This window comes from Dreissena polymorpha, chromosome 6 (genome assembly GCF_020536995.1).
Source record: "Dreissena polymorpha isolate Duluth1 chromosome 6, UMN_Dpol_1.0, whole genome shotgun sequence".
Taxonomy (NCBI): Eukaryota; Metazoa; Mollusca; class Bivalvia; order Myida; family Dreissenidae; genus Dreissena; species Dreissena polymorpha.
Window position 1 is genome coordinate 38,792,160 of NC_068360.1, and position 138,488 is coordinate 38,930,647.

At 35.5% G+C, this 138,488-nt stretch overlaps 3 protein-coding genes and 2 long non-coding RNA genes across 18 annotated transcripts in view; 1 reads left to right on the plus strand and 4 right to left on the minus strand.

The window, feature by feature from the left end:
• Nucleotides 1-6,207: 6,207 nt before the first annotated feature.
• LOC127834391 (heparan-sulfate 6-O-sulfotransferase 1-A-like) lies at nt 6,208-36,866 on the minus strand. Of its 8 annotated transcripts, none has more exons than XR_008027912.1 (7): nt 36,672-36,812; nt 36,288-36,395; nt 34,720-35,067; nt 34,138-34,275; nt 32,853-33,044; nt 32,145-32,577; nt 6,208-6,306 (listed from the first exon to the last, which is right to left on the minus strand). XR_008027912.1 is itself a non-coding variant. In XM_052360209.1 (7 exons), the coding sequence occupies exons 1-7, from the start codon at nt 36,689-36,691 to the stop codon at nt 20,271-20,273; spliced, it is 1,170 nt and encodes a 389-aa protein (XP_052216169.1). In that variant the 5' UTR covers nt 36,692-36,812; the 3' UTR covers nt 20,216-20,270. The 8 variants fall into 8 exon arrangements, 6 of the variants coding, with proteins under 6 accessions (XP_052216169.1, XP_052216173.1, XP_052216170.1 ...); XR_008027911.1 differs by lacking the exon at nt 6,208-6,306 and adding an exon at nt 18,492-20,201; XM_052360209.1 differs by lacking the exons at nt 6,208-6,306; nt 32,145-32,577 and adding exons at nt 20,216-20,634; nt 20,910-20,948 and having other exon boundaries at nt 32,892-33,044.
• Nucleotides 36,867-39,574: 2,708 nt separating this feature from the next.
• On the minus strand, nt 39,575-64,835 carry LOC127834389 (WD repeat and FYVE domain-containing protein 2-like). Its single transcript, XM_052360206.1, has 12 exons — nt 64,664-64,835; nt 61,467-61,534; nt 59,050-59,123; nt 58,247-58,301; nt 55,240-55,390; nt 51,559-51,671; nt 49,698-49,824; nt 48,732-48,837; nt 48,382-48,483; nt 46,209-46,339; nt 45,340-45,448; nt 39,575-43,716 (listed from the first exon to the last, which is right to left on the minus strand). Exons 1-12 carry the CDS (start codon nt 64,813-64,815, stop codon nt 43,687-43,689), a joined length of 1,218 nt encoding a protein of 405 aa, XP_052216166.1. The 5' UTR covers nt 64,816-64,835; the 3' UTR covers nt 39,575-43,686.
• A 10,257-nt stretch (nt 64,836-75,092) lies between these two features.
• LOC127833350 (monocarboxylate transporter 5-like) lies at nt 75,093-107,612 on the plus strand. 6 transcript variants are annotated; one of them, XM_052358538.1, is made up of 7 exons: nt 75,093-75,253; nt 93,240-93,575; nt 94,681-94,824; nt 97,511-98,143; nt 101,464-101,973; nt 105,504-105,629; nt 107,005-107,612. In XM_052358538.1, the coding sequence occupies exons 2-7, from the start codon at nt 93,281-93,283 to the stop codon at nt 107,199-107,201; spliced, it is 1,905 nt and encodes a 634-aa protein (XP_052214498.1). In that variant the 5' UTR covers nt 75,093-75,253; nt 93,240-93,280; the 3' UTR covers nt 107,202-107,612. The 6 variants fall into 6 exon arrangements, with proteins under 6 accessions (XP_052214498.1, XP_052214502.1, XP_052214503.1 ...); XM_052358542.1 differs by lacking the exon at nt 75,093-75,253 and adding an exon at nt 81,650-81,669; XM_052358543.1 differs by lacking the exon at nt 75,093-75,253 and adding an exon at nt 81,841-81,860.
• A 66-nt stretch (nt 107,613-107,678) lies between these two features.
• LOC127833354 (uncharacterized) lies at nt 107,679-109,989 on the minus strand. Of its 2 annotated transcripts, none has more exons than XR_008027380.1 (2): nt 109,292-109,989; nt 107,679-109,204 (listed from the first exon to the last, which is right to left on the minus strand). It is a non-coding gene; the product is annotated as an uncharacterized LOC127833354 (long non-coding RNA). The 2 variants fall into 2 exon arrangements; XR_008027381.1 differs by having other exon boundaries at nt 109,263-109,989.
• A 26,531-nt stretch (nt 109,990-136,520) lies between these two features.
• Nucleotides 136,521-138,488, minus strand: part of LOC127833356 (uncharacterized) — a 55,711-nt gene continuing 53,743 nt past the window's right edge. Inside the window, exons 2-3 of the long non-coding RNA XR_008027383.1 lie at nt 136,843-137,512; nt 136,521-136,734 (exon numbers count right to left, since the gene is read on the minus strand). This is a non-coding gene — a long non-coding RNA (uncharacterized LOC127833356). The remainder of the gene's footprint in view (nt 136,735-136,842; nt 137,513-138,488) is intronic.

Here is a 138,488-nt window from a genome sequence, read left to right on the forward strand (position 1 = left end):
TATATTTAGAATATTTGTTACAGAAATTCCTTTAAGCAAACAGTGCAGACCCTGATGAGGTGCCGCCTGGGTCTATGCTGTAAGCCGAGGCCCCTTTTCTAGACGCTAGACATAAATAGGTTAATCATTGGTAAACATATCCTTTTGTTTTGATGCTGTTACCAACATTTGATTACATTTATTTTGAAGAACGATTGTTATGGATATTTTTCCCACTGCTTTAATATTTGATAAAAATTGTGTTTTTTACTTATAATTTTATATATCACTTGTTTGTTTTTTTAAGCAATGTTCATTTACCTTCATTTTAAAACACGTTGCAAAGTGTTTTGTTTGTGGATTTTCGTTTGTCGTTCTTAATACACATGCCTGTGTTTCTAATTGCACAGATTTTCATCGGGCAATGATCCAAACTTTTGGGAAAAAATTGCTATTTTCAGCAAGTTTCTTGTGGGAATGAATGTGCCATTAGTATACATGTAAATATATGTAAATATACTATTATGTTATACTTGTTGATGTAGTTATTTGTTGTTTTCAAAAACAGTTTCATAAAAGTTTTTCAGTTTCAGTGTGTTTTGATACATTCATAGTCCGTAGTATGTTTTGTAATGGATGTAGAGATTTATGATGTACAAGTAGTTTTATTTCGACCAAAGCAATATTTTCCTAAAAATGTTTTACACAAATTTTGTTTGTGATATAGTTTTATAGTTGTTTAGCAAACGTTAATGCTGTTTGTTTGTAATGTGCGTACTTTTAATTCCTCATCCTGCAACAACAAACCTAGGTGTGCGTTAAAAAACCTATTAGCAATAACTTAAGGCATGGTCCCACTGTATGTGTGTAGCTGTTTTGTGTAAGTTGGTGTTTTCGATAAGAACTACATCATGGGAAAATGGGTTAATGCCATATGCGGCATGAGTAGCTCCAGAGAAGACTTTCCATTGCTTTGAAGTCATAGGTTTAAAATCAACTGAAATCGTCAAAATTAGGGAAGTTGCTATTTATACAGTCTTTTATTCATACAATGAAAGAAGCATTTTATGTTTCTTACTTTGATTTCCTATTTTTGTTTTTGTCTGTTACTGTTGGTTTTTTCAATAAATGTATCACTTGGCTGAGAAGTGAGAAGGAGCATTTGCGAATCTTCATGGAAACATGTCCGAAAATTAGTAGTTAGACAATAGCCCAAAAATCTATTAATGAGTATAACAACTCAGAATGAATAATGGTTGGTTACCTTGTGTAATTGTTTCTTAATGTGATAACTGCTGACGCCTCATATGAGCATCGTCATGTACACAATTGTTTCCTAAATGCAATTTACTGTCATAGGTACAAATTAAAATGTTATCGGAACCAGTGTAAATGAAATTAACAGTTATAGAAACTGATTGCAATGCCATTCACTGTTATTGCAACTAATTCAAATTCCATTCTTTGCTATTCAAACAACCCATTTAAATATCATTCATCATCATTAAAACCAATTTTAATACCATCCACCGTCATTAAAACCAATTATCCCATTTATGCCTAGCGTCTTGAAAAAGGCCTTGGCAAACAGCGTAGACCCAGATGAGACGCCACATGATGCAGCGTCTCATCTGGGACTGCGCTGTTTGCTTAAAGGAATTTCTTTAAGAAATATTATAAATATAGAAATAAATATACTAGACATCCCTAATTTTGGAAATAAATTGATCCAAATTAGAACGATGGGAGAAACCCATTAATGCCTACTGGACTCTCCCATCCTTCTAAATTAGATCAATTTATTTCAAAAAATTAGGGATTTATAGTATATTTATTATGCTCCCCACAATTTTGTCTGGGTTATTTCTCAACAATTAATGACCGGAATTCAATTAAACTTAATGGGAAGCTTCACTACTAAGAGGTGCATATTATCAGCCGGTTCTGGTCAGATGATTTTTCACAGAGTTATGGCCCTTTGAAATTTTCCATTAACTGTACATATAGTGCAATTCTTGTCTTGACTATTTCTCAGCAACTAATGACTGGAATTCAATGAAACTTTATGAGAAGCTTCACTACCAAGAGGAGATGTGCATATTATTAGCCAGTTCTCGTCGGATGATTTTTTACAGAGTTATGGCCCTTTGAAATTTTCCATTGTTCATATAGTGCAATTCTTGTCCGAGCTATTGCTCAGCAACTTATTACGGGAATTCAATGAAACTTTATGGGAAGCTTCACTACCAACAAGAGATGTGCATATATTATCAGCCGGTTATGGTCGGATGATTTTTCACAGAGTTATGGCCCTTTGAAATTTTCTATAAACTGTACATATAGTGCAATTCTTGTGTGGGCTATTTCTCCCCAACTACTGACTGGAATTCAATGAAGCTTTATGGGAAGCTTAACTACCTTGAGGAGATGCGCATGTTCTTTGGGGGTTCTGGTTAGATGATTTATTTAGAGAGTTATGGCCCTTTGAAATTTTTAAGTTGCTAAACCATCCATCGTATTATTTTGTCCAAAGTTATGCCCCTCAAGACGTTTCCTTTTATCTCCATATATAGTGCAATATTGTGACAAAAAACCTTTGGGGAGCATCACCCGTCTCCGACGGTTTCTTGTTTCTATAGTTAGAATATTTCTTACATATATTCCTTAAAGCAAACGGCGTAGACCCAGATGAGGACACCGCATGATACGGCGTCTCATCTGGGTCTACGCTGTTTTCCAAGTTTGGCCAACATCTTCATGGTAAAGTGTCCGGTTAAGAATTTATCTGTGTTAACCCTTTCCCACTCAAAAGCAAGTAAAAATGGCTATTTGCAAACAGCATAAAACCAGAACGGCTTGTGAGTAACTCAGTCTGTTCAGGTTTTATGCTGTTTGCTGCTCATCAGTATCTAAGGGTTGGAAATGAAGCCTTTGAAACTTGAATCTTGTAAGAAAGGCCTTTAATAACAATCAATTTTCTAAGGGACTTCAAATAGGTCAAAATATGTATCTTTGTGGAAAAGGGTTTATATACTTGAACAATATCAGTAATAATGGTGTATTCATTAATCAATGCATCATTATTTGTTTAAATCATGTAAGGGTTCAGGATTTTTAAGTGTAAATATTACAACAGAAATCTTTGTGAAAGCAAGTCTAGAATGACTTCTATTCACGTTTCATGTCTTCACCTTTTTGTAATGTGTTCGTTGCTACTTTACTGTTTATATGAGTGAAATTCCGATGAAAGGAGGACAATTTGTTACAATGAAGGAAGTGTAAAATCAGGCTGATTTCTTGTGAAACATTCATTTTTTAATTGAAATTGTGAAGAAAAAGCAAGATCTACATGTATGTGTGTTTTACCTAATATACCGATTATTATTTTTGCTGTATTGATATCTTTTAATAAAAAAAATCAGTATTTAAGAAAATTTATTTTTTATCTCATTGACTATTGAAATGACATTTTTTCACGTTCTTGACATGTAGTTTAATATAGTTTTTGTATAAAAAATAACGTTCTTTAATATCTATTGTATTAGAATTAACGCCAGTTCTCATGTGTTTTTATAATAATTACGATTTTGTTTTTGTATATCATTATTTTGAATTGATGATTTAAGGAAAATCGAAAAACCATTAATGTTAATTCGTGTTTGCGTATTTATTTTCTTGTTAACAGCTGTATTTCAGTGTATTATCATTAAAGATGTTTCTGATGATTGTTATGCAGCCTTTGATTCTGTCGTTGCTATCCACTGTTGCTGTGGGAAGTAGGTGATCACACCTTGTGCCTGTATGCATAATTTTTCAATGGACTTACTTAACCTTGCTCGTAATCATGTTTTCAGCATACCTCTTGTGAAGTCAAACAAGACTTTCATGGTAACAAAGATATGGCAGGCAATATATTTGTCTTACTGGTGAAGGTTGGACAAAGTCTCAATTGATTTGAGCCGCACGCTGTGAAAGAGAAGTTTAGTGCATGTGCATGAAGTGTCATCCCAGATTAGCCTGTGCAGTCCGCACAGCCTAATCAGAGATTACTTTTTCCGCCTTAACTGGATTTTTGCAAAGAAGAGACTCTTTAAACGAAAAGTATCATAAAAGCGGAAAGTATAGTCCTTGATAAGCCTGTGAGCAATGCACAGGCTAATCGGGCATGACACTTTATGCACATGCATTAAACCCCCTTTTCACAGAGCACGACTCATTTCTTATATGCTTCCTTTAAACAAGAATTGTAACCTTGAACTTTGACCTTAGGAATCGGGTCTGCCATGCCCCACTCTTTGGTAGTTGACTTGTAAATTATGTTAAGTGTTAGTGGCTGATTTCATTTACTTATGACCTTAACATTGGACCTAATGGTAAAGGTCTTTTCAGCAACACTCCCAGCTATTATGCTTGTCAATCCTGTCTCAAGTGATTCCAAAACTCATCCATGAACAAGTTTTCTTCCAGACAATGAGTTTAAAATCAATGTCCAGAATTTGATCTTGCTTTGGTACGTTGAGATAATAAGAACATACTGCACGTCTCATCATTTTTAAAGTAACATAAACACTCTAAAGTAACGAATATTTCGTTAAATTAAATTAACCCATAAATAATAAGTGTTCCTTATAGCAATAGCCATAAGTTCAACACTAGTTGTGGTATGGTAATACATGTATAGATTTAACCCTTTACAACTTCAAAGCAAAGTAAAAATGGTTATGTGCAGCCTGTTCAGGTTTTATGCTGTATCAGTATCTAGGGGTTGGAAATGAAGCCTTTAAAACTTGAATCTAGTTAGAAAGGCCTTAAATTAAATTGAACTTTCTGAGGGACTACAAATGCGTCAAAGTACGTATCTAAGTGGTTAAATCCGAGTTTGTACTTTTAATCTTGAATTGTGACTTTGACCCTAGACCCTCTTTTTGCGTGCAACACTCCATCCCATCATGCTATGTACGTCTCTGAAATAAATTGAATGTCCAAAATTATATACTGGACAAATATTACCCGCTGGCAGTTTTTTCATTGGACACATTATATGGATGAAAATGCAATTTGATTAATCCTAAACAATTATTAAATGGGCTATGTGGTGTCCTGTCATAGTTTAATAGAATTATTCAGACAAGGCAACAAAGTGGAAGTTCAAAGATTTTTTGTGATAAATTTTGAAGATGTCCATTTTTTCTAGTTTTATTAGTTTCTTTTGTAGCTGAATATAGTAAACATTTATAAAAAAAAAACTTAAATTAAATCCCAAATACAAGTTATTAAAATGCATATATATATATATATATATATATATATATATATATATATATATATATATATATATCTATATATTATATTATAATATATTTGGTTTTGATTACATTGTATCTTATGTATACAAAATTCATATGGAATGCATATAGGTACAAATGGCTTGCTATAATATGAGCATTGTTCTGAGAAAACTGGGCTTAATGCAGGTGCGTAAAGTGTAATCCCAGATTAGACTCTGCAGTCCGCCTAAACTTGATTTTCGGTAAGGAGGGACTTTCTTGAAACTAAAAAATACCAAAAAAGCGGAAAGTGTCATCCCTGACACAGGCTAATCTGGGATGACACTTTATGCACATGCATTAAGCCCAGTTTCTCAGAACAAGGCTCATATATCTAGATGATCTACTGAGATTACATCATCAATTGCATAATAATTGAGTACTTTTGTCACAATATTCTGTGAAGTTGGAAATAACAAAAATCAATCTTAAAATAAACTTTTTTTCAACAATATTTCATATGCAGTATAATTTTATAATGACAAAGTATACGTCAAGTAGACACCTTCACACATAACAGTATTATGTAAATTGATTTTACTACCAAACAGTATCTTGGTATGGACTTTTTTTTAACTTCAAAATGATAACATGTCCAATCATTAATGAACACAATTTAAAAATACAGTGAAAATTATCACAATCACTTTTAGTGAATAATTCAAGAGCTCATTATACTTACTGCATATACAGAAGGGAACAAACATACATAGAGAAAATGGAATAAACAGTTTTCTATAAAAATTACCAAAAATGGTGTCCATAGTAACCTTGATATTTTATTCCAAATTCACATAATACAGTGTTTTGTGTATTAACAGAAGCTGTCACCATAGGATGACATATGCCCACTATAAACGCTTTGATAGAAGTTATGAGCAATTTTTAGAAACTGTAGAACTGAGTAACTCGGAGTCTGTTCAGGTTTTATGCTGATTGCTGCTCATCAGTATCTAAGGGTTGGAAATGAAGCCTTTAAAACTCCAATCTAGTAAGAAAGGTCTTAAGTTAAATTTAACTTTCTAAGTGACTATTCATGTGTAAAAATATGTATCTAAAAGGTAAAGGGTTAAATCACAGTCCTCAATTTTTCCTTAAAGAGTTCCGCCGCGTACAGATACAGTTGCATGTCCAGCTCAATGTGCTGCATCAAGTGCACAAATTCGTCCTCCGAGATCATATCCTCTTCTTCAGCATCATTCAAATATGTGAAGCTCGTTTTGAACTTCCGACCAAACGTTTTCTCAAACATATGTTGTGTCTCAGTCTGTCGCTCTGTGAGTCCAAAGAACGGCATTTGTTGTAGATTCTGTTTTGCACTCTCCAACTGAGCCTCTGTCCTTTTCTCTGGAGTGATGCCCCTCCTATAGTAGCACTTGCTCTTCGTCAAATCTGCAATCATGCGCGTCTGTCGATTCACTGCCAGATTGTCCCTGCAGGTCAAAGTTTACTAAATAATTTAGATGTGCAATGAAATATTGTCTTAAGTGGCAGGATACAATCAACTATTAAGCAGCCGGAAAAAAACTGTGACTTTCATTTGTAAATTTCTATCTAATATCTAGCGTGGCATACCTTTTGTATTTCTTAACTGTAGTACACTCAGAGTGCTCTTTAAGTAAATGAATGGTAATAGAGGTCCCTACTTTGAAAGTTTTACATTAAATTACATAAGGGATAGAATAAGTATATTGTGACCTGCATTCCATGAACTCGTCAAGCGATACGCCATGCCAGGTGTCGTAGAAGCACGGGCGGATGTCAAAGAGCTCGACCCTTTTCCCGTCACATTGCAGTTTGGCGTCTTTACAGTGTTGGCCAAGTCTCTGATGCCGCATCTCGCTCAGGTATCTTGACATGGGGTCTCTTAGCAACGTGATGTAGAAGAAATACCTACACCATATGAAACAATAAGATACAGTGGCACAGGGTCTCTCAGCAACATGATGTTAGAATACATACAAAATATGACACACATATTGTTTAATGTACAGCAAAAGGGTCTCTTAGCAACGTGATGTACAAATACCTACACAATATAAAATAATAATGTATAATGTACAGCAACACGGGGGTCTCTCCAACTATGTCATGTAGTAATATCACATAATATACACATCTTGTATATGTACAGCACACGGGTCTTTCAACTATGCTATTGTAGAACTACCAACAAATATGGAACAACAATTGTGTATAATGTACAGCAACACGGGGTCTTTCAACGTTGTCATGTTGAAATACCAACAGAATATGACAAAATATTGTATAATGTACAAGGACACGGGGTCTTTTCAACCATGTCATGTAGAAATACCAACAGAATATGACACAATATTGTATAATTTACAGAAACTGAGTGAGTGACTGACTGTAAGTGAGGGAGTGAGTGATTGAGTGAGTGACTGACTGAGTGACTAAATGAGTGATTAGTATGCATCTATTTAAAATGTATTATTTTCTATTAAGGCATTTTTCCCGCGAATATATCTATTCATACGACACACGAACACCATGTTAGTGTTCATGTGTCGTATGAATAGATATCGTTGCGGGAAATTAAAATGGAATTAAATATGCAAAACAATAATAAAAACGAGCATTTTGGTATCTACAGACATCTATTTTACCATACCTGGCGCTGAAATTTCGGCAATTGCCACAAGGAACACTGATTTTTAATTGATTAAGTTTATTTAACGAAATAGTGTACGAAATTTTCGTTGATTTTGAGTAGTAATGTTACTTTAAAAGGTTGCTGCATTCTTATCGAACGGCACAATTTAACATCAATAATTCTTTAACGGTTCAATATATCGAAAAAGTAGCAACGGAATCGGGTTCAGGTAGACAAAATCACATCGATTGGACTATCTGATTGTTTTATTTCACTGGATTTTAAGGTATACTGGATTTTGAGCTTCTGTTAAAAGTGTGCTGCATTCTTATCGAATTTTACCATTTAAACTCAATAATTCTTTTTCGGATCAAGATATCAGAAAATTAACAACGGATTCGGATTCAGCGAGTCAAATTCATATACATTTCACTATCATATTGTTTGATTTCGATGGAGCGAACGAGAGAGCGAGCGAGCGTATTTCAATTGTGCACGTAAATGGGACGGTCTATGAAAAGGGTGCTTAATGCAAAATATGTTTTGATTATAACTTTTTTCTTTTTTCTTTTTTTTCATTTTTTTTTCAAACTTTTAAACAACACTATAAACTGTTTATGTTTTATTGAAAAACAAAAAAAACATTTTTTTTTGTATTATATGATACATATGTATTTTTTTATTTTATTTTTAAAAATGGATAACGTTTGAACGGCTTTAGATAATTTAAAAATTCCAACGAATTCGTGATCAGCGTGGTCATAGGCATATAGATTTAAACATCTGTTTGTTTAATTTTAAAGTATTTTTTTTACTTTCAAACAAGGTTATGGTCAAATGTTACGGACATAACATTCCGCATATATCGCTTCAATATCGTGTTCTTAATTCTATCAAACAGTTTTGCATTATACAAAAACGTGAACACTATAGTAAAGAAACTAAATTACTCGCGTTATGCCAAAAATGAGTCTGGGATTGAACCCGGATCGCCTTGGTGAGAAACGTGTATACCACCCACTGCGCTGAAAGGACATGCACATGCGTAGCCCTTTTTTCCCATAGCGAGGCTCATTTTGTCTTTCAAATGAATTGTGCTGATGTAGTACTTACTGGTAAGCATTTCGTGACAGCTGAGATATAGATATAATAGGGTCGCATGAAAGGAAAACATGGCTAAATGCATGAGCGGTTTGCACAGGATAATCTGGGACGACGCTTTACGCACATGCATAAAGCCCGGTTTTCCCATTTATGCGACTCATATCAAAAACAACGTTTAATTTAATTAGAAGACAATGTGTTGGATTCGGACGAATATCGAATTTAATTCAATCGTGATCATAGAAAACATATATGTTACATGATCATTCGTGAATGACAATCGATATGCCACCGAAACCAACACATATCCTCCATAAAATACTGGTCATCGAACCCGGGACACTTTAGCGTTAACAGTACTCTGCCGATTGTAAACGCCTTGTTAGTACTACACGTATTTTCCAAGTTATCGACGAAGAATTTCAGAGATCAATTAGTTATTTTGTTTTTCCATAATACAGCATAACAAATAGGTTTGGGGATATTGACAAAGTGGCCAAACAATCGCGTTCGGCCTCAACTTCATATTTATAATACACAGCCCACAAGTGAGAGAAATATGTGAGTGTATGTTCACCTTTAATTAGCATAACCATAAATAACCAGGCATAACCACAAGGAAAACCACAAGGAAAACTAGGCATACGCGCATGTGCAATGGGCAATCCCGTTTCCCATTCGTTTCCCATACAAGGAACCCCATGCGGATGCCCGGTGGATGCGTCTCGGTCGCGTCTCTATATTGTTTACACAGCCCCTCATCACTGCCGGGTTCCAAACAATAAACAGGCACGCCCAGTCACATGTTTCTTTCAGCCTGCAAACGTTCATCATTTGTGGAAAAACAAATGATGTTTCAAGTCAATAAAGAGCTCATGTGGATTATCGTCATCAATTTGTGAGTTTCTTCTTTTGCGTTTATATAAAAGTTATTCAGTTGAGAAGTATATGCACATACTATGTAAGAAATTCAAATACATGAGTCTCGTGTTGGGAAAACTAGGCTCATAAAAGCGGAAAGTGTCGTCCTTGATTAGCCGGTGCGGACTGCACAGGCTATTCAGGTAAGATACTTTACGCATATGCATTATGCCAAGTTTTCTCAGAGCACGACTTCATTATTTAGGTTCCAGGAAAACTGGGCATAAGGCATGTACATGTACTTAAAGTATCGTCTCAAAAGAGTGCACAGGCTATAATGTGGGATGACACTTTCCATTTATGACTGGATATGTGTATATAGAATAGACTTCCTTTAATATAAAATACGGCGGAAAGTGTTGCTCCTGATTAGCCTGCGCGGAGTACAAAGAGTTAGGCTGATCTTGAACAATACTTAACTTTTATTATTCCCTCAGACCACCTGATATATTTCATAGACGAGTAATCTTCATGCGACATGTTAAAGGGACCTTTTAACAGATTTAGGCTTGTATTGAAGTTTGTTATCAAATGCTTTAATTTGGAGAAATGTACACAATGGATCTAAATAGCTCCAGTAAAAATCAAAAAGAAAATTAACCCATTTATGCCTAGCGTCTAGAAAAAAAGGCCTTGGCAAACATCGTAGACCCAGATGAGACGCCGCATGATGCGGCGTCTCATCTGGGTCTGCGCTGTTTGCTTTAAGGAATTTTCTTAAGAAATATTCTAAATATAGAAATAAATATACCAGACATCCCTAATTTTGGAAATAAATTGATCCAATTTAGAAGGATGGGAGAGTCCACTAGGCTTAAATGGGTTAATGACTGAATTTTTTTTATCGCAACTGGGCTATTATCACTGACCATTGGAGTAAGTCTAGCACATAGGGTTAGGGTTAGTCTTACACTAGCACATAAATCACTCGGCCATTCGTGCCATATCAGTGAGTGATGTATTTTATACATTATAAAAGCAATCCTCTTAATGTCACAAAATATAACGATAACAACTGAACTCTACAAGTTATTCAATTGTTTTGCATTTGTAACGCTTTGTAATTTGCTTGGTTTGTAATCTTTAAAAATGCATATTATGGAAACTTTAGAGTTTGGTAAATGTTCAGTATTACTGTTAGCTTGCAAATATCATAACTACAACGAACATTTGCAAATTTGATTTATTTTTTATTTTTGTCAATTTAACATGAGAAGATTCCATTAAACGTGACCAATGCAATAATCTTAATATCACTATGGCAAACCAGGGAAGTGAAAGGTTTTTAAAAAGGACAGCCTTTACACAATTTCCATATTATTTTGCAATAATTATTATTTTTTTTTTTACTTCTTAATTCCTGTAACTTTTATTTCAAAACATCTGGGTGCAAGTTGCTAACGATCTTTCCTGACATTTTTTAACATAGAAATTGAGCTAACTCTCATTCACCCATTTATGCCTAATGAACTCTCCCATCCTTCTAAATTGAATCAATTTATTTTCAAAATTGGGGATGTCAAGTATATTTATTTCTATATTTAGAATATTTGTGATGAGGCGCCACCTGGGTCTATGCTGTTTGCCAAGGCCCCTTTTCTAGACGCTAGGCATAAATGAGTTAATCATAGGTAAACATATTCTTTTGTTTTGATGCTGTTACCAAACATTTGATTACATTTATTTTGAAGAACGATTGCTGTGGATATTTTTCCCACTGCTTTAATATTTTGATAAAAATTGTGTTTTTTACTTATAATTTTATATATCACTTGTTTGTTTTTTTAAGCAATGTTCATTTACCTTCATTTTAAAACACGTTGCAAAGTGTTTTGTTTGTGGATTTTCGTTTGTCGTTCTTAATACACATGCCTGTGTTTCTAATTGCACAGATTTTCATCGGGCAATGATCCAAACTTTTGGGAAAAAATTGCTATTTTCAGCAAGTTTCTTGTGGGAATGAATGTGCCATTAGTATACATGTAAATATATGTAAATATACTATTATGTTATACTTGTTGATGTAGTTATTTGTTGTTTTCTAAAACAGTTTCATAAACGTTTTTCAGTTTCAGTGTGTTTTGATACATTTATATTCCGTAGTATGTTTTGTAATGGATGTAGAGATTTTATGATGTACAAGTAGTTTTATTTCGACCAAAGCAATATTTTCCTAAAAATGTTTTACACAAATTTTGTTTGTGATATAGTTTTATAGTTGTTTAGCAAACGTTAATGCTGTTTGTTTGTAATGTGCGTACTTTTAATTCCTCATCCTGCAACAACAAACCTAGGTGTGCGTTAAATAACCTATTAGCAATAACTTAAGGCATGGTCCCACTGTATGTGTGTAGCTGTTTTGTGTAAGTTGGTGTTTTCGATAAGAACTACATCATGGGAAAATGGGTCTTATGCCATATGCGGCATGAGTAGCTCCAGAGAAGACTTTCCATTTGCTTTGAAGTCATAGGTTTAAAATCAACTGAAATCGTCAAAATTAGGGAAGTTGCTATTTATACAGTCTTTTATTCATACAATGAAAGAAGCATTTTATGTTTCTTACTTTGATTTCCTATTTTTGTTTTTGTCTGTTACTGTTGGTTTTTTCAATAAATGTATCACTTGGCTGAGAAGTGAGAAGGAGCATTTGCGAATCTTCATGGAAACATGTCCGAAAATTAGTAGTTAGACAATAGCCCAAAAATATATTAATGAGTATAACAACTCAGAATGAATAATGGTTGGTTACCTTGTGTAATTGTTTCTTAATGTGATAACTGCTGACGCCTCATATGAGCATCGTCATGAACACAATTGTTTCCTAAATGCAATTTACTGTCATTGGTACAAATTAAAATGTTATCGGAACCAGTGTAAATGAAATTAACAGTTATAGAAACTGATTGAAATGCCATTCACTGTTATTGCAACTAATTCAAATTCCATTCTTTGCTATTCTAACAACCCATTTAAATATCATTCATCATCATTAAAACCAATTTTAATACCATCCACCGTCATTAAAACCAATTATCCCATTTATGCCTAGCGTCTTGAAAAAAGGCCTTGGCAAACAGCGTAGACCCAGATGAGACGCCACATGATGCAGCGTCTCATCTGGGACTGCGCTGTTTGCTTAAAGGAATTTCTTTAAGAAATATTATAAATATAGAAATAAATATACTAGACATCCCTAATTTTGGAAATAAATTGATCCAAATTAGAACGATGGGAGAAACCCATTAATGCCTACTGGACTCTCCCATCCTTCTAAATTAGATCAATTTATTTCAAACAAGAAATATCTTTAAAAAAGATATACGGCGTAAATAGTTTAATGAATGAGATCAAGGATAGCGAATGTCTTTTTCTGTGCAGTTCTTAGCTGCATCACACGCAGTACGGGATGTTACGGGGAGTTTTCGCGGCTTATTTTACATTATAACATATTGCTGGTCATAAACCTATAGATACAAAACAGAAAATCACAAGAAGAATGGAAGTGAAATTTAAACATATGAGTCAACCGGCCACACGAGAAGTATCCGTATTTATAGGCGCGTTCTTCGAACAAACCTGTTTTAGTGGTTTGTCGGGCATTGCTATTTGATTCGATTATTAACAGTATCAATTATCATCGTGCTAATGCTTAAAGTGATATAATGGGCATTTTGCACTGTTGAATTGAGCTGAAAAGAATTAACAGGTCAAAATAGTTAGTTAAAATGTGGTTACTGATTAATTATCTGCAACTCACCTTGCTACCAGTTGTTTATAAAAAAATATTTTATATTCGATATTCTTACGTGACCCACCCAGTCCTGTAAGCTGAAATGATCCGTAAAACAATTTCGTGTCTTTGTGTCGTATGAACAAATCTGCACTAAAACTAAATTTAGGTTCAACTCGTAAACGCATGATCAGTTGTCAAACGAAAGTACGGTTGATATTCAAATGCATTATTTTTCTCTTTCTGGTATATTGTTTTAGTATGATGATGCTGCATTAATTAATATAAGTGTATATGAAGTAGAAACATCAAAAATAATCAACGGTTGCGATAGACACCTATAAACTGTTACATGCTCATAATATCACTTTAGTACATTAGGCAATATGGACGAATAATTATTGTTAAATTTATCAACAATAATATTTATCATTGTATTGTTGAAAACACATTAAGAATCTATTATTTACATACCATAATTATATTGCTGAATATCTTCATTTAACATATTTCTGGTCTAAAGAAAATTCCAGGTCACCTAGTTCACGGATAGCGTCTTTATTATATAACGATTATTTTACTGGCCGCCAACTCCGGTGATGACCTTTATATAAACTCTGAATGTCCGCGAATTGACCCGATATACCTCGCGGGTTGAAATGCAATGCTTTAAAGTGAGGCCTCGCTTCCATTGCTCTTTATACTTTTACATGTTAACATGTTGACATGAATAAGGAAGTAAGTACTAAATATGAGAACATAGCCTTTTAAGTATAAACGCTCTTGCGCTGGTAATACTCTGAAAATAAAAGGTGTACGCACAAACTGTATTGATGTCGAGAATTGAGTGTAAAACTGTTCTATCTATTAAGCCTTTTCATTCGAGATAAAATTGTTTCATACAGTAAAACAGTGTTACAAAGACGCGGATATGTTTCCAATGTTCTGGTGGTAAACTCAAATCAGCCAATGGAATAAATGAAGTGTATTCATTCGTACCTAGCCGCGGGAAATTTTATTGGAATTTTATTGGACAATTACAAAGGTCAGGCTAAGGTGAAAAGCTGGCTTATGCAGCTTACGCCGAAAAATTAGGGATTTATAGTATATTTATTATGCTCCCCACAATTTTTGTCTGGGCTATTTCTCAACAATTAATGACCGGAATTCAATTAAACTTAATGGGAAGCTTCACTACTAAGAGGTGCATATTATCAGCCGGTTCTGGTCAGATGATTTTTCACAGAGTTATGGCCCTTTGAAATTTTCCATTAACTGTACATATAGTGCAATTCTTGTCTTGACTATTTCTCAGCAACTAATGACTGGAATTCAATGAAACTTTATGACAAGCTTCACTACCAAGAGGAGATGTGCATATTATTAGCCAGTTCTCGTCGGATGATTTTTTACAGAGTTATGGCCCTTTGAAATTTTCCATTGTTCATATAGTGCAATTCTTGTCCGAGCTATTGCTCAGCAACTTATTACGGGAATTCAATGAAACTTTATGGGAAGCTTCACTACCAACAAGAGATGTGCATATATTATCAGCCGGTTATGGTCGGATGATTTTTCACAGAGTTATGACCCTTTGAAATTTTCTATAAACTGTACATATAGTGCAATTCTAGTGTGGGCTATTTCTCCCCAACTACTGACTGGAATTCAATGAAGCTTTATGGGAAGCTTAACTACCTTGAGGAGATGCGCATGTTATTTGGGGGTTCTGGTTAGATGATTTATTTAGAGAGTTATGGCCCTTTGAAATTTTTAAGTTGCTAAACCATCCATCGTATTATTTTGTCCAAAGTTATGCCCCTCAAGACGTTTCCTTTTATCTCCATATATAGTGCAATATTGTGACAAAAAACCTTTGGGGAGCATCACCCGTCTCCGACGGTTTCTTGTTTCTATAGTTAGAATATTTCTTACAGATATTCCTTAAAGCAAACGGCGTAGACCCAGCTGAGACACCGCATGATACGTCTGTTCAGGTTTTATGCTGTTTGCTGCTCATCAGTATCTAAGGGTTGGAAATGAAGCCTTTGAAACTTGAATCTTGTAAGAAAGGCCTTTAATAACAATCAATTTTCTAAGGGACTTCAAATAGGTCAAAATATGTATCTTTGTGGAAAAGGGTTTATATACTTGAACAATATCAGTAATAATGGTGTATTCATTAATCAATGCATCATTATTTGTTTAAATCATGTAAGGGTTCAGGATTTTTTAAGTGTAAATATTACAACAGAAATCTTTGTGAAAGCAAGTCTAGAATGACTTCTATTCACATTTCATGTCTTCACCTTTTTGTAATGTGTTCGTTGCTACTTTACTGTTTTATATGAGTGAAATTCCGATGAAAGGAGGACAATTTGTTACAATGAAGGAAGTGTAAAATCAGGCTGATTTCTTGTGAAACATTCATTTTTTAATTGAAATTGTGAAGAAAAAGCAAGATCTACATGTATGTGTGTTTTACCTAATATACCGATTATTATTTTTGCTGTATTGATATCTTTTAATAAAAAAAATCAGTATTTAATAAAATTTATTTTTTATCTCATTGACTATTGAAATGACATTTTTTTCACGTTCTTGACATGTAGTTTAATATAGTTTTGTATAAAAATAATATCTTTAATATCTATTGTATTAGAATTAACGCCAGTTCTCATGTGTTTTAATAATAATTACGATTTTGTTTTTGTATATCATTATTTTGAATTGATGATTTAAGGAAAATCGAAAAACCATTAATGTTAATTCGTGTTTGTGTATTTATTTTCTTGTTAACAGCTGTATTTCAGTGTATTATCATTAAAGATGTTTCTGATGATTGTTATGCAGCCTTTGATTCTGTCGTTGCTATCCACTGTTGCTGTGGGAAAGTAGGTGATCACACCTTGTGCCTGTATGCATAATTTTTCAATGGACTTACTTAACCTTGCTCGTAATCATGTTTTCAGCATACTTCTTGTGAAGTCAAACAAGACTTTCATGGTAACAAAGATATGGCAGGCAATATATTTTTCTTACTGGTAAAGGTTGGACAAAGTCTCAATTGATTTGAGCCGCACGCTGTGAAAGAGAAGTTTAGTGCATGTGCATGAAGTGTCATCCCAGATTAGCCTGTGCAGTCCGCACAGCCTAATCAGAGATGACTTTTTGCGCCTTAACTGGATTTTTGCAAAGAAGAGACTCTTTAAACGAAAAGTATCATAAAAGCGGAAAGTATAGTCCTTGATAAGCCTGTGAGGAATGCACAGGCTAATCTGGCATGACACTTTATGCACATGCATTAAACCCCCTTTTCACAGAGCACGACTCATTTCTTATATGCTTCCTTTAAACAACAATTGTAACCTTGAACTTTGACCTTAGGAATCGGGTCTGCCATGCCCCACTCTTTGGTAGTTGACTTGTAAATTATGTTAAGTGTTAGTGGCTGATTTCATTTACTTATGACCTTAACATTGGACCTAATGGTAAAGGTCTTTTCAGCAACACTCCCAGCTATTATGCTTGTCAATCCTGTCTCAAGTGATTCCAAAACTCATCCATGAACAAGTTTTCTTCCAGACAATGAGTTTAAAATCAATGTCCAGAATTTGATCTTGCTTTGGTACGTTGAGATAATAAGAACATACTGCACGTCTCATCATTTTTAAAGTAACATAAACACTCTAAAGTAACGAATATTTCGTTAAATTAAATTAACCCATAAATAATAAGTGTTCCTTATAGCAATAGCCATAAGTTCAACACTAGTTGTGGTATGGTAATACATGTATAGATTTAACCCTTTACAACTTCAAAGCAAAGTAAAAATGGTTATGTGCAGCCTGTTCAGGTTTTATGCTGTATCAGTATCTAGGGGTTGGAAATGAGGCCTTTAAAACTTGAATCTAGTTAGAAAGGCCTTAAATTAAATTGAACTTTCTGAGGGACTACAAATGCGTCAAAATACGTATCTAAGTGGTTAAATCTGAGTTTGTACTTTTAATCTTGAATTGTGACTTTGACCCTAGACCCTCTTTTTGCGTGCAACACTCCATCCCATCATGCTTTGTACGTCTCTGAAATAAATTGAATGTCCAAAATTATATACTGGACAAATATTACCCGCTGGCAGTTTTTTCATTGGACACATTATATGGATGAAAATGCAATTTGATTAATCCTAAACAATTATTAAATGGGCTATGTGGTGTCCCGTCATAGTTTGAGAGAATTCTTCAGACAAGGTAACAAAGTGGAAGTTCAAAGATTTTGTGACAAATTTTGAAGATGTCCATTTTTTCTAGTTTTATTAGTTTCTTTTGTAGCTGAATATAGTTAACATTTATATAAAAAACTAAAATTTAATCCCAAATACAAGTTATTAAAATGCATATATATATATAATATATTTAATTACATTGTAACTTATGTATACAAAATTCATATGGAATGTATATAGGTACAAATGACTTGCTATAATATGAGCCTTGTTCTGAGAAAACTGGGCTTAATGCATGTGCGTAAAGTGTAATCCCAGATTAGACTGTGCAGTCCACCTAAACTTGATTTTTGGTAAGGAGGGACTTCCTTCAAACTAAAAATACCAACAAAGCGGAAAGTGTCATCCCTGATTAGCCTGTGCAAACTGCACGGGCTAATCTGGGATGACACTTTATGCACATGCATTAAGCCCAGTTTTCTCAGAACAAGGCTCATATATCTAGATGATCTACTGAGATTACATCATCAATTGCATAATAATTGAGTACTTTTGTCACAATATTCTGTGAAGTTGGAATAACAAAAGTCAATCTTAAAATAAACTTTTTTACAACAATATTTCATATGCAGTATATTTTTATAATGACAAAGTACACGACAAGAAGACACCCTCACACATAACAGTATTATGTAAATTGATTTTACTACCAAACAGTATCTTGGTATGGACTTTATTTTAACTCCTAAATGATACCATATCAAATCATTAATGAACAAAATTAAAAAATACAGTGAACATTATCAAAAACACAATATTTTTTAGTGAAAAATTCAAGTCCTCATTATTCTTATCGATTATACAAAAGGGAACAAACATACATAGATAAAATGGAATACACAGTTGTCTGAGATAATTATCGAAATGGTGTCCAAAGTAACCTTGATATTTTATTCCAAATTCACATAATACAGTGTTTTGTGTATTTAAAATAACTGCTTACCAACTCAGTCACAGAGTATAACTAATTATACTGGTTGTGTGAAGCAATACAAGTATTATATTGAAGCAAGAGACAGTGTGCATAAACAGTTAACCCACAAACAGAAAATTAACTTTACAGTTGATTGATTTTCAACCCCTGCTATGCACCTATCCACGACGTCTCTTACTGTAGGGATTTAAGCAAACATTATTGACTTTAGCAAAGGGAAAATAATGGACATCCCAAAATTGGACCAGTCATATCCCCCAGGGTCGGTCCACAGTTTCCTCATAAAGTAAATATTTACAGATTAAGGTATGATTTGTAACAATGCTTTTTTTAAATTCCGGATATATCCTGATTTTGAAAATCAAGGTTGAACATAAATTCTTGAATATAAATAATTTAAAACAAAAGTTATATGTTATTTCCTTATCTACGGCTGAAATGTTTGTAAAGTAGTGTTTTGCGAATTTATGTGTAAAACAAATAAGTGTATACAGTTTATAAATCCATGTGTAGTACATATTTCCGTTGTGCTTTTATACACATACATATATACAGGTATTTGCACAATATTAAACACATGTATATTCACCTGCAAACCTCTTTAGGTAGATATGAATAATACTTTATAAGTTCATACTATGTCTATTTAGATAGCTGACATTAGTTTTCATAATGCACATACTGACAGACTATTGTATTTCATCAATCAACATCAATGTCTCAAACTGCTCAAACTTACAATGCAGCAATGTCAAACTGATAATAAACGTACAATGCAGCAATTTCAAACTGATAATAAACGTTCAAAGCAGCAATGTCAAACTGATAATAAACTTACAATGCAGTAATTTCAAACTGCCCATGCCATAGGTTTTGTACAGGAATGCTATCACCTTTCAGCAAGTTTAACCTGTTCCTGTTACCCAAGTTTACAAAAATTGCAGTTCTACCAATGAAGCCCTTGTACGTTGTAATTATTTAAAAACATGTTCACTTTGCCAGCACATGTCAATACAGAGCAATCTCAGTTTAAGTTTACCAGCACATGGTGTACATGGATTTGAGCTTCTTTCAATCACTGCACCTCCAAACACAGACAAACAGGCACCAAATGATACACAAATGATACAACATGTTAATCCTTTCAATCTCAGAATCAAAGTGAAAATAGCTATGTGCAAACAGCATAAAACCAGAACAGCCTGCGAGTAACTCACAGTCTGTTCAAGTTTTATGCTGATTGCTACTCATCAGTATCTAAGGGTTGGAAATGAAGCCTTTAAAACTCCAATCTAGTAAGAAAGGTCTTAAGTTAAAAATAACTTTCTAAGTGACTATTCATGTGTAAAAATATGTATCTAAAAGGTAAAGGGTTAAATCACAGTCCTCAATTTTTCCTTAAAGAGTTCCGCCGCGTACAGATACAGCTGCATGTCCAGCTCGATGTGCTGCATCAAGTGCACAAATTCGTCCTCCGAGATCATATCCTCTTCTTCAGCATCATTCAAATACGTGAAGCTTGTTTTGAACTTCCGACCAAACATTTTCTCAAACAGATGTTGTGTCTCAGTCTGTCGCTCTGTGAGTCCAAAGAACGGCATTTGTTGTAGATTCTGTTTTGCACTCTCCAACTGAACCTCGGCCCTTTTCTCTGGAGTGATGCCCCGCCTATAGTAGCAGTTGCTCTTCGTCAAATCTGCAATCATGCGCGTCTGTCGATTCACTGCCAGATTGTCCCTGCAGGTTACAGTATACTAAATAATTTAGATATGCAATGAAATATTGTCTTAAGTGGCAGGATAGAATCAACTATTAAGTAGCTGGAAAAAAACTGTGAAAAAAATGTGACTTTGATTCAATAGTTCTTTTTAATATCTAGCGTGGCATACCTTTTGTATTTCTTAACTGTAGTACACTCAGAGTGCTCTTTAAGTAAATGTATGGTAATAGAGGTCCCTACTTTGAAAGTTTTACATTAAATTACATAAGGGATAGAATAAGTATATTGTGACCTGCATTCCATGAACTCGTCAAGCGATACGCCATGCCAGGTGTCGTAGAAGCACGGGCGGATGTCAAAGAGCTCGACCCTTTTCCCGTCACATTGCAGTTTGGCGTCTTTACAGTGTTGGCCAAGTCTCTGATGCCGCCACTCGCTCAGGTATCTTGACATGGGGTCTCTTAGCAACGTGATGTAGAAATACCTACACCATATGAAACAATAATGTACAGTGGCACAGGTTCTCTCAGCAACATGATGTTGAAATACATACAAAATATGACACAATATTGTTTAATGTACAGCAACAGGGTCTCTTAGCAACGTGATGTACAAATACCTACACAATATAAAATAATAATGTATAATGTACAGCAACACGGGGTCTTCCAACTATGTCATGTAGTAATATCAACATAATATGACACAATATTGTATAATGTACAGCAACACGGGGTCTTTCAACTATGCTATGTAGAAATACCAACAGAATATGACAAAATATTGTATAATGTACAGTGACACGGGGTCTTTCAACCATGTCATGTAGAAATACCAACAGAATATGACACAATATTGTATAATTTACAGAAACTGAGTGAGTGACTGACTGTAAGTGAGGGAGTGAGTGATTGAGTGAGTGACTGACTGAGTGACTAAATGAGTGATTAGTATGCATCTATTTAAAATGTATTATTTTCTATTAAGGCATTTTTCCCGCGAATATATCTATTCATACGACACACGAACACCATGTTAGTGTTCATGTGTCGTATGAATAGATATCGTTGCGGGAAATTAAAATGGAATTAAATATGCAAAACAATAATAAAAACGAGCATTTTGGTATCTACAGACATCTATTTTACCATACCTGGCGCTGAAATTTCGGCAATTGCCACAAGGAACACTGATTTTTAATTGATTAAGTTTATTTAACGAAATAGTGTACGAAATTTTCGTTGATTTTGAGTAGTAATGTTACTTTAAAAGGTTGCTGCATTCTTATCGAACGGCACAATTTAACATCAATAATTCTTTAACGGTTCAATATATCGAAAAAGTAGCAACGGAATCGGGTTCAGGTAGACAAAATCACATCGATTGGACTATCTGATTGTTTTATTTCACTGGATTTTAAGGTATACTGGATTTTGAGCTTCTGTTAAAAGTGTGCTGCATTCTTATCGAATTTTACCATTTAAACTCAATAATTCTTTTTCGGATCAAGATATCAGAAAATTAACAACGGATTCGGATTCAGCGAGTCAAATTCATATACATTTCACTATCATATTGTTTGATTTCGATGGAGCGAACGAGAGAGCGAGCGAGCGTATTTCAATTGTGCACGTAAATGGGACGGTCTATGAAAAGGGTGCTTAATGCAAAATATGTTTTGATTATAACTTTTTTCTTTTTTCTTTTTTTTCATTTTTTTTTCAAACTTTTAAACAACACTATAAACTGTTTATGTTTTATTGAAAAACAAAAAAAACATTTTTTTTTGTATTATATGATACATATGTATTTTTTTATTTTATTTTTAAAAATGGATAACGTTTGAACGGCTTTAGATAATTTAAAAATTCCAACGAATTCGTGATCAGCGTGGTCATAGGCATATAGATTTAAACATCTGTTTGTTTAATTTTAAAGTATTTTTTTTACTTTCAAACAAGGTTATGGTCAAATGTTACGGACATAACATTCCGCATATATCGCTTCAATATCGTGTTCTTAATTCTATCAAACAGTTTTACATTATACAAAAACGTGAACACTATAGTAAAGAAACTAAATTACTCGCGTTATGCCAAAAATGAGTCTGGGATTGAACCCGGATCGCCTTGGTGAGAAACGTGTATACCACCCACTGCGCTGAAAGGACATGCACATGCGTAGCCCTTTTTTCCCATAGCGAGGCTCATTTTGTCTTTCAAATGAATTGTGCTGATGTAGTACTTACTGGTAAGCATTTCGTGACAGCTGAGATATAGATATAATAGGGTCGCATGAAAGGAAAACATGGCTAAATGCATGAGCGGTTTGCACAGGATAATCTGGGACGACGCTTTACGCACATGCATAAAGCCCGGTTTTCCCATTTATGCGACTCATATCAAAAACAACGTTTAATTTAATTAGAAGACAATGTGTTGGATTCGGACGAATATCGAATTTAATTCAATCGTGATCATAGAAAACATATATGTTATATGATCATTCGTGAATGACAATCGATATGCCACCGAAACCAACACATATCCTCCATAAAATACTGGTCATCGAACCCGGGACACTTTAGCGTTAACAGTACTCTGCCGATTGTAAACGCCTTGTTAGTACTACACGTATTTTCCAAGTTATCGACGAAGAATTTCAGAGATCAATTAGTTATTTTGTTTTTCCATAATACAGCATAACAAATAGGTTTGGGGATATTGACAAAGTGGCCAAACAATCGCGTTCGGCCTCAACTTCATATTTATAATACACAGCCCACAAGTGAGAGAAATATGTGAGTGTATGTTCACCCTTAATTAGCATAACCATAAATAACCAGGCATAACCACAAGGAAAACCACAAGGAAAACTAGGCATACGCGCATGTGCAATGGGCAATCCCGTTTCCCATTCGTTTCCCATACAAGGAACCCCATGCGGATGCCCGGTGGATGCGTCTCGGTCGCGTCTCTATATTGTTTACACAGCCCCTCATCACTGCCGGGTTCCAAACAATAAACAGGCACGCCCAGTCACATGTTTCTTTCAGCCTGCAAACGTTCATCATTTGTGGAAAAACAAATGATGTTTCAAGTCAATAAAGAGCTCATGTGGATTATCGTCATCAATTTGTGAGTTTCTTCTTTTGCGTTTATATAAAAGTTATTCAGTTGAGAAGTATATGCACATACTATGTAAGAAATTCAAATACATGAGTCTCGTGTTGGGAAAACTAGGCTCATAAAAGCGGAAAGTGTCGTCCTTGATTAGCCGGTGCGGACTGCACAGGCTATTCAGGTAAGATACTTTACGCATATGCATTATGCCAAGTTTTCTCAGAGCACGACTTCATTATTTAGGTTCCAGGAAAACTGGGCATAAGGCATGTACATGTACTTAAAGTATCGTCTCAAAAGAGTGCACAGGCTATAATGTGGGATGACACTTTCCATTTATGACTGGATATGTGTATATAGAATAGACTTCCTTTAATATAAAATACGGCGGAAAGTGTTGCTCCTGATTAGCCTGCGCGGAGTACAAAGAGTTAGGCTGATCTTGAACAATACTTAACTTTTATTATTCCCTCAGACCACCTGATATATTTCATAGACGAGTAATCTTCATGCGACATGTTAAAGGGACCTTTTAACAGATTTAGGCTTGTATTGAAGTTTGTTATCAAATGCTTTAATTTGGAGAAATGTACACAATGGATCTAAATAGCTCCAGTAAAAATCAAAAAGAAAATTAACCCATTTATGCCTAGCGTCTAGAAAAAAAGGCCTTGGCAAACATCGTAGACCCAGATGAGACGCCGCATGATGCGGCGTCTCATCTGGGTCTGCGCTGTTTGCTTTAAGGAATTTTCTTAAGAAATATTCTAAATATAGAAATAAATATACCAGACATCCCTAATTTTGGAAATAAATTGATCCAATTTAGAAGGATGGGAGAGTCCACTAGGCTTAAATGGGTTAATGACTGAATTTTTTTTATCGCAACTGGGCTATTATCACTGACCATTGGAGTAAGTCTAGCACATAGGGTTAGGGTTAGTCTTACACTAGCACATAAATCACTCGGCCATTCGTGCCATATCAGTGAGTGATGTATTTTATACATTATAAAAGCAATCCTCTTAATGTCACAAAATATAACGATAACAACTGAACTCTACAAGTTATTCAATTGTTTTGCATTTGTAACGCTTTGTAATTTGCTTGGTTTGTAATCTTTAAAAATGCATATTATGGAAACTTTAGAGTTTGGTAAATGTTCAGTATTACTGTTAGCTTGCAAATATCATAACTACAACGAACATTTGCAAATTTGATTTATTTTTTATTTTTGTCAATTTAACATGAGAAGATTCCATTAAACGTGACCAATGCAATAATCTTAATATCACTATGGCAAACCAGGGAAGTGAAAGGTTTTTAAAAAGGACAGCCTTTACACAATTTCCATATTATTTTGCAATAATTATTATTTTTTTTTTTACTTCTTAATTCCTGTAACTTTTATTTCAAAACATCTGGGTGCAAGTTGCTAACGATCTTTCCTGACATTTTTTAACATAGAAATTGAGCTAACTCTCATTCACCCATTTATGCCTAATGAACTCTCCCATCCTTCTAAATTGAATCAATTTATTTTCAAAATTGGGGATGTCAAGTATATTTATTTCTATATTTAGAATATTTGTGATGAGGCGCCACCTGGGTCTATGCTGTTTGCCAAGGCCCCTTTTCTAGACGCTAGGCATAAATGAGTTAATCATAGGTAAACATATTCTTTTGTTTTGATGCTGTTACCAAACATTTGATTACATTTATTTTGAAGAACGATTGCTGTGGATATTTTTCCCACTGCTTTAATATTTTGATAAAAATTGTGTTTTTTACTTATAATTTTATATATCACTTGTTTGTTTTTTTAAGCAATGTTCATTTACCTTCATTTTAAAACACGTTGCAAAGTGTTTTGTTTGTGGATTTTCGTTTGTCGTTCTTAATACACATGCCTGTGTTTCTAATTGCACAGATTTTCATCGGGCAATGATCCAAACTTTTGGGAAAAAATTGCTATTTTCAGCAAGTTTCTTGTGGGAATGAATGTGCCATTAGTATACATGTAAATATATGTAAATATACTATTATGTTATACTTGTTGATGTAGTTATTTGTTGTTTTCTAAAACAGTTTCATAAACGTTTTTCAGTTTCAGTGTGTTTTGATACATTTATATTCCGTAGTATGTTTTGTAATGGATGTAGAGATTTTATGATGTACAAGTAGTTTTATTTCGACCAAAGCAATATTTTCCTAAAAATGTTTTACACAAATTTTGTTTGTGATATAGTTTTATAGTTGTTTAGCAAACGTTAATGCTGTTTGTTTGTAATGTGCGTACTTTTAATTCCTCATCCTGCAACAACAAACCTAGGTGTGCGTTAAATAACCTATTAGCAATAACTTAAGGCATGGTCCCACTGTATGTGTGTAGCTGTTTTGTGTAAGTTGGTGTTTTCGATAAGAACTACATCATGGGAAAATGGGTCTTATGCCATATGCGGCATGAGTAGCTCCAGAGAAGACTTTCCATTTGCTTTGAAGTCATAGGTTTAAAATCAACTGAAATCGTCAAAATTAGGGAAGTTGCTATTTATACAGTCTTTTATTCATACAATGAAAGAAGCATTTTATGTTTCTTACTTTGATTTCCTATTTTTGTTTTTGTCTGTTACTGTTGGTTTTTTCAATAAATGTATCACTTGGCTGAGAAGTGAGAAGGAGCATTTGCGAATCTTCATGGAAACATGTCCGAAAATTAGTAGTTAGACAATAGCCCAAAAATCTATTAATGAGTATAACAACTCAGAATGAATAATGGTTGGTTACCTTGTGTAATTGTTTCTTAATGTGATAACTGCTGACGCCTCATATGAGCATCGTCATGAACACAATTGTTTCCTAAATGCAATTTACTGTCATTGGTACAAATTAAAATGTTATCGGAACCAGTGTAAATGAAATTAACAGTTATAGAAACTGATTGAAATGCCATTCACTGTTATTGCAACTAATTCAAATTCCATTCTTTGCTATTCTAACAACCCATTTAAATATCATTCATCATCATTAAAACCAATTTTAATACCATCCACCGTCATTAAAACCAATTATCCCATTTATGCCTAGCGTCTTGAAAAAAGGCCTTGGCAAACAGCGTAGACCCAGATGAGACGCCACATGATGCAGCGTCTCATCTGGGACTGCGCTGTTTGCTTAAAGGAATTTCTTTAAGAAATATTATAAATATAGAAATAAATATACTAGACATCCCTAATTTTGGAAATAAATTGATCCAAATTAGAACGATGGGAGAAACCCATTAATGCCTACTGGACTCTCCCATCCTTCTAAATTAGATCAATTTATTTCAAAAAATTAGGGATTTATAGTATATTTATTATGCTCCCCACAATTTTTGTCTGGGCTATTTCTCAACAATTAATGACCGGAATTCAATTAAACTTAATGGGAAGCTTCACTACTAAGAGGTGCATATTATCAGCCGGTTCTGGTCAGATGATTTTTCACAGAGTTATGGCCCTTTGAAATTTTCCATTAACTGTACATATAGTGCAATTCTTGTCTTGACTATTTCTCAGCAACTAATGACTGGAATTCAATGAAACTTTATGACAAGCTTCACTACCAAGAGGAGATGTGCATATTATTAGCCAGTTCTCGTCGGATGATTTTTTACAGAGTTATGGCCCTTTGAAATTTTCCATTGTTCATATAGTGCAATTCTTGTCCGAGCTATTGCTCAGCAACTTATTACGGGAATTCAATGAAACTTTATGGGAAGCTTCACTACCAACAAGAGATGTGCATATATTATCAGCCGGTTATGGTCGGATGATTTTTCACAGAGTTATGACCCTTTGAAATTTTCTATAAACTGTACATATAGTGCAATTCTAGTGTGGGCTATTTCTCCCCAACTACTGACTGGAATTCAATGAAGCTTTATGGGAAGCTTAACTACCTTGAGGAGATGCGCATGTTATTTGGGGGTTCTGGTTAGATGATTTATTTAGAGAGTTATGGCCCTTTGAAATTTTTAAGTTGCTAAACCATCCATCGTATTATTTTGTCCAAAGTTATGCCCCTCAAGACGTTTCCTTTTATCTCCATATATAGTGCAATATTGTGACAAAAAACCTTTGGGGAGCATCACCCGTCTCCGACGGTTTCTTGTTTCTATAGTTAGAATATTTCTTACAGATATTCCTTAAAGCAAACGGCGTAGACCCAGCTGAGACACCGCATGATACGTCTGTTCAGGTTTTATGCTGTTTGCTGCTCATCAGTATCTAAGGGTTGGAAATGAAGCCTTTGAAACTTGAATCTTGTAAGAAAGGCCTTTAATAACAATCAATTTTCTAAGGGACTTCAAATAGGTCAAAATATGTATCTTTGTGGAAAAGGGTTTATATACTTGAACAATATCAGTAATAATGGTGTATTCATTAATCAATGCATCATTATTTGTTTAAATCATGTAAGGGTTCAGGATTTTTTAAGTGTAAATATTACAACAGAAATCTTTGTGAAAGCAAGTCTAGAATGACTTCTATTCACATTTCATGTCTTCACCTTTTTGTAATGTGTTCGTTGCTACTTTACTGTTTTATATGAGTGAAATTCCGATGAAAGGAGGACAATTTGTTACAATGAAGGAAGTGTAAAATCAGGCTGATTTCTTGTGAAACATTCATTTTTTAATTGAAATTGTGAAGAAAAAGCAAGATCTACATGTATGTGTGTTTTACCTAATATACCGATTATTATTTTTGCTGTATTGATATCTTTTAATAAAAAAAATCAGTATTTAATAAAATTTATTTTTTATCTCATTGACTATTGAAATGACATTTTTTTCACGTTCTTGACATGTAGTTTAATATAGTTTTGTATAAAAATAATATCTTTAATATCTATTGTATTAGAATTAACGCCAGTTCTCATGTGTTTTAATAATAATTACGATTTTGTTTTTGTATATCATTATTTTGAATTGATGATTTAAGGAAAATCGAAAAACCATTAATGTTAATTCGTGTTTGTGTATTTATTTTCTTGTTAACAGCTGTATTTCAGTGTATTATCATTAAAGATGTTTCTGATGATTGTTATGCAGCCTTTGATTCTGTCGTTGCTATCCACTGTTGCTGTGGGAAAGTAGGTGATCACACCTTGTGCCTGTATGCATAATTTTTCAATGGACTTACTTAACCTTGCTCGTAATCATGTTTTCAGCATACTTCTTGTGAAGTCAAACAAGACTTTCATGGTAACAAAGATATGGCAGGCAATATATTTTTCTTACTGGTAAAGGTTGGACAAAGTCTCAATTGATTTGAGCCGCACGCTGTGAAAGAGAAGTTTAGTGCATGTGCATGAAGTGTCATCCCAGATTAGCCTGTGCAGTCCGCACAGCCTAATCAGAGATGACTTTTTGCGCCTTAACTGGATTTTTGCAAAGAAGAGACTCTTTAAACGAAAAGTATCATAAAAGCGGAAAGTATAGTCCTTGATAAGCCTGTGAGGAATGCACAGGCTAATCTGGCATGACACTTTATGCACATGCATTAAACCCCCTTTTCACAGAGCACGACTCATTTCTTATATGCTTCCTTTAAACAACAATTGTAACCTTGAACTTTGACCTTAGGAATCGGGTCTGCCATGCCCCACTCTTTGGTAGTTGACTTGTAAATTATGTTAAGTGTTAGTGGCTGATTTCATTTACTTATGACCTTAACATTGGACCTAATGGTAAAGGTCTTTTCAGCAACACTCCCAGCTATTATGCTTGTCAATCCTGTCTCAAGTGATTCCAAAACTCATCCATGAACAAGTTTTCTTCCAGACAATGAGTTTAAAATCAATGTCCAGAATTTGATCTTGCTTTGGTACGTTGAGATAATAAGAACATACTGCACGTCTCATCATTTTTAAAGTAACATAAACACTCTAAAGTAACGAATATTTCGTTAAATTAAATTAACCCATAAATAATAAGTGTTCCTTATAGCAATAGCCATAAGTTCAACACTAGTTGTGGTATGGTAATACATGTATAGATTTAACCCTTTACAACTTCAAAGCAAAGTAAAAATGGTTATGTGCAGCCTGTTCAGGTTTTATGCTGTATCAGTATCTAGGGGTTGGAAATGAAGCCTTTAAAACTTGAATCTAGTTAGAAAGGCCTTAAATTAAATTGAACTTTCTGAGGGACTACAAATGCGTACAAATACGTATCTAAGTGGTTAAATCTGAGTTTGTACTTTTAATCTTGAATTGTGACTTTGACCCTAGACCCTCTTTTTGCGTGCAACACTCCATCCCATCATGCTATGTACGTCTCAGATATTAATTGAATGTCCAAAATTATATACTGGACAAATATTACCCGTTGGCATTTTTTTCATTGGACACATTATATGGATGAAAATGCAATTTGATTAATCCTAAACAATTAATAAATGTGGTGTCCCGTCATAGTTTAAGGGAATTCTTCAGACATGGCCACAAAGTAGAAGTTCAAAGATTTTGTGACAAATTTTGAAGATGTCAATTTTTTCAAGTTTTATTAGTTTCTTTTGTAGCTGAATATAGTAAACATTTATAAAAAAAACCTAAAATTAAATCCCAAATACAAGTTATTAAAATGTATATATATATATATAATTATATAATAATATATTTGATTTTGATTACATTGTAACTTATGTATACAAAATTCATAGGGAATGCATATAGGTACAAATGGCTTGCTATAATATGAGCCTTGTTCTGAGAAAACTAGGCTTAATGCATGTGCGTAAAGTGTTATCCCAGATTAGACTGTGCAGTCCGCCTAAACTTGATTTTAGGTAAGGAAGGACTTCCTTGAAACTAAAAATACCAAAAAAGCGGAAAGTGTCATCCCTGACACAGGCTAATCTGGGATGACACTTTATGCACATGCATTAAGCCCAGTTTTCTCAGAACAAGGCTCATATATCTAGATGATCTACTGAGATTACATCATCAATTGCATAATAATTGAGTACTTTTGTCACAATATTCTGTGAAGTTGGAATAACAAAAATCAATCTTAAAATAAACTTTTTTCAACAATATTTCATATGCAGTATAATTTTATAATGACAAAGTATACATCAAGTAGACACCTTCACACATAACAGTATTATGTAAAATGATTTTACTACCAAACAGTATCTTGGTATGGACTTTTTTTTTAACTTCAAAATGATAACATGTCCAATCATTAATGAACACAATTTAAAAATGCAGTGAAAATTATCACAATTACTGTTAGTGAATAATTCAAGAGCTCATACTTACTGAATATACAGATGGGAACAAACATACATAGAGAAAATGGAATAAACAGTTTTCTATAAAAATTACAGAAAATGGTGTCCATAGTAACCTTGATATTTTATTCCAAATTCACATAATACAGTGTTTTGTGTATTAACAAGAGCTGCCACCATAGGATGACATATGCCCCCTATAAACGCTTTGATAGAAGTTATGAGCAATTTTTAGAAACCTAAATACGAAATCATTGAAAAATGCACTTAAGTGACCCCGTGACCTAGTATTTGACCCTACATACAACTTCTGACCAAGTTTGGTAAAGATCGGATGAAAACTATTTGTATTAGAGAGCAGACACGAAAAGTGTGACAGACTGACAGTGCGAAAACTATATACCCCCTTTTCTTCGAAATGGGGCATAAAAATAACTGCTTACCAACTCAGTCACAGAGTATAACTAATAACACTGGTTGTGTGAAGCAATACAAATGAGCCGCCATCTGAGAAAACTGGGCTTAATGCATGTGTGTAAAGTGTTGTCCCAGATTAGCCTGTGCAGTCCGCTAATCAGGGACGACACTTTCCGCTTAAATGGTATTTTTCGTTTAAAGGAAGTTCCTTTATACCGAAAATCTAGTTAAAACGGAAAGTGTCGTCCCTGATAAGCCTGTTCAGACTGCACTTTACGCACATTCATTATGCCCAGTTTTCTCAGAACAAGATACAAATATTCTATTGACCCAAGAATGGGAATGCAAAAGACAGTGTGCATAAACAGTATAACCCAACAAACAGAAAATTGACAGTAGAGTTGTTCAATATTCAACCCCTGCTATGCACCCTTCCCAGTTCAAGTTTACCAGCACATGGCTTACATGGATTTGAGCTTCTTTCAATCACTGCACCTCCAAACACAGACAAACAGGCACAAAGATGATACAACATGTTAATCCTTTCAATCTCAGAATCAAAGTGAAAATGGCTATGTGCAAACAGCATAAAACCAGCACAGCCTGCGAGTAACTAGCAGTCTGTTAAGGTTTTATGTTGTTTGCTGCTCATCAGTATCTTAGGGTTGGAAATGAAGCCTTTAAAACTTGAATCTAGTAAGAAAGGTCTTAAGTTAAAATTAACTTTCTAAGTGACTACACATGTGTAAAAATATGTATCTATAAGGTAAAGGGTTAAATCACAGTCCTCAATTTTTCCTTAAAGAGTTCCGCCGCGTACAGATACAGCTGCATGTCCAGCTCAATGTGCTGCATCAAGTGCATGAATTCGTCCTCCGAGATCATATCCTCTTCCTCAGCATCATTCAAATACGTGAAGCTCGTTTTGAACTTCCGACCGAACGTCTTCTCAAACAGATGTTGTGTCTCCGTCTGTCGCTCTGTGAGTCCAAAGAACGGCATTTGTAGCAGATTCTGTTTTGCACTCTCCAACTGAGCCTCGGCCCTTTTCTCTGGAGTGATGCCCCGCCTATAGTAGCAGTTGCTCTTCGTCAAATCTGCAATCATGCGCGTCTGTCGATTCAATGCCAGATTGTCCCTGCAGGTTACAGTATACTAAATAATTTAGATATGCAATGAAATATTGTCTTAAGTGGCAGGATAGAATCAACTATTAAGTAGCTGGAAAAAAACTGTGAAAAAAATGTGACTTTGATTCAAAAGTTCTTTTTAATATCTAGCGTGGCATACCTTTTGTATTTCTTAACTGCAGTACGCTCAGAGTGCTCTTTAAGGAAATGTATGGTAATGGAGGTCCCTACTTTGAAAGTTTTACATTAAATTACATAAGGGATAGAATAAGTATATTGTGACCTGCATTCCATGAACTCGTCAAGCGATACACCATGCCAGGTGTCGTAGAAGCACGGGCGGATGTCAAAGAGCTCGACCCGTTTCCCGCCACATTGCAGTTTGGCGTCTTCCCAGTGTTGGCCAAGTCTCTGATGCTGCCACTCGCTCAGGTACCGTGACACAGGGTCTCTTAGCAACGTGATGTAGAAATACCTACATCATATGAAACAATAATGTACAATGACACAGGGTCTCTTAGCAACGTGATGTACAAATACCTACATAATATTACACAATATTGTTTAATGTGCAGCGACACAGGGTCTCTCAACTATGTGTTGTAGAAATACAACATGAACCTACAAAATAAGACACAACATTATATTATGTACAGTGATATGGGGTCTATCAACTATTTGATGTAGAAATACCTACAGAATATGAGACAATATTGTATAATGTACACCCACACATGGTCTCTTAACAATGTGATGTAGAAATACTTATTAAATATGACACAATATTGTATAATGTACAGCAACACAGGGTCTCTCAATAATGTGATGTAGAAATACCTACAGAATATGATGCAATACTGTTTTATGCAGTTGGAATAAGACCTAGTCATTGCCTAAAAGCTCCGAAATGAACTTACTATTAAAGGCACTTATGCACAAACACTCATAAAATGTGACTCGAAGGCTATGATATAGCAGCAGTGAACAGAAAAAAACCACTGCATAAACCAGTGAAAAACTAAAGATAATTGAGCCTCATTCTTTAACAATGCATGTGCAAAAAGTGTCCTCTTTGATTAGCCTGCGCAATCTGCACAGTCAAGACAGGGAGTCAACACTTTCTGCCTATAATTGACTTTTGTTTATAATTGCCCCCGATTGGGCCGCTTTGAAGCCATATATTTAACCTTTTACCTTGAAGGATGACCTTGACATTCCACCACCCAAAATATGCGGCTCCATGAGATACACATGCATGCCAAATATCAAGTTGCTATTATCAATATTGCAAAAGTTATGACCAAGGTTAAAGTTTTGGGACAGACAGAAACATACAATGACAGACAGACAGGCCAAAAACAATATACCCCCAATCATTCGATCCGGGGACATTTAAAAATAAGTGAAAGTGGGAAATGACATTCCTGATTAGCCAAGGCAGACCTCACAGGCTTATCTGGAACAACACTTTATATACATGCAATAATCCCAGTTTTCTCAAAACAAGGCGCATAGAAGTTTGAACCCAGGAGGTTTTAACTCCGGAGGTTTGATATCACTGCTACTACCTGCGTTTCCTGGTCTGTTCTTCAAGATCATTCATGGCCGTGTCTATACACTCGTGTAGCATCGTCCAATCAGCATGCAGCCCACACGGCCAGCCAACTGTGAACCAGCTGAACAACCAAATGTAACCATTCTTGTTCCTGTGAAAATAGCAGCGTAATGCGTTTCATATCATATGTTGCAAAAGGTAGCACCAGACCAGCCTGAGTATTTGCACTGTCTGGTTGGGTGCTACCCTGTTGGCTTATGACACAACATGGCTGACTTTACATAACATAGAATGAAATCATCTAAAATATCCTTATCTCTTGATTTTACAATGCATTAAAATTGCATGAACACTTACCCGCTCATACGCAAAGTGAAAATGGCTCTATGCAAACAGTAAAAAACCAGAACAGCCTGCAAGTAACTTAAGGTCTGTTCAGGTTTTATGCCGTTTGCTGGTCATCAATTTATTATTTGAGTGTTCGTAATGAAACCTTAAAAACTAGTAAGAAAGGTCTTTAATATAATTTTCTAAGGGACTACAATGGCATCAAATTGAATATCTGAGCGTGAAAAGATAAATAAAGAAAACTTACTTGCAGAGGCAAGGATTGGTAATAACATCTTTTGTGCAGCCGCAATTGAAGCCCTTGTCAAGGTCATTGATAAGATGATTGTTAAACGTTGTGCCCCCAACCTTCTGTATGTGAAGATACACTATCACGTCAACATCAATGTTAAAATCCTTTAGGTCTGCATCTTTCTTTAGGTCAAGTTTATTCAAACTGACCTGAGGCCTGAAATACTGCTTAAATGCGGCACTCGAGTCCGGGTGTAGGAATTTCTGTTCAGTGACAAGTTTGAACAGCGTGTCGTTCTTCTGGATTTCTGTGTGCCAGTGGGAGAGTTTGTGACGTACTTTATATGTTGGTGCATATGGAGATCTGTAGAGGAATGTACACACTTGAGCAGTGCTTTCTTGAAAAGGAGTTCAATGCATGTGTGTTAAGTGTGTTCCCAGACTAGCCTGTGCAGTCTACACAGTAGCCTGTGCAGTCTGCACAGTCGAATCAGGGACGACTCTTTCCGCTTTTATGGAATAATTTGTTTTAAAAAGTCTCTTATAAACAAAAATCCTGTCTAGGCAAAAAGTGTTGTCCCTGAATATCCTATGCAAACTGCTCAGGCTTATCTGGGATGACACTTAAACAGACATGCATTAAGCCCTGTTTTTCCAGGTGCCCACCTGACACTACAAGGCACTGGACTGTTCTGAGCAGGTTATTGTCTCTATGTTTACCAAATGACTTTAAGAATATTGCCTCTGGCAGTCATGCTTTTAACAAACCACAATCATTTTCAAACTCCGCCCAGACATACATTTTTACATTTTGTTTTTCAAGAAGTGGGTCAAAATGTGTCTAGTACTATTCACTAAGTTAAACTAAAAGCACATTAGAAAAACATGGCAACCAAGTTTGTTCAAACTAAATATCACAACAAGTTTCATGAATATTTCACAAATGTTAAGTGGTTACAAAGGTTTTGTTATATTTGATTTAGATTAATATTTAACCAAGTTTAAAGACCATTTGGCGATAAATGTGGCCTTAAGATTGTTCACAAACTATTTCTGTAAGTTCTAGTTTTTTACCCATATTACCCGTTTTTAAACATGACTGACATATCATGAAAACAAATGTTCTAAGTTTGAAGAAAATTGGCCATAAACGTTCAGTAGCTGTGGCATAGTGGGTAAGATGTACGGGACATCCTGGGTTCAATCCCCACTGTGACAGCGTTCTTTATATCCCGCATTAGACATTAAAATTCGCCGTGGTGTAATGGATAAGGTGTTCGCCAAGCGATCAGGAGAACACTGGTTTGATCCAAACTCCGGGAGCGTTCTCTAGATCTTCCCCAAAGATACCAAGTACTGGTTATAGGCCCAGGAAACTGACTCGAGAGCGTGAGGCTTTTGATGCAATCAAGCTAAAATAAATAGATTTAAACTAAGACACTAAAGTGCTGGTTTTACCCAGGAAACAGACTCGAGAGCGTTCCAATAAGCATTAGGGGCTTTCGAGTCAATCACGCTAAACAAAATAGGTTTAAACTAAGTAACTGACAACTTCCCCAATGTTTTGGTGTGTGGGTGCTGTACCTGCGTGTGCTGCCTGTGGGGAGGAGGAAGTAGAGGACCAGACACAGGATCACCACGGCAACTATCAGCTGCTGAGTCCGGCGCCGGTCCCATTGGATCACGTTCATCCTGCAGGAACGAGAACAAACTGGTTAGACTAAAACACAATTGAGTCTCCTTCTACGAAAACTGGCTCATCAGGAACGACACTTTCCGCCTTGACAACATTTTCATTAAGAAAGCACTTCTTAATTGACCAGTTGTGTACACAGAAAGGTGGGCAAAATGCTTTGATTAAAGACAAAGTTAATATAGCATATTTTTTATATGAACTTTTTAAATTCGAATCATAACTGATTTTTAATCTTAATTTATACTTGTCAAAGTCAACAAAAACATTCGTGCCTTCTCCATACTGCAGACATGTCATGTCGAGATATTGGGCACAAATATGAGATATATGTTTAAATATTGCACAATGCCTTTGGCACATTAAAATGTTGAGTTTAATTATTATTTTTTTATTTTACCTTTAATTAATTTACCTGTTACAAGAGTATCAATCATACCTGAACACCGTTTAAAGGTTAAACCCCACTAACAACTGCATAAATAATCAAAGCGCTGAAAGGATTATTTGCCTTTGTGAGTATTGTCAGGAGAAATTGTGAGCATGTATATTATATGGTATTGTGTTGAATTGTATTGTATATGTGACTGTGTATGTTAGCCTGTGAGTGTGCCATAATACGTGTTTCACTGGAGGGGTTTTCCCAGAAGGTATAAGTGAGCCTGTGACTATATATGTTAGCCTGTGATTGTGTCATAACACGTATTTCCCTGGAGGGCCATTCCCAGAAGGTATAATTGCCATTCCGTGACGTGTACCCGACGAGCCGACAAGTGTAGCCGACGAACAGACGAGTGAAGCCGACGAGTTTCCCTCGAAGACGACGATGACGTTTGGTGCCATCCTGACGAGGATTCCAGTCGATGTCAGCGTGAGTATTATATTTAGTGTCGTTGCTAGTGATTGTTATTGTTGTAATAAAACCCATGAATAGCTAACCGGGAAAAACACTACAGGATTTTTGTCCCTGGACTAATAACAGTTGTTAACACCGACTCATTGATTTGTAGTGCCGGTGACAGCCCAAGAAACACGCACGTGCCGCAATGGGAGGAACAAGCCATCCTGACGATTTCCAGTCGTTTCCAATGTGAATACATGTACATTATTTAGTGCCGTTGCTAATCATTGCATTAGTTGTAGACGAACCCCACAAAGAGCTATAATCGGTATCAACACCACATATTATACGTTCAATTCCACGCCGTATGTATACCAGTAGTCGAGAAAACAAAGTTAACGTTTCTGAAGAAGTGCAATTTTACTTTAAGCGGCCTTTTCACGTTTTGGTAAATTGACAAAATTATACAAATGTTTCAGATTCGAAATGTTTCGTTATAGTTATGATATTCGCGAGGAAACAGTATTACTGAATAATATGCATCTTTTGACGATTTAAAAACCTGAAAATTATAAAGCGTTGATCTTGATCTTGATGTGTTATGGTGAAACATTGACGAACGTTTACTCACCGCGCGTGCGTCAAGTAGCTGTGAAACATACTTAGTTTTCGAGCCCCCCTCTAATTTGGTTTATAAACACAGAAACAGGATCATTTGTAGCTAGAAACAGGATCATTTGTAGCGTTGCAACGCGAAACGTTTGAATAATTTGGAGAGTTCTGTTGTTGTCGTTATATTTGGTGACACTACTAGGATTGCTTATATAAAGTATAAAATACAGGACTCGTTGTATGAGGACGGATGGCCGAGTGGTCGAAGTGTTAGACTTTACTCCAGGGGTCAGTGGTTTGAGCCCAGTTTATGGTTACTTTTTTCTTTCTTTAAGTGTTGTTCTTGTTTTTTTTTACTGGAGCTTGTTTGATCCAATGATTACATTTATCAATATAAAGCATTTAATGACTGCATTCAATATCTGCCAAAATCATAATCATCATCATCATCGCCATCATCATCATCATCATCATCATCATCATCATCATCATCATCATCATCACCACCACCAACACAACCATCACCATCATCATCATAACCATCATCATTATCAACATATTCATCAGTGTTGTCATCAACATCATCATTATCATTATCATCATCATTACCCGACAGTCATATAATACATATGACAGTGGTCAAACAGTGACAGTGGTCAAACATCGTTATAAGTCTATTGGAACAAGTGCAATCAGTCGTTTCAACTGAATTGACCAACCAGCACACTGCTTATTAAAATTCCTATTTATATGGTCATATTATACATTTATTACATATTTACAACATATGTTTAACAATTAGATTTTTATAAAAGCACCTTACCCACAATGCAAAGTAAGATATATGTTAAATCCCAGTAAAAGCAGGATTTCACAGACTTTTACATTTTCTCTTTGCAGCTTCTTTTAAATAGTTAAAAAAGTGCACCTGAACCTTGTTACCAATGCTTATTTGCATATTGAATTAAGATGAAGAAAAAAAACAGATTGGGAAAGGATAGGGGAGCTACAAATTTGTTTTATTCTCGCAAAACATTCATATGAGTCGCGTTCTGACAAAACTTGTCATAATACATGTGCGTAAAGTGTTGTCCCAGATAAGCCTGTGCAGTCCGCACAGGCTAATCAGGGACGACACTTTACCCTGAAATTGGATTTTTGCTAAGAAGAGACTTCATTAAAATGAAAAAATGTCATAAAAGCGGAAAGTGTTGTCCCTGATTAGCCTGTGCAGTCCGCACAGGCTAATCTGGGACGACACTTTACTCACATGCATTATGCCCAGTTTTCTCAGAACACGACTCATATTAACCAAGTCTTACCCTCTAATCAAGTAATATTTAACATAATAATCATAAATGCCTTTATTCGCTTTAAGATTACTTTCTTACTTAAAGTTTCACCTAAGTATGCACATTTAAAATCAGATTTGTAATCTGTAATCGAAGTCATAACTTCATGACAACTGACATATTTTGTAACTGTTGGTTCAAACCAGTTATATTCATAACTATGATACATCTATAAGCCTGGTCATCAATAGGATCTGGTGGTTATTTTTATAACAAAATGACACGTCTGTTTCTAGTTGTGGTGTGTTTATATGTACTTTGTACACAAATGGTGTGGCATTAATTTCAATTGTTTGTACACAACAGGGTGCCAATACACTTAAGTACTAATACCAATATTGTGGGATCAAGGATATCAAATAAAGGATTGTACTATGTATTGGAAGAAGAATTTTATTTTGAAATAAGCCAACTGTATCTACACATAAATAGCATTGCACATACACATGTACATACGTAATGACACATGACGTTACAAGTCATTATGCTACATCAACAACAACAGCACATTGATTTCTGAAAATAATACATGTAGAGTCTATGTTGTTTCCTCCAGTTTATATAATGTTTTATAACAGTTAACTGAACCTCTCTCTGGAAAAAGGGGGCTTAATGCATGTGTGTAAAGTGCCGTTCATGTTTAGCCTGTGCAGTCCTCACAGATTAATCAAGGCTGAACTGTTGGCTTAGAATGGATTTTCCATTACAAAAAGAAACATCTCCCAAAACATAAATTGTCGACTGCACAGACTAATCCAGGACGACACTTTAGGCACAGGCTAATCCAGGACGACACTTTAGGCACAGGCTAATCCAGGACGACACTTTAGGCACAGGCTAATCCAGGACGGCACTTTAGGCACATGCATAAAACCTGAATTTCCATGAGTGTGGTTCAATCAAGTGTGAAAACTTATTAGCATGTTTGGCATACATACAACCCAGTAATGAATAAGAATATCCGGAAACATGCCAATATACCTTTGGTTACAACAAAATAAGATAAAACAGTTATGTCCCTTAACGGCTTATCAGGTGTTTTTTTTACAGAATAGTTTTTTGCACACTCTACATACTATAAATTCTGACAAATGTGTAACCTTAAGCAAAGTTCGAATATCATGAAATTCAAAATTAATTGTCTTTCAGCAAAAAAACCCACAACATACACAATACAACAAACAAAATACTTTTTTCAGTTACAGGAATATTGTGCTTCAAGTTAGAGATCTATGTTACTTACGTGTTCCCATAAGTTGGATGCATTTTGGTTCATACATGCATTGGTGATTATCACGGTTTGTAACAAGAACACATAAAGCATAAAAAGTACTAAAAATTATTACTAACAAGTACTAGTATAAGTTCCTAATGAATTATATTACTCCAATTATAAGTGTGACATAACCTGTGTTCTTTAATGCCACCCACTATAGCAAGTTAAAATAAGAGACATCAACAAGTTTTATATAAAAAAGTTTTAATACTGAAAAAAAGAAACTATACATATATTTGATACAATCTTTGAAACTAGTCACTGACTCGTATCTACAAATAAATTTTTTAGAAAAAATACAATAAAAGTAAATCATATTTTTTTTAAATGTTACTAAGAAATTGGTACACATATGCTAACAAAACTTACAAAAATGTTTATGGGAAATGTATGTAAGAAAGAGTATGTAGATGTTATAACACCCATCTCAAAACAACAAGCATCAAGCTTACCATTAAAGATTATATTTACCAATACAATGCTTGTGACAAAAACATTGCCCGTAACATCTGGTACCTTTGCCAACACCAGTAACTTATGACCATAACAAATAACAAACATTATGTATATAACTTAATTACAAATTGAGGTTAAAATGAAAATATTTTATTAGTTTTTTTTTATAACTTAAATCAGCACTGGACATGTAAGAATCCTGATATAATAAATGTGGTTTAAAATAGCATGCATCTGTGACTAGATTATTGGAGGTGCTGATTCAACAGCCCTGGTCTAATGCTTCACACATGAGCGCATTCTGCGAAAACAGGGCTTATCAAGAAAAACACTTTCCCCCCTAAACTCAATTTTCTTTTTGAACTGCCTGTGCTGACTGAATGGTTAATATGGCACAACACTTTACGCACATGCATTAAACCCCATTTTTCCATAATGTGGCTAAATTCTGGAAATGTTCTATTCTGTTCCAAATTGTTTAAAACTTAACACACAGTTTTTAGTTCAAAAATTCTCTCCCAATGCTAAAAGCGACATGATAGGTGTCATGAGTAATTTATTTATATTTCTTATTATTTTACTTAGAAATAATTAAATAAAATATACCTTATAAACTTGTAACTATTTTTGACTTATTTTATAAAATACTGAACATGTTTTGTCCAAGCATGCATCAGTAATCACAACAAGAGCACCATATAACAGGTGCCAACGTTGAAAAGGCCCCTTTAAGACAATTTAAGATATGTTAAGTTACAAAATTAGCTGTGTTTGTGAAACACAATGCCCCCTACTGCCCTTTGAAGCCATATATTTGACGTTTGACCTTAAAGTATGACCTTGACCTTTCACCACTCAAAATGTGTAGCTCCATGAGATACACATGCATGCCAAATATCAAGTTGCTATCTTCAATATTGCAAAAGTTATGACCAAGGTTAAAGTTTTGAGACAGAATGACAGACAGACAGGCCAAAAACAATATACCCCCAATCATTCGATCCAGGGGAATAAACACAGCTTATTGCTTCAAAAGACAGTGTTACAAAAGGAAAGACAATGCAGGACAGTATACAGTGACAAACTAGCACAAACTGTCAGAAAGATAAAGGCACCAAGCCTCAGCGCAAAGAAATGAATATTAGACATAACTTCTGGTACCCTATACAAATCCATATTACTATGGCCCAAAACACATTATGTACACATCATTATACATTTTTTTTAAAGTAATGACATAGAAGACATAATCTACATCAATGAATAATTTTATATACACAGATTTACAAGCAGTTTCAACTCCAGACTAATTCAATCTAAAATTCATTCTAAGAAACTAATAACAAAGCTGTCAACATGAAAATGATCCACTAAACAGAAGTGTAAATCTACGGATTGTGTGTAAATAGGATTTCAACAATATGATAATACAGTGATTTTTTTGCCAAAAATTATAGCCTCATACATACAGGTTCAATTCCCCCAAAAGATGCCAAACATTTCAAGTAAACTCAATAATTGGTGTATTTAGTGTATTAGTGTATTATACAGGAATATAATTATGTAGCCCTTTTGACATAAAGTTTAAAAAGCAGTTTAACATGCACTTATAAACAATTGGAATAATGTTATTTATAATAATATCAATATTGGTTCATTTTTACCAATTTCATGATTTATCACGCCCAATCCTAAAGGCACACACATTAAATTATAAATAAAAAAAGTCACTGTAATATAACTGAAGCAAAGTAGTCTTGCATCATCATTATTATAATCATCATCAGATATCTTTAATTAAGTGTTAATTGAAATTCAAAAATGGAATAAAACGTACAAATCATTTTATCATAATAGATTTAGTGTGAAAATTGTCATTCTTTTAAACAGACTTATACAAAGTCAATCTTTTAATAACTGATGTATGTATTAAAATACCACCTTGTTTTGAAATAGGTTTGTCTCAAAAACTGTATTTAATGTGTTAAATGTCACATACCTGCAACTGCATTTTTTAATGATACAACCTATAGTTTACACATATCAAACAACAATTATTATGAAACAATAAACAAGGTAAATAAAACATGGATATTCATGGTGTTTTTATGTATTTGTATACATCTATAGAGAAAAAAGTGACAAGTTAAATATAAATGTAATATTGTGACTCTATGGGGAGTCTATTCCAAAAGGTCTTACAGTTTTTGCAATCTTATACTTTATATAAGCAGTTTTGTGGGCTAACAGGACTTTGCGTGAAGTGTTGTCACATATTAGACTGACCAGTACGCACAAAACAATAAGGGACAACAATTTGCTCCTTAACTAGAGTTTCGCTTGGAAGAGACTTTCTTTTAATGACAAATGCCATTAAAGCATAATGTGTCATTCCTTAACAGCCTTAGTGGACCTCGCCGGCCAATATGGGACGACACTTTACACACATGCATTAAGGCCCATTTATCCAGCGCATGGCTCATATGCATGACTTCATGGTGTTTTGTGTATTTGTATACATCAATAGAGAAAAAGGTAAAATGTAATATTGTGACACTACTGCAAGTCTGTTCCGTATCTCTACAATTTCTTGCAATCTTGTACTTTATACAAACAATGTATAAATCAGGCAGTAAACACAATGTATAACTCCTTCACACACTTAAAAATTGCAACCTCACATCACCAACAGCATTCAAGTGGAGTTTATTCTAATAATCACATGATCTTCTAAACTTCTACTGCTGTGTAGCCTAGTGTAGGACGCTCATCAAATCCCAAATCTGAAAGAAAGAAGAGATACAGATCTCTATTTCTAACAGTCTAACAGGAGTAAAAAACTTTTCGATTCGTTTATATATTTCTATATTGAATTTTAATTATTTCTTTGTTTGCTTGTTTAGTTAAAATTTTACTATTATCAACAGTATTTAAGTCAATTCAAGGGGTCAGATAATCAAGTACACTTTTACTCGGAGGGCTGATTAAGAAGTACTCTGTGCACACTATCGGTTACTGACTACTGCACTACTTGATCCAAACAGAGGGTGAGAACAAAATCAGGACCCAAACCCACACAATGTTGTCATGTTCTGAGAAAACTGAGCATAATGCATGTGCATAAATAGAGAATATTATGTGAGTTTTGGATAAAGATCAAGTTTATCATGCGAGGCTTAGAACCGATGTAGCCCGAGGCTTGCCGAGCGCTAACATGGTTCGGGCCGAGCATGATAAACTTGATCTTTATCCAAAACTCACATAATATTCTATTTATCCTATTATTTTGTGGTCGTTTATCGTTCAAAAAGAGTAAAAATACTTTAAAATTCAAAGAAACAGCGCTGGTTTTCCAAGTGGACTCCGAAGTGTTTGTTTACTTCAACGTCATCATTTGCTATGACGTCACATTGAAACATATAGTGTTCTTAAGATAGAGATCGGAAAACCATGGTCTAAAAATAGCGATAGTATAAAGGTAAATATTATACGATCGTTGTTATACTATCGATTTTCATCTGGTAATAGGATAAAGTGTCGTCCCAGATTAGCCTGTACAATCCGCACAGGCTAATCAGGGACGACACTTTCCGCTTTTGTGACATTTTTTGTTTAAATGAAGTCTCATCTTAGCAAAAATCAATTTAGGCAGAAAGTGTTGTCCCTGATAAGCCTGTGTGGATTGCAAGACTAATCTGAGACAAAACTTTACGCACATGCATTATGCCCAGTTTTCTCAGAACACAACTCAATGAACGAATATCGTATCTGTAGTCCAGCACTCCACCAACTAAGGTTATTAAGTAATTGATCCGTGCTCTGTGAAAAGGAGGTTTAATGCATGTGCGTAAAGTGTTGCACAGGCTAATCAGGGACAACACTCAACGCTTTCATAGTGTTTTATCCTTTACAGAAAGTCTCTTGTTAGCAAAAATCCAATTTAAACGGAAAGTGTCATCCCTTATAAGCCTCTGCAGATTGCACAGGCTAATCTAGGACGACACTCAACGCTTTCATAGTGTTTTATCCTTTACAGAAAGTCTCTTGTTAGCAAAAATCTAGTTTAAACAGAAAGTGTCATCCCTTATAAGCCTCTGCAGATTGCACAGGCTAATCTGGGACGACACTTTAAGCACATGAATTAAACCCTCGTTTCACAGAGCACGGCTCAATCATATATATTTTTTATTACACATCGTATAGAGTAAAACACTTTATAACAGTGCACACATGAATGGCATCAAAGTTTAATATAAAAATGTTTGAGTACAATTCAATTACTTTGTTGTTGCATTTTCGGTTTCTTAATACCAGAACATGATATAAATAAAAAAGCTACAATTTATCAATAAAACTAATTGGCTTCAAAGACTTTGACTGTTCACACATTTATTCTAACAGCTTACCTTTATGACCCTATCTTTCCCTACTGTTAAAAGTCGTTTTCTAGTTTCCTCTAAGTGCATGTGTATAACGGCGTGCTTGGCATCATGAAATGTAGCAAGTGGGGCACGTCTACAAGAGGAAATGTACAAATCATTTGAGTCGCCTTTTGAGAAAACTGGGCTTAATGCTTGTGCATAAAGTGTCGTCCCAGATTAGCCTGTGCAGTCCACACAGGCTAATCAGGGACGACACTTTCCGCCTTAACAAGATTTTCGGTAAGAATACGGAAAAATACCATTAAAGCAGAAAGTGTCGTCCCTGATTAGCCTGTGCGGACTGCACAGGCTAATCTGGGATGACACTACGCACATGTATTATGCCCAGTTTTCTCAGAACGCGACACATTTATAATCATTCCTTCTACTACAACTTTGTTTCCACAAACAGTTTTTATGTTCATGTTTAAAGAAACATGTTTTAAACAATACATATATTCAAATACTTTACTGTATTTATAATCATTTTTGTTTTTGATGATTATGTGGATTGATCAATCCACGAATTAAACCGAAATCACGAATTTAACCAAAATCACGAATACAACCGAAATCACGAATTTAACCGAAATCACAAGTTAAACCCAAATACAAACAATATGACAGATGCAAATTTTAACCATATGACATATAATGCCAAATATTTTTATTCAGTTTACAGTAACTTCAGCATCATACTGTTATCATTTCTGTATTAAACATTACTTTTTCCCATCCCCACATAAGCAAAATGTCCATTAGACTTGATTTAAAGTACCATTAAATCATTTATGTATGTAACTAAACAGCCCATAACAAAACATTTTACTCTATGAATAACTAAGCCGCCTCACTCTGTGTCGGTGATCTTCTCAAAGCAGTCGTCACACACCCGCACTTCGTACTCGTATCCCATGGGGGGCAGGGTGGATCTCTTCATGCTGCACTTCTCACACACTGCCTTACCACACTTCCTACAGTGATGCTGTAATTGCAATGAGACATTATGGTGACTGGCATGAATTAATCCTGCTTCATGCTGGGGAAACAGGCTTAACAGTAATCATGGAGTAAAATTTCTGCATAGACTGTATCTTTATTAACAAGAGACGTCCTTTACATGAAAAATGTCATAAGAGCATAAAGTGTTGTCCCTGATTAGCTTTGCAGACTGCAACACTTTATACCCTTTCGCTTAAAAATATGTCCCACTCTTTTTTTGTCACTTTTCCATCTGCCAATGTTCTCCTAAATGCAGACAAGTCCAACATGTTTTGTTTAAACGATCTTATATAGCAACATACAGTATTAATTGATATAAACATCAAATTATTATAAACAAATAACAAACATGGTGGAACATACATATATTGGGTACAAATTTAACCATCATACTATTTTTCAAGAAAGATGTCAGCCTTTCCCTTTTCATGCCACCTAGCATGTTTTCTGTCTGGCCGAATATATAATGTTATAAATGTGTGGTTGAATTAAAATTTAAAGTCATCTTTTTTTTAAATTTCATATTTTAAAGAAAGTCAGAAAATTATAGGAAAAAACGAAGCATTTTGTTACTTATGTGCTCAACATAAAAACACAAAATACTTGGCCCAGCTAGTGATTTTGGTTTTATTATCATCATTAAATAAACTTCATTCAAACAAACCTAGTATGATATATGAATTAAATTACGGTACTAACATTATCAAAAGAATAACAAGGAAATCAAATGATGCAAGCACTTATGGGTAGAGTCTCAGTTTTAAACTACAAAGTTGTGAATATTTGACATATGAGCTGCGCATGGGGAAAACTGGGTTTCATGCATGTGCTTGAGGTGTCGTCCCATATTAGCCCGTGCAGTCAACACAGGGTAACCAGGGATGACACTTTCTGATATGACTAAATTTGCATTCAAAAGGGATTTCCTTTAAACAAACAAGAAATGTGTTTGTCAGAAACACTATGTCCCTTTCTGTGCCGCTTTGATTTATTTAAAAAAAAAGTATTATTTAGCAGGTTCAGATAATTATCTTCCTTTAAAGCTTATTACTTCCCTTGGATTTGTTTTTTGACCTTTGACCTTGAAGGATGACCTTGACCTTTCACACTCAAAATGTGCAGCTCCATGAGATACACATGTATGCCAAATATGAAGTTGCTATCTTCAATATTGCAAAAGTTATGGTAAAATGTTAAAGTTTGAGCAAAAAAACAAACAAACAAACAAACAAACAAACCAACCAACCAATCAAACAACAAGCAGACAGGGTGAAAACAATATGTCCCCCACTAAAGTGGTGGGGGACATAAAAAATCCATAAAAGCAGCAAGTGTTTTCCCTGATAAGCCTGTGCAGACTGCATAGGCTAATCTGAAATGATACACGTTGCATATGCATTAAGCCCTGTTTTCCCAGAAGGAGGCTCTGAACGCTCTTAAAGAGTGGTTTCAAAGACATCACAGTGTTCATCTGACTTTCTGTTCACCTTCCTGATGCCTAAAGTGTATGAGACCCCTAGCTAGATATTGATCCTCTGGATAGATGATGACCCCTAGCTACAAGATGACCCATACTTTATGATCCCTTTGCTAGATAATAACCCCTATCTAGATAAAGAACCCAAGCTAGATAGTGACCCCTTGGATATATGATGACCCCTAGCTAGATAGTGAGCCCCCTGATAGATGAAGACCCCTAGCTAGATAGTGACCCCATGGATAGATGAACCCTTGCTAGACAGTGACCCCTAGAAAGATGACCCCTAGCTAGATATTGACCCCCTGGAAAGATGATGACCCCTAGATAGATGAAGACCCCTAGCTAGATTGTGACCCCCTGGATAGATGATTACCCCTAGCTATATAATGACCCCTAGCTATATAATAGACCCTAGCTAGATAGTGATCCCCTGGATAGATGGTGACCCCTACTTCATGACCCCTAGCTAGATAATGACCCCTAGAAAGATGATGTGCCCTGGTTAAATAGTCACCCCCTTCGATATATTATGACCACTTGTTGACCTGTCTGATGCCAATAGTCCGGTCCTCCCACATGCGACGCAGGTTCCAGAAGAAGGGCTTCTCACACTTCTGGCAGTGGTTGTTTTCGGCCCACTCTGGTGTCTGAAAATAAATTGGCAAAACTCTGTGAAAAAGGGGTTTAATGCACATGCCTTAAGTGTCGTTCCAGATTAGCCTGTGCATTCCACACAGGCTAATCAGGGACAACACTTTCTGCTTATATTGATTTTTTTTATTTAAAGGAAGACTGTTCTTGACGAAAATCCAGTTTGGGCTAAATGTGTTGTCCCTGATTAGCCTGTGCATTAAGCCCAGTTTTCTCAGATCAAGGCTTCTACATTGTCAAGTACCTCTATCCTGTTGGCCTCCATGTCCCAGATGCCCAGTACTTTGTCTTCACCAGTGGAGAGGAGTTGTTTACTGGCTGGGGAGTACGCCAGCGCCTGCACGTGCTCTCTGAAATCACCATGGCAACAATGTACCTGAGACAAATACAGAATGATACATTTAAAATTGATTGTGTAATGGTATACTAGACAACAGTATTGTAACTGTCTACTATTTTAAAGTTTACTTGCAGTGACTGTCACCTGAATATTTGTGTTGCCTGTTTTTTGTTGTTGTTGTCCATGTTTATTTAAGTTAACAATAGTGTGAAGTTAATTTTATTGCAAATAACGGTATTTACTGCTTACCTGTCTAAAGAATTTAAGTTGTGCTTGTAATCTGTGGTCAAACAATAGCTTATTGTTCTATGTTTAGTTACAGTTTATATGCCCTGCTTGATTTTACAAATCCACATTTTATGTAAAAAATATAATAACAAATTTTAGTTTAACTTAGTTTAACTATTGATTTTTGTTGCACATTGCTTTACTAACCAGTAATAAACAAGCCAATCATGTCTATCAAGGGTTGAAATGGCCAGTTAGAGGTTCAAACTGCAGTGATTTGCAATAGCACATGGTGGCATCATTTGTTGAACAAAATGCAAACCCATAGACAAACAAATGAAAGATCCAGCAATTGATTTGAGCTTTGCCATGAAAAAACAGGATTTAGTGCATGTGCATAAATTGCTATTCAAGATAAGCCTGTGCAGTCTGCACAGGCTAGTCAGGGACAACACGTTTTGCTTTTATGGAAGTTTTTATTTAAAGGAATATCTTTATAGCAAAAATCCACTTTAAGCGATAAGTGTCGTCTCCGATTGGACTGTGCAAACTGCTTATCTGGGACGACACTTGACACACATGCATTAAACCTTGTTTTTTTCATAGCAAGGTTCCAATCTGTGTACTGGTTCACTGCCCTACTTGTGTCCCTGCAGTTCCAAGGCCGTGCCCTGTTTTCCCCCGATGTCCCAGACAATGACACTGTTGTCAAAGCTGCCAGAGAACAACAGTTTACGGTCTGCGTCCCAGGCAAGGCTTTGTACACTTCCTGTGGTAAATAAGTGTTACACAATGGATGTATAACCTGAACACATATCAATCATCATTGTGAAATAGTTGCATTAGCTTAACATTTTTCAGATATTTTTTGTGCTGACACATACATGCTGGAAAACACATCTTAATGAAAGGCATATCAGGGTAGACACTTTCTAGACATACTAGATTTTTGTTTAGAAGAAACTTCCTTTAAACCGAAAATTCCATACAATTGTGAAAATGGTTATATCAGCCAAACATTGGCAAATCAGATACATTTATACTGACACAAATCAGCCCGTTTCTGGGAAAAAATGTCCATATACATGCAAGTAAGGTATTGTCCCTGATTAGCCTGCACAGTCTGCACAGGCTAATCAGGGACGATAATTTCCGGATAGATAAGATTTCTGTAAAGAATAGATTTCCGTTTAAAAAAATCCATACAATCGGAAAAAATCTTCCAAGATTAGCCTGTGCCCAATGAAAAGGGCTTTCTTGGGGCACAATTATGCACGTGCATTAAGTGGTCTTTTCCAAAGAGCGGCTAAATATATTAAATGTATTACTTTTGCTATTACTGTGAATAATTGTTACAAAGATTCATAAACATAATTTGCTTTTAGGAATGCTTAAATAGGTTCATATTTAAGTTCTTGAAAGCTATATAAATATGTTTATAGAATTTTCCGTAAGCTATTTTACTCAATAAAATCTGAACATTCAAAGCAATATTCCAATACATGTATAACAATAAACTGCTATTTGCAACACTACATTTTGTATGTGTTCATTCATGCTTTATCAACATAAGTTGACTCAAATACTTGATCTTAATGTGACCAAATAATTGCATGTAAAACAGAAAATATACCACTTTTATTAGTTTTCTATATTAAGCTATAGATACATTTTTCTAATTTTTTTAGTTACATTGTATGGCCAAAAAACACCAGTTAAAGATAATTCATCTATTAAACCTTTCCTCTATAAGAAGCAAAGTGAAAATGGATATGTGCAAACAGCAAAAAAACAAGAACAGCCTGTGAGTTACTCGCAGTCTGTTCAGGTTTTATGCTCTTTGCTGCTCACCAGTATCTTAAAGCGAGATTATACGATTTTTCATATGTGTTTTATTGTAATATATTGATAAAATATGTTACAATAACACTAAATAGGCAAGAAAAATTATACATCGAAGACGCATTTTATAAAATGCAGCAAATACAAATAAGCGCCCCGAGCCGATTGGGACGAAGATATTTTGTACATATTTTCCTACAATAACCGAAGAATTCATCTTTTTATTAGGATCATAGTTAGTGTTCGTGTGTCGCATGAATATATATCGTTTCAGGAATTTGAAATGAACCGTTAAACTTAATTTGGATTCACATCGTACATGCGTGATATACATGCTGGCGAATTCGACAGTACAGCCTTTTTCGATTTCAGAATTAAATATCTAGCTTATTTTGCATTTTTCGACACATGTTCTTCTTAACTTTTATTTTAATTTATATTGAAATATATGTATAATAAGTTGTTGACACATTTTATATAAATTCATAAATATTTGACAAAATCGTATACTCTCGCTTTAAGGTTGGAATACAGCCTTTAAAACTTCAGTTTAGTAAGAAACGTCTTAAATTAAAAACTTTTTACTGGACTACAAATGCGTCAAAAAACTTATCTAAGTAGTAAAGGGTTAACTCACAAATATTACATTTATTCTACTAACCCGAGTGTCCTTTTAGGTTGGTGACATGGTTGAAGTTTTGATTTGTTATTTTTAGGACGGACACCTGCCCGGAATAATCTCCAACAAACACATAGTTGGACTGCTCATCAAATCTGTAATCTTGTTAAGATCCATGATGTTTGTGTCCACACAAAATTCTATTTAGTGGAAAGCTTTAAAACAAGAGGGCCTGAAAGGTCCAAAGTCGCTCACCTGAGATAACAAGATATTATTGGGACAAATCTTCTGACCAAGTTTCAAGAAGATCGGAAAATAAATGTAGCCTCTAGAGTGTTAACAAGGTTTTACTATAGCCATATAAGGAAAATTGCCCCACCCCCTGGCAGCCATGTTTTTCAACCAACCGCCATCATTTTTTAACTCTTCCAAGATATTATCGGGATGAATCTTCTGACCAAGTTTCATGAAGATCGGTCAGTAAATGTGGCCTCTAGAGTGTTAACAAGATTTTACTATAGCCATATAACGAAAAATGCCCCGCCCCTTGGAAGCCATGTTTTTCAAGCAAACATAATTATTTTCGAACTCATCCAAGATATAATTGAGTCCAATCTTCTGACCAAATTTCATAAAGATTGGACAATAAATGTGGCGTCTAGAGTGTTAACAAGGTTTAACTATAGCCATATAAGGAAAAATGCCCCGCCCCCTTGGTGGCCATGTTTTTTAACCAACCGGCATCATTTTTGAACTTGTCCAAGATATTATTGGGATGAATCTTCTGACCGAGTTTCATGAAGATCGGACTATAAATGTGGCCTCTAGAGTGTTAACAAGATTTTACTAAAGCCATATATAGCCATATAAGGAAAAATGCCCCGCCCCTTGGCAGCCATGTTTTTAAAGCAAACAAAACCATTTTCAAACTCATCCAAGATATTATGGGACAAATCTTCTGACCAAGTTTCATGAAGATTGGACAATAAATGTGGCCTCTAGAGTGTTAACAAGGTTTTACTATAGCCATATAAGGAAAAATGCCCTGCCCACTTTGCGGCCATGTTTTTCAACCAACTGTCAAACTGGCATCATTTTCGAACTCGTCCAAGATATTATCGGGATGAATCTTCTGACCAAGTTTCATGAAGATCGGTCAGTAAATGTGGCCTCTAGAGTGTTAACAAGATTTTACTATAGCCATATAACGAAAAATGCCCCGCCCCTTGGAAGCCATGTTTTTCAAGCAAACATAATTATTTTCGAACTCATCCAAGATATAATTGAGTCCAATCTTCTGACCAAATTTCATAAAGATTGGACAATAAATGTGGCGTCTAGAGTGTTAACAAGGTTTAACTATAGCCATATAAGGAAAAATGCCCCGCCCCCTTGGTGGCCATGTTTTTTAACCAACCGGCATCATTTTTGAACTTGTCCAAGATATTATTGGGATGAATCTTCTGACCGAGTTTCATGAAGATCGGACTATAAATGTGGCCTCTAGAGTGTTAACAAGATTTTACTAAAGCCATATATAGCCATATAAGGAAAAATGCCCCGCCCCTTGGCAGCCATGTTTTTAAAGCAAACAAAACCATTTTCAAACTCATCCAAGATATTATGGGACAAATCTTCTGACCAAGTTTCATGAAGATTGGACAATAAATGTGGCCTCTAGAGTGTTAACAAGGTTTTACTATAGCCATATAAGGAAAAATGCCCTGCCCACTTTGCGGCCATGTTTTTCAACCAACTGTCAAACTGGCATCATTTTCGAACTCGTCCAAGATATTATCGGGATGAATCTTCTGACCAAGTTTCATGAAGATGGGACAATAAATGTGGCCTCTAGAGTGTTAACAAGATTTTACTAAAGCCATATAAGGAAAATGCCCCACCCCTAGTGGCCATGTTTTTCAACCAACTGGCATCAATTTTGAACTCGTCCAAGATATTATTGGGATGAATCTAATGACCAAGTTTCATGAAGATGGGACAATAAATGTGGCCTCTAGAGTGTTAACAAGATTTTACTAGAGCCATATATAGCCATATAAGGAAAAATGCCCGGCCCCTTATCAGCCATGTTTTTCAAGCAAACGTTACCATTTTCGAACTCATCAAAGATATCATTGAGACCAATCTTCTGACCAAATTTCATGACAATAATTGTGGCCTCTAGAGTGTTAACAAGGCAAATGTTAACGCCACACAAGGCACAACAGACAACAAACAAAAGGCGATCACAAAAGCTCACCATGAGCACATTGTGCTCAGGTAAGCTAAAAAGGTATAATAAATATATTTAAATTATCATAATCAAGTGTCACAAACGTCATGTGACACATGTAAAAAGCATGCAGGTATTGCACATATTGCTCCCATGCTACATCAAGAAGATGTGGTGTCAACATGAAATAACTTCTTATCTCAAAATGAAGCATTTTACATAGCTCATTGGTGTGTTTGGTCTGATTTATCTTGTCATACCTGATTATTTAATTGCCATTAGCAAGTACAATGTCAATGGGTGATCACGCAGTTTGACAGCCTACGTTTCAAAAGTTGGTGCTGATTTAAGAAATGTGTTTATAGAAAGTGTAAATAACAAGGGCTGTTTGTAAAACATGCATGCCCCCCATATGGGCTGTCCGTTGTAGTGGTAGCCGTTGTGTGAATACAATTTTTGTCACTGTGACCTTGACCTTTGACCTAGTGACCTGAAAATTAATATGGGTCATCTGCGAGTAACGATCAATGTACCTATGAAGTGTCATGATCTTAGGCAAAAGCGTTCTTGAGTTATCATCCGAAAATCATTTTACTATTTCGGGTCACTGTGACATTGACCTTTGACCTTGTGACCTCAAAATCAATAGGGGTCATCTGCAAGTCATTATCAATCTACCTATGAAGTTTCATGATCCTAGGCGTAAGCGTTCTCAAGTTATCATCCGAAAACCATTTTACTATTTCGGGCCAACGTGACCTTGACCTTTGACCTAGTGACCTCAAAATCAATAGGGGTCATCTGCGAGTTATGATCAATCTACCCATGAAGTTTCATGATCCTAGGCGTATGCATTATTGAGTTATCATCCGGAAACCATTTTACTATTTCGGGTCACCGTGACCTTGACCTTTGACCTAGTGACCTCAAAATCAATAGGGGTTATCTGCAAGTCATGATCAATCTACCCATGAAGTTTCATGATCCTAGGCGTATGCGTTCTTGAGATATCATTCAAAAACCATTTTACTATTTCGGGTCACCGTGACCTTGACCTTTGACCTAGTGACCTCAAAATCAATAGGGGTCATCTGCGAGTCATGATCAATGTACCTGTGAAGTTTCATGATCCTAGGCCCAAGCGTTCTTATCGTCTGACAACCACCTGGTGGACGGACCGACAGACCGACCGACCGACATGAGCAAAGCAATATACCCCCTCTTCTTCGAAGGGGGGCATAAATATGAATGAAATAACTTTCCTTTTGTTGGTATTGTATTTTTTGGTAAACAAAAACACACCAGGAAAATAAATTGTATATGCATTGAAGATTATGCTTTAAGAATGGGTATACCATCACTCGATTTTTTTAAACCCTTCAGAATTAAGCCCAGTTTCCCCACAAGGAGGCATGAATGATTCTTGATCCACTGCAAAGAAACTCGAGACAAAGATGGTCGTGATATATACAGCCGCCCGTAAAGGATACTCAAGACACAGGCACGACGCGGATGCCTGGTAGCCCCCTAGCCTGCGCCCGGTCTCCGAGCAGTGCCACTGGAAGTATTTGTCCTTTCCGCAGCTTAGCAACCACTCACGCTGCAGTGAGAACTTCACACTCACTACCCGGCTCTGGTGAGCTGAAACAAGGAAGGAAACTCTAAAAACTTCTTGGTGGACAATTCAGTTTGGGCTATGAACATATATTTTGATAATTTTATATAATAATAAAACATGTTATAACAATTATAACTCTGAAGAGCTTGAAAATAATGAAAATATTTGTAACATATATGGATTTTTTTCCAAAGGATTTGAGATTTAGGCCCGGGGGGAGGGGGGGGGGTAACTTCTTATATACAGGTATATAGGGGTGTGCCGATTTTATGGGGTGTGCTTTTCGACAAAAATTATAGATATGGGTATGGTTTTGAGCATCTAATTATATGGGTATTGAAATCAGAAATTTGCTTGTATATAAATGCATATAGATTTGAAAGTATCAGTATCAAAATGGGTATGATAAATGTCATTCTTGTATATAAATGGGTACCGTATCAAAAAGTAAATTTCAGTAGCGGGAAAGATATAATATCAAATTCAATAAGAATACTGTATTGATATGACAGAGATTAAAATTCTAGTATGCAATGTGTCCACTTTATCAAATTCTAGTATTTAAATGGGTCAAATTTATCAAACTTCTTGTATTGAAATGGGTCCACTTGGTATCGTATACAAATGGGTATGCTTTTTCAAAAATCTTGTATCAAAATGGGTCTACTTTATCAGAGTTCCGGTATAAAATGGGTCACATTTCGGAAGTCTCAGTGGGACACCCCTACCCTCAAATTTGTGAAGTTACCGCCCCCCCCCCTGGGATTTATGTATGGTAAGTTAGCAAATATTATAGAAAAACAGGGCCAAAAGATGAACCATTTATCAAACTAAACAAGATGTAACAAGAACAAATGTTCTGAGCAAGTTCTATTTTGTGAACCAACAACCTCATTAGATTTAGAGTGTAAACATGATTTTACAATAGCCATATAAGGAAAACATCCGCACCCCTGGCAGCCATGTTTTTTTACAAACCGTTATCATTTTAGAACTCAGCTGAGATATCATTAGAGCAAATGTTCTGACCAAGTTTCATGAAGATTGGAAATAAATGTTATTCCTTTAGTGTTAGCAAGGTTTTACTATAGCTATATTATGAAAACTACCCTGCCCCCTGGCAGCCATGTTTTACAACGGACCCAAACAATTTTCTAACCGAGCCGAGCTATTATTAGAACAAATGTTTTGGCCAAGTTTCATTAAGATTGGACAATAAATGTAAATTCTAGAGTGTTAACAAGGTTTTACTATAGCCATACAAGGAAAACTGCCCTTCCCGCTGACAACGATGTTTTCCAATGAGCTGGAAATTTTTTCATCATTTACACAAATGTAATGACCCAGTTTCATGAAGATTGGACTATAATTGTGAATTCTAGAGGTTTAACAAGATTTTCCTTTGAATATGACCTAATGACCTAGTTTTTTATCTCACTTGACCCAGTTCTAAACTCAACCAAAATATCATTGGGACAATTCTTCGGACCAAGTTTCATGATGATTTGGCAATAAATGTGGACTCAAGAGTGTTAACAAGGCAAACGTTGATGACAGAGGATGAACAAAAGGCGATTGCAAAAGCTAACCATGAGCACTTCGTGCTCAGGTGAACAAAATACAGACACTTTTAATCATAAACATATCAGTAACATGAATATTACTTCTTTAAAATGTACTTCTAATTTAAACAGCTCTATATCCAATCCCCAAATATCTGAAAGTAAACCACATGGTGCAGAATCAACAGTGTTTTCAGGGGTTTGCACACAGGCTGGACAGGGTTTACACACAGGCTGGACAGAGTGTAATCACATTTTTAAGAACTTTTATTTTGCAAATATCTCAAGTTATTGAAAAACGTTTGCAAAAATCTATAGTGCATAAAAGACAGTTTTTCTTGAAGTTTGTGCCGATATCTTAAGGTATAAGAATAAATCCTTAAATACTTCAAAATTCGGTGACAAAATTTCACGTTGCTTTAAACATTATCGTGTAAATAAATGCCGTAAATTTTTTTTAACAAGAACACATGCTTATTAAATAAAGTAATTCTTATGTATTTCACATTGACATACGCAGCATAAAAATCTGTCTTTTATGCGCTAGTTGAAATTCATTAGAAACTTGTTTAAACAAGCGATGTGTTTGTGAAACACTATGTCCCCATATATTTGACCTTTGACCTTGAAGGATAACCTTGGCATATCACCACTTAAAATGTGCAGCTTAGTGAGATACACATGCATGCCAAATATGAAGTTGCTATCTTCAATATTGCACAAGTTATGGCAAATAATAAAGTTTGCACAAACAAACAAACAAAGCAACAAACCAACAGACAGGAGACAGGACAAAAACAATATGTCCCCCACTATAGTGGTGGGGGACATAAAAAGCTAATGAAATAAAGCATCACGTACCTTCTAATAAATCCAATAAAGTTAAAAGGTGGAACACCCCATAAAGCCACGTGATTCTGCACCCCGACCAATTGGTAATTTAACTGAACTGGATTCGGGTAATAATTTGTGTTACTGTAAATTTGACCAAAAAACAACTATAAAGTCTGCCAAATAAAACCTGCCCAGTGACTTAGTTTCATATCTGAAAGGAATCCGTTTTGAGATATCATACAATTGAATCTTCTGACGAATTTTATAAAGTAAGGCAATAATGTGGCCACAGTGTTTCCAAGGTACTTTGACATTAATGACCATATAAGCTATGTCAGGCAAAAGACAATCGCAAAAGCATAGTTTTTCAGAATTCATTGCTAAAGCCAATATGGTCCTTTTTGTGACCTTGATATTGTAATACAGTATATCTGTATATAATTTAAACACATTCATGTATAAAAGGTCTACAGGTTGTCTTACCTAGATAATCTCTGACATGGACCATTCTGTTGAAATCTTCACTGAGTATGAACTCCTGAAAGCAAGTGGTCCACAATCAGTTACAATTGAGCCACACTCTGGTAAAACAGGGCTTAATGCACATGTAAAGTGTAGTCCCTGATTAGCCTATCTAGTCTGCACAGGCTTATCAGTGATGGCACTTTCTGCTTTTTTGGAACTTTTCTGGGATGTTCCAGATAAGCCTATGTGGACTAAGGTAGGATTACACATTTTGACTTGCATTAAGCCCCGTTTTCCAAGTGTGAAGCTCATATATTTTCATGCAAGACATGCCACGTGTTGTCATGTTACTTATAAACATCATGAAGTCATGTAACTCCTTTGCAACAATTGAGAAACGTTATGTTTATTTAATGCTTATCACATCATCAACAGAATGTTACACTAAGGGCGTTGTCAGATCAGGTAATACTTGATAGTACTCCAGGTACACTTAAGTACACTACAATGTACCTTTGATGCAGAAAATATTCTTAAAGGCACCAGGCCATACTCTAAGATACTTTTTGTATATTTACCGTATTTGGGTACTTCATAGTATCCTCAATAGTACCCAGGGTAATTTTATTTTGTACCTTAGCCAACAATGACCAATCAAGCGAAAGTTAAGATTTATAAATAATTCAGAATTTACAATATTATTTCAGAGTTTTTACTCACCATAAAGACATCCCTTATGTTGGAAATAAATTGACACAATTTAGAAGGATGGGAGAGTCAGTCCACTAGGCATAAATGGGTTACGAGTATCAAGTACTCACAGTTATGGTGCCATTGTCCAGTCCCACAAACAGTCTCCGTGTCTCACCATTGTACACCATGCTTGAAGCCGCAGCTGTGAACAAGGAGTTATTATGTTACATGCTACAGTTTAAAGTAAGCATATGATTTCAAACAGAAGAAATTCTCTCACTACTTGAACAGACATAAGTAGACAAGGAATTTAATTTAATAATATTGTAATATAAGTTAAAACAAGGGACAAAATTGTCACAAAACCAGGTTTTCATTGTGAAAAAAAAATCTGATAAAGGGAGAAAACTCAAACTGAACTTTTGAAATGACCAAAAAAAATTAACCCCCTTTGTAAGTTTTTTTTTTTTTTAATCTATTTTTAGTTGTGGCGACCTTGACATTGGAGATATTGACGTGATTCTTTCGTGGGGACACCGTCCCATGATGGTGAACAAATGTGCCAAATGATTTTAAAATCTCACAATGAATGACATAGTTATGGCCTGGACAAGCTCATTTATGGCCATTTTTGACCTTTGAACTCAAAGTGTGACCTTGACCTTGGAGATATCGACGTAATTATTTCGCGCGACACACCGTCCAATGATGGTGAACAAATGTGCCAAATGATTTTAAAATCTGACGATGAACGACATAGTTATGGCTCGGACAAGCTCATTTATGGCCATTTTTGACCTTTGAACTCAAAGTGTGACCTTGACCTTGGAGATATCGACGTAATTATTTCGCGCGACACACCGTCCAATGATGGTGAACAAATGTGCCAAATGATTTTAAAATCTGACAATGAACGACATAGTTATGGCCCGGACAAGCTTATTCCGCCAGCCCGCCAGCCCGCCAGCCAGCCAGCCAGCCCGCCAGCCAGCCAGCCCGCCCGCATTCGCCAATCTAATAACCAGTTTTTTCCTTCGGAAAACCTGGTTAACAAGAGCTGTGTTTGTGATACACAATGCCCCCTACTGTGCTTTGAAGCCATATATTTGACCTTTGACCTTGAAGGATGCACTTGACCTTTCACCACTCAAAATGTGCTGCTCCATGAGATACACATGTATGCCAAATATCAAGTTGCTATCTTCAATATTGCAAAAGTTATGATTTACCAAGGTTAAAGTTTTGGGACAGACACACACACACACACACACATATAATGACAGACAGGTCAAAAGCAATATACCCCTGATCATTCCATCTGTGGGCATAAATAGGTGCCATGTGTTCTTACATGTAGATAGTTTTTGTTAAAATGTGTAATATATCCCCCTCTCAGGTTTTAATGAAACTTCTGTGACTCAAATGGGATTGAATGTAATTTCTTAAATTTTGGAAAAAAAGTTATTCAACAATAACAGAGTTTGAATGAGAAATCAAAACATGTCACTGTGTCAATTAAATTAGTGGGAGATCAATAAAATTATCCTTTTTTCAGTAAAATTATATGTTTTTGTATTTAATTATTCAAATAACCACACTAACGCACATGTAGTGGGAAGTTTATAAACAACTTATTTAAAAAAAAGTATATGTTAATGTAAAGAATTAGGAACTATGTGATATTTATAAATTGTTATGCTCTACCATGGGAAGAAAAAATAGCATAAGCTATGATATTAATTGTTCATATGCTTAATTTTTGCAGTAAATAATGTTAATTTTTCCAGTTGTATTTGTGTTTATTTGTTCGAATAAGAAGAGGCGACACTTTCCGTCTAATCTGGATTATTGCTAAGAAGAGACTTTCTTTAAACCAAAAATATCCTAAAAGCGGAAAGTGTTATCCCTGATCAGCCTGTGCTAATCTGGGATGACACTTTATGCACATGCATAAACCCCCCTTTTCACAGAGCATGGTCCATATCAAAAACAAAGTTCTAAGTTTAGGTTCCCTTCAAAGATCTTGAGACGGCACCATGAGTAAGACTCAAACCTGGGACCTCACAAGAACTACTACACTATGCTGCCCCGCAGGCCCTTTCTACACTTTTGGGGGATTGGGGCCGGGACCTTAGAGGGGGGAATTTCGCGTCGTTTTGGGCGAAAAGGGGAATTTAAGAAGATCTTTTCACCAACCATTCAACACTTAAAATTGCTTTATTTTAATGTTATTTACATAAATATACATTTAATCAAAGGTTAAAAGCACGATACCAGCTGGCAACATAGGTATACAGGGCCCTCAATCTGTCAAATCCATGGCCGAAATTCGGCCGCATTCCCCCCCTGAAAAGTATACTTTTTCCCCCTTTTTTGGGGAAAAATTCCCCCTAAACAAAATAAAAAAAATTTCATAGATAGATGTCTCATGACTACTATATCTCAATTCTTTAAGGGGGAATTTTTTGCTGAAATAGGGAAAAAAGTATACTATTTTAAGGGGGAAAACGGCCAAACGAGGGCCCTGGCTGGTAGGTGACAATACCTGACATGGTATGGCAGATGCTGGGCCAGTACTGTCCTGTATCTCTCCGCAGCCAGACACGCACAGTCCTGAAACAAAAGACACAAATCAATTTGCTGATGTAAATAGTCAGTCAGAACCGTAAGACTTGAGAATCTTGCCTCGTTCTGGGAAAACCGGGGTGCATGTCCAAAATTAGCCTGTGCAGACAAATGACTTGGTAAGGCCAAACACAAATATCATTTAAACAAATCTGTGTCAGCTTGAAAAAAGTCTTTCAGTAACATACAAACTGAATAACATTACTTTGGCCTTTTTGCACTATCAATCAATGATGAATAGTAATCTACTGCATTATGTATACATCGTAGTCATGTATTATGTAAAAAGGCAAACAAAAGCATTTGTTTCTATTGAAAACGTCAAATAAAGAAGGGTAGGAAGGTCAGATTTTTTTTCATGGAATGTTTTAAATATGTAATTAGAACACGTAATGACAAGCACAAATCTTTTTTTAAGTCTATTAAACATTCTTTAAGCAATTTTAGCACATTAAAGGGGCCTTTCCTGATTTTTGTAAATTGTACACAAAATAAAAACATCTTTCAGATTCGCAAATTTCCATTGTAGTTATATTTGTGAGGAAACAATAACATTGAATATTGACCACACTCTAAAATGTCCATTATAATTATGCATCTTTTGACAACTTAAAAACCTGAAAATAAAGTGTTACAATGCGAAACTATTGAATAATTTGAGGGTTTTGTTGTTGTCTTTATACTTTGTGATTCTAAGGGAATTATATAAGCTCAGTTGAATTATCCGAAGGGATAATCAGAGAGTTCTAAGGGAATTGCTTTAATATCAGGTATAAAATACATCACTTGTTGTACAAGCATGGATAGCTGAGTTGTCTAAGCGATAGACTTTTACTACAGGGGTCAGTGGTTCAAGCTCAGTTGAGGGTATTTTTATTTATTTATTTAATTTTATTCTTGTTTTTTACTGGAGCTTTTTAGATCCAATGTTAACATTTGGGTGTGACCCCTTATGTACCATTCCCTTTATGTACCAGTCCCTTTATGTACCACTTTGAGACTTTATGTACCACCTATATATTATGAAGGTGTTGTCCATTCATTCATAGCAGTGTGAATGGGCATTAATAAGTGTTGATCGAGTCAAATTTGAGTTAATCAAGTATTGTCTACTATAACATTGCAATTCATTGTACTGAATCATTTATTTCTTGCTATCAGAAAAGTTTTGACCATTTGGAAAAAAAGTTCAATAAAACTGATTAACTTATTAACTCAGTTCTTACAAAGTAAAATATTGCTGAATTATATGTTATATCTATTTTGTTATTGCAATTCATAATGTTATGTTAAGAACCAAAATACAAGTTAAATAAAACTCAGTAACTTATTAACTCAGTTCTTACTAAGTAAAATATTGCGAAATTATATGTTAAATATAAAAATGTAGCAATCTAAATTACATGTACAAAATAATAATAAAAATCTCAATTAGAATTATAATTGAAATTTTGTTCACATTCGTAAATTGTTTGATTTCCAATAGCAAAAATAAAATGATAAAGCTAAAATGAAATGAACCTTATGCAATGGTAACAGTATCTCTAATGAAGACTAATGACACTGTCTGGTGCTCAACAGCTCTAAATTCCTCACCTTTGCCAGGTATGAAATGTCATGTTTTTTTTAGTTAGCATCCCAAACCAAATGGGTCCTTCTTCACAAGTGACACATTCCTCAGATAATTAGTTCAATTAACAACAACATTTATACTTTTATTTGATTTTACATAACAATAACATAGTCCAGCACATATTCTCATAATACATTTTCTAAATCAAATCATTTTTTATTGTTATTCTGTTATATTGTCATTTTAATACACAATATAAATTATATATATATTTATATACTTAATACATAAAAGTAGCACATGAAAAGCCAAACACATTTATCATTCACAAATTTGATAATGGAATACTTTTATTTGATTAATGGCAAACAGTACAAATGAATCAATACAAGAAAAAATAATGTCTGCCATGATGTTGGTATGGTTTTACACTTTCTCTTTATCCACCCTTTGATTTTTTATTTGAAAATGAATGTGATAATTTTATAATTACATAGGTACCTAATAACTTTATTTATACCACAAATAGACATCCTTTGATGACACCACCAGTTAATTTTTTTGTCAAAATGATTAAAGAATTTTTTGATTTTTCACAGTTTGAAACTTAAGGTCATTCTCTAAACATGATTAAAAAAGTAAATAATTTTATTTTTTACAGTTTGAACATGAAGATCATTCTCTCTTCTCTTCAAAGTATCACATTTCAACTATACAATAGGAAATACAAACATTTTAGTTAGACTTAGTCAGCATAAGATAGTGACAAATGGATTTTTATAATATACTTAAATTTCAGGTAAGAATATGAATCATTTATTACTACTGGGGCTAATAAATTATACTAAGACAGTCACTGACACACAAGCTGGCATAAAATATGATCTATGGCAATATATTAGTCTAAATTCATAAATAATATGTCACAAAATACATTTCATTATTTACACACCTTCATATTAAACCATATATTATTTATCTCTATATATTATATATATGGTACATAAAGGGTCAGATAGTGGTACATAAAGGGGTGGTACATAAGGGGACTGGTACATAAAGGGTGACATCCTTAACATTTATCAATATTAATGACAAACTTCAAATCATGTCAAATTTATGTGAAAAGGTATCAGAAATGATCGAAAATTAACAGTTTTTTTAGAATACCTGCCAATAATACCCGCAAGGGAAGTTAGACAGTATAGATGGATAGATAGATAAATAGAATTTGCAAAAATGATAAAAACTCGACCTGACCTGACCTGATGCTGCCCTAATTTGATGCCATTCAATTAGAGGCATCAATTAAGGCACTCCATGATAAACAGATTTATAACCTGCCACTATACTTATTATTAAATAATAATAATTATTATTTATTTATAAATAAGTTATTCTTTATTTCGCATGGGGTCCGAAAATCTGGTCCATTTCGTCTCGTCTTTATTGTCCAAGTCCCTAATTGGTCTTTGTCACTTCCTAGTTCCTGGAAATCTAGCTCTTTAAAAATGTCGGTCAAATCGTTAAAAGACGCGACCTACTTGTCATCGCTGACTGAGATGACCCCCTCTTCACGGGGGATGATGCAAGCCATGTTGACATCATTACTATGGCCCTCTATTTTGTTCACAAGAACAGGTTTTCTAACATTTCCATTTGTACCAACTCCGGTGGGCTTGATCTCGGCGGCCATTTTGTTTAACACGTGACCATGCGACTAAACATAATCTAAAAATAGAATTGGTGACAAACCACTAAGAATAGACGAAGACGATTTTGAAACACACAGATAAAACACGTAAATCCAATAATTCTCATAAAAGCAAAAAACGTGATGGAAATAAAACGAAATGTTATTTGAAGTATTTACTATTTTCAATTAGTCATACTATGTATTCTTATTTTGAATTTTGACCACGAACCATGGAAAAAATGATCATTATGTAGATTGAATTGGAATGAACAATATTCATTTTTAAAGGGGCCTTATCACAGATTTTTGCAGATATGATTAAGGTTGTCATCAAATGCTTTATATTGATCAATGCTAACATTGGATCTAAAAAGCTCCAGTAAAATATCAAGATTTAAATTGAAAAAGGAAAAGTAACTCTCAATAGGGCTCCAACCAGCGACCCCTGGAGTCCAGGAGTAAAAGTCCACCACTTAGACCACTCGGCCATCCGTGCTTAAGGGAGTATTTTATGCTTCATATAAGCAATCCTCGTAACTCGCAGGCTGTTCATGTTTATGCTCTTTGCCGCTCAACGGTATCAATGGATTGGAACTGAAACCTATGAAACGTGAATCTAGTAAGAGAGGTATTTAATTAAATGTAAATTTCTAAGGGACTACAAATACGTTAAAATACGTAGCAAAGAGGTAAAGGGGTAAACAGAAGTGAAATGTATCCCCATACAGCATTGCATACTCATGGTCGCCTCTGATATGGGCGTCTAGACGTGTTTCTCATATTCTTTTATTTATATATATATATATATATATATATATATATATATATATATATATATATATATATATATATATATATATATATATATATATTATGTACAGTACACTTAAATAGTCTTTTTTACAGCCAGGCATCGTCTGTCTAGCAATTTCGTGTTTCGGTGCTAGGCTAGAGATTGGCTGGTAATAAATATAAATTAACCCTTTGCATGCTGGGAAATTTGTCGTCTGCTAAAATGTCGTCTGCTGAATTTCTTAAATCAGCATTTTCTTTGATTTTTTTTCAAAGAATACTATCAGAATAGCAAACAGTTTGGATCCTGATGAGACGCCACGTTCTGTGGCGTCTCATCTGGATCCAAACTGTTTGCAAAGGCCTTCAAAATTCGGTTCCAGCTCTGAAAGAGTTTACATAATGATCACGATAACACGTTACTCCTGGCTGCCTGACTAGATTTTCGCTTTTGTCTAAAATAGAGATGGGGCAACTTGAAGACTCTTCTAAGTAATAAAAAAATAACAACGCATCGCGATTTACTGAATAATAATGTTTATAATTTTCTCTCTTTTTTGCTGATGTTGATATTAACACCCATATGCATCTTTTATGTTTGTGTTTATCTGAACCCTTGTTCATATATAGTGATATTGTGTTTTGATCTTCGTAGCTCTTATATGGAGGAATACAAGTAAATACAGGCATATCAGGGACAAGACTCAACGCTTTTATAAAACTTTTCGTTTAAAGTAGATCTCTTCTCAAAGAAAATTCAGTTCAAGGGGAAAGTATTGTCCCCTATTAGCCTGTGCGGACTGTTTAGTCTATTCTACTACGCACATGAATTAACCCATTTATGCCTAGCGTCCTGAAAAAAAGGACAATACAAACAGCGTAGACCCAGATGAGGCGTCTCATCTGGGTCTGCGCTGTTTGCTTAAATGAATTTCTTTATGAAATATTCTAAATATAGAAATAAATATACTTGACACCCCTAATTTTGGAAATAAATTGGTCCAATTTAGAAGGATGGGAGAGTCCACTGGGCATAAATGGGTTAAGCACAGTTTTCAAAGAACCTGGTCCATTTACACTGCATCTATTACGGTATTTTGTAAATGTTGGTGTACTATTTCAAACCAATGAATTTGTCAAGTTGCCAGTCATGATTTTGGCAGTAAAGGTCGATTTGAAATAAGAACGTTAGCCTTTAACTTAAATGTGAAATAAATGAATCGTAATACATCGACTACCCCCGGAATCCTTCGCAAGATAGGTTGACTTTTGCCAGCTATCGTCTGCTAATCAAGACTGGAAGCAATGTTTGGCATAAGTAGAAGGTTAAAATATTTTTTTTAAATTATAATCAACAATCTTTGAACAGATTAATAATATAGTGTGTTTATTTTTCGATTTCCTGTCCGTCGATTGTTTTTATGGGGGGTTGGGGGATCTATTCGTTGTACTTTCAACAGGATTTCTTTTTGTTGTGTTCAATAACCTGCCTTTTTTAATTTTATACCCACAGCTATAAGACATATCTTGTAACGAAAGTGCACACATTGTGGTTATACTGTATGTGGTATAAACGAGGTGCGGTTTACTATCTGCTGTCTTGATCACGTTTTCTTTGACACGCGAAACAGTTTTTACTCATTTTTATCATGTATGTAGGTTGTGTGCACATGTGATCTTTTGGTAATAGCGGTCGATTTATGCAATGCAAGTGAAAAGAGGAAAATAAACGAATGTGAATGCTCACGTTCAAATGCCATAGTACATAATCATTTTTTAGCTCATCTATTTTTGGAAAAAAATGAGCTATTGTCATCACCTTGGCGTCGGCGTCGGCGTCAGCGTCGGCGTCGGCGTTGGCGTCGGCGTCCGGTTTTGCGTTTAGGTCCACTTTTCTCAGAAAGTAGCAATGCTATTGCATTCAAACTTGGTACACTTACTTACTATCATGAGGGGACTGGGCAGGCAAAGTTAGATAACTCTGGCGTGCATTTTGACTGAATTATGTGCCCTTTTTATACTTAGACAAGAAATATCATTAAAAAATATATACGGCGTTGATTGTGGTCGATGTTTATGAACGATCAAAAGTTATCTCTATGAGATAAAAAGTAGCGGATGCCTTTTTTCTGCGCAGTTCTTAGCTACATCACAAGCAATTCAATTACGGGGTGTTGCGCCAGATTTCGTGGCTTATTTTGCTTTATGTGATATTATTACTCAGATAACTATATTTACAGAATAGAATAACACAAGAAACATGAAAATAAACGAGTGCATATAGGTCAGCCGGCAATACTCGAATTTTATTTAATTGCATAATTATAGTATAGTGAATTATTGTGCTCATGCTTAATAAACTGGTCTAAATGGATAAATATTTATAATTGATTTTATCAAAATTGGTCCTTATCATGCAAATGTTGAAAAAATCGATGATTGACATACCACAATAATATCGCCGAATATCTTTATTTAGTATCTTTCTGATCAAAACAGACTTCAAGTGCACAAAGTTTACGAGACGGCGTTTATATAAAGATTTCTGCAACTGACCGCAAACTGACCTTGAAACCTTGCGGATTGGAATGCGATGCATTAAAGTTAGGTAACAATTCTGCTGCTGAAACGACGGCTTGTTTACGCCAACTGTACACGACCAAGGCAACAGCTGTGCCTAAAATATTGATATATCGACAAAGCGACTAAACGAACTATTAACTTCATCAGACAAAAATAGCATAGATTCCAATTTTTTCCTTCAATGAAAAGATCGCAACCCCTTCTGCGAACTCCGGTGATGAACTGCATATACTAGTAAACTCAAACTCTGACTTTCACACACTGGCCGCGAATTGACCCGAAACCTCGCGGGTTGAAATGCAATGCAAGTAAGTACTAAATATGAGAATATAGCCTTTAGTATAAACGCTTTTGCGCTGGTAATTCTCTGAAAATAAAAGGTGAACGCACAAACTGTATTTATGTCGAAATTGATTGTAAAACTGTTCTATCTATTGAGCCTTTTCATTAGAGATAAAATTGTTTCATGCAGTAAAACAGTGTTACAAAGACGCGGATATGTTTCCAATGTTCTGGTGTTGTATTCAAATCAGCCAATGGAATAAATGAAGTGTATTCATTCGTACCTAGCCGCGGGAAATTGTATTTGAATATTATTGGACACTTACAAAGGTCAAGTCAGGGTGAAAAGCTGGCTTTATACAGCTTACGCCGAAAAATTGAAAATTTTGGTTAAGTTTTGCGTTTAGGTCCACTTTTTTACCAAGTATCAATGCTATTGCATTTAAACTTGGTACACTTACTAACTATCATGAGGGGACTGGGCAGGCAAAGTTAGATAACTCTGGCGTGCATTTTGACAGAATTATGTGCCCTTTTTATACTTAGAAAATTGAAAATTTTGGTTAAGTTTTGTGTTTAGGTCCATTTTATTCCATAAGTATCAAAGCTATTGCTTTCATTCTTGCAACACTTACTAACTATCATAAGGGGACTGTGCAGGCAAATTAATGTAACTCTGACTGGCATTTTGACAGAATTATGTGCCCTTTTTATACTTAGAAAATTGAAAATTTGGTTAAGTTTTGTGTTTAGGTCCACTTTATTCCTACAGTATCAAAGCTATTGCTTTCATACTTGCAACACTTATTAACTATCATAAGGGGACTGTGCAGGCAAAGTTATGTAACTCTGACTGGCATTTGGAAGGAATTATGGGCCCTTTATACTTAGAAAATTGAAAATTTGGTTAAGTTTTGTGTTTTGGTCCACTTTACCCCTAAAGTATCATAGATATTGCTTTCATACTTGAAACACTCGCAAACTAACATAAGGGTACAGTAAAAGGACAAGTTGCATAACTCTGGATGTCATTTTTACGGAATTATGGCCCTTTTTTGACTTAGTAACTTTGAATATATGGTTAAATTTTGTGTTTCGATCCACTTTACTTCTTAAGTCTCAAGGCTATTGCTTTCAAATTTCAAATACTTTCATGCTATCATGAGGTTACTGTACCTGGCAAGTTGAATTTTACCTTGACCTTTGAATGACCTTGACTCTCAAGGTCAAAATATTAAATTTTGCTAAAATTGCCATAACTTCTTTATTTATGATTAGATTTGATTGATACTTTGACAAAACTACTCTTACCTGACATACCACAATAGACTCCACCAAAACCATCCCCCGTGCTCCCCCCTCCCCCTCCCCGAATCCCCCCCTATTTTTTTTATTTTTTTTTTAAAGATCATCTCACAAATGACCACCACACCCTCACACTATACCCCCCACCCCCCCCCCCCCCCCAATTTTTTTAAACGGTTAAAAAACACAACTATTTATTTTTATTATTTTATGTTTGAAATACCGTCCAACCATCGCACCCAAGAATCCCCCCCCCCTCCCCCACCCGAATCCCCACCCCCAATTTTTTTTAAGATCATCTCACAAATTACCACCACACCCTCACACTATACCCCCCCCCCACACACACACTTATTTTATGTTTGAAATATCGTCCAACCATCGCACCCAAGAATCCCCACCCCCACCCCCCCACTCCCCCCCCCCACCCCCGATTTTTTTTTTTGCATTTTTTTCGCATTTTTTGGAAGATAATGTAATAAATGTCCACACCCCCACACTATACACCCCTCTTCACTCCACCCCTCCCTCCTTTGTGATTGAAAATGAGAGTCCCTTCACCTTTAACAAGAAAATAGATGAGCGGTCTGCACCCGCAAGGCGGTGCTCTTGTAATTGGCATATGTTGGTTGCGTCAGCGGGATTATAATTCTTAAACCGGAAGTAAGGCGAAATGCTTTATAATACTTGATCCATTCTATACATAGATGGTGACATTCTATACATAGATGGTGACGTCACTACGTTATTGTCACCTCTATACTTAGACGCATCACGCACCTCCATTTGGAGGCATTTATGACTACGACACAAAGAAGTCCGCGGATGAATGAAGAATTTGCTTTATAAGTAAACATTCATGTTATGATTTAAAAGTTAAGTATTATTTTGTTCAGTCTTACGGTCTTATGTTAGTATCAATTATATTTTTCGTTAGTTTTCAACTATTTCGCTCTTTATTCATTTTTTTAAAAACAGAACTTTCACTTTCGGTTGTATAACAACATGTATCCTTTATTGACGAAAGTTTGCAATGAAATAGCGTTTTCAAAACCGCTTAAAAAGTTTCAGAAGGTGTGTCTGATGCATGTTTTGAAAAGACACAATGTCATAGTTATATTGCCGACTAGTATGGGAACAATTTGATATTTCAAGTGGCTCCATTTGCATTGCAAGAGAAGTTCAAATTGACTTGTTCAGTTTGTTAAATTTTGACACCCTTATTATATATTTTTTATAAGTGCCTGATAAATTTATTTCTTTAAATAATTGAAATCAATGAAAATTCAGTAAAAGCACGGCATTGATGTTCTATGATGGTCATTTTTAGTGGAATAGTATGTTACAAATTACAATAAAACAATTATAACTATTGTATTAATGAATTTAGATTAGGTGTCATTTTTAAATGGGGTAGTAATTCATTATATGAGATTAGCACATTATATAGTTGAAAAATAAATAACACTTTAATGACTTACCATAGTGAAATAAAGTAGCATAGAATATGTTGCAGGTCACAAAATGCAAAACTGAAGTTCAAACTCAGAAGAAGCTTTGCAAATATTTTACACTGACAACACTGTTGATTTTCCAAAAAAAATCCTTCCTATCTTCCTGCCCTAGTTTTTTGGGGAAATTTTTAATATTATTAATATCATTGAGTTAAATTATTAAAATATCAATATGTTTTGATTACATTAGCTAATTATAGTATTATATTATTAATAATGAAATACTTTGCGAGGAAAGTCCCATTCTGTTTTAATTAGTCTTAATTACCTACTAGTAAAATTGAAATTATCAGTGACATCCAATAATTGAATTATATGCGTGTGGATGCATATGTTTTTTTGACAGTTACATAGTACCCTATTTAATTGTATAACAACAAATAACTATAGTTCCACAACCCAGCCCAAGTTTACACAAACTGAATTAATTCATCAATTGATCCTATTTAATTATATTAAAAACAACATGTGTAAGATTTTGAGAATATCCCATGTATTCCTCTAGTATTCCTTTAGTACACCCAGGGTTGGCACCAATCGACCGCCCCCGGTTTTAAGCGGCGGTTTTTACTGGTTAAAACCGCCCCGGTCAATACTCCCAAATTTGTCATTACTGGTCAATACTGGTCGATTGAACTTTACCCCCAATTTTGATTTATATTCCATGCTTAATTAACAATATTGATAATATAAATTAATCAGACATGTTGCCAATAATGTCTTAAGCTATTAATACCCACTATTTTATACCTGTTCATGCAAATAAGTCAAAGTTGGTCAACTGGATTTTTCTGGTTGATTGTTTTTTTTTTCAATTCTAATGAATCATGAATGCTCAGAAAATTCTGTGCTTGATTCAACACGAACCTGTCAATTACTGTGTATTAGTTGTTCCTCATGCCCCACGTCCCCAGTCTTCTCACAGTCTTCTCACCTATACAGGTTAGGGCATCCAAAACTGATAATAGGGCCTTAAATGGCACCTTCTTGACACAACCCTTACTTGTCATGTATTCTTGCCTGGATTTCTTTAAGTACTTTTTAAACAAAATAGTGAAAAAATATTTCATTTTCCATTGATATAAAAATTTAAAAAAACATAGTTAGAAATAATTATTAAAAGAAAGTAGAGTAGACCCACAATTGGTAAACATTATTTGTTGGCAAAATCAAGCAATTGATTGCTTATTCTTTTGAAGACCAATTGAACTTTAAAATATGAAAACCATCTTAATACAGAAAGGAGACAAGTTAGAAGTAACTATTAAATTAATAGCAAGTTATCTCCTTTTGTGTGAGTGAAATGAAATAGCCTAAGGGCAGATTTGCTTCATTGTCACTTTCAGAGACATAACACTGCATGCATATTATTACCAATTAAGGCTTAGGGACCAGATTTATGACCCTAGAAACCACACTAGTTCTGTTTGTCATTCTGCCTATTACATAGATATATCAATAGATCAGTGAAATGATTTATTATGGTTGTTTTTAGGGAAGCCTCAAACAAATTTTACCAATTAAATAGATCTAATTAGAATTGTTTTTATAAGTACCTGTATTGTTTCTTTCATTTATTGAGATCCTTGAAAAATTGAGTAAAAACACAGCTTTGATGGTCATTTAAAGTGGAATAGTTGTGATTTTTAATGAAGAATAATAACTATATCCAAGTTTTAACTGAAACACAAATTATTTTGACTAAATAAATATCATAGTGGGATATTTATTTTGAGACAAGTAAATAAAATTGTTTTGTAACATTTAAATTATAATGTCCCAATACAGCTAGTATGAACATTTTACATTGATATGTAGTACTCAGGTGTTACCTCTCAAAAATATACTTTAAAAATTAAAGGAAACTCAACGATGAAAATATTTTCAGAACCAGGCAAATAATAGGAAAGTTATGTTTTCACTAATATTAAGTAACAACACACACCTACCACTGAACAATATATCAGGCACTTATGGTGCAATATACAAGCGTTAATTGGATTAGCAAGTGTATATAACAAGATAACAGCTATTGTATAAAGGGGTACTTATGGTGCAATATACAGGCCCATTAATCATCATTGATGAGATTAGGTGACATCTTTGAAGGGGAATAGTCATTAATAAGATGAGATTAGTACATTATCATACAAAAACATTTTTATGTAGTTTATCACTGTTTTAATTATTATTAATAAATTGCTTTAAATTTACCTTTTTTTAATTCATAAAGTTATTAATTTTTCCTTAAATTCCACAAATTCATTTAATAAAAACGGGTAATTGTGTTTTGTGTTTCTTATATCAATAAGTTTTTATTACATTTGCTAATAAATTATATTATTAATAATGAAATAATGTGCACGGAAAGTTCAATTCTGTTTTATTTAGTCTAAATGAGTTATTAGTAAAAAATAAAATATCAGTGACATCCAATAATTTGATAATAAACATATGAATGCATGAAAAAAATGTTGACAGTTACAAAGTAAATATTTATTTATCATATTTATCTGTTACAAGGAAAACAGTGTCGAAATTAATTTTAATTTGATTTTACCATTTTCATTTCACCAATTGACCATATTTAATTGGATAAAAAACAACAAACACTGCATTTGCACAACCCTGCCCAGGTTCACTCAAACTGAAATAAGGTGTTAATTGTGTATTCAAAACGGGTCTTGATTACACATTATTCTTGGTTGCATTTGTGTTGAGCAACATGTATAAGATACTCAGTAAGATTTTGAGGATATTCCATGTATTCCACTAGTACACCAACATGCACTTACTAATGATTTACATGCAATCATTACACAGTTAAACCCTCCAAAAAACAATTCTAAAACCAAAAAACCATACAAGCTGCTTCATAGATATTAAAAGTTAATTAAAGACTTCATAAACAAAATAATAATTTTGATAATAAACAAAGATTGTACTTCAACCGAACAATTATAAATTTATTGGGGGGGGGGGGGGGAACATCTGCACTAAAACTAAAATGGGGGGGAAACGTCTGGGGAGGAATTGTCTTTGCGGGGAAACGTCTTGGGGAGGAAACGTCTGGGGGGGGGAAATGACCGGAAACCATTCCCAAAATGGTGAAAAAAAACACTGGCATATAAATTAAATGGAAAACATACAATATTATGTCAAGAAAAAAAAGCTGTAAAAATCTCACCTGCTTGTCTTTGATGTTGCAATTAGTACATTCAGCATTTTCAGTATCTACTTAATAAATATATGAAAGTGCCAAATGTCCAAGATACCATGACGTCTTCCTCAAAATGTTACTGTTAGATCCTTCGAACTCCATTTTATTTTATCCCTGACTTATCCTCTCACACATTAGGCCTACATGTAAGATTCCTTGCAATGTTCACAGCGTTTATTTTAAATCGTTTACGTTCTCAAATTTCAGCAGGTATTTAATTATAAATATTTATTTATGATTTAGATTTATTAACTATTTCGAAGATACTGTCTTGCAACATGTTTAGTTAGTCTAAGTTACGTGTTTAGTGATTCTTACAAACAATAGACTGACATGAAAAGTGGCTCCTTTTGAAGCACAAACTGCATCCAACTATATATTACAGCTGGCCCGGTTTGATGGGGCCTGTTTTTGATAATAATTAATTACCATTTTTCACTTCCGTGTTTATTATGTTTACCAACGCCATGATGGAAAAAAGTCCGTTTCCCACAATGCTTAGCGCGCATTCACACAGGTCAGTAAAGACCGGTGTGACACAATGATACTTGATCAATACAGCTGCATTCTCCTAGCAGAGTTGTCGTTCGTTCCTCACCATACATGTACATGAATGCAATGAACCGCAGTGTAAGAAAGTGATACAGCTGTTGATCAGCTGTTTACGAGTAACCACGAGTGAATTAATCGGGAAAATATCAGTCGAGCGGAATGAACAAAGAAGTGGTTTTCTGGTTCTGAGGTAAGCGTTTAAACGTTAGCTTTGCGTGAAAGAAGGTTTATGATCATAACATATGTTTCCCTTTTACGCATTTAGCTTTTAGCTCTTTGTTTACTTAAAATTTTAATACATAGAATTGTGTTTTCATACACGATGGTTTCGTATTTAACTTTTTACCGGGTATTAATTGATAAGCACGTTTTGGTATTCTTATTCATATTATTGTATATAAATATAAAATATAATGTTAGATATTTAGTCATACAAGTATTTTTCCCTGTTGTAAACGCATGTACTACACTGCATGAAACAATATCTAAGTGGTTATAAACTCGCTCGTATTATTTCACGATGAGCGCATTTTAAACCACAATAAACGCTACCATTATCATATTTGCGTTTTTAATTGAATTTGTTTTCATAAATGTGATTACTACGAGTATATATTGTTAACGTTGAATACACTGTACTTTTCCTTTAGTTAATAGTTATTGATTTAATTATCATAGAAATACGGGTACAGTAAACAACGATACAATCAAATCGGGTAGATTTATAGTATTATGATACCATCAACTTGGTTACTATAGCCGTAGGCTACTGTATTGGGTATTTGTCAGTAGTAATATATCGATGTTCTTTGTTATGTTTTTGAGTACGAGGGCTGCTACACCGTTTCCGATAATTAGCCTCGTTTTAGGAAAACTGGCATTAATGCTTGTTTGTTAAGTATCGTCCCATGTTTATTGGGGGCGACCATTTGCGCCTCTAGAGGCGGACTTTGTCGTCGCTGGTTAGCCTGTGCGGAGCGAGACTTTACCCGCATGCATTTAGCCCTGTTTCCCCAGAACAATGCTTTGTTGCGCAATACCGTCTTCACTCTTCAATTGACTAATATTCTCTCTAACCCGCATCTTACAAGTTCTTTAGCAACATCCGCTGCTAATTACAGATTTATTGATGAACTGTCAGCCGATGAAATCTTCTTCACTATGCATAATTGTGAATGTATTGGGTGACAACTCCTATTATTATCGAGTTATTTGATTTTCTATGTTGTTATTTAGATAGTGTTACATAGCTATTGCATCATTATTATATCTATATAGGCTATTGCACCATTTTTACATTAATATACATTTAGTCTGTTACAATACTTCAAGTAAAGTGCAGAATTTCTCTTTGAAGGTGTTACTTCAGAACGGTTACATGTTTGTTCGACCCTTCCTTGACCACATAGTAAACGTCGTCTACAACCGGTATGTGCTGTAGTCACGACGTTATCGTCTTTTATTGACTCGACTCGTATTGGCGACATCTTCTGTTCGATATCATCATCATCATCATCATCATCATCATCATCATCATCATCATCATCATCATCATCATCATCATCATCACCATCATCATCATCATCATCATCATCATCATCATCATCATCTTCTTCTTCTTCTTCTTCTTCTTCTTCTTCTTCATCATCATCAGCATCTTCTTCTTCCTTATAATTTTCATCACCGTCAGCATTATCTTCTTCTACTTGCTCTTCAATCAAAATCTGACCCTTGTGTCTATATACATGTGCTCTCTTTTATCTGGGGCTCGACCGAACCTTTTGCATAAAATCTTGATTGAAACTGTAGTCAGTACATTATCTTTGCAAAGTCGGGTGAAGGTGGATAGCAAGTAGCAAGCTTTAATTAGGTCGTCCGTCGCATAACCGCGAGCTTCTTAAATGGTTATGTTACCAAGGGCTTGTAATGTTAGCCATGGCATGGGAGAAAAACATATAGTATACACTTTTTAAGTTCTGTAACGTTTATGTGGTTTTTGTGATTCGTTGGTTTTCTAAATATTGCGTTACCAGTAAAAATTTGTGTTTTTTCCTAAAGCATTCAATAAGCTACTAGTATATCGTAAAGGTTTTTAGCGTCTATTTGTTTAAAAAGCCGTAGAGTAAATACATGCACATGCTTTCATTTGATACATAATATATTATTAAAACTACGTCACTTAACACGCTGTTTAACCCAACAAATACTTTCACACAAAAAAATTGGCTGTAAGGAGGCATTAAATGAGCCCTAAACCCCGCAATAGATATTTATGTATTAAACAGATGCCAAAGAGCCAACAACAAAATAAGTCGGTGAACGTAAACAACTTTGGCATGCATGTGTCAGTTAAAAAGGTTCAACGCTAACTACAAGTGAAGTCGCTCTTTGGTTTAGCACTCTGGAGTACACGGAACACAACTTAGCAATCGTAACACATCGGCTATCTCCGGACTCCTCCGGAGATTTATGGAATAAATTGTCTGTTGATCCAGAGTGACAACTTAGCTGCACTCTGGACCCAACCGGCTTTTTTATTGCATAAACCACTCTTTACGAAGACTCCGGAGATGGACGAAGTGTGACGATTGAACTTAGCTATAGTTAGCGTACTCGTTTACAAGCATGAATTTCCATCATTATTTCAAGTACTCTGGTACACGATCTTGACCGGTTTAGCACAATAGGGCCGCTTAACATTACATAATAAAGGTATAATTTAAAGTTGAAATCTAAGTCCTTCCGGACTGGGCATTGTTAAAATAGAAAGTAATCCTACTTTGTAGTTGTAGATTCTTAAAGGATTTGTTCACAATTTGTTGAAAATGACGATTTTCAAAATGATTGTAATAAATTCTAAAAAGAATGTTCAACTTATGTATAAAAACAAACAAACTAACACCACGATTAGAAAAATGTTAAAACTATTGTTTTATTAATAGGTGATCATCATCCGAAATCGGTTAAATAAGCAAGCATTTATAACGAGTTTCCTGCAAGCATTTATAACGAGGTTCCTGCAAGCATTTATAACGAGTTTCCTCAGAAATTGGCACAATAAGTACTGAAAAACCATTATTGTTGTATATAAAAACTTTTGCGGCCCAGTGGTAGCGCAATATTTTTTGCTTTCAGAGGTACCGAGTGTGAATCTAGGAAAAGTTAACATTTTTATTCAACCCTTTTTCTTTCTATTATTATTTATTAAGACTATTCGAACATGAGAGAGAGAGAGAGAGAGAGAGAGAGAGAGAGAGGAGAGAGAGGAGAGAGGAGAGAGAAGAGAAGAGAAGAGAAGAGAGAGAAGAGAGAGAGAGAGATGAGAGAGGAGAGAGGAGAGGAGCGGAAGAAATAGAAGAGAAGCAGAGATGCGTCGCTCTTCGCCTCTCGCGAGACGCCGCGGCTTCCCGGCTCTAGCCGCTCCTCACTCACGCCGACGCTCTCTCTCTCGCAGCTCGTCGCTCGTCTTCTCTCGCGCTCCTGCCGCGCTACTCTCCTCGCCTCTCTCCCGCTCTCTCCGCCGCGCTCTCTCGCCTCGCTGCTCTCCCCGCTCGCTCTCCTCTCCGCTCTCTCTCTCTCGCTCGAGCCTCTTCTCTGAGCGCTCCTTCTGTCTCCTCTCTCTTCTCCTCTCTCACGATCTGAGAGCCCCGCGAGCCCTCCCCCTCTCCTCCTCGCGCCTCTCCGCTCTTCCTCTCTGCGCCGCTCGCTCGCTCTCTTCTCTTCTCATCTCGGCGCGCTCCTCGCGAGCCGCGCGCCGGCGCCTCCGCTCCGCTCTCTCGCCTCCCTCCGCCTCGCGCCCTCGCCCGCTCCCGCCTCCCTGCTCGAGACTCGCCTCGCTCGCTCCGCTCGAGTCGCGACGCTCTCGACTCCTCTGCGGCTCTCCTCCTCTCTCTCCTCTCCCCGCCTCCTCTCGCCTCGCGCTCCGCTCTCGCGCTCGCGTCTCTCTCGCGCTCGCTCGTCTTCGCGCTCGCGCTCGCGGTTCCTCTGCTCCCGGCTCGCTCTCCGAGCCTCACTAGCGCGCGCTCCGCCGCGCTCGCCTCGAGAGCGCGGCTCTCGCGAGCCTCGCGCGCGCGAGCGCTCGCTCGCCTCGCCCGAGCGCGAGCGAGTCCCGAGATCCCGCCTCGCGCGCAGAGCCCGAAGCGAAGCGTCGCGACGCGCGCGCGCTGAGCTCGCGCTCGCTCTCTCGCGCTCGCGAGCTCCCCTCTCCTCCCGCCGCCGAGCCGAGCCGCGAGCTCCTCCGACTCTCGCGAAGAGGAGAGAGCTCGCGTCTTCGAGAGGAGCTCTTCTCCTCCCGAGAAGAGAAGAGAAGCGAGAGAAGAGCCTCGAGCTCTCGAGAGAGAGAGAGAGAGAGAGAGGAGAGAGAGAGAGAGAGAGAGAGAGAGATTGCCTTTTTGTTGCTTAAATGTAACCAATGTAGTGAATACAATTATAACTCGTGTATAGAAATATTGGGCGTTGGTGCGTTTCATTCACTTCGAACAGTGTATCGTTATTAACGAAATGTTTGCCCCTAGATGTATATGAGTCTAAATATGGGTCGTGCTCTGTGGAAAAGGGGTTTAATGCATGTGCGTAAAGTGTCGTCCCAGACAAGCGAGTGCAGTTCGCACAGGCTTATCAGGGACGACACTTTCCGCCTAAACTGGAATATTGCTGAGAAGAGACTTTCCGTAAATGACAAATACCATAAAAGCGGAACGTTTCTTGCCGATTTGCCTGTGTTGACTGCATAGGGTATTCTGGGATGACAATTTACGCACATGCATTAAACCTCTTTTCCACAGATCACGACCCATATTTAGACTCATACACATCTAGGGTATTCTGGGACTTTATGCACATGCAATAAACCCCTTTTTCATATTACTGTTCATGTTACTTGACATATTTGGCGCATTAAGTCAACGAACTATTGTGCCCGTGTTAATGAACTGCGATGGAAAGTCGATCTACATAATGTGTTGTGCCTCATTCGTTTATTATTCAGCTGTAAGATGATATATTAACCCATTTATGCCTAGTGGACTCTTCCATCCTTTTAAATTGGATCAATTTATTTCCAAAATTAGGGATGTCTAGTATATTTATTTCTATATTAAGAATATTTCATAAAGAAATAACTTTAAGCAAACAGTGCAGATCCAGATGAGACGCCGCATTATGCGGCGTCTCATCTGGGTCTACACTGTTTGCAATGTCCTTTTTTCAGGATGCTAGGCATAAATGGGTTAAAATTTGCCGGGCAGTACGAACGTAAGCAGATAATTATTGTTTATCTTGTTAACATCCTTGTAAGCAATTGTAAACGACGTTGTATGCTTTATTAGTTTTTGTAGAACAGTTGTAAAATAAGATGTAAATCAGCTGTACACATGTGCTGTGATTAATCATGGCAATTAAAGTACAAACAACCCTACTGTTGACGCTTGAGAAATATTGAATAAAGCTTTGAAAACTCGGCGTCTTCTAGATCTTATAGAATGGTTCGATTGTGTTTCGTTGCTTAACCCATTTATGCCTAGCGTCTAGAAAAAAGGACTTGGCAAACAGCGTAGACCCAGATGAGACGCCGCATGATGCGGCGTCTCATCAGGGTCTGCGCTGTTTGCTCAAAGGAATTTCTGTAAGAAATATTCTAAATATAGAAATAAGTATACTAGACATCCTTAATTTTGGAAATGAATTGGTCCAATTTAGAATGATGGGAGAGTCCACTCGGCATAAATGGGTTAAGCTGATTTCTTCATGTCGGTCATAACTTTGTGTAAATGTTGTAAGTTGTTTCGATACAAGTGTTGTAACTGTTGTAAGTTGTTTCGATACAAGTGTTGCACTCTTAATACATGTGCTTAAAGTAGATTTTCATTAAAATGGGACTTTCTTGACGCGAAAAATACCTCAACAGCGGACTGCACGTGCTTATCTGGGACGACACTTTACGCACATGCATTAAGCCCCGTTTTCGCAGAGCGCGGCTTGTTTTGAGTATGGACCTTGTTTCGTACACACACTTGACTATGTCACGCACTTCTCGCTATTATTTACTTGATCATGTTGACTATAACGCCGAACATGGAAGTATATTTTTCAAGACGGAGATTTTATCATATTATCATACATCACCTAAAGTTTTTTTTTAAATTAAAATGTAAGGTCGAGCGATGATCCTAGATTAATTTCATTTCATGCATTTAAGCATGAATTCAAAGCATAACGGCTTTATCATGAATGCAGGTATAGTTTTTATCATAATCATCATTATCATCACCAACACCGCCATCATAATTATCACCATCATCTTTTCCGACATCATCATCTTCGTCGTCTTTATAATCATACCCATCCTCATTATCAGATTCCTCCAATTAGAAGTTTATTCATTCAAGTTACTTATTCTATTCATGCATTCAGTAGCGATGTCCTGTCTAAAGCCTTATTTATAGTTTGAGTACAAACACACGTTATCTTTGTTAAGGTAGTAAATTCCATGTATATCCAAAAGTAACATTCGTCTGTATTCTAGGTCGTACCTGTTAAATTGGTCGATAAGGGTGGGTTGATAATAAAAAGTGACGTGTCATGAAAAAAACCCAGGTCATTTATAACGTATGTATGGAATCAAGTTCATATTTATACACTTAAAAATACCAAGGTTGCGCAATAAAACATTTTTTTACATGTTTTATGTAACCAGTAAGTCCCTTATCTGTCGCCTGTCTGTTTTAACGACAGTCGTTCCTTAAATTATGGAAACGCACTTTCGTATTTAACATTGTCTTGAAATCTCCCATATTCATGTGAGTGCATTTTCATGTTATTTATACAGCTGTGTAGCCAGATAATGACTTTTATAGATCCACGTTCATAATGCTCTGTTTCTTCTTGAATGCTTGATTTCTATGGATACAGCATAATTCTTGCCTTTGCATCAAATGTCATCAGAGCCACGTTACTCGGATGAACTGAAGGTGGCTTCACACACATTTTGACTTGCATTTGAGCCGCGCTGTGGGAAATCCGGGCATAATGCATGTGTTTAACCCATTTATGCCCAGTGGACTCTCCCATCTTTCTAAATTGGATCAATTTATTTCCAAAATTAGGGGTGTCAAGTATATTTATTTCTATATTTAGAATATTTCATAAAGAAGTTCATTTAAACAAACAGCGCAGACCCAGATGAGACGCCGCATTTTGCAATGTCCTTTTTTCAGGACGCTAGGCATAAATGGGTTAAATTTAGAAGGATGGGAGAGTCCACTGGGCATAAATGGGTTAAAGACAATCACGCAGGTTCGAGGATTGTTATGTCAATATGATCCGCTTTCTAAGAAAACTGGGCTTAATGCATGTGCGTAAAGTGTCGTCCCAGATTAGCATGTGCAGTCCACACAGGCTTATCAGGGACGACACTTTCCGCCTAAACTAGATTTTTTGCTAATAAAAGACTTTATTTAAACGAAAAATGTCATAACAGCGAAAAGTGTCGTCCCTGATTAAAAGGGTTAAGAGTCTTTGTTTTGAACAAATGACAATTATTTTGAAAATCGTCATTTTACCAAAACGCTAACACGTCCCTTTAAAACAAATGCCATTTGATGGCCTATAGATACACCGGTATTACTTTAAATATTTTGCTCATCTAAATTCGCATATTAAGTGACCGAAATCTTGCACCTGTCTCAGAGATATACGACGTGTATCTTGTAGTGTCTGATTTCGTTAATTATTCAACTCCCAATTAATGAATTAATTCCGCCGGGTGAACACTTTTTGTTTGTTGGTCGGGAATTAAAGCTTGGCTGAAATTATGTTTTGTGTTTTGATTGTGAATTATGTTGCATTGCTCTCATAAATTGTCTTTATTGTTTGTGCATTTCTTGGCAACGGTAATTGAGGCATCAGTAATTTGAGATGCAATCACAGTAAACGCAATCGGGAAATAAATATAACCTAGATTCTTCATTGGTTTTGACAGAATAGTTATTTTCAGCAGAAAGGAGTTTTTAATTACAAAACTATTGAAACTATTTGTAAATTCCTCTTCTCCGTGTATTTGACTTTTATAAGACGTACATGCCATTGTATAGAGTTTTTACCGGATATAGCGCCTATCTTAGAACGATTAGAAATATTGTAAAGTATCATATTACTTTGTCGAGCATCACGTATGAGAAACTGCTCAAAGTTCAAGCGAGTTTTCCGGTCATGCGTTGATAAGTCAGTTTTGTAACCGGAAGTGCATGAATACTGACGTGAACGTTACATAGAAGATATAGTTTAATTGACATAACTGCGGATGAAAAATTAAATCTTTTGGAGAGTGTCGTCCCTGATAATACTGTACAGTCCGCAGGCTAATCAGGGACGATATTTTCCGCCTACACTGTTTTTTCCTTAAGACTATACTTCCTTGAACTGTTTTTTCCTTTAGAATATACTTCCTTTGAACGATACATTCCATAAAAGAGGAAAGCGTCGTCCCTGATTAATCTGTGCGGACTGGACAGGCTAATCTGGGACGACACTTTACGCATATGCATTAAGCCCTGTTTTTCTATCTTTTCCAAGAGCGAGACTTATATGTAAATTATAATCAGAAATATAAGTGCATCGGTAAAACAACGGGAAACGTAAATCATCGTTGAAATTACTGTTAACCCATTTATGCCTAGCGTCTAGGAAACAGGCCCTGGCAAACAGCGTAGAGCCAGATGAGACGCCGCATGATGCGGCGTCTCATCAGGGTCTGCGCTGTTTGCTTAAAGGAATGTCTGTAAGAAATATTCTAAATATAGAAATAAATATACTAGACATCCCTTATTTTGCAAATAAATGTATCCAATTTAGAATGATGGGAGAGTCCACTAGGCATAAATGGGTTAAACCTTTCTGTCACAGTATTGTTCTCTGCTCGCTCATTATGACTCACTTGTTAGGTTATAAAGGGCAGTTGTGTGCTGTATACAACAATATGATGTGTTTCACTGAGTGCATTGTATTGATGTACAATAATTAGTTATATAATAGTATTTTGTGCGAAAAAAAAACGCACTTTGTTGGGCAAGTATTCAGTTGAATGTCCAAAAACATGACTTTAGCGCGTGCAGACAAACACAACACGGAAGTTAGTCGCGTGCTGATAACACGCGCAGTCTGGATAACTTAAAGGTCCATCATTTGTTGGTGCTTCAAAATGCGAGCTTATCGTATGTATAATCAGATAGATTCAATGGAAAACAAGAACCGGAAAGTTTATTGAAAAGATCATAAAATGTTTTTGTCAGTTTATGTGTACTCAAAAATGCTCTGATAGTTTGTTAAAAAACTTTGAACAGTAACTAGTGATATAACATCGATACAGCTCCCTCCTTTACAACAACAATCACCGCCATTACACATTTGAACGTCGCTCTGGGAAAACCGGGCTTAATACATATGTGTAAAATGTCGGCCCAGATAATCCAGTGCTGTTTCGGCTTAAAAAATTATGGATTTTGTGTTTAAAGAAAGTCCCTTTTTATGGGAAAATCCAGTTAAGTGGGAAAGTGTAGTCCCTAAGTAGACTGTGCGGACTGCAAAGGATAATCTGTGACGACACTGGCATCAGGATCGGTTTCCCCAGAACGAGGCTTGTACATTATGTCATATGAGACGCGCTCTTAGAAAACTGGGCTTTATGCATGTTCGTAAAGTGTCGTTCCAGATTAGCCTTTCCGCTTTTATGGTATCTTTAGTTTAAAGGAAGTCTCTTCTACACGAAAATCCAGTTAAGGCGAAAAGTGTCGTCCCTGATTAGCCTGTGCGGTGTGAGACTTATATGTACATAAAGTACATCTAAACGCATGCGCAATAACGATAACAGGACTCAAGTGTAGTAAACTGTTGATTGAGCTAAGCGATTTTTGTAGGCGTAAGTTCGAAGCGCAAACAGGCACACTCAAAAAGAAAAAAACTGGAATCACCATGGACGCCTGTTTTAACCGTCCATATGCCTGTCTCTCCGATGACAAATTAATCTTCCTTGGATTCTTACTGTTGATATAGGTCTGTAATTTTGCGCATCCTCGCAGACTGCTCGGGAGCTACCATATACCATATGAGACCATGAATCCATGCGCGACCTAATAGTTGCATTGTTGGCAACATATAACATAAGACCCATTTTTGCATGACGCATCTGATATATTAAAAACTATGAATATTGCGACGTATTGACAGAACTTTATCTTTGTTAAATTCTACATGAATGTAACATGCAATTCAATCAGACGGTCTTTATTAAGTACATGCCCAGTCCGTCGCACCTGGTTAGTTATCTCACGCCCATCGGAATTATTATTGAATAACCTATTATGGGAATTATTACGCTATTGTTTTCCCGTAGAGTTGAAAGCAATTTAGCTGTTTTACTGATTTACTGACAGATGTTTGTGAATAACCGTCTTAACTGTGTTATGCAACCGTCTGGTATTACAGCATAATCAAAGCGCTGAAGGCATTCTAATTGTTCGCTCTTATTTATTTATATTTATATAAACAATCTGTATTTTGCAAAGTATGTGATATTAATGATATTTTATAATGTTATAAATTTACATATAATAATTTTTTTCTGCTGCTTGTACAGCTGAAATTTCCCCTTTGCTTTTATTGGAAAGGTCACTATGAACTATGTCGATAACTATTGCAGCGTTAAAAATAAAACGCTATTCTTGGCGTGTAGAATGTGCTTGTAAAACGTTAGTGATTATTAGTTACCTGTGAATAATCTGTTTTTGTTTCTTTTACATCTCGCAGATCCGTACAGGGATTTTTCAGATATTTAGCGTTATGCGCTTTTAGCAGATAAGTGAGGTAATCGCTGACAATAGTTTGATTTTAACTGATCTATTTATAGCCTTAGATTTGTAGTGACTACCAGTACCCCAATCTCCACGCAGAGTTGTCGTTCATTGCTCTCACATACAACTCTGCGAAATGCTCAGCTTGCACACACACCACATAAATATACACAATTACACAACTAACCGATCTCCTGCTCGGCTAATAACTTTAATATTCAATTAAATTTGACTTTCTCGCTATATGTCACTCGGTGTTTCATCTACACATGTACACCATTTAAATTTTATAACGCGTCATCTGGTTGGTTGTTCTCATTGTGTTGGCCAATGATATGGCGTTTTTTTAGAACCGAGCATTCGATCGACAAAATATGACAGCAAAACACAGACATGTAGCGAGAAAGTCGAATTTAATTATCCCCCGCCAGAGGCGGAGGGATATTGTTTTGGCGTTGTCCGTCCGTCCGTCCGTCCGTCCGGCCGTCCGTCCGTCCGTCCGGCACTTTTGTGTCCGGAGCCATATCTTGTTGAATATTAAAGTTATTGGCCGAGCAGGAGATCGGTTAGTAGTGTAATCTCGTTGCATTTACTGTCTTTTAACGAATCCAGTTGCATTTTGTCGGCAACTGCATGGGAACATGTGTGTTTCAAATGAAAAAGGTCACGTCCATTGTTCCACAATCTTTCAGCAATAGGCATATAGTGCGTTTCATACCTTGTGTATATATAACACCTTTAGGAGGGTTATTTTTTCAAATTATGAACTTTCGTCAATATTCGTTGTTGAAAAGTCAAACCATACACAATAGGTGTACATTTAACAATCTGGAACCCCTGAGGTATGCTCGGGGGGTGGGAGGGGGTAGGGTCCCGGGGGGGGGGAGCAAATTTATGATACTGCTGCCTGTGGTCATGAATAATGGACCACATAAAGTTTCTAAACAGCAGATTCAAGTTGTGATCAATGAATATACGAGCGTCAGTACACATATATATCAACATTTGTCAAACATGATTCATTCAAATAACGTCTTATACAATCTTAAAGACCATCATTAAAGTGCTCACAAGTTAAAACCAACAACATTTGTTTTTACCAATGTTATGCCACAGTAGCGATACAATTGTCATCTTTAGTTTAAAGTCCCCGTTCGCGGAATAGATCGTTGTTTTGCAAATAAATCGTAAAGCGAGAAATAAACTTTACATAAATTTATTAAATATATATTTTTTTATCGAGGTTGACATCGAAGACCGGGTCAAAATCGGTTTTGAATCGATACAATAATATATAAATGATCATAAATACATGCAATAGACGAAAATCATTGCAGCTTCGCGAGTTATGCAAATTATATCTATATTTAGCTTTCGCTAAACATTATTAGCATCTGGAAGATAAACACATAGATTTAGCAAAAACTTAGCGTTGCAACTCAGTTTCCGTCTGTAACAGATGTATTTGCATTTGTTCTTACCTTTTCTCTGCTAAATTCGCCAATATCCGCAATTTTGTTTGTTTAGGTTTGAATTAACGTGTCGAATCATGAATATTAATTAGGTCTTTTTCGTACTTTACCGTACTCGACCCCAAAATAAAAATCGCTATATTGTTTGTTTTCAACTGATTTCAACCGGATTTTCAGTGATATCCTCAATAAAAGCACGTTTTCTTATGATTTTGCCCATATATATCTCCGCGAACGGGGACTTTAATTTACCGTCCTTAATATATGCCGCCAAAGAAGTGGTTGTAAAACAAGTTTCAAGGAGTCTACTGGCGCGATGATATAGGACTCGCTCCACAAACAACAATTGCCCGTATGTTGTGAGATATGGTGAAGAACATCAGCACAGTCACAAACTTCTCATAGTTTATGGCACTCGATCGATGTATAGAATTTTCTATGGACTTATTTTATCCATACATGCTTAAAACGGATATCTTTGTCTTCGTCTTTTTTCTACTTTACTACTTTTCTTTATTCTTGTTTACTTAAAGGATGCTCATATCAAATTTGTGCGACAAATCTACTCCACCGTATGAAGTAAAGTGGGGGCTAATGGAATCACAATGAACGCATGCTCGTCTGTCTGTCCGTTTCTATGTCTATCCGTCTGTATTTCCGTATACGTGAATTTGTCCAGAGAAATTCCCATTCACTTTCATCGTTCAACACTCAAACTTACAAGCAAGGTTGTATGTGATATGCAGATGTGCGATTGTTATCATCCTACGTTAAAACGTTAAAAATTACATAAGTGATGCTCCTTTCTTGATTAAGAATCAAATTACAATTATTATCACTGATTAAGACTTTATTTGCAAAACTTTATATCACTGGATGGCCTAGGTCTAGATTCGGTATTTAGCACCTTGTAGGGTCTTACCACGACCATGTGGTCCAAACTGGCCATCATTCCAACGTTAAAAAGTTCTGAGTCGCGTTCTGGGAAAACAAGCTTTAGTTCATATGGGTAAAGTGTCGCACAATATTATTCGGTGCAGTCCGCACAAGATAATCAGGGACGACACTTTCCTGCACATGTCGGTCGGTCGGTCCGTCGGACCGTCCACCAGATGGTTTCCGGATGATTACTCAAGAACGCTTAGGCCTATGATCATGAAACTCCAGAGGTACATTGATCATGACTGGCGGATGACCCCTATTGATTTTCAGGTCACTAGGTCAAAGGTCAAGGTCACAGTGACTCGAAATAGTAAAATGGTTTCCGGATGATAACTCGAGAATGCTTACGCCTAGGATCATGAAACTTCATAGGAACATTGATCATGACTGGCAGATGACCCCTATTGATTTTCAGGTCACTAGGTCAAAGGTCAAGGTCACAGTGACTCGAAACAGTAAAATGGTTTCTGGATGATAACTCAAGAATGCTTTCGCCTAGGATCATGAAACTTCTTTGGTACATTGATAATGACTTGCAGATGACCCCTATTAATTTTCAGGTCACTAGGTCAAAGGTCAAGGTCACGGTGACCGGAAATAGTAAAATGGTTTTCGGATGATAACTCAAGAACGCATACGCCTAGGATCATGAAATTTCATAAGTAGATTGATCATGACTCGCAGATGACCCCTATTGATTTTGAGGTCACTATGTCAAAGGTCAAGGTCACGGTGACCCGAAATAGTAAAATGGTTTCAGGATGATAACTCAATAACGCATACGCCTAGGATCATTAAACTTCATGGGTAGATTGATAATGACTCGCAGATGACCCCTATTGATTTTGAGGTCACTAGGTCAAAGGTCAAGGTCACGGTGTCCTGAAATAGTAAAATGGTTTTCGGATGATAACTCAAGAACGCATACGCCTAGGATCATGAAATTTCATAGGTAGATTGATCATGACTCGCAGATGACCCCTATTGATTTTGAGGGCACAAGGTCAAAGGTCAAGGTCACGGTGATCCGAAATAGTAAAATGATTTTTGGATGATAACTCAAGAACGCTTTTGCCTAGGATCATATAAGGTACATTGATCGTGACTCGCAAATGACCCCTATTGATTTTCAGGTCACTAGGTCAAAGGTCAAGGTCACAGTGACAAAAATCGTATTCACACAATGGCTGCCACTACAACGGACAGCCCATATGGGGGGCATGCATGTTTTACAAACAGCCCTTGTTTTTATAATCACCTAAAGGTGCAGCACACAATTCTTAATTAGATAAGCGAAAGACGTTATCGATATTGGAGTGTTATTTTAGAAAATGCTTTCGATTCATCAATGTTTATCGGACCGTCATACTTTGTCCTTGTGAAGTACAGGAGTTAAACCGTGAGGGGTTAAGTCCGATTGGTTTAAACCGCAAATGGGTTAGTCCAATTGGTTTATCTAAAAAACATAACGACAGGAGTTCATTTTCTGTCGATTAATTATCAAAATGGGAAAATTATTTTGATTTTGACATGATGTAGCAGCTATTTGCAATTTAAATGAGAACTATATTCTTACAAGGTCGAGATTGTTATATTGCGGTTTTTATCTTTAGTTGCGGTAATTTTGTTCGATATGTTTTGAAAAAAAAAGACACTGCACGATTGACCATGGCACTGTCATTAAATGACAGAACGGGAACAATAGCTGTGGAATTGTCGACATATCAAAAGGCGAACAGCTAATCGAGTGTGAAAATCTTTTCAATGTAAACTTCGTTAACACGTCTTGAGAGCAATTATTTGTCATTCAGTGAACGTATTCAGATAGTCTTCTTATTTCCATAGTTCAATAGTTTTGCTGTCTTTAATGTGCAACGTATCTGGTCGTGTTTATTGACTTTGTGACACAGAAAAAGACACCCGAAATCTCGGTTTTAGCTGGAGATAGATAACTTGAATAAACTGGGATTTATCATGAGCGTTTCAACATATTCTGTTTCTGCTCTTTGTACCTAAGCATTCACTGTGAGTTAACTGTGAGTAACGCGTTGATTTATTATTTTTATAAAGCGTCTGTGCGGATTGTAGCTGATATATGTACGTGTTATTTATATTTAACGACTTCAATTGTGTTTTAAAATTTAAATATTAATTAAATTTTGATGTTATTTTAAAGATAATAGTTGAATATTTCGGATAAATTGTTTAAGATTTTAAGATGATTAAACTGTTTAAGAATATCATAACTGTTTGTTGTTAAACCATTCTATTCTCGTCACGTCAGTAGGAATAAAATAATAAATGTAGAGATGGAGTCGTTTTTGCTTGTTTTGCTTTACGCAATATGAGTTTTGTTCTTATTGTAAACATATGGTGGATAAAACAGTTTTGTCGTAATTGTTGTTGTTGTTGATAATTGAAGTTATTTGTTGTAACTGCTGCTATTTATGAGTATACTTATATTTTTAATGTGTATCATACGCAACCTTGTGAAAATATGTCTATTCAATATCTCTTAGATTATGAATTTCACATTCTTCAAGCCTACACATTAATATTTATTTGAGGCATAAAAAAATAAGTTCCATAACAATAACATATGATAATGTACAGTTACTGCCTTTCTACTGCTTTAATAAAGATAGGAAAATATTGTAACGGCAATGAGCCTACGACAGGAGCGGTAAACGTTAACAAGAGCATGATTCGATAATGTTAATTTCCATACTGATGTGTATGAATGGTAAGTGTTGTTGTTGTTGTTGTCGAAAGTCAAGTTTGCGGCTTAATACTCTTATAAGTTCCCATACAAGCCCACGAGTTGTTTTATTCTGGTCTAAACGATCTGCTACTTCGAAAATTATTTAATGCAAACGGGGAACAGTACGGGGAATACATTTGTTGTTAACCCATTTTTGCCTAGCGTCCTGAAAAAAGGACATTGCAAACAGCGTAGACCCAGATGAGACGCCGCATAATGCGGCGTCTCATCTGGGTCTGCGCTGTTTGCTTAAAGGAATTTCTGTAAGAAATATTTTAAATATAGAAATAAGTATACTAGACATCCCTAACTTTATCAATACATTTATATAATTTAGAAGGATGGGAGAGTCCACTGGGCATAAATGGGTTAAATATGAGTCGTGCTCTGTGAAAAGGGGGCATAATGCATGTGCGTAAAGTGTCGTCCCTGATTAGCCTGTGTAATCCACACAGGCTAATCAGGGACGACACTTTCCGCCTTAACTGGATTTTTGCTAAGAAGCGATAATCTTTAAACGAAAAATACAATTAAAGCGGAAAGTGTCGTCCCTAATGAGCATGTGCGGACAGCATGATGTTACAGAAATTTCCGATAAACCTGCGTCAACGTGTCTATGTATTGGTGGTTAATCAATTCCATTGATAGTAAGGGTTTGTTATACAATATAGGACAGGTGAGTCTATCATGCAGGAGCAGGTCGATTTAGGCTCGTGATCTTTCTAGTTTCAGATAACTGTAAAGACCATCTGTGATAAGTTGAACAACCCTTGAAGCATGTCAGCGCTTACCCTTTGACCACTTGAAGTTTAGTCATATTGGGATATACATCAAGAATTTTTAACGTGTTTTCTTTTCGATCTAAAATGGGCTTGATGCATGTGCCTAAAATGTCATCTCATATTAGCCTGTACAATCAACAGAGGCTTATATTGACGACAGGTTTTGCTTTTAAGAAATTTAAAGGAAGTCTCTTCTAAACGAAAATACAATTTAAGCGTTGTTACTGTGGAGTTTGCACAGGCCTATCTGGGAAGACACTTTACGCGCGTGCATGAAGACCAGTGTTCACAGATCGCGGCTGAAATGTGAATGGCAAAATACGATTAAACTTTCCACTACACACATTACAAAAATATATACATATATCCCCTACAGACTCGTTATAAATCTGGAAAAAAACCAGCTCCACTTGATGCTTGACACGTTTTAGTACGATAGACTTATTATGGGTCCTTGTTATTGTACATTTCTCTTGACATATATCAAACATAATCGTCGTGTCTTGGTTTATGATAGCGCGGGATTTATTGTATTTTTTTATCTCAAGGCTCAAGAAATTTATGTGATGTCAAGTAGTGTGTCGATATGCTCCTTGCCTTAAAACTGGGCGTTGGTTTAGTGAATATATGAGGGTCTGGGAAACCGGGTCGAATGCATATGAGTCGTGTTCTGAGAAAACTGGGCATAATGCATGTGCGTAAAGTGTCGTCCCAGATTAGCATGATAATGCTTGTGCGTAAAGTGTCGTCCCAGATTAGCCTGTGCAATCCGCACAGACTAATCAGGGACGACACTTTCCGATTATATGACATTTTGCGTTTAAATGAAGTATCTTCTTAGCAAAAATCCAATTTTAGGCGGAAAGTGTCGTCCCTGATTAGCCTGTGTGGACTTCACAGGCTTATCTGGGACGACACTTAACGCACATGCATTATGCCCAGTTTTCTCAGAACACGACTCATATGCTATTAGTGTCGACCCAGATAAGCCTACGAGGTCCACGCTTGCTAATACGGGACCACTGTTTCCGCCTAGACTGGATTTGTGTTTGGAAGAGAAATCCTTTATTCGAAAATTCAATTAAAGCGGAACGTGTCGTAACTTATAAGAATATGCAAACTGCACGGGTTAATCAGAGGACACAATTAGCGAAACTCATTTATTGAATTATTGAAAGTACTAGGTCATGCATGCATTAGCGCGCAATGTGAAATATTGGTGACATTCACATGTATATTGTTATTGTTGTTGTACACTTTTTATTTCAAAATTTTCTCAACTTTAGTTTGTACTTTGTGACCACATATGGTTTGATGAAGAGCTTCTCATGGACAATCAACACGTTTTGATGCACGTATTTATAATACGTTTCAGCTACTGATGACGTTGCGTTCTGACGTCATCATTCCGTTCAAATGACGCTGGGAGGCGGCGGGAAGCCGAGGGATGGGAAGCGGACGAAGAACGGTGTGGACTCTAAACAGGATGGTGGCCGCAGTAAATCAGGGCAGAAAGAGGAACTGGTGAAACCACCGGACGGAGGTTGGGGGTGGATGGTGGTTCTATCCTCGTTCCTAATACACGTGATCGCCGATGGGATTGTGTACTCATTCGGCATCTTCTACATCGAGTTCTTGGACTATTTCAAGGCCGGAAAGGGAGAGACCGCATGGGTGGGGTCCCTGGTGCCGGGGGTCACGCTTTGTGTTGGTAAGTGCTAAGTACTAGGGACCGGTGTCGTGGGAACATCTTAAGGATACTTTTAAACTTATTAGAATACATGTTACATGTGTTTTGTTAACTGCAACATCTCGTTGATATAACATTGTGTTTGGTCTTTCCTTAATAAAAATTATGGCTCGGATGTATTACAGTTTCTCTTATCATTATAATCGTATGCTGAATATGCGTTGATCTTAACAAATATTGACCTGTAAATAAAGTGCGTATGTTTGTGACACTACGATACACATGTTAAGTCCCCATGTGTGTATGTATGTGTTTGCAATATACGACACATATTAAGTTCATTTGATATGTGTACACGAATATATTTGTCAATTTTCAAGAAAAATTAAAAAAACAATGATACAAAGTAACACAGCAACCTTAACCCATTTATGCCTAGTGGACTTTCCCATCCATCTAAATTTGATCAATTTATTTCCAATATTAGGTATGTCTAGTATATTTATTTCTATATTCAGAAGAGTTCTTACAGAAACTCCGTTAAGCAAACAGCGCAGACCCAGATGAGACGCCGCATCCTGCAGCGTCTCATCTGGGTCTACGCTGTTTGCCAAGGCCTTTGTACTAGACGCTAGGCATAAATGGGTTTATTGATACTATGGGTTGCAGTATTTTACAGACGTTCTTACCTTTCAAACTGAGGATTGAACAGGAGCCTGTCCAATGATATGAGTCGCGTTCTGAGAGAACTGGGCTTAATTCATGTGATTAAAGTGTCGTCCCAGGTTAGCCTGTGCAATCCGCACAGGCTTATCAGTAACGACACTTTCCGCCTTAACTGGATTTTCATGTAGAAGAGACTTCCTTTAAACAAAAAATATCATAAAAGCGGAAAGTGTCGTCCCAGGCTCATCTGTTACGACACTTTACGCATATGCATTAAACCCAGTTTTCTCAGAACACGACTCATATAAGAATTATTCTTGTCCCTAAATAACATGTCCTACAGCCCGTTTTCTTAACTACAGAATGCAGTGTCCGACCCATACATGCACCATGGGTTCTATAGTCGATACCATTACCATAACACATAAGCGATTTTTACAAATGGTTCCCATTTCCACAGGTCCCATAGCCAGTATTTTGACCAACCGGTATGGATGCCGAGTCACAACTATTGCCGGTGCGATAATCGCCGCCCTCGGGTTCGTGCTCAGCCTGGCGGCACCAAACCTATACTTCCTGTACTTCAGTTTCGGGATACTTTCCGGTAATTGGAGCTAAATGGCTTAATGCATGTGCATAAAGTCCAGATTAGCATGTGCAGTCCGCATATTCTTATAAGTGACGGCCGTTCCGCTTTAACAGAATTTTCATATTCTAAACGAAATTTCCGTGTAGGCGGACAGTGTCGTCCCTGATGAGCCTGTGCGAACTCCTCGTGATATTATGGTACGACATTAAGCGCACATGCATAAAGTCTAGTTTGCCATGAACGAGCGTCATGGTACCGCAAGAAATTCATGTTGATGTGGAACTACCTGTCTGTTAATGTTTATGTTTAATGAAAATATGTGATTTTTTGTATACATTTTATAATGTTGTGACACCCCTGTCCAAAACGATGCATATACAGAGCATAACAGATAGTTTATTTACGACTTGAGGTGAAATTCTCAAGTGCATATACATGCGTTAAAATAACAAAAAATCTTTTTGAATAATATATGATTTTTTGTGAAAATGTAATATGTAAGAGAAGGCTCTGTATTATTTTATAACAAAGTGAAGTGGATATTGCAAATCCGTTATTGATTGAGAAAAGATTATGCAGTTAAATGTCATACACACAGTTTCAATTCTGGGGAAAAATATTCTCTTTATATTTTCGGCTCTAAGTTTAAATGCTTTAATACAGACATTTTATGGTCTCATTCAATAATTGTAAAAAATCAAACATACTTGGTCTTCTTCTGTAAACATCAGGTATAGGTGTATTTATAAAATTATAAAACAAATGGGCAATAAAGGGTACTCATCTTCTATTTCATCAAGTGTACACAATTTACAAATTCTTTCATTTCTTGGACTTGATGTGTTTTGATGCGCACAAGTTTCTATAAATAGAACATGAGAAGGTAATCTTAATTGTGTTATTATGTTTCTAAATTTAGAAATTTTTATTTTGTCCAAGTTAAGTGATCTTTAAAAATAGGTTTCAATTCCTTGTAAAGAAATAGTGATGAAGTGTCAATAAAATCAGTTCGCCATTTTGAAATAAACAAATAATGTAATTGATTGCGAACCATTACAATAAAGCTGTTAACATTAACAGATTCTGGATAAATCCAAACGTCATTATAACCTGACTCTTGCAAAAGGTTTCGAACGTTTGATGCTCATGACTTGGAGTGAGGGTAATCACATGCTTATTTACATTATGTACGAATAATATTTATTTAACTACTCGTAAATATCGACAAATACATAGGGTATCGACCGAATTCCGCATACGGAACATTTGAATGTGTAGAAGCTTTCACATTTAAAGCCATTTGCAAAATTTGTGTTGGACTCGCTCAATATTTTCAGCTTAAAGGGATCTTTTCACGCTTTGGTAAATTGACAAAATTGAAAAAAGTTGTTTCAGATTCGCAAATTTTCGTTTTAGTTATGATATTTATGAGGAAACAGTAATACTGAACATTTACCATGGTCTAATCTAGCCATTATATGCATCTTTTGTCGATTTTAAAACCTACAAAATTATAAAGCGTTGCAACGCGAAACGATTGAATAATTTGGAGAGTTCTGTTTTTGTCGTTAAATTTTGTGAAACTACGAAGATTGCTTATATAAGGTATAAAATACTTCAAATATATGTACTCGGCGGAATAGCTCAGTAGGCTAAAGCGTTTTTACTTCAGGACTCTGGCAGGACTCCTGGGGTCACTGGTTCGAAACCTGGTCCGGGCAATGTTCTTTTCCTTTTTTTAATTTTATTCTTGATTTTTTACTGGAGCTTTTACGATCCAATGTTTACATTTATCGATATAAAGCATTTAATGAATAAGTTAAAAAAATGCCAAAATCTGTGAAAAGGCCCCTTTAAGTAAATCCCCACACTTCGCTTCCATAATTAAGAATTGAGGCAACATAGGCACCAAACTGATTAAACATGATTTTAACAGGTACATTGAAAGATTTTGTAGCAGTAAATAATGAGTTAATCGCACTAAGCGTTTTGGATGACAAAGATTGTGTTGCTTGCATAAATGTGCCACTGCTTGATATAACTATTCATAGATAATTAATTGTTGTCACAAACCATATTATACCCCTTTTTCAATTTATGAAAGAGGACATTTTTGTCTTGTCATATAAAGACTGTTGCAACAAACTTTTATTTGTCAACTCTATCGGAACTGATTTTTATCCAAATTAGTGTCTTGTTATTTTACTTTTTTAAATACAACCTAAGATATATTCTGTTTCGAGATGGATTGGAAGTTGATATTATCGACATGACTCGCTAAATATTATAAAATGTATTATACTTATTTTGTCTCGTACACCAAGAGAGCAGCCCCTGTTAATAGTTAATATATATTTATATCTTTAGATCAAAATGTGTCGTTATACTGCTGAAACAATCATGCGTCATAAAGTAAAACAGGGCAAATGAGATAGCAAATATTAATGGAGACGAGGCATCATCTTGTCGCACACCTTGTATTAAAGAAATGCGTTGTGAGAATACTTTTACATACTTATGAACAGTTTTTTGTTTTCAATATTAAACTTTACGTTCTTTCTTGTTTCAAATTTAATAACTTATTGTAGACCTTCTAAAACTAACTAAATGATGGAATGTACTGTTTAAATCAACAAATACGGCATATCATGTAGTGCTGTCATAGGATGCGTATTTAGCAATGTGTTTGTTATCTTTTCAGGATTAGGATTTGGTCTGATCTACCTGCCAGCCATTGTCAGCGTCGGATACTACTTTGAGGATCGCCGGGCATTAGCCACGGGATTGGCCGTCAGCGGTAGTGGCCTTGGCGCCTTCATCTTCAACCCATTTTCCAAATATCTCATCGACGAGTTCGGGTGGCGGGGTGCTATCCTTATCGAGGCGGGTCTCATTTTAAACTGTGTTCTGTGCGGCGCTTTGTTTAGACCTTTGGTTAACAGTAAAAAGGCAAAACATTCCGAAGATAAAGATATCGAACAAAATGCTGTCAAGTTAAAAGAAATCGAGCCACTCATGCTCAAGGACTCGGAATTGCTCAAGAAGAACCTGGATATGGAGTTGGTGGTGGGCGATGGCGACCACAGCGCATCTCAGCCCTCCTCTCCAACCCATATCGTCCCTCCGTTGAATTTCCGCGAGGGACCGAAGCGCGAAGCTGGCCTTTTCAGCAGCGAAGGGTCGCTTTACCGACCGTCTCACAAACCGGTCAATCCATCGCCTTTACTTCTGGACGCCTCCGAAAACCGACAACCACCGGTGATGCAACGCCTTCTGTCGGAAACCACACATCGTCATAGAACAACATCGCAACATTCGCAACATCTGTCACTTGGTAGGTGGAAGCAAGATGATTTCTTAAGCTCACCTTAGATCAAAATACTCATGCTGTGATATTTGGTCAAACTGTTTTCGCATCCGAAGTCATTGGTCCGTAATCGCATGAGTGGTCACTACTTCGGTTCTATCTTTAATACACTTGACCTTGATAATACAAAGGTCGAATCTGGGCCACGTGCAAACCAAAACTAGGTCGCAATGCCAAATCTTAGAAAAGCCTTGTTTTCACTGATTCAATCTTGATATAAAAATGTTAACTAATTTAATGCCAAGTTTGAATTAAGGACTTGTGCGTCAAAACGTTCAGTATTTGAAAACCCTTGACTTTAGAAAAATTTGGCGTAAGTCACTTATTTCATTGACTGACTTTTTATGTTTACGGTTGCTAACAAAAAAGTATTAATTGCCTTAAGATCGTTTTGATCATGTATAATTTTAATTTTTGGCATAATGAAAATTTTCATAAACATTCAAAACAAAAATGATTATGAATAATATTGAAACGCGCAAAAGAATATTCCTGATTAAGAAAGAAAAAACAACAACATATGTTAATTGATTAATAATCATATAGCGCAATCGTCAAAAATATCAAGCGTTTCGAATACTTTTATTCGATCATATAGCAAAAAAAGTGTATTACCGACATAGGTTATAACTACGTTATGAATCCAAAGCCTGCGTGATGTTGTAGTTTTCAGTTAGATTTTACTTCAATATCCTCAGGGCAGGCAGATTTGTAATTTTATGGTTTCCTTTCCTATCACAGTTATCTGAAAACATGGCATAATTATATTACAGTTTTGTTTGTACATGAATTGAAAAACATTACAAAAGATACGAACACCTATCAACAGTCCTCGTAAGCTTATTCTGTTCATTAAGGCTTAAGAGTGCTTGATAAATCTGAGTAAGGTAGCAAAATCAAATATAGATAACCTTTCTACCATTCTAGAAGCCAAGATTATGACATTATCGTACTTAAATTGTTATATTGACAATATATTGTGCGAGTTTTGTTATGTGTCACATGCGTCTAAAACTAGGTCACAAAGTCGAATCGTATAAAAAAATAGTTATCACTAGAGAAAAAATATTTCAGACTCATTTTTAGCTCACCTGAGCACAACGTGCTCATGTTGAGCTTTTGTGATCGCCTTTTGTCCGTCGTCCGTTGTCCGTCGTCCGTTGTCCGTCGTCCGTTGTGCGACGTCAACATTTGCCTTGTTCACTCTCTAGAGGCCACATTTATTGTCCAATCTTCATGAAATTTGGCCAGCAGATTGGTCCCAATGATATCTTGGATGAGTTCGAAAATGGTTACTTTTGCTTGAAAAACATGGCAGCCAAGGGGCGGGGCATTTTTCCTTATATGGCTGTTGTAAAATCTTGTTAACACTCTAGAGACCACATTTATTTCCCAATCTTCATGAAATTTGGTTAGAAGATTAATCCCAATAATATCTTGGACGAATTCGAAAATGATGCTGGTGGGTTGAAAAATATGGCCGCAAGGGGGGCGGTGCATTTTTCCTTATATGGCTATAGTAAAACCTTGTTTACACCCTAGAGGCCACATTTATTGTCCAATCTTCATGAAACTTTCTCAGACGATTTGTCCCAATGATATCTTGGATAAGTTAAAAAATGGTAGCCTTTGCTTGAAAAACATGGCTGCAAAGGGGCGGGGCATTTTTCCTTATATGGCTATATATGGCTATATTAAAATCTTGTTAACACTCTAGAGGCCACATTTATTGTCCGATCTTCATGAAACTTGGTCAGAACATTCATCTCAATGATATCTTTGACGACTGTGAACATGATGCCGGTTGGTTGAAAAACATGGCCGCTAGGGAGCGGGGCATTTTTTATATATGACTATAGGAAAACCTTGTTAACGCCCTAGTTATGTTATAAAGTGCTGCTTTAATGTATTCTTACAATGAAGACAATGTTAAATTATATCCTTCATATTTTGCATATTTAACTTGCAATAATCTATAGATTCTTTAAATTAAATAACACCATTATTTCATAACCTCTTTAAAATTATTTATTTAATTCAGTTGCCCAATCTTCATGAACTTTGGTCAGAACATTTGTTTTCTGTGTAGAAAAGTTTGGTTTTATTATGTCATTATTATGTACCATTAACTATATTATTTAATTTTTCATAACACAGAATTTTCATAATTAACATAACTGTTTAGTCATTATTACTTATGGTAAGCCTATCAACTAAGAGATAGCTGAAAGAAAGACAACATGTACACAATTTTGCAGTATCTATCTCCCTTGTTTAACCTGCTGAGTCATGTTTCCCAATCTATTTTTACTTCTGCTCTAGAATTTGTTAGACCCATTGGTTTCAAAACACTTAAAGGGTAAATACTTCAAAATGCATATTTTTCTAGTATAATGACATTTTTGGCTAAGTTGTAATTTCTTGTGTAAATCTGTACTTATTGTTTTGTCACATTTGTTATAAGTTTGTAGCAAATTAATCTATAATGAGAACTATTACTGATAAGCCATCTTTGAAAAATTTCCTGCAGATATTGATCATTGCAGTGTGTAACTTTTTACCACTCAGCTTTCTTAGAAAGGTAGTGTCTGATACAGTTAGAAAACCAGCATGAGTTGCCCTGAACAAATTGATAATGACCACAGACTGACAGAATCACAGAATATTGAATTTTTAGTATCAGCACATATTTTCATACTCATTTACTTCTTTATGACTTACTTTGATATATGGTAACAATTCAACATATTGTATTTAATTATGCAAAAACTATTTTATAAACACACAATCTCTTGAACAAATACAGTTGTTTTCGGTATCTAAAAGAGTTCTTGCTAAACAGGTTGTAAACAGTCATCCTCTATAAGATGCTGAGATGCTTATCTCATGAACTCAAAGCTGTACAACAATTTGTGGAAAAAATACTTCAATTTTCTTTTGCTGATGCTCATTATTAAATTACTGTCCTCATATTACTTTTATCCAAAATATAGCTTTGTAGCAACAGCTAAAAAAAACAAACTTAAACACACATCCAGAAAACTACTTATAACGCATATATGTGTATATCTGCCTGAACAGCAAACCTTTTTCTTTTCACAAAACAACATTAACAACCCTTGCATAACGTTAGTAATACTCAGGTGAGCGAACCAGGGCCACCATGGCCCTCTTGTCATATGATAAGTACTGTCTCTTTACATCTCTGGTAGGCAAAACGTCATTTTGTGCTCGTGACATTGTCTAATTGATAGTTATAACGTGCCATATGTTGTTGATCTCCCCAGGCGGTAGTCTATACCAGAGCGGAAGTCTCATGAACATTAACATTCAGCGGTCGCACCCGGCTCTGTACATCGCGTCTATGGGCAGCATTCCAGGTGCGGGGACCGACATTAAGAAACGCCTATGCTGCTGCATGATTCCCGCAGACCTCTACTACTCATTGAAACAGATGTGTGATCTCAGTCTGCTTAAAGATGTCATTTTCCTCATGTTTGTCATTTCAAACTTTTTCACATCCATCGGCTTCAACATGCCATTCATTTTCCTCACCGACCGTGCGGAGGACGAAGGCATCGACCCTGATGATGCCAAGTGGCTCGTTTCCGCCATCGGTATTTCGAACACCGTGGGCCGAGTGCTCTTTGGTTACCTGGCCGACCGTCCCTGCGTTAACCGGTTGGCCCTGTACAACACGGCTCTGACAATCTGCGGGGTAGCTACCGCCCTGTGTCCCCTGTGCTACAACTACACTCTGCTCATGATCTACGCATGCGTGTTCGGGTTATTTATCGGTAATATACATTCTTTAAGTCATTCTTCTTTTGTGAAATGGAATGATATGTGACGTAGCAATAACGTAGGTTGATGGACAGTACTTAATATACTTTATTATATTACCTTCGTTGGCATGTGCTTCTTTCTAGATTGTTTTGTTTACTTGTAGTCCAATCTTAATGAATTCTTTTTAAAGCATTTTTATGTCCCCCACCTCTATAGTGGGGGACATATTGTTTTTGCCCTGTCTGTTGGTTTGTTTGTGTGTTTGTTTGTTTGCGTCAGACTTTAACATTTGCCATAACTTTTGCAATATTCAATATAGCAACTTTGTATTTGGCATGCATGTGTATCTCATAGAGCTGCACATTTTGAGTGAAGAAAAGTCAAGGGCAAGGCCATCCTTCAAGGTCAAAGGTCAAATATATGGGCCAGAATCGCTCATTTTATGTACACTTTTGCAATATTGAAGATAGCAACTTGATATTTGGCATGCATATGTATCTCATGGAGCTGCATATTTTGAGTGGTGAAATGTCAAGGTCATCCTTCAAGGTCAAAGGTCAAATATATGAGTCAAAATCGCTCATTTAATGGACACTTGCAATATTGAAGATAGCAACTTGATATTTGGCATGCATGTGTATCTCAGGGAGCTGCACATTTTGAGTGGAAAAAGGTCAATGTCAAGGTCATCCTTCAAGGTCAAAGGTCAACTCTATGGGGGCATAGTGTTTCACAAACACATCTTGTTTCTCATGATATCTCGGCTGCGTTCGAAAATTGTTCCGGTGCGTTGAGAAAACATGGTTGCCAGGGGGCGGGGCAATTTTCCATATATAGCTATAGTAAAACCGTGTTAACACCTTAGAATTAACATTTTTAGTTCTATAGTTTTGGAACTTGGTCAAAACATTTGTTCTTAAAATATATTTTAGTTCGAAAATGGTGCCGGTCCGTTAAAAAAAATTGTGCGCTAGAGGGCGGGGCCTTTATTCGTTTATGTTTATAGTAAAACCTTGTGAACACTATAAATCCACAATTATAATCAAATATTCATTAAACATATCAGAAGATTTGTGATATTGATTACTCGGCTGACTTTGAAATTTATTCCGGTTTCTTGAAAAACATGGCCTTCAGGAGGCGGGACAGTTTTCCTTATTTGGCTTACTAATAAGTAAAACCATGCCAAGACTCTAGAAGTCACTCGTAAACTCCTATCTTCATGAAACGTGGTCACACCATTTTTTTAATGATAACTCGGGTGATTCAACAATGGTTCCGGTTGGTTGAAAAACTTTGACACCAATGGGCGGGACTGTTTTCCTTATATCGCTATAGTTAAGTCTTGTTAACACTCTAGAAGTCCCATATCGTCCAATCTTCATGGATCTTTGCCAGATCATTGTTTACCTAAACGATATCTAGAATGAGAATATAAATGGGTTCTGGCCCATTGAAAAACATGGCCGCCAGGAAGTTTAGGTAGTTTTCATAAAATGTAAATTGTTAAATCTTGTTAACTTTCAAGAAGTCACATTTTTAAGACAATTCTTCATGAAACTTACTCTGAATATTTTTTCCTAATGATAACACGCCAGATCAATAAGTCCATGTAACGAAAAACAGCGTATAAACATTCTTTATGTCACATTTTAAGTCAAATCTTGACAAAAATTCGGCAGAAGAGTTGTTTTGAGCATATCTAAGGCGATTTCGAAAATAACATTGTTTCTATAAAGTTATTTTATTTCGTAAAGTGATTTTATTTTTCTGAACTCGAATTTCTGCGAATACGTTTCATCATGTTTGGATTTGTTTACGCTTTTTAACCCTTTGCATGCTGGGTAATTTGTCTTCTGCTAAAATGTCGTCTGCTGAATTTCTAAAATAAGCATTTTCTTCATTTTTTTTCAAAGAATACTATCAGAATAGCAAACAGTTTGGATCCAGATGAGACGCCACGTTCTGTGGCGTCTCATCTGGATCCAAACTGTTTGCAAAGGCCTTTAAAATTCGGCTCCAGCGCTTTAAGGGTTAATTTGTGGCGATCGTAGCTCAGTAATTATTGTTGCTATAGCACGGTGCCTATACCAACGACTTTATCGGATCTGTGCTGGGAGAATAAAGCGCGGCCCAGTTAACATTTTTATGCCCCCCTTCGAAGAAGAAGGGTATATTGTTTTGCTTATGTCGGTCCGTCGGTCGGTCCGTCCGTCGCTCTGTCGGTCCATCCGTCCACCAGATGGTTTCCGGATGAATACTCACGAACACTTAGGCCTAGGATCATGAAACTTCATTGATACATTGAGCATGACTGGCAGATGACCCCTATAGATTTTCAGGTCACTAGGTCCAAGGTCAAGGTCACAGAGACTCGAAACAGTAAAATGGTTTCCGGATGATAACTTAAGAACGCTTAGGCCTAGGATCATGAAACTTCAAAGGTAGATTGATCATGACTAGCAGATGACCCCCTATTGATTTTCAGGTCACTAGGTCGAAGGTCAAGGTCACAGTGACCCAAAATAGTAAGATGGTTTCCGGATGATAAATCAAGAATGCTTAGGCCTAGGATCATGAAACTTCATAGGTAGATTGATAATGACTGTCAGATGACCCCTATTGATTTTCAGGTCATCAGGTCAAGGTCACAGTGACTCGAAACAGTAAAATAATTTCCGGATGATAACTCAAGAATGCTTAGGCCTAGGATCATGAAACTTCATAGGTACATTGATCATGACTGGCAGATGGCCCCTATTGATTTTTAGGTCACTAGGTCAAAGGTCAAGATCACAGTGATTCGAAACAGTAAAATGGTTTCCGGATGATAACTCAAGAATGCTTACGCCTAGGATCATGAAACTTCATAGGAACATTGATAATGACTGGCAGATGACCCCTATTGATTTTCATATCACTAGATCAAAGATCAAGGTCACAGTGACTCGAAAAAGTACAATGGTTTCCGTATGATAACACAAGAAAGCTAACGCCTAGGATCATGAAACTTCGTAGGTACATTGATCATGACTGGCAGATAACCGCTATTTATTTTTAAGGATCTCTTTTTTAATATTTTGCCATTTTTAATGGGATACAGTGGAGAGCCCACTCATTCGTAAGAGTTTTCTATAGGTATAATGATCTTTTTAAACAAAGAAGTATTTTTTTCAGTAAAGTTAAACTGCGCGTTTAAAAGGTTAGACAAAAAAGATCATGATATCTCATTAACAATGGTGAAATTTTTAAAAAGACATCATTAAAAATATTTACTCACGCTTTATTCTCCAAACACAGATCTTAAAAAGTCACGTGGTATAGGCACCGCGTTTAGGGCTGAAACTTAACGAACTCAGTATGCGTGTGAACATGCACACACCCTTATTTGAGGTTTGTTTTTTGTTTTGATATAAGAAGGTGTTTTCAAACACAAGCGAAATATGTGGGAATCCGTGTCCTACTTACACATTTCTAGTTCAGTTCATTATCTTCTGTTCTCCTGATGTCAGGACTTCACGCTTATTGTTGATGTTTTCAGGAGTGTACGTGTCGCTTACTTCTGTTGTCCTGGTTGACCTTCTTGGAATCGAGATGCTGACCAACTCATTCGGACTGCTTCTGATGTTTCAAGGGATTTCCACTCTGATCGGTCCGCCTATTGCAGGTGAGCGCTACTTAGTTGTTGTATCACATGTTCGTGATGGGAGTTTGAATATCCAATGCCCACGGTATCTCTGTCGTTTCATATATATGGTAGTTAACACATGCCCAGGTTTGTTGAAATTCAACAGTCATAGTGAAACGGTCAAAGTTATCATGTCGACTTTGGTACTTCCTCAACTTGAAAGCTAATTCAAGTACTATGAGGGGAAAATATTAATGCCGAGTTTATAATAACTACAAGAGAAGTAATGTCCGTTTGCATGAAGTAACGATTTTGGTTGCATACATTTACTGTAAAAAAGATTTTGTTGTACCAATATCCCAACTAGGCCGCGCAATGATTGTATTGTACAAAATCCCAGCTATGCCAACGGACCACCATGATTGTATTGAACCAATATCCCATCTATGACTAGCAAAGATTGTGTTTTACCAATATCCCAGCTATGCTACACAATGATTGCATTGATTGTACCAACATTACAACTATGCCAAGCTATGATTTTATCACATGCCAAACCCTGTTTCCCATGTAATATAACCACAACGAATATGTTAATCTTACACATGTATAATATACTTTTTTAAGCGTCTTCATAGCCTTAGTTTTCGTTTTTTGTTATTTTGCTGAAATGACGTTGTTACGTCAAATTACGTCACGAAATATAAACAACATTCAAAATTTATCAGTATGTTTGGGTAAATATTTATGAAATTTGCTCATTTAAAAGCATGTGAATAAAAGATCTGACACTTGTCATTTCATACCATATTTTATTAAACTCGTCCAGGAAATTCGTTAGTAAGCTCGCCAAAGGTTCGCTTACGAACACAATCTTGAACTCGTTTAATAAAATATGGTATGATATGACCACTCGTGCCAGATCCTTTATGTATTGTACCAATATCCTAGTTATGCCACGACATGATTGTATTGTACCAATCTTCCAGATGAGCCACGCAGAAATTGTATTGTAACAATATCCCATCTTTGCCAAGCAATTTTTGTCTTGTACCACATCCCAGATTTGCTACAATGGATAGAATAATTATTTTAACAATATATCAGCAAGGGGCATGCAACATGATTGAATTAAATCAATACACCAGCTATTCAAATATAAAACGGTTTACCTTTACAAATAGAGTGAACTGAATTCGCTGAAAACTATTTTTTCTCGCACAAAAATTTGTTATTGTCCGTAACTGACATATGTACATGTACCGTGCACTGAAAAGCCGCTTCAACCGGCTAAGTTTGTCCATTTTGAGTAGGATAACCGTTTTCGTGATATTACTGCAACACTGTTCTGAAATAACAACTCCAAGCCGATCCACACAATTATTGAACCAAATCGTATACCCTTCTTTTGCAGGTTGGCTGTACGACGGAACCGGAAGTTACGACATCTCGTTCATAGCGGCCGGTATTGTCGTGGCACTGAGCGGTGTCATGCTATTTTTCATCCCGCTCGTAAGGCGCTGTTTACACTTGCCTGACAGACGACCGAAAGAGGTTGAGGAGGAAATGGTGGAGGAGGAAATGACCGCCGTGCAGGGCGTGGTGGCGTAGACACCTAACCATAGCGACATGTGATAATACAGATCTCGCTGCCTTATTTTATGGATTGCATGCAAACGGTCAAGCAATAAATGCGAATGGTTACGTTTTAATTTGATCGTGTGGTTCGTACTTTAAAAGTAACATATGCATACGATATTAGAAAAACGGTGTATTTGAGACGTAGTCGAAAGCATACTTGTTGAGAAATTGGCTTGAAACACATGTACTGTGTGAAGTATACAATAAGGTTTGTTATCGAGCATAATCTTACTACACAATGGGTTGGTTGTATTTACATACACGTTTCTATGACCACCTTAACATGCACAATTTGCTCTGTCAGTCAGACATTTACTTGCTTTTTGTACATACAACGTGTATTGGTTACTGGTTCGGCAGATTATAACATAAACCAAAGAGGACTTAATGCATTATTTTTAATTGTGTACGTATTGAACATTTTATGTGATGATCCTTTTGAGTCCGTTTGCAAAGAACAAAAACCAACACTCGAATGATTGGGAAAATTGGACAATAGTCACTGACCCAATGAAAATATCCCTACCAGTTATATCAAGAAATGGGCCACTTGCCTAGATTTGAGGTTGTTGGTATCATGCATGTCAGTAGATTTATGTGCGAATATCATATGGACAGTATTTGTTGTTAAATTTCTAGTCTTAAGCAGTTATTGAAATCGACGAATTCTTATTAGAACATTTGAGATCCTGTTGTTGTTGTTTTAATGGCAATATTCTCATTATACATATTGATACACAATTTCTATGTTCATTTTAGAAATGGATAGCCAAAATATTTTACTTAATCATAAACACTTCATATTTTAAAGTTAGGTTTAACGAGATACTACATTGATGTACCACGTTAACGATATACTATATTGTTGTACCACTTTAACGATATACTGCTTTGATGTACCACGTTAACGATATACTACATTGATGTACCACTTTAACGATATACTACATTGATATACCACTTAAACGATATACTGCATTGATGTACCACGTTAACGATATACTACATTGATATACCACTTTAACGATATACTACATTGATGTACCACTTTAACGATATACTACATTGATGTACCACGTTAACGATATACTACATTGATGTACCACGTTAACGATATACTACATTGATGTACCACGTTAACGATATACTACATTGATGTACCACGTTAACGATATACTACATTGTTGTACCACGTTAACGATATACTACATTGTTGTACCACTTTAACGATATACTACATTGTTGTACCACTTTAACGATATACTGCATTGATATACCACTTTAACGATATACTACATTGATATACCACTTAAACGATATACTGCATTGATGTACCACGTTAACGATATACTACATTGATATACCACTTTAACGATATACTACATTGATATACCACTTTAACGAGATACTACATTGATATACCACTTTAACGAGATACTACATTGATATACCACGTTAACGATATACTACATTGATATACCACTTTAACGATATACTGCATTGATGTACCACGTTAACGATATACTACATTGATATACCACTTTAACGAGATACTACATTGATATACCACTTTAACGAGATACTACATTGATATACCACGTTAACGATATACTACATTGATATACCACGTTAACGATATACTACATTGATGTACCACGTTAACGATATACTACATTGATGTACCACGTTAACGATATACTACATTGATGTACCACGTTAACGATATACTACATTGTTGTACCACGTTAACGATATACTACATTGTTGTACCACTTTAACGATATACTACATTGTTGTACCACTTTAACGATATACTGCATTGATGTACCACGTTAACGATATACTACATTGATATACCACTTTAACGATATACTACATTGATATACCACTTTAACGATATACTACATTGATGTACCACTTTAACGAGATACTACATTGATGTACCACTTTAACGATATACTACATTGATATACCTCTTTAACGATATACTACATTGATATACCACTTTAACGAGATACTACATTGATGTACCACTTTAACGAGATACTACATTGATGTACCACGTTAACGATATACTACATTGATATACCACGTTAACGATATACTGCATTGATGTACCACGTTAACGATATACTACATTGATGTGCCACGTTAACGATATACTACATTGATGTACCACTTTAACGATATACTACATTGATATACCACGTTAACGATAAACTACATTGATGTACCACGTTAACGATATACTGCATTGATGTACCATTTTAACGATATACTGCATTGATGTACCACGTTAACGATAAACTACATTGATGTACCACGTTAACGATATATTGCATTGATGTACCATTTTAACGATATACTGCATTGATGTACCATTTTAACGATATACTGCATTGATATACCACGTTAACGATAAACTACATTGATGTACCACGTTAACGATATACTGCATTGATGTACCATTTTAACGATATACTGCATTGATGTACCACGTTAACGATATACTGCATTGATGTACCACTTTAACGAGATACTACATTGATGTACCACTTTAACGAGATACTACATTGATGTACCACGTTAACGATATATTGCATTGATGTACCATTTTAACGATATACTGCTTTGATGTACCATTTTAACGATATACTACATTGATGTACCACGTTAACGATATACTACATTGATATACCACTAGTATGCAATGAACATTATAGGATACTGTACATTTGCTAAAATATTTTATTTAATGATTATAATAATACAAATTATACATAGATTTAATACTGAAATGCAATCTAAAGTTATGGCAATAATAAACATAGCGTGTTCTATTTTTATATATCATAGGAATATTGTTAGAGATTGTATTTGGATATTGTCAAATTGTACTCTTTCTAGATCTTCATCATGATGAACATATAATTGTTACACACATCTATAATATAATAGATAATGAGTAAATTAGTTTTTGTCTTATTTTTGATAATAGTTTTGTTAAAGCTGGAAATATTGTCTGTATTAAGGAATGTTCCGCATTGTGGTTCACTTATTTTGCGAATTCGGTTATCTGGTTTATCAGCCCGTTGCGAATTCGGTTATCTGGTTTATCAGCCCGTTGCGAATTCGGTTATCTGGTTTATCAGCCCGTTGCGAATTCGGCTATCTGGTTTATCAGCCCGTTGCGAATTCGGTTATCTGGTTTATCAGCCCGTTGCGAATTCGGTTATCTGGTTTATCAGCCCGTTGCGAATTCGGTTATCTGGTTTATCAGCCCGTTGCGAATTCGGTTATCTGGTTTACCAGCCCGTTTCAAGTGTCATGAAATAACTGTTCACAGTAAGTGTATATTACACAGAATCAGCATTTATACAACAACGTTGTTTCAATACTTTTATATTGATTTGATTGCATCGGACATTTGACGTACTGACTATTTGTTTAACTAGGGAAACTGATGTTCGGCTATTCCTATGTTCATCATTTGTTATTGGTTTCCGATTTGAGAAGTTAAAACCTGCCTACGATGGAATAATGTTGACACTTGCTTTAAAGACACAATTCACCGAGTCCGCTATTAGAAGATATAAAGGCACGATATATGATTTATGCATACATTTGTTTGAGTAACTAAATTGCTATCGATTCGAATTTAATTTCTCACATATTTCAATTTCATTTAAATAACAATCATATGAGGTTAATGTTTATGTATATTTCTATGTTAGTGATTTATTCTAAGCAACGTGTGAGGTTCGCCGCGTCATTAAAACGGTTTTATCCGCGAATGCTTTGCATCGACAATTCCAACACAGTGACCCCATCTTAAACCATTGTATGTTGTATGTGGTGTTGTATGTATCCACCTGTATATGTAGAAATGTGTTCACTTGCCTTAAATAAAAGACTTACGTGGATAATACGAATCTTTCTACGTTTAATATGTCTGGAGTTTCTTTATTTCTATATAAAGACATATCCAGCACACATGTAACCATACAATTCGGCACAAACGTTTTGACTAATTTGGAATGTCAAACCAAACAAACTTGTGAACGTATATTGTTTTACTCAAACTATGGTATCCACGATTTGTTGGAAGAAAAAAAAACAGCACAAACATGAAACTTAAATTTGAGTACATTTATTGTTTGTGGGCCTGTCATGAAGCAAACACGCTTGTATTACAATGACTGATAATTGTAGAATTCGGCAACACGATTATATATTTAGTTGCTGGTTCCTTCACTGCATCATTTAGATTGTCAGTTTGTCATCGTTGACATATTTAATTTTATGCATATACTATGATAAAGATAGACCTTAATAATGCACGCACATTATTTAGTCCTGAACATGTAAGAAATATACTGTAATGTTTGGTAATTGCATACATTTCTTTAGAATATTTTGATAATTGAGACGCAATTTATCATGCTGATTATGCGATTTTTACAAGTGTACCAATGCTCCCGAAAACAAAGTGTAACTGTAGTGATCATCATACAACTAACTGCTTGAATGTGTTGATTTCACCCAGATCTGGTCTGAGACATCAGCCTCGGTAAACACCTGCTTGGACATAATTACTATTTATTTCCGCAACGCATTAGCAAAGTACCAAATGTACCAAAGTATGTACTAACTAGATACAACAAATGTTTGAACTGAAAACATATATTCCATAGATGGTCATAAATACCGGTAAACTGGTGAACTGAATAAATATATGTGTGCCAAGATGGAATATGCATTATTTCGATTTCTATATTTAAGTCTTAGGTGTTTTCCTTTCAACCCACATCAATATACAGTATCGGAACCAACATCGACGTTAAGAGCTAATTGACCTTTCGACAGCCGATTGATTGACAGGCTTATTAACCAATCAGATTACTGCATAGATTAGGCCCGTTTCTATCCGCCATTTTGTCCGTCAAACTCGCCGTTGTTCGTCACATAAGCTTATACGTAATGCTGTGTTTTAAACAAAGAAAATGGTTAAAAGGTGCTGTTATGGCACTTGTTATTCAGACACAATGTATCCAGAACGGTTAAAAGATGGAACTACGTTTTTTCCGTTCCATTAACCGGGTACTAATCTTAAAAATGCAAACGTTGGATTCGTCTTTGTAGTCGTCTCAACGAACAGCTTAATCTCAACATATTAAGCTATCGCCCGAAAGCAAAACACCTCGACGTTTGTTCTAAGGTCGTCATAATAAGATACTACGCGAAAATAGAATATGTAAGTTTTGCACCGGACACGCTATAGAAAACGAGTATCACTTTTTACTTGTTTTTCCTCTATATAGAGAAATTAGAAAGGAACATTTAAAACCATATTTTCAAAGGTGGCTAACGTTAAATAAATTTGACATTCTAATGCAGTCGGCTAATAAAAAAATATTCTAAACTTTGCTAACTAGATTATTAATGCTAATGAAATGCGTAATAATAAAGACAATCAGTTATAATTTTTAATAATATCACATAAAATAGAGCATTTTTATTTCTTTCGGTTTAAATCTTCCGAATTTAATGTAGCTAGTTGTATATCGTTAAAAGTTAAGAAACTATTTTAAAATGCGCATGTAATTATCAATTATTGCCAATAAATGTCATTTTACACCATATGTGGGCTTTCTACTAATCCGTTATCAAAACAGATGCCGCAAACTGTGAATGACCCTTGACACTTTGATAGCCAGTCTGATTAGCGAGTTTTTTTTTGTACATGAAAATTCTTTCAACTTCTTATATTTTAAACATTGCAAAAAATAGTTTAAGAGGAAATTAATAATATATTGTGTATGTTACTTTTTTGACGACATTGACTATGTTACACGATTATAACAATGCTCATGGGTCATTTTGACCAAACGCATTATAGATATGTGTTATATCGGATTTCAATATAACGTTCTTTGTCTTCTTATATAATAAATTTACTTACCTTTGCCACATTTGCAATATTGCCATCGGTTGCAAAATTAACGGCTTTTAATTAAAAAACTGAAACATCTATTACTCAATGAAAAGTATTGTGACAAACGACAATGCATACTGTATGTGATAATTTGCGATAATTGGCCGACTTTGACTATAGATTAACGACTTTTAAGTAGACTTATAAAAAAAGTTATGACTATTTCATAGATATGATAATTATATTCAGCATAACTATTCAATGATAATAAAAATATTGTATGGCCTTTCTGGTATACCATGAGGCGTTTTTGGTTCAATGATGCGGACTTTTTGGGAAGCCTTTTTGGTAAACGGCCTTTCTGGTACTATATCTTTGAGGGGAGCTAAACACCTATTTAATACATTACATTTAACACATTTTAAATAAAACATGATAGCAATAGAAACATTTCATGTAATTTGGACCGAAATCTTTGTGAATATCTTCCAACGTACCGATTCGCGTAGCCAGTTTTATGACGGACTTCGGCGGAGTGACCTCCCTTGAAATCGGGGGGCGTGGCTTCACTCTCGCTGTCGAAAGGTCAATTGTATGATGCATTTCAAACAGTTTTGTTTACAAAATGTTCCTGATGTAACCTTCTTGCAATTTATTCGCAAACGTATTGTGACTCCAAGGTTTAACAAAGGCGGGAGGGTCATTGTCATCTGTATATAAACATCACTAAATTCTGCAAGCACTAACGCAATTTGAAACCTTTCCTATTTTTGTATAATCTGTTGAGTGTTTAGTTATCATGAAATTCAAGAACTGTTCTTCTAACCCTCTGCTTATATAAGACGACACAAGTAATACATTTAACAAATACTACTAATACGATTGATAAAAGTCTGGGTTATTACCATAGAACGGTCAATGAAAAATATTCGGGTGAAGACCTGTTTGTAAGACTAGCCTAACTTCGCACTGATACAATGTTTTGAATCGCTCTTAACGGAAACATTAAGAAACGTTGAAATTAAGTATATTATATTTAACATGGATATATAAAGACCTACACTGAAAAAGACACGACTTAAAAGCTCCTGTTATTGTGAGTCATTTTAAGAGAATTTGTGTTACAAATGTTGCGTATTGTTAAAAAATGACATAAAATTACTATTTTGTGAAAAACCTATAAAAAATGTTATATCATTGAAACTGTACGCAAAATATACTGGAATCCGATACTGTTGTGAACTCCATCGCGTTTACTACTCGGCCATACCACGGCCGTTAATCACGCGAGCCACCTCTTTTTTGAGATGCATTAATAAATGAGCCAATGCTACTTCCGAGGTGGCGCTCAGGGCCGGATGTTTTGAAATTTAACGGATAATTTTACAGGATGATTAGGTTTAATATGTTTTTCAACACAGTACGCATTATTTTAAAACAATCGGCCAATATAGTGCGATTAAGCGATTATAAATCCATCTAAAAATGTACAGAAACATGCAATCACAACCCATTTGGAAACGTGAGGACCTTTATAAGTTGTGGCATGGTAGAATTCGCAAAAGCAAATCGATGTCTTTTGCCTGTGTGACGAGCCAATTCCCAGCCAATTAAATCGCCCATTACATAAATCGATTGCTTTGAACCTGTACAAGTTAATGCGTGCACAAAAACATCGTCTTCTAGCCGATCTAATAGATAAATTTGCATTTTCAAAAAGAGATGGAGCCAATGCCAAGGATGTGGCGCTCAGATTATGAGGTGGCGCTAATGCACATTTATTGCTATTTTAAAGTGAAATATTCTTTGTTTTGGTTTCTATTATGTTTACTGGACTTATATTATTTTTTGTAAGTTGACTAATTCAGCACATTTGAGTCGCGTGCGTTTTGATTAATGTCTTGATTAATTTAAACGTTCGTCTTTGTAAGATAGCAACATGTATTATACAAAGAAGTTAACGGAAAAAGACCGAGCTATCTTCATTTTTTGGAGTTGATAGTGGGAAAAACAACATATATCTTGAGCCTAATTAAGATTCGTTGACATTGGCCTTTTCGTTAATTAACCATTTGGATTAAGGGCCAGAAATCGTCGTTTCAAGAATAATTATTATCTTTTATTTTATGCTTGCCGGTGGTTTATAGAAAAATATCAGTGAAATAAAAATGATATTTCACTGTTTCAAAACGTGAAAAATAACAGTGAAAAACATCGATATTTTTCACTGTTTTACTGTGAACTAACGCCATTTTTTCGACGAAATTACGTCATTATTCCAGCAAAATTCTTCAGTTAAACTCTTTTACAATGAAAATTAACGGTGAATAAAAGCATAAATTAAATAAATGTTGGATTCGGTGGAATACCGATTTAAATTCACTCGTGATGATTAAACAATTTATTTTCACTCGTGGCTGCGCCACTTGTGAAAATATTATTTAAATGATCACTCGTGAAATAAAATCGATATTCCACGGAATCCAAAAAATATCTGCTTTAGATTTATTTCGTGAATAATCATACTGCATACAGATATTGATGTCGATGCATTATTTTGATAATGTTGAACATTAAGTTATTGGTTTTATTGAGTATTACACTTTTTGGTATATATCGTACAATATGTTTTATTCATGTTTTGACTTCTTAATTGAGTTGATCACTTATATATTAAAAAATACATATTATTGTTATAGATTGTGGTTATGTTCTTTAAAGAGTTGGGCCTTCGTTTGTACTTGGACAAATAAATTAAATACAACAAATACCATTATCTAGCAAATGTACGTCATTTGATAATGTCATTGCCATACGACTGTTAATTGATACATCCTGCATTGGCGCCACCTCCTATCATTAGAGCCATCTCCTAAGCATTAGCTCCATCTCTTTTGGAAATATATACTTATCATTCCAATTCATGCATTGATGGCAATAACTCACTTATAAACTGTTGATGCAGATATTAAATATAATGTATGAATATGGACGAAAACAATTCATTTATACCAGCGTTCAATTTCATGTAGTAATGTTCCAATTGCTAATTATTTTAATCATCATTTTAAATTACCAGTCTATACAAGTTTACATTGTGAATATTAAGTGCTTAAATACGATGTTCCGTGGTATCCTCGAAATAACTTCCAAACCTTATTGGATAAGGGCCATAATTATGCATTAGCAAAGTACATTCCTAATAGCGTAAACAGAGCAAATTTTCAAGGTTATGTAGATGAAATAATTTTATTTAAAAAATAAACACTCAACAGAGCTTATTTCATGATTTGCCTTGGGTTATCGTTTGACCTCTTGTGAATTTTGTATTTCATCACATCTAAATAATTCAGGGTGCAGGATCACGTGACTTTGTGTGGTTCCCAATTAAACGTTAACTGATGTAAACACACCGGTAAGTGTTGTTTTTTCCAATAACTCTTTAAAATAAATTATTAAAAATTTCAAAAAGTGCATAGGATACAGATTTGTATGCTGCTTATGGCAATTTGAAATACATTAGAATTACATTATTTAATAAGCCTGTGTTCTTGTTCAAGAAGTCCATTTTTACTGCACGTGTATGCCTCTCGCAACGTGAAACTTTATCACCGATTCCAGTCGTATTAAAGGATTGATTCATATACCTTAAGATATAGGCACACACTGCAAGAAAAACTGTCTTTTAAGCACTATAGATTTTTGCAAATGTTTTTTAATAACTTGTGACATTTTCAAAAATAAAGTTCTTAACGGTGTCTTTACGTTCTGTCCAGCCCGTGTTTAATCATCTGTAAATCTCGTTGATTCTGCACCATGTAATTGAGAGTTAACTTTTCGCTTGTCTTAATTCAAGGACCTCGTTGTGATGAAAACGATATTACGCGTTTTTGAGAATTTTATGTCCGTCTCTCTAGTTAAAAAAACACATCATTTTTGAAATAAACGAATCATATGCATTTTCTTTGCGTTTCTTGATATTTCATTCTTTTTAAAATAGTCGTCGTAATTAAACAAAACGTATTTATTGTGTATTTTATGTGATTATATTATATGTAATATAATATATGTGGTTGTTGTCTAGTGTGGCTGCTTGTGTCAGAATGTTTTCGATCCAACCGTTAGAGGTCACGATTTTCTGTCTATTCTGAACCACGAGCTAGATACATTTTGTAATATTTTTTTTTCGAGTTATGTTTGGACAAATTTGAACTAAAAATTAATGAGGATATTTAGAATTGTTTTGAATTCTTGGAAGCAAGTTTACGGTACGGTAAATCGATCTTTGCTATGTACGATGATCTCATTCAAATAATGCTGGTTGTGATAGTTAACTCTAACCTTAATACCATGTTCGCAGATTCTGCTCTTTCGAATACAAAGTTGATACGTCCATTGCGTATGTGTGTTTCAAATAACGATGCTACACTTCCGGCCAGCTGACAGTTCAAAAACGTAAATTTTAGACGTTAAATACTGAACATGGGATCAAGGTCGAAATCTGAAATCCAATGAGAATGTTAAAGGTTGTTTTTCTCGGAGAGCAAAGAGTTGAGTTTGCGTTACGCTTGTTCGAAGGTTGCGCGGGGTAATGAGATTTTGTAAACATTTAACCTTAATTAGGTAATACATTATATATATATATATATATATATATATATATATATATTCGAAAAATAGATCGAAGCATAAACATTCATATTCAGACTACAATTTTGAATGAAGTATGTTTAAAAACTTTTCCAAATTGTTCTTAAAGTTTCTATTTGATTTTTATTGAAAGCAATTATCTCCTCAATTATTAGCCTATTCTGAAGATATGTATTAAAATGATTCATATTGGGTATACTGTTCTGGTACGTTTTTCTAAAAATATAAAATGTTGCCAACAATATGATAAAATTAACAATCTTTGTCATGTTTGAATGACCTGCTTAACGTTACAGAGCTTATAATATTATGTTCATAGTCAAATTTTGAAATAAAGGGCAAATTCTTGTTTGTTTGATATACACGTTAACACCGTTCCAAACATTTTGAGTTACAGGATATTCCCAAACCATATGCACATTCGAATCTACTGACATACTACAAAAATAAAAAATATTTGATTGTATTAAAACACATAGCAATAGATAACTTTAATTAAATTCAACATAAAATATATACTACCAAAACGGCGAACATTGCATCTATAGTTACAGCGCAGTTGTAATATAATACGAAATTGCAAATGTCTTTCAGTAAATCGTTAACTAAAAAATCCAAGTGCAAAGAAAGGACTCTATTTGATTGCCAAATCGAAATGAAATTTTGTAACCGTCCGTGTATAATTGACATTTGTTAAAAATGCAACATTGTATGTGTGCCAGCGCTGTACCCATGACGATGTATGCGAAATGCAAGTGAGAACAACTTCCGTCAATAGTACACACATATTTAAACATGTCTATTAACTGCACGCTTTATTTATGTACTCTATTACAAAAGCAATTTTAGAAAAAACAACATTACGGTTATCAAATATTATGAAAACATAAATAAGTGACTATCAAGTTACAAAATTATTTAGGATTTTTTTAAACATGTATTTTAACCATATTCCGAAGATTGTTTCTTTTGCCATCGTTAATTTTATTCAAATTTCATGGTTAGTATTTATCTTTCATATATTCAGAATAGCAGAACAAACATTATACACTATACAATCTAGAAACTGTCAAATTTTATCAGAACTATGTTTATCGACGTACCATCTTAACACTTTATAATATTAACTAGGCAATACATGTGAAATAGCCTTTCGGAACAACATACGTTATAAACGTAAATTCTATAAGACAATTGTTAAGTGGAAAGAAAACAATTTTGTACAATTATCATGATTCAACACATTGTTTTGCATACATTGTATGATGCTAAGTGATTGTAAGACACGTTTAATAAAGGGTTATCATTAATAGATATGATATTTCTAATTCACTTAATTGCATGTCAAACATTTCCACATACTGAAATCATATGATATATTATAGAAAGTATTTTACGATGAATAATCCGAACAGAACGCACGCATATACGAACTTGCACACGGGCAGGCCAACACTGTATGAGCTTATCAAAGTGTATTCAAAAATCGTTTAAATCTAAATATCTCATTACAAATAAAAATATAACGAACTATAACAAAAACGTGTTTGTTAAAATAAATGATTTACAAAAAGATAAAATTGCAGATAGTAATGCATACACTTATCTATGGCATTTAACATTGTAATACATTATGCTATACAGTCCGCTCACGATAATTGTGAACTAAATGATTTTAAAAGATAACATTTCGAACAATTTCGTAACCATTCACCGACTGGAACGATTCACATTTGTCAGTTTGTCGGAAAAAAACAACAACTCAAATATACGGCAACGTACAAAAACAACTATATAAACAAAAGGCAATTATGGTTTAGGGGATAATTGTATTGACATTTGTGTATATGTGGTAAAGACTTATGAAGTGTTAAGAATCAAACGTTTTTGTTAATATCATCTTGTCCTTATTCATAAATTAAGAAGTAACAATTAATAAGTTAAAATACCTCTTTTCCTGTTATAAATAATGTTTAACTCTAACTCCTAGTAAAAGATAATGCTCCGTGACATGATTTCCATATATTTATCACGTACACTGAATAGACTTGTTTCTTTTGCAGTCATCATCTCAAAGGAAAATGAATATTGTTCGTATTTTTCTTTGGTAAACACATGTGAACAAATATTACATTTATCAGTTATTTCAAGCTCAAATTTTAATCCATACATATAAAGCACCAAAATATCATAGGCACATTTTAAGTCCGTAAGTTTGAATTCGCTCGACGCAAAATATCATGTGTTCAAAATAACTACTACTTGATTCATGATTCATAAAATCACACTAATATTATTTATCACAGACAAAAAGGTAGTCTGGGCTACTTGAATTTTGAATGGTCCATAGACACCGTAATACAAAATATTAAGATTTGATATAATATACCGTGTAAATCATATTCGGAAAATATGCAACACACAAATAAGTTAATTCAGTAACCGGATCGATTAAAAGTAAATAAATAGATTACCTCACAAGAACTGACGTACCTTTCGAGCTTTGATTTATCCGACTCATCGTCTATTTGTATTAAATTTTAATACAATATTCACACAATAATGTCGTTCTAACATTCCACAAACACGTACATACTATTGTCCCTGTAAAATATTATTGGACATTAATGAAATGAAAATTTTGCCGTATGTAATTAATACATGTTAAACTCTCTAAATCAAATAATTAAAGAGACGCGTTGGAATTAAGTCATGTACATAAATGACCTAATGCAATTCTATTCTAACACGGCACACGCGAAATTTACATATAAACATGGAAGAAAATAAACCTTATTCAGTAATAATGGAGAAGGGGGGGGGGGGCTTACCAATTTAGAGGCCTGATTAATTTCATACGCAATCAATATAAATATCACAAACAAATAACTCCAAAATGTGACCGCACTGTTAAAAAAGTGGTGACTTGTGATCATGTCATGTCATGCAAACATGAAATTATTCAAGTTGGGTTTCTTTCTTGTTGTTCCATATGCAGTGGTAAAATCATAAACTGATCACATTAGCAAATGTTTTGCAGTGGTTTTTGTTAAGGGTCACGATCGAATAATATTTCTGTTATATTGATGTGTGTCTTTACCTGTTTTGTTTATGTGATTTTTTTCACTGTTAGTTATTAAGTGGACTGCATGAGTTAAATGAAAATGAGTACAACTAATCTATGAAACGGCCGTAGCTGACGGTAATGGGCGGAGCTTTGCAAGATATAATGCGTTCGATTTAGTAGACGTAGTAGGATAAATAGTCAATAGAAAGCCTTGTTAGAATCGGAATAATTCCGGTAAGTATAGGTCATAGTTTGTTGTCAAATATCCCAAATTCAGATACATGGTCTTAAATAAGTTACGCTTCGTACTTGTGCTTTGACACATATATAATCAGTCCTATTTACTACCGATTATATTTTATTTCTTACTCAGGATCCTTTGGATATTTAAGAATATCTTGATGTTTATTTCGTGTGTTTAATGTTATTCATGAAATGTTATTTCCATTTCCGCGTTTAGCACTAATTATTAAAAAAAAAATATATATATATATCTATATATATTCCTTGCCTGATGGTTTAATGATATTAATTCAAAACCAACGATCTTGCCAAGGCAGTTCAATTTTATTTCTGTAAAGCGAGACAGGAAAAATATTATACTATTTTTATATATTAAATATACATGTGAATCTACATGCACAGTTTATAATAGCATGTCATATATCATTTGAAATATAATACTTCTAAAATTATTTTTAGAAACATAGGATTTGATTAACTAACACTAATAAGCATATATCTTAATATCTGTTATGTTATATCAGTTTGCGGTCCAGTTATTATAAATTGTACGTAATTCTTTACATACCGAATTATCCTGTAGAGTTAACAATATGATGTTATTAATTATAACAATAACATCCAAATACAACTAGCATCAGTAATAAACTATAAATTACCGCACTTAGTAAAATAATACAAACAACAAATGAATATTCAAAATGTAAATAATTATAAGAATCATACATGTAAAGCGAGACAGAAAATACGGTTCTGCGCGCAGCTTAAATACTAATCATAGAAACTGGGTGTAACTTTTGATCGTGAAAGATCGGCTATCTCCGGACTTTCCGTAAGTTAGTTTTCCACAAAAGTGCTAACTGGTATTAATCGATTTATCATTTTTTGGTAAGTTCTATGTATATTTTTCTGGTGAATTATTGACCAATTAACTGGTATTAATAGATTTTTATAATTCCTAGATGCAGAATAAGTGACCTGCGATCAGTTTTGCGTACTGTTCTTTCACCCTGATTTATATTCTTGGAACTGGGGATATATGTTTTGCTGAACCGAATTCTCTTATATTTATTGAAATATACTACTTTTGCAATATTAAAATATTTCATATGCTGAAAAGCAAAAGCATCACACTGGTTTAAATACAATGAAAATTAAGAAACATCATTCGCAAAATAATATAGAAATTGCATTTGCCTTAAATAACCAAAGTGCGTTGACAATTTTTTTTAACTGCTTTTTATATGGTCTGTTATGTTTTAAATAGCAAATGTGCAACTAAAATAACATTATAATTTAAAAGTTTAACTTGAAAAATAAACAACTATAGACAAACATTAAATTATAAAAGAAAAATTCCTAATCTAGTTAGAACTGATAACCAAGTATCCAATGCTAATTATATTTGGCTTGGACTATGTTCTGGATTATTTTCTATGTTTGTTGACAGAGCATATGTAATATCAATGTATACATAAATAATGACAGCACGTATTTATTTATAAAAGCAAATGTGTGTAATATTAACAACAACACATTTTTTAAGTAAATGGAGCCGCATGTATAAAGTGCGCATGCAAATCAACTTCAATTCACTCGAATCTAAAATTGATACACAATATTCATTATTTGCGCACTAACAATATAAAACACACAGCATATAAAATGAATAACTAAAAAGTGTGATGAGCTCTTTTGCTTTCATTTATAAATCATCACAGACATGGGGTCTGGCGAATTAATACTGTAACAATATAAGCTATTACATTCATTTATGCTCGTGTTATGGGGCAGATAATTGACTAATTTGCGTATGGACAGATTGTAATGCTTCGTGCATTTAGATAAAAAAGTACAGATTATTTAACATTTATAGTGTAAAATAACACTATAATTACAAAGTACCTTAACATTAAGATAATTATTAAATACCCTATAATGCAGTCAGAAAAAGCCGAAAAAATACAAGCACAACAATAATGTAGACAGCAATGCAGCTGTATGTACAGAAAGGTTTAATTTAAAAAAAAATGAATAAGAAAAACAATATAGGAAGATTTGTAAATGCAAATTATAAAACGTGTAAATTTCAGACAAATTATATTTAAATTTCAAATTTAACAATAATTTATAATTATATAAATTTATATATAATAAGCTTTGCTATGCTAAATATGAAAATGTTTGTGTAGTAGAACTTCACAGTTTTAACACATCTATTATTTTAACATTTCTTGAATGAGACGTGAATAATACACGGCGCCGGTGTAACATCTGGCACGACTGGTCAGTAATGGCCAGAGGGACATCACTTTTCAGCTCATCCTTTATGAAAAGATGAAACACCGGTGCCGTGTTGAAACTTGTTATTGCATAATGCGTCTAAAATGGATTCATTCCTTATTTTTCAAGCAATATGTAGAAATGATCTGTTTCTAACACTATTTAACGAGGTCGAAATCAGTAGCATACTAACCTATTTTCGTCGTAAAACAATGTAACTAGTTATTGAAACATTATCAATCATTAAAAACAATATGTTAAAACGTACGACTACTGTGAACATTTTCCGTAACCTTAATCAAAGCTACGCTTTCGAAGGAAAACATAGGCATGATGAAGTAAATTGGCTTAATCAGGTATAATTAAAATGTGCGTGAACTGTCGCGTAAAATACTATTCCTTTGCATAAACGTCGGCGGCGTTATTTTCCAGTCAGTTTATACGACAATAAAACAGGAAAAACGCTATTTAAACCTTAAATTACTAGTAAAACGCATAATGTATAACAACTGCAGATATTTGAAATAAACGGGCCACACCTGACCCACTTCGGTTTATTGTAAGTTTCAACTTCGTCAAACGGCACAATGAACACATTTGAGCCAATCAAAGACGTCGTGTCAATATTGACGGATTGAAAGCAACGTCGTTAAGATTCAAATTGTCACTTGATGATGAACAAGTAGTATGCACATACATATGTATGTGCTAATTTGCAAACGCAGTTGGTTCATCGAGAAAAGAAAGACCATCAGATAAATGGTTAATCCAATCATAATGTAGCGATAATGTGCAAATGTAAACAGATGTAATTACAGATGCATCCAATACTATTATATTATATACATGAAAAGAGTGCAGCGATTATGTGCAAATGCAAATAGATTTAATCACAAATCCATTCCGATTATATTATGTACATAAATGGTAGGCAAACATGACAGTTTATACAGTTTATGACAGTATACTACTAATAACATTTACAAAATTTGAAACGATGTACTGATACAGCTAGTTCAATAATACTGTCTACAACACTTTTTAGATCAACATTATCATTCTGTGTAAAATGTGTACCTGATAACAACATTTTATAGTTATTCGCAATGACACTGTTGATATTGCCCTCAATAAAAAAAGATACCAATAACAAGATAAGATAACAAAATAAAGCAATAACCATAAAGGGCAACGTGAAAATAAAACTATTAATATACAGTAATGTATCAGCAAGTATGAAATTAACATAAACATGCAGAAACGTTTGAAAAATTGAGGATACAAACTTACATTAGAAACAAATTTGCAATTTAAAATTTAGCACAAAGTTCTCTTATATATAATAAACTATGTTTATATACACTTTCTGTGCGACGTTATCTCGTTAAATTCTTAAATCATCGCTCCCGGTAATTGTTCTTCGGATGTAACGAGTAAATTGTCGCAAACATGTTAAGCAACAAAAAAGAACCTGCAACTGCTAATATAAATATACGTATTTAAGCGGAGTAAATATATATGAAATTTATACTACACATTGTAAATTATACAACTTAAATGTTCAACATTTCAGAAACAGTTCATGGTGAACAGTTTGGACTATTAACATACCTAATTGGTTTCAGAAGCTGCTGAATTATTGAACTGTGATAAGAACAATGCTTTGTGCTGATAACAGTGTAACTCGCGTTTGATGAGTGGGTGTCCCGATATAATTAACATCTTTGGCGCGACTGACACGTTGACTCGCAATGATTACCACGGTTTGCTTGCTATGTGACCAACGATGAGTACCGTGGTTAGCCTCGCTGACTTTATGACTTGCAACAATCACCATTGTTTGCGCTCCTGACTACATGACCCGCCAAAATGACCAAGGTTTGCTCTTCTTACTTGTTTACCCGCGATGATGACCATTTTTTGCTCTTCTTAATTGGTGACCCACGACGATGGTGACCATGGTCAGCGCTGATTTGGTTAACCGCGTTGATGACCATGTGTTGCACTGTTGACTTGGTAACCCGCGAAAATTAACAAGGTGTGCCCCGCTGACAATATGACCCGCGGCGATGACTTATAATGTGTTCTTCAACTGATGACCTGAGTTAATCAGCATAGTCTGCGCTGCTAACTTGGTGACCCACGATTAATGATATGGTGTTATATTGTTAAAACCGATTGCGCTCCTGATGACTTAAGTATCAGTAATGTCTTGGTGTCATGTGTTCAGGAACATGGTTTGCAGTGATATGCCAGCATGTCGAAGAATCGCAATTATTTAAATGATATATTATTTGCAATACAATAAAAAATAAACATCTTCACTTTATAGAATTGCAAGCTGTAATGACGGCAGTCTGATGAACCCACTGAATAACCAATCTGATGAACACCTACCCTGAGGTGCACTGAGGTAAACTTATTACTTCCAAGGTTGGTGCCTAGTGGTTTTCAAATCGTGCAATATAAGTCTTCCAAATAACGTTCTGAACATTGTCTGCTTATTTCAAGACTGTCTATACTGATGTATTAAAATATGTAATGGAGTTCCATTTTGCCGTGTTTCAACAACATCTTTAAATTTGACATGTCATATGAAAGCAGTCAATATCACACGTTATATACATGCACCTTTGAATCAGCGCAACATCATACTTTACACGATAATCTAATGCAGCAGCTTTCAACAAGTTTCATATCTTCTCAAAGGAACTGTTGCTAGTAAGAAGACTGGTACTTTTTTACTATACAGGTGTACTAGTGTAAATTGGTAAGCTGGCCTAGACTTTCTACTTGTGAAAACCAAATCAGCCTCTCTCAGTTCCAGGAATTCTATATTTCCGCCACGAACTAATCGATTGAGTTATTTATTTATATTATCTCGATTTTGGAAGTGTCACCGGACCCTATTACATATCGCACGTCAGTTTTATGTATTTTTGAATCAGCGCATAAAGTTTCGTAAGTGGATTTTAATTCAATGTTAAAGAGCTCACTCTTAACATGATGATTTTATGAAGGTCCCAAGCTGCACATACTCTCAGAGGAGCTTTCGCCTTCCATGCATTTTTCGGCATTTTTTTTTCTCCATGTGATTGTACTAAAATGTGCCAAATCCAATATTTCTTATGTTCATCTTATGTAGATAGCTTTATAAAAAAATACTACATAACCAATCAGAGTGGAATGACCCGTATATTTGTTTCCCGACATATTTGAACCAGTTCATGGCTGTAATTCTTCACGAATATCAGAATATTAGACAGGTCACATGACACAAGTTGATATCGCAAGTTTGATACGTGTATATTCGAATCAGCACTGCAATCTTCTCCACGTGATTGTACTACAAAATTCCATAGCTGACATTCTACAGGATGAGATAATGCAGAAAGCTTGATCAACAAGCTGCATAGCCACTCAAAGGAGCATTCCCCTCTCTGAAGACTGATGCACTGTAACGAAGCAGGAAGCTGGAGAGCACATAGACCCGTATATGTACCCCATAGCAGGATACTTTTTAATTTTCTTAGTGTTGGAAGAATGTCTAATGATTGATAAATACAATCAGCAGTTCTCAGATTCAGGATCCCTATACTTGTGTCGAGAAATACTTCAAACAGTTCCTTGCTGCCTTGTTCTACTAATATCGCAATATTAGACAGGTCACATGACAATAATTTAGATCGCAACTCAGATACATGTACATTCGAATCAGCACTGCAATCTTCTCCACGTGATTGCACTACAAAGTTCCATAGCTGACATTCTACTGGATGATTTAGTTCTGAAAGCTTAATTAACAAGCTACACAGCCAGTCCAAAGAGCATTCGCCTGTCTGAAGACTGATGCATTGTATCGATGCAGGCAGCTGGAGATCACACCGACTCGTATATGTCCCCATTAAAAAAACCGTTTCTAATTTACAAAGTGTGGGAAAAATGTCTGATGCCTTAAAAACACAATCAGAACTTCTAATGTCCAGAATGCGAATACTTGTGTCAGAAAATATTTTAAACAGCTCCTTGCTGCCCGATTTCACTAATATCTGTATATTTGACAAGTCACATAACACTAACCGAGATCGCAAGTCAGATACATGTTTATTCGAATCAGCGCCGCAGTCGTCTCCATATGATCGTACTACAAAGTTCCAAAGCTGAAATTCTACTGGATGGTCAAGTGATGCAAGCTCGATCAACAGGTTGCACAGCCAGTCAGAGGAGCATTCGCCTGTCTGAAAACTGATGCATTGTAACGACTCGGGTAAGCGGAGAGCACACACTCCCGTATACGATCCCCATAACACAAGCTTTTGTAATTTACTGAGTGTGGGAAGATTTTCTGATATTTGTGAAATACAATTAGCAGTTCTGAGGTCCAGAATTCCTATACTCGTGTCACGAAATACTTCAAACAGTTGTTTGTTGCCATTCTGTACTAATATATGGATATGAGACATGTTACATTCCAATAGTTTACACCGCATGTCTGATAAATGCATATTTGTATCAATTCCGCTATCTTCTCCGTTTGGTTCCACTTCTAAGTTCAGCAGCGCACACTTTACAGGATGATCTAATGCAGAAAGCGTGATCAACAAACTGCACAGCCAATCAGAGGTGCATCTGCCTTCCTGGAGACTGATGCATTGTAGCGACGCAGGCAGTTGCAGACAACACCGACCAGTATATGTTCCCATTAACCATAGCGTTTCTAATTTACAAAGTGTTGGAAGAATGTCTGATGTTTGTGACACACAATCAGTATTTCTAATATCCATGGTCCGTATACTTGTGTCACGAAATATTTCAAACAGTTCCTTGTTGCCATATTTCACTAATATCTCGATATTAGACATGTCACATAACGCCAATTTAGATCGCAAGTCAGATACATGTGCATTTGAATCAGCGATGCAATCGTCTTCACGTGAATGTACTACGAAGTTCCAGAGCTGAACTTTTATTTGATGATCAAATGCTGAAAGAGTGATCAACAAGCTGCACAGCCACTCAGAGGTGCAGCTGCCTTTCTGGAGACTAATACATTGTAACGATACAGGGAGTTGGAGATAACAACGACCCGTATATGTTCCGATTAACCTAAACGTTTTCAATTTACTAAGTGTTGGAAGAATGTCCGATGTTTGTGAAACAAAATCAGCGTTTCTCATGTCTAGGATCTGTACATTTGTGTCACGAAGTATTTCAAACAATTCCTTGCTGCTTTCGTCTACTAATAACTCAATATTAGACATGTCACATAACACTAACCGAGATCGCAAGTCAGATACATGTTTATTCGAATCAGCGCCGCAGTCGTCTCCATATGATCGTACTACAAAGTTACAAAGCTGAAATTCTACTGGATGGTCAAGTGATGCAAGCTCGATCAACAGGTTGCAAAGCCAGTCAGAGGAGCATTCGCCTGTCTGAAGACTGATGCATTGTAACGACTCGGGTAAGCGGAGAGCACACACTCCCGTATACGATCCCCATAACACAAGCTTTTTTAATTTACTGAGTGTGGGAAGATTTTCTGATGTTTGTGAAATACAATTAGCAGTTCTGAGGTCCAGAATTCCTATACTCGTGTCACGAAATAATTCAAACAGTTGTTTGTTGCCATTCTGTACTAATATATGGATATGAGACATGTTACATTCCAATAGTTTACACCGCATGTCTGATAAATGCATATTTGTATCAATGCCGTAATCCTCTCCGTTTGATTCCACTTCCGAGTTCAGCAGAGCACACGTTACAGGATGATCTAATGCAGAAAGCGTGATCAACAAACTGCAAAGCCACTCAGAGGTGCAGCTGCCTTCCTGGAGACTGATGCATTGTAGCGACGCAGGCAGCTGCAGACAACACCGACCAGTATATGTTCCCATTAAACAAAGCGTTTCTAATTTACTGAGTGTTGGGAGAATGTCTGATGTTTGAGAAACAAAATCACCATTTCTCATGTCCAGGGTCCGTATACTTGTGTCACGAAATATTTCAAACAATTCCTTGCTGCCATTGTCTACTAATAACTCAATATTAGACATGTCACATAAAACTACTTTAGATCGCAAGTCAGATAAATGTTTATTTGAATCAGCTCCGCAATCATCTCCATGTGATTGCACTACAAAGTCCCATATTTGACATTGTACTGGATGATCAAATGCAGAAAGCTCGATTAACAGGCTACACAGCCATTCCGAAGAGCATTCGCCTGTCTGAAGAATGATGCATTGCAACGATGCTGGCAGCTGAAGAGAACAACGACCCGTATATATCCCCGATAGCAGAAGTTGTTTCAATTTGCCGAGTGTGGTAAGATGGTCGGATGTTTTTTCAATGCAATCAGCTGTTCTAAAGTCCAGACTTACTATACTCGTGTCACGCAATATGTCAAACAATTCCTTACTGGTATTGACAACTGATATCTCAATGTAAGAGAGGTTAGATGACAATAGTTTAGACCGCAAGTCAGAGACATGCATATTTGAATCATCGTCGAAAACTTCCCCACCTGATATAACTACAAAGTTGCAAAGCTCACACTTAACATGATGATCTAATTCAGAAAGCTTGATCAACAAGCTACACAGCCACTCTGTGGAGCATTCGCCTGTCTGAAGACTGATACATTTGAACGATGTTGACAGCTGGAGAGCACAACGACCAGAATATGTCCCCCATAACCGAAGCTTTCTTAATTTACTGAGTCTGGTAAGGTTGTCGGATGTTTTGTCAATACAATCAGATGTTCTCAAGTCCAGAATCCCTATACTCGTGTCACGCAAGATTTCAAACAGTCCCTTGCTCCCATGGTTTACTAATATATCGATGTTAGACATGTCACATGACAATAGTTCATATCGCAAGTCAGAATCATGTTTATTGAAATCAGCGCCAAAATCGTCTGCACGTAATTGAACGACAAAGTTGCAAAGCTCACATTTTACAGGATGTTCTAATGCAGAAAGCTTGATCAACAAGCTACACAGCCACTCTGTGGAGCATTCGCCTGTCTGAAGACTGATACATTTTAACGATGCAGATAGCTGTAGAGCACAACGACCCGTATGTGTTCCCCATAACCGAAGCTTTTTTAATTTACTGAGTGTTGTTAGATTGTCTGAGGTTTTTTCAATACAATCAGCTGTTCTCAAATCCAGTGTAACTATATTCGTGCCACGCAATATTTCAAACAATTCCTTGCTGCCATTGTCTACTGATATCTCAATATAAGACAGGTTAGATGACAATAGTTTAGACCGCAAGTCAGATACATTTTCATCTGAATCAGCGTCGAAATTTTCACCACCGGATTGCACTACAAAATTGCAAAACTCGCACTTTACATGATGGTCTAATGCAGAAAGCTTCATCAATAAGCTGCACAACCACTCAGAGGAACATTCGCCTGTCTGAAGACTGATACATTGCAACGATGCGGGCAGTTGAAGAGTACAACGACCAGTATATGTCCCCGATAATTGAAGATTTTCTAATTTACTAAGTGTGGGAAGAAAGTCTAATGATTGTGTAATATAATCTTCACTTGTTAGGCCCATGAACCGTATACTTGTGTCACGAAATATTTCAAACAGCCCATACCATCCATTTTTTACTAATATTTCGAGATAAGAAAGATCACATGACAATAGTTTAGACCTCAAGCTTATCAGTTCAGATACATGAATATTTGAATCAGCGTCGTATTCTACCTCACGTGAATTATCTTCAACGTTACACAACGCACAAGTTACAGGATGATCTAATGCAGCAAGATTGAGCAACAAGCTACACAGCCACTCAGATGAACACTCGCAATTAACAACATGTATGCGTTTTAACGATGCAGGCAGCTTGATAGCACAATGACCAGTATTTTTTGCACAGCATAACTGAAGCTCTTCTAATTTACTAAGCGTTGGAAAAATGTCTGATGTTTGTGAAATACAATCAAGATTTGCCAGGCTCAGGTTCCTTACACTTGTGTCAAGAAAAATTTCAAACAGATCCTTGCTAACATTGTGTACTGTTATATCGATATTAGACATGTTACAATACAATAATTTAGATCTCAAGTCAGACACATGCGTCTTTGAATCTGCACCGCAATCGTCTCCACGTGATTGTTCTTCAAAGTTCCACATATCACATTCTACTCGATGATCTAGTGCAGAAAGCGTGATCAATAGGCTACACAGCCTGTCAGATGAGAATTTGTCTGTATGAAATTCGATGCGTTGTAACGATGTTGGCAGTTGAAGAGAACAATGACCCGTATACGTCAAATCTAACCAAAGATACTCTAATTTACTTAGCGTAGAAAGAGTGTCTGATGTCTGTAAAATACAGTTATCCGTTGTCAGCCTGAGACTCCGTATACTTGTGTGACGAAATACTTCAAGCAGTTCCTGGGTACAATTGCTTATTAATATCTTAATATTTGACATGTCGCATGACAATAATTTAGATTGCAAGTCAGATACATGTATATTTGTATCCGCGCCACAATCTTCTCCACGTGATTGCACTCTAATGTACCACATCTCACACTCTACAGGATGACCAAATGCAGAAAGCTTTATCAACAAGCTGCACAGCCAATCAGATGAGCATTTGGCTTCTAAAAGGCAGATGCATTTTAACGGTACAGGCAGTTCAAGAGGAAAATGAGCAATAGATGTGCACCATAACTCAAGCTGTTCTAATTTACTGAATGAAGGTATAATATCTGATGCTAATGAAGCATCATCAGCAGTCGAAATGCACATCTTCATAATCGAATTCCTTGAGTGTTGAAGGACGGTTAGTAGTTCGTTTCTTTGCAAGTTATTGCTTTTTAAATCAAGTGTCCTAACATTGGATTTGTTTAAAATTAATAGTGAACGTTGTGCATCTAATTCGGCCTCGTTCCGAGGGGCACTGAATATAAAGTCCCTGCATGTCAAACAAATATCCTTTTGACCGCTGGCTTTCGCCTCAATGAAACCAGCAATCATCATGCGCTGGAATAACACAGATAAATCGTATTCGTTTTTGATCTGATCATATTTACCTTTCCGAAGGTCAATCATTGTTGTATATGCTTTTTTCATTGCTGCAAAACCCTCAAAAGAAACATCCTCTGTATACCTGCTCTTCACGGAGAAGTCGCCGTTCGTCAATCGGTTTATCAGTTTATTAGCTATCTTAAAATCAAGCCCACACAGATAAATTATTACCTGGCTCTTTTCTAACACATTATATTTGATTTTAGTCAGAACGCTTTCTATCACATCCGTCTTTGAATTTGCTATATAATATGCAGCTAGGAATTCTTGGATCGTCTCATGTAGAAAATACATTAGTGGACTAGGAAAACATACTGTGGAATCAAGTCGTATCGTCAACAGACCAGCGTCAAGGCAGAATTGCAATTGTTCTTCCGACATATAATTCCGTATTTCTACTTTTGAAAACACAAAGGATTCGTCTGATGAAAATGCGAAATGAAATGCAGCCTCGGCAAGGGCTTTTACAATTTCGTTCTGTGGTTCAATATAGCTCGTATTCGAAAAACACTGAAAAGAAGTACCCTTTTTAAAATAACCTTCTTTTCCATTTGCCTTCTTAAAAAGTAGGTCCAGTAGAATACAATTAAGTTCGCACATTGAACCATTACATTCCTTATTGTACATCCACAAACTAACTAACAATGTCTGCATCCATGGTGACGTGAGACACTGCATCAATTGACGTGCATTTACGTATTCAATAAATTCAGCCAGTGTCTTTTGATTAGTACACTGCAGACTGAATATGATGTGTTTTGTTAGCTTTTCAGGATCAGTTATCCCTTCTATTTCGAGAAGTCTGTCAATTTCAGAATCCTTGATTCGCTTATCCGCCATTTTCCATGGCCGTGCTGTAATTAATGAAACGCACTTTGTATGACAGTTCGCCATTACAGGAACCGTGCATTTGTTCCGAGGATCAGCCCATTCATTCAGCCCATCCATAGATACGATACAAATCTCTCGTTCCAGGATTTGGTGTAAAAGTTTAAATGTCATTTTGCTTTTATCACCTGTGTAAATCAAGTCAATGATTTGTGTTTTAATCATATCGACCACCCTACGTTGACCTTTTGCATCCCTCAGTGATATATGAAAAAGGAACTGAAACGTCTTCAGTGTATCGGCATCACTGAATGTAGCCTTGAGATCAGGATCTTGCAAAGAAGCCTCATTGCACCAGTCCAAAGCAAGTTTTGTAAGAAAAGTAGTTTTGCCAATGCCGGGCTCTCCTTGAATAAACACACGACTATTGAGCTTTTCATGTTTAAAAAATAGGTTATTGTATTGTTGTATAGCTTTTCTCGTTTTCTTTCGAGATCCGTCTTTTTTGAGTTTTATGTGGGTCAATTTCGGTGGCACGAAGATATCGCTGATAGGTTTGTCATGACCCTCCCGTAGTGGTGAAACAGACACAGTATGTTTCGTGGTTGTATACAGTCGTATTAAATCTACGCGAAATTCTGAAATCATAATTAGCCTTTTAGCAACTTTTTATTCTGTCCAATTGGTGTAAATACAATTATGTATCATGTATAATTAGTTTTCAGGAAGTGTTTACATGCTGTAGTAAGTTTGTCTATTTATGGTGAAGGGTAAATATATCTTTTTAATAGTCTTGTTTTATTAACTTGAACAAATCGCGTTTTGCATAATCTTAAACAGCACACATGTAAATTAATTGAGTTTGCTACGAATATTATTTTACACAAACAACTGAGAAACAAGGCGAAACATTTAGTAACAAGAAGGCCATGATGGCCCTGTATCGCTCAACTGTTTTTTATGCGAAAAATGCGTGCAATGCGCATGGGTTGAAGTGTACTCAAGCATGTGACTTTCTTTCCATCCCTCGTCCCACTGGGCGCTTAAAGTTGGAAGGGTGAGCATTTTTATATATGGAAAACGTTACTACGGTGTTAACTAAACAGACTAAAAAGCCCGGAAATTGTCGCACAGGTCCTTTGCTTATAACGTAAGTACATTTATCTCTCCAAAAGATATTGTTGTTCTTTCTATTTCAACTTTTTTAGAAAATCAAATCTACGCATGTTCTACAAGATGAATGAAAGTTCCTTCATTTAATCATGAATCTTTTTCCAAAATTCCAAAAAGTGTTTGTAGGTTTCAAAGTTTCTGTTACTTATATAGTTCATGACATATGCAAAATACCTACCAAATTTGGTAGCCCTAGGCCCAATGGTTATGGACAGGAAGATTTTTAAAGTTTGCACAAAAGAGGCTTTATATAAGCATATGTTCAGTTTTGTGACCCCCGGGGCAGGGTCAAATTTGAGCCCAGGGGAATAATTTGAACAAATTTGATAGAGGACTATTAGATGTCACTACATACCAAATTTAGTATCCATAGGTTCTATAATTATGAACAAGAAGATTTTTAAAGTTTGCACAAAATAGGCCTTATTTAAGCATATGTTCATTTTTGTGACCCCCGGGGCAGGGTCAAATTTGACCCCAGGGTCATAATTTGAAAAAAACTTGGTAGAGAACTTTAAGATTTTAATACATACCAAATTTGGTAGAAATAGGCCCAATGGTTATTGACAAGAAGATTTTTAAAGTTTGCATAAAATAGGCCCAATATAAGCATATGTTCAATTTTGTGACCCCTGGGGAACGATCAAATTTGATCCCAGGGGCTTAATTTGAACAAACATGGTAGAGGACTATTAGATGTCAATACATACTAAATTTGGTAGCCTTATGCCATACGGTTATGGACAGAAAGATGTTTAAAGTTTGCACAAAATAGGCCTTATTTAAGCGTATGTTCATTTTTGTGACCCCCGAGGCAGGGTCAAATTTGATCCCAGGGATATAATTTGAACAGACTAAGTAGAGAACTATTAGATGTCACTACACACCGAATTTGGTAGCCCTAGGCCCTACGGTTATGGACAAAAAGATGTTTAAAGTTTGCACAAAATAGGCTTTATATAAGCATATGTTTAATTTATTGACCCCCGGGGCGGGGTCAGATTTGACCCCAGGGGCATAATTTGAACAAATTTGAAAGAGGTTCACCCCAGGAACATTTGTGAGAAGTTTTATCAGAAATGGACTTGTAGTTTAGGAGAAGAAGATGTTTAAAGAAAAAGTAAAAGCACGGACGCACGCACGACGGACACAGGACCATGACAAAAGCTCCGCTGGCCTCTGGCCAGTGGAGATAAAAATATAAAAAATAAATTAAGTTATGTTTTAGAAGTATTCAATAACCATAATTGGGCTGTTAATAGGCTGGCATATACTGCTTTGAAAGCCCCTTTCAGGTATGTGTACAGAAAGGAAGCTCAAATAAAAAGACGGCGAGAAAATGGATGGATTATGAATTATTTGTGGATAATAACCGAACGCACAACCGTTTTTTAAAAACCTGACGAGAGCATTGAATCTGATATATACAGAGATAATACTTTACTTTTTTTAATTCTATATACATTATCAACATGTGTGCTCAAAGACCAATATGGACTAATATATAATAATGTTTATATTGCCTTTAGAATACAAGAGCGTTATTTGCTCATCAATGGATGACACATTTTTTAAAATGTTTTTTTTTATATATTAAATACGACCCTCCTGATTAACGGCTGAAAACCAAACTTTCTGAGTCGAATATGAATTTGACAAAAACCATTGCTGTGCTTCCATCTATTTTATGTTATCCTCGCCAAAACTAAAGATAAAGTTCGTCGATAACACTATTTGTGTTAATAAAACATAAACAAATAAAATATTGTGATATTCCTTTTTTTAAACATGTGTGTATTCTCACCTTGCTTTTGGTCCTCATAGCGTCTTTTCAAAGTGTCATGTATTGCCTTTTCGGACAATGGTAACGTGTCTAGCTGAAGCTGAAACGACATTAACAAAGAAACTGCATTTGCTGTTTTGCTCGGAAAAAACATATTTCTTGGAATATTTCTATAATAATGATCAGACATATAACAGTAATATAAAATAGGATTATAATACCTTAATGACACATTAGTAATAATAATATCCGAACCAAAGCATTATCATTATCAATTATTGATGATTCAATAATATTCTCACAAAAAGAAACATTACCCGAGTTAGGTAAGTGCGTGCATCCACTGCCGGCTTGAAGCTATTCAGGTGTGCAGTATCATTAAGGAGATGTAACAGACAATCGAAGAAGCTGATCATAGCCCGATCATCTATGTTCATGTCATGTTTGTGCCGTAGTTCATTAACTTCATCTCGTGCCTGTAAGACAAGTAATGTATTCACAAACTACTCACTAACAAGCTCTCGTTAGATTGTATACAAATTTAATTTAATACGTTAATTATCGATTAATTATTGTGTAAATACCTTTGTGCAGATGTTAGTTTTCTGACTAAGATCATCTGTAAAATAGTTCTGCATCCAGGTACAGTTGTATATGGCACCAATAATGCCATTGAAGTCTGTCTCGCCGGCACTTGCCTTTTCCTTGTAACCCGTGGAAGGCATGTAGCACTTCGCTAGCTCCCAAGAGTCAGTACACCATTTGCTGATATCCGTATTTTTCCATGATGGGCCTTTCAATTGGGCTAGTTTAAAGCGATGGTAATTCCAAATTCTATTACCTATTTCTGAACACAGATGACATTGTTTAGAAGGCATACTGCATGCACAACATGTCTTTGTTGGAAGTATACCGTGTTTTAAATGAATATCATTTCGTATATGAGTATAAAAAGCTTTAAATCCGATGTCGGCTAATTGTGCAAGTACATCACTAGTCGTATAATTTGCAATCCAACATTTTAGCCAGTTCTGTTCCTCTTTCATCCTGAACTTTTCCTCCATTTCAATATGTATATAAACCTCAAAGAAACACTGACGATAAATTCATGAAAAGTATATTTGCAAAACCAACTGTATAATTGTTCTTTAAAATACGTATATTCATAATTGTCCTTGTGTGTGCACGCGACACATATTTGGCTGAGTTGCAGTTTAAATTCATGAGCTGTTTTCGATTTGCTGGATGTATCGTCTGCAAAAAGAATACACATCGACATATTATTGGTTGGAGGTTCGAAATTACTTAATCACCAAATAATTTACATGAAAAAACTCTCTCATAAACGTTACTTTTAAAACATAAGGCAAGGTTGTCCTTAGTCCTTTCTGTTTACATCTGCAAATAAATATTATTCTCACAAACCGTTAGGAATAATGTTTTTAATTGATTTCTACTTATAGTAATACCCGAGTGAAATAGATATTTTAACTGTGCTTTGTTATGGCAAGGAACTTATTGCCAAACCAAAAAATATGACAAACAACACATAGACATAAAACGCAAATCAAAACGAAATACATTAAAAAGTAACAAAACTGGGTTAGTGCATTTGAACATAAATAACACAAGCCTTTCTACTACTTGAATTACAACTAATGATATCATTTATTTTACCACCAACACAACAACAACAAGAACACAACACAAAAAAAAACCACAACGACAACTTCTACTACTACCACTACTACGACTTCTTCGATTACTACAACTAGTACTACGATGTAAAATAGGGAGTTACGAAATTCTGATTTGAATAAATATATGGCAAAATTTACAAGCTAATAATATCGTACGATAAACCACTTGATGCTTTTTTGCCAAGAATCTCCCTTTTCTTCTGCACGAATTCGTTAAGACTAGGCGCGTTATTTGTTATTCTAAACGAAATTTAATTGCAGAATGATCTCGAGTTTGTTGTAGTTCACAGTTATCCTCCAGTTACCGTGTATCGAGCGGTAAAGGCAACAACTAAAAGAATTTCTGAATTAATGCAAACATTGCCACAATAAACGATGTTTAACTATTAATTTAAATCCCGTTAGATCCATGTCAAAATTGTTTATTTAAGCGCAAGGCCGTTAGTGTCCCAGTGGGCATCAAACGTTGTACGAACGTTGCTGAAACTTAATATTTAGGTCGCAACGTCGGCAACCATTACTGAACGTTG

Coding starts and splice junctions, on each gene's coding strand:
- LOC127834391 (XM_052360209.1), bottom strand. CDS start 36,691: ATGTCTGCAGTATGGAGAAG. Junction 35,068..36,287: donor CCCACAGGCAGCACACGCAG/GTACAGCACCCA, acceptor ATTCCTCTACAG/ATCTCCATATGCACCAACAT. Junction 20,949..32,891: donor CGCCCGTGCTTCTACGACAC/CTGGCATGGTGT, acceptor CTTCTACGACAC/CTGGCATGGCGTATCGCTTG.
- LOC127834389 (XM_052360206.1), bottom strand. CDS start 64,815: ATGGCCGCCGAGATCAAGCCCACCGGAGTTGGTACAAATGGAAATGTT. Junction 59,124..61,466: donor CATCTGCCATACCATGTCAG/GTATTGTCACCT, acceptor CCTTGTTCACAG/CTGCGGCTTCAAGCATGGTG. Junction 48,838..49,697: donor TTGGAACTGCAGGGACACAA/GTAGGGCAGTGA, acceptor TGGTGATTTCAG/AGAGCACGTGCAGGCGCTGG.
- LOC127833350 (XM_052358538.1), top strand. CDS start 93,281: ATGACGCTGGGAGGCGGCGGGAAGCCGAGGGATGGGAAGCGGACGAAG. Junction 93,576..94,680: donor GGGGGTCACGCTTTGTGTTG/GTAAGTGCTAAG, acceptor CCATTTCCACAG/GTCCCATAGCCAGTATTTTG. Junction 101,974..105,503: donor CGTGTTCGGGTTATTTATCG/GTAATATACATT, acceptor TGATGTTTTCAG/GAGTGTACGTGTCGCTTACT.